The sequence below is a fragment of the Leucoraja erinacea genome, chromosome 13 (assembly GCF_028641065.1).
Source record: "Leucoraja erinacea ecotype New England chromosome 13, Leri_hhj_1, whole genome shotgun sequence".
Taxonomy (NCBI): domain Eukaryota; kingdom Metazoa; phylum Chordata; class Chondrichthyes; order Rajiformes; family Rajidae; genus Leucoraja; species Leucoraja erinaceus.
This window is the reverse complement of record NC_073389.1, coordinates 26,380,996-26,488,672: the sequence shown is the minus strand read 5'-3', so window position 1 is coordinate 26,488,672 and position 107,677 is coordinate 26,380,996. Positions and strand designations below refer to the sequence as shown.

At 43.9% G+C, this 107,677-nt stretch overlaps 3 protein-coding genes across 4 annotated transcripts; all 3 read right to left on the bottom strand.

Annotated features, from left to right (window-relative positions):
• Positions 1–2,631: 2,631 nt before the first annotated feature.
• Positions 2,632–25,836, bottom strand: gpr161a (G protein-coupled receptor 161a). Of its 2 annotated transcripts, none has more exons than XM_055644651.1 (6): positions 25,703–25,836; positions 22,004–22,403; positions 18,602–19,326; positions 10,041–10,145; positions 5,958–6,080; positions 2,632–4,287 (listed from the first exon to the last, which is right to left on the bottom strand). In XM_055644651.1, exons 1-6 carry the CDS (start codon positions 25,719–25,721, stop codon positions 4,007–4,009), a joined length of 1,653 nt encoding a protein of 550 aa, XP_055500626.1. In that variant the 5' UTR covers positions 25,722–25,836; the 3' UTR covers positions 2,632–4,006. The 2 variants fall into 2 exon arrangements, with proteins under 2 accessions (XP_055500626.1, XP_055500627.1); XM_055644652.1 differs by having other exon boundaries at positions 25,698–25,810.
• A 1,244-nt stretch (positions 25,837–27,080) lies between these two features.
• Positions 27,081–45,108, bottom strand: LOC129702722 (thiamine transporter 1-like). Its single transcript, XM_055644650.1, has 6 exons — positions 44,560–45,108; positions 43,145–43,759; positions 40,184–40,412; positions 38,857–39,049; positions 37,897–38,038; positions 27,081–33,915 (listed from the first exon to the last, which is right to left on the bottom strand). Exons 1-6 carry the CDS (start codon positions 45,019–45,021, stop codon positions 33,742–33,744), a joined length of 1,815 nt encoding a protein of 604 aa, XP_055500625.1. The 5' UTR covers positions 45,022–45,108; the 3' UTR covers positions 27,081–33,741.
• A 3,839-nt stretch (positions 45,109–48,947) lies between these two features.
• On the bottom strand, positions 48,948–106,245 carry f5 (coagulation factor V). The gene is made up of 25 exons (XM_055644648.1): positions 105,690–106,245; positions 105,012–105,106; positions 103,135–103,257; positions 95,406–95,615; positions 94,563–94,718; positions 89,358–89,579; positions 87,594–87,753; positions 86,651–86,843; positions 85,278–85,380; positions 82,897–83,099; positions 81,472–81,619; positions 80,627–80,839; positions 77,348–79,358; positions 73,592–73,760; positions 71,530–71,766; positions 70,859–71,087; positions 67,381–67,566; positions 65,970–66,086; positions 64,607–64,678; positions 64,069–64,163; positions 58,776–58,931; positions 57,157–57,301; positions 55,407–55,555; positions 52,434–52,616; positions 48,948–49,921 (listed from the first exon to the last, which is right to left on the bottom strand). Exons 1-25 carry the CDS (start codon positions 105,818–105,820, stop codon positions 49,775–49,777), a joined length of 5,853 nt encoding a protein of 1,950 aa, XP_055500623.1. The 5' UTR covers positions 105,821–106,245; the 3' UTR covers positions 48,948–49,774.
• Between the last annotated feature and the right edge of the window lie 1,432 nt (positions 106,246–107,677).

Here is a 107,677-nt window from a genome sequence, read left to right as displayed (position 1 = left end):
ACAGAGTAGGGGAATCGATAACCAGAGGACACAGGTTTAAGGTATGGGGAGGAAAGATTTAACAGGAACCTGAGGGATAACTTTTTTTACACAAAAGGTGGCGGGTGTATGGAACGAGCTGCCGGAGGACATAGTGAGGGAGGTACTAGTGCAACATTTAGATAGATACATGGATAGTACAGGTGTAGAGGGATATGGGCCAAACGCAGGTAGGTGGGACTAGTGTAGATGTTGGTCGGCATGGGCAAGTTGGGCTGAAGGGCCTGTTTCCACACTGTATGACTGACTCTAAAATTGGAGTAACTAACTGTGTCACTTGAGTCTGTTCCACCATTCAACACGGTCATGACCAATCTGCAAGTGGACTGCGGTCCACTTTATTACCTTTCTCCTGGAATGTTAGAAAATCGGTCTCCCTCTGGACATCTATTTATTGATTCAACTTTGATTCAAGCAGAAAGAATGCCCAAGATCCCAATGCCCAACTACCCTCAGAAAGAAATTGCTGCTCCTCTGACTTAACCCTAAAGTCTGAAATTAAATTCCCTGATTTTAGATTTCCTGAACGTCTATCTTGTCAAACTCAATCTTCGGTTTCAATAAAATCAGATTAATTTAGTCTTTTTAGTTTAGAGATAGTGTGGAAACAGGCCCTTTGGCCCACTGAGTCCGTGCCGGCCAGCGATCCCTGCACACTCACACACCATGCCAATTAACAAACAAACCTGTACGTCTTTGGAGTGTGGGAGGAAACCAGAGATCCCGGAAAAAACCTACACGAGTCACAGCATCCGTAGTCAGTCGAACTCGGGTCTCTGGCGCTGTAAGGCAGTAACTCTACCGCTGCACCACTGTGCCGCCCCACGTCATTCTTCTAATCTCCACTGACTCTTGGACAAACTGACTCATTATTTCCTCCTTAGTCAACCCTTTCATCCCAGGCTTCAACCTTAGGGAACTTCACTGAAGCACCACCACTGAATGTTGAAATAGGATATTCCTACTTAAATAATAAAAAACAATTGTACTAGTAGTTCAAACAATACCTTCGGGAGTTTAACAAGTATTGGTTCCGACCCGAAATGTCACCCATCCTTTTTCTCCAGAGATGCTGCCTGACCACTGAGTTACTCTAGCACTTTATTTCTATCTTCAGTATAAGCTAACATCTGCAGTTCCATCCAACACATGCTTAATTTTATGTTTCATTCCCTTTGCCTTGTGTCCAAATTTGTGTCTTACCTTAAGAGTCAAAGTAATACCCCTGTCCCACTAGGAAACCTGAACGGAAACCTCTGGAGACTTTGTGCCCCACCCAAGATTTCCGTGTGGTTCTCGGAGGTTGCAGGTGGTTGCCGGAGGTTGCAGGTAGTGAAAGCAGGTGACAAAAACCTCTGGGAACCGCACGGAAACCTTGGGTGGGGCGCAAAGTCTCCAGAGGTTTCCGTTGTAGGACAGGGGCATAATGCAGCCAAATTACCAATTTCTTCCTTGCCGGATATAACATGCATTTTTGTTTTAAACACTTAGGTCCACTGAGATGTAATTAACGCTGATAATTTTCTAGGGTTGAAAAGGTAACATGGCAGAGGTGAATATACCGAGTACGACATAGCATTTAATCACTACACAGAATAGGTATTCCTCACATATGTATAACTCGGAGATTCAAGGGACTGCAAATGCTGAAATCTGGAGTGTTGTCGGTACTCAGCAGGTCAGACAGAATCTGTGGAGGGAATACCCGTCAGATCCCTTCCTAGTTGACACCTGAACTGCCGAGTCCCCCGACATTTTGTGTTTTACACGCAGTATAACTCTATCCTCTTTTGTTTTCTTATCTAATAATCTAAAGGCCCTGTCCCACTTCCCTGAGTTACTCACGAACTCTCCCGCGTTTTCCCCTTGATTCGAACTCGGGGAATGTCGGGTAATGTCCATTGCGAGCCCGTAGGAGTCCGTAGATGTTTCGTAGCGGCTCTTAATGCCAGCCATAGGAACTCGCGGCATCAGGGAAGTCGGAACATTTTTTCAACATGTTGACAAATGTCCACGAGTAAAAAGAATAGCCCCGAGTGCCTATGAACGGTTATTACTGTAATTCTCCGAGTTCAAATCAAGGGGAAAACTCGGGAGAATTTGTGAGTAACTCGGGAAAGTGGGACAGGGCCTTAATGCTATTAGCCAAGAACACTATTGCTCACAATAACATCATAGTAAACATTAATACTTATCCAGGTCACATCCTCCAGACACACACATCTACCTTTTCTCTGATCTGGTATTTTACCACTCTACGGAGCACTGACCCCAAAGACATTTAGAAAGGAGATGAGGAGGGATTTCTTTAGTCAGAGGGTGGTGAATTTGTGAAATTCATTGTGAAGGAAAACTGGAGGCCGTCAATGGATATGTCTAAGGTGGAGATTGACAGATTCTTGATTAGTATGGGTGTCAGGGGTTTTGGGGAGAAAGCAGGAGAATGAGGTTGAGAGGGAAAGATAGACCAGCCAAGATTGAATGACAGTGGTGGAGTAGACTCGATGGGCCGAATGGCCTAATTTTGCTCCTAGAACTCATGAAGTGTAAACATAGTAGGAGATCAAATCAGTCAAACCTATTTGAAACATAGACGTTAATATAACCAGGTCAGGTTTATTTTAATATAAAACATGGGAATGACATTTTGCCATTTGCTTTAACTTACAAATTCTTCAGTACATTTTTGTTTGACATACACAACTCAGGACATTTGTCGTCCAGAACATTTGTTAAAAATGTGACTGGCACATGGCTTAGAAATATGTGAACAATTGGCAGTGAGCATCTGCTAAACTGTACGTACACTTGCTATAATTGGAATGCAGAACCATTATGCTCAGTAATGAGTACTGTTGTTTTATCTTCTAACCCTGGTGGATCTTGCACATTTCCACAGGCCTCAAAACCTTTTTGGCATATATAAAAAATCAATACCTCACAAATCTTTTTAAAGAAAAATTAAGCAGTGCCTCTACTTCATCTATTTTGCCAGTAATGATTATAAAATAGTTTAGTTTATTATTGTCACATGGACTGAGGTACAGTGAAAGGCTTTTGTTGCATGCTATCTTTGACGGCAGCTGCAACAAAAGCTTTTCATAGCGTGTACATGTGACAATAATTAACCCAATTAAACTAATTTATAAACATCTCATTACAGGCATTTAAAACAGCAACCCTGTTTGCCCCATGTGTTTGTTAAACTGGAATCAACTCTTTAAGATGAAACTCTGGAGAAACTGTACTTGTCCATTTTAAAGAATCACAGATTGATGTGTTCCTTGCTTCTTGCCAGCACCCCAAACTTAACTATCAACAAAGAACTGCAGATGCTGGTTAGCAAAAAAAGTACACAAAGCGCTGGAATAACTTAGCGGGACAGGCAGCATCTCCAGAGAACATGGATAGGTGACATTTCAGGTCTCTTCAGTCCGAGTCTGAAGATGGGTCCCATCCTGAAATGTCACCTATCTATGTTCTGCAAAGAAACTGCCCGACTTTCGATATCATTTTTGTTTAGAACATACAGATTGAGTTTCTAGCTGCGGTATCAGCCCGTTTTCAATTACTCGACTTACTTTCATTTAAAAACCTGCTAACTAGCTGCCTGTGTTCACCCCCAAAAAAGCAGGTGCTGACACCACTATCAACTGACCAGAAGGAAATAGATTTATTTTCTCAAAGCAGCAATCGCGGCAAATATCCTCTGGGAGTAACGAACATTTCATTCTGTATGTCACTACAAGCCAAATTATTAGCAATAACTAGAGCATGGGCTGAGATGTCAACCTTTTTGGCTTCTCCCATTTTTATATCTTTCTACACCTTGAATCAGTCACCTATAATTTTATACATCAATATTTGAATTATTGTACAACAAGGCATACTAGTAGATATTTTTAAGCCTCAGCCATGTAAGATGCTAGAGAAAAATGTAATGTCTCTTTTACATTGCACGTTTGCTTCAATCCTCTGCGGTATTCTCTTCTTCCGTGCCATCATTAACAATTCCTTCATCGATACTCGCCAGCCTCAGTCTCTGATCTGCAGTAATTTTGTTTCCTTTGCTCACACCTCCAGGTACTGTTTTAATAACACTGAACAAATCTCCAGTCAAACCACTCTCCCCAAAGAGGCTAATTTTGGCATCAGTCTCGATGGCTTTGGCCAAGCTGGCAGCAAAATTGTCCAGCGTTTTGTGAACATCTGCTTTGATTTGCAGGACTGAAGAATGGTCAACCTCCTCTGCAAAGGGAATGAACAAAATATGATTACAAAATACTATTCACCAAAGTTTAATCTAGAATTGTTTTAGCTGCTAATTTTCTCCTCTTCCTCAAAGCCCAACTGCAATATTTTTCCAATATACTGGGCACTTTTTGTTGCAGGCACAAGTAGCTGCAGATGTTGTTTGTTTTTTTTTTTAAAAGACACAAAAGTGCTGGAGTGACTCAGACAGCATCCCTGGAGAACGTGAATAGGTGACGTTTCGGGTTGGGACCGTTCTTCAGACTGATTATAAAGGGGGAATGGGCAGGACAAGGAATAGATGGACACAGGTGGGGGGGGGGGGGGGTGAATAAGCAGATGGTTGGACAGTCAGAGATAAAAAAGACTAAAGGTGAGGTGAGGAAGATGCCTGCATTTGGCCCATATCCTTCTAAACCTTTCCCATCCATGTACCTGTCCAATTGTGTTTTAAATGTTGCTATAGTACATGCCTGAACTACCTCTTGACAGCTCGTTCCATACACATATCTCGCTCTGAGTGAAAACGTTGCCCCTCAGGTTGCTATTGAATTTTTCCTCTCTCACCTTAAACCTATGTATTTTGGTTCTTGATTCCCCCACTCTGTGTAAAAGACTATTCATCCACCTTATCAATTCTCCTTATAATCTTATACACCTCTAAGATCACCCCTCAGACTCCTGCAATCGAAGGAATAAATTCCTAGCCTGCCCAAGCGCAAGCCACCGAGTCCTGGCAACATCCTTGTAATTCTTTTCTCCACTCGTTCCAGCTTAACAACGTTCTTCCTTTAGTAGGATAACCAACATTGAACACACAACCCAAAATGCAGCCTCACGAACGTGTTGTACAACTGTAACATAACAGGCCAATGTCTATACTTAATACCCTGACTGACTACAGCACCTTGTGTCCAACTTTGGTATAAACCAGCATCTGCAGTTCCTTCCTACATTCCTACGATACTCCCCAAGGCCCTGCCATTCACTGTGAATGTGCTGCCCTGATTTAACATCCCAAAATGCAACATCTCTCACTTATTTAAACTCCTTCACAATTCCTCAGGCCACTTGCCCAATTGATCAAGACCCTGCCTTAATTTTTGATAACTTTCGCCATCTATGACACCACACATGTTGGTGTCATGTATATGCAGGGAATGGAGGGATATGGAGCATATGCAGGCAGAGGAAATTAGCTTCACGTTTAGTTTGGAGATACAGTGTGAATACAGGCCCGCTGGGCCCTTCCAAGTCTACTCTGACCAATACTCAGTCGTACACGCATTCTATCCTACACCCTGGAGATAATTTTACAGAAGCCAATTAACCCACACCATCACAGGGAGAACATGCAAACTCTGTACAGGCAGCACCCGTAGTCAGGATCAAACCTGGGTCTCCGGCGCTGCAAGGCAGCAACTCTACCGCTGAGAATGTGCAAACTCCACACAGACAGCATCAGAGGTCAGTTTCGAACCTGGGTCTCTGGAGCTGCAAGGCAGTGTCTCGAGCTGCTGCTCCACTGTGCTGCCCCCCCCCCCCCCCCCCCCCCCCCCCATGGTCAGCACGGACACTGAAGGCAGAAGGGCCTGTTGCTGTGCTGTACATTCTATGTAAACCATTAAAGGAAGAATCTCAGGAAAGAAAAAGACTTCCATCAATACCTTGTGGTTCTGGGAGCTCACCAATCGTCGCGGAACTCCGCCGCCTAGGGTTGGGGTAGTTATTGTGGTACGAATAATGACTTCCATCTGAATTGAAATCTTCCAATAACATGACATCAGTTCCTGAAACAAGGTTTGTAAAAAAAGTATAAATAAGTTTTGTGGACACCAGGCCAAAGCTTTCTGTGAATTAAGTATCCAAATAGATTTAAAGCACGCACAATAAATTTCCACTTCTTAGAAATCAGTTCCATCATTTACTTTGTTCAGTTCATTGATCTCGTATCTTCTCGAGAGGAAAACATGGTGATCATAGAATCCCACGGAACATTAATATTGTTTTGAGGCCTTTCTTTCAAGCGGATTGAGAAGAATTTGCTGGCTGTGTAAGGAATGTGGGCTGGGGATTACTGTGGTACAACAGCGGTTTTCTGCTGAAACAGACAGCCAGACTCTAAATTTCGAACAGAATCAAAGGACTGCACTCAGAAAGTGCAGGCACTGTGTTGGTACTGCAATGGATTGCCAACATACAGTGCATTCAGAAAGTATTCAGACCCCTTCGATTTTTCCACATTTTGTTACGTTACAGCCGTATTTTAAAATGGATTAAATTCTTTTTTTTTTATCATCAATCTACACACAATACCCCAGAATGAAGAAGCAAAAACAGGTGTTTCCTTTGATTATCCTTGAGATATTTCTACAACTTGATTGGAATCCACCAGTTGATTGATTGGACATGATTTGGAAAGGCTCACACCTGTCTATATAAGGTCCCACAGTTGACAGTGCGTGTCAGAGCAAAAACCAAGCCATGAAGACGAAGGAATTGTCCGTAGACCTCCGAGACAGGATTGTGTCGAGACACAGATCTGGGGAAGGGTATAAAACAATTTCTACAGCGTTGCAGGTCCCGAAGAGCACAGTGGTCTCCGTCGTTCTTAAATGGAAGAACTTTGGAACCACCAGGACTCTTCATAGAGCTGGCCGCCCGGCCAAGCTGAGCAATCGGGGGAGAAGGGCCTTGGGAGGTAACCAGGGAGGTAACCAAGAACCCGATGGTCAGTCTGACAGAGCTCCACACAGTTCCTATGTGGAGATGGGAGAACTTTCCAGAAGGACAACTATATCTGCAGCACTCCACCAATCAGGTCTTTATGGTACAGTGGCCAGACGGAAGCCACTCCTCAGTAAAAGGCACATGACAGCCCGCTTGGTGTTTGCCAAAAGGGTTGTTTTCTCTGGTGCTCTGGTCTGATGAAACCAAGATTGAACTCTTTGGCCTGAATGCCAAGCATCATGTCTAGAGGAAACCTGGCACCGCTCATCACCTGGCCAATACCATACCTACAGTGAAGCATGGCGGTGGCAGCATCATGCTGTGGGGATGTTTTTCAGCGGCAGGAACTGGGAGACTAGTCAGGATCAAGGGAAAGATGACGGAGCAAAGGATAGAGATCCTTGATGGAAAATTGCTCCAAAGCATCCTGGACCTCAGACTGGGGTGAACCAACAGGACAACAACCCTAAGCACACAGCTAAGACCACGCAGGAGTGGCTTCATGACAAGTCTGTGAATGTCCTTGAGTGGCCCAGCCAGAGCCCGGACTAGAACCCTAGATTGAACATCTCTGGAGGGAACTGAAAATAGCTGTGCATCGACGCTCCCCATCCAACCTGACAGAGCTTGAGAGGATCTGCAGAGAAGAATGGGAGAAATTACCCAAATACAGGTGTGCCAAGCTTGTAGCGTCATACCCAAGAAGACTTGAGGCTGTAATCGCTGCCAAAGGTGCCTCAACTGAGTAAAGGGTCTGAATACTTATGTAAATGTGATATTTTAGTTATTTCTTTTAATTACTTTGCAAACATTTCTAAACACCTGTTTTCACTTTTTTTATTTTGGGGTATTGTGTGTGGATTGACGATAACAAAAATGAATTTAATCAATTTTAGAATAAGATTGTAACGTAACAAAATGTGGAAAAAGTGAAGGTGTCTGAATACTTTCTCATTGTAAGCACTGTAGATTGATAGGACTTTGCCTTGCCTAAATGTTGTGCCCTTTATCCTGTATCTGTGCACTGTCAATGGTTTGATTGTAATCATGTATAGTCTTTTCTTTGACTGGATAGCACGCAACAATATATTTTCACTGTACCTCGCTACACGTGACAATAATAAACTTAACTAGATACCGTAGAGGCATTTAAGAGGCTCTTGGAGAAGCATGTGGATATGCAAGGTTTGGAGGGATATGGATCACACGCGGGCAAAGGAGATTAGATTAATTTGGCAACATGTTCGGCACAGACATTGTGGGCTGAAGGGCCTGTTCTTGTGCTGTACTGTCCTATGCTTTGTGATACTGGCTCAGTTTTTCTCTTCAATAGCACACTCTGCCTTGCCAACCTCGTACAACCTTACATTTCACAACCTTTATGTTCCATGGTTCAGATTCTCTCTCACGCACACACCACCAAGAATGACAGCTTACAACTTCACTGAATGATTCCCTTTGACCTATCTTTCCCTCCCCAACCCTCTCTGCAACTTAATACAAGGGGCCAGCAACTGTAGTTCCTTTTTATTACATACAAAGAGGATTAGTTAAACTTGACATCATGTCTGGCACGGACATTGTGGGCCAAAGGGCCTGTTCCTGTGCTGTACTGCTCTATGTTCCAGATTAAAATCTGGAGAAGATCTGGATTCACAACCGTAAGCATTATAATTTGAAACATTATTTGTGAGCCCTTTATTAACATGAACTTTCCAGGAACCGGGGTGACATCGCATCAATTTAGACTAAACCTTGGAAGCAAAAACACAACAAATCACTCCACTTAAAACAAAGCTATTGTTTTGTGGGAATCTACGATCACCATTTTTCTCTCAGGAAGACACGAGGTTAATAAATTGAATAAAGTTAAGGACGGCACAGTGGCGTAGTGGTAGAGTTGCTGCCTTACAGCACCGGAGATCCAAACTACAGGTGCTGTCTGTGCGTATGTTGTACGTTCTCCCTGTAACCACATGGGTTTCCTCCAGGTACTCTGGCTTCCTCCCACACTGCAAAGACGTGGGTTTGTAGGTTAATTGGCTTCGGTAAAAATTGTAAATTGGCCCTAGTGTGTAGGATAATGCTAGTGTACGGGATCGCTGGTCGGCGCGGACTTGGTGGCCCGAAGGGCCCGGTTCTGCACTGTATCTCTAACTAAACTATGTTTTGTTTTGTGTTGCCTTGAAATCTATCTTCAAAATAAAGAATGAAGCGAGCACTTTGCATAGTAGATCTCTTTTAATGTTCCAACTAGTCAAGACTTACACATTGCAAAATATATCAGATTCAACCAGTGTTTCTTTTTTGGTGATAGTGCGGTGTACCAGCAGCTCAAAATAGTTAAACATCATCATTTCATCTTCCAGCCAAAAGACATATATTTATTAAAGGTGTGTAAAACACCTTTTTGTTACGTTACTTTACTTTAACGAGACAGTGTGGAAACAGGTCCTTCAGACCAGACTCCGCACCGACCAGTGATCGCCCCGTACACCAAAACTATCCTACATACTAGGGACAACATATAATTTATGGAAGCCAATTAACCTTGAAAATTGCACGTCTTTGGTGGAGGAAACCCACACGGTTACAGGGAGAACGTACAAACTGTATAGACAGCACCCATAGTCAGGATCGACCTAGGGTCTCTGTCGCTGTAAGGCAGCAACTCTACCACTGCACCACAGGGCCGCTCAATTTGGCTACAATGAAAGCAGAGGGTTCAAGCCATCTCAGAAACAAAGCAATGGTCAGCTATTGCATGTTCCAACATAGCAGCAGCCACTGGATTGAGACACTGCGTGATTCTGGACATATAGTCGTTATACATTCACATAGGTCCGTTAAAATGAACAAACCACATTTTGGATACCGTTTTGTCCAACAAAACTCAAATGACAAAACTTAAGATTTTAATGAAAACCATGTTGAAACTGGTTTTGGAGAGTGGTGCATTTTGATACACATAATATGTACATCGCGTGGGCTGTATCCTGCCAAGTGCCAAGATTGATTACCTGAGTCCTGAGAGAAGCTAAACCCTGTGTCCCCAGTACTGCTGCTGTGACCTAGTGATTGTCCACCAGCCATCAGGGCTGTGAGATGAGGAGACAGCCCCAAATCTGTAAAAAAGAAAACCACAACAAGTTACATTCATTCCTTCCATTTCCAGAGATGATTTTTTTAATCAAATATTTACTGCATGCACTCAATCCACTGTATAATCATTCCTAAAACTATCTTCATTTGCTCAGACACTAAGTGCTGGAGTAATTCAACGGGCCAGGCAGCATCTCTGGAGAACATGGATATGTAACGTTTCGGGTCGGGACTCTACTTCATTCTGAAAAGGGGTCCCAGCCCCAATTGTCACCTATCCAAGTTAGTCTGAAGAAGTGTCCCGACTCGAAAAGTCGCCTATCCATGTTAAAGTCTGAAGAAGGTCTGAACCCGAAACATCACTTATCCACATTCTCCACGGATGTTGCCTGACCCGCTGAGATATTCCAGCACTTTGCGTCTTTTTATTTTGTAAACCAGCATCTGCAGTTCCTTGTTTCTTCATTTATTCAAAAATTCGGTGTAGCTAGAGTGACATCAACAAGGGTGTACCATTTTTGAAAAGCCACAAAGGCTAGAATCTTAACAACACTTCATTTTACCAAGTTAGATCATTGGCATTACTCCACCTCCTCACTATCCAATATTCCTCCCACTTCCATGTCTAGTCCAAAACAAAGCTCCTATAATTGTTAGTTATCCATTTGGTTTATTTTTCTTAGCAATTCCATGTTCTTAAATAGGAGATCGATTCCTGTTTATCAGGTAGAGTGTTATATTCACTCTATCCCCATATTAAAAATCCCGTGCTACCTAAATGGTTGGTACAGTGAACATTTTGGTCAATAAGATGACACAGATCACTGGAACATATAGAAAACTAGAAGGAAAGGAAATTATGAAATACTTGCGACACTCAACACCCACAAGTTTCCCCAAGGACCAGTTCATAAAACAATGAGCTCATCCACAACTCCACTGCCTGTCTTCTAATTTATATCAGAACCTTGCTCACCAACTAGCAATTCCCATTTAAATGGAGTTTCAATTTTAGAGCATGCGTTGTGGGGCAGCACAGTGGGACACTGGGTAGATGCGCTACCTCGCATTGCCAGAGACTCCGGTTCGTTCCTGACTTCAGGTGCTGTCTGTGTGGAGACTGCATATTCGTGAGTTTCCTCCAGGTGCTCCGGTTTCCTCCCAAGTCCAAAAGACGTGCGGGTTTACAGGCCAATACAATACAATACCGTTTATTGTTATTTGAACCTCAAATGAAGTTCAAACAAATTTGGTTTCTGCAGTCATACAAGAAAAAAAACCAAGACACACAATTAACACAAACATCCATCACAGTGAATCTCCTCCTCACTGTGATGGAAGGCAAAGTCATTGTCTCTCCCCTGTTTTCCATTCTTCTCCCGATGTTAAAGCCCCCGGCGGGCGATGGCAAGTCCCGCGGTCGTTAAAGCCGCGCCGGATGACTCAAGGGGTCCAAATGACAATTAAATTGAATCTTGAATCTTGATGCAAGGCCCCGTTCCGGGTCGTTTTCAACCCCGCAATTCGGGAGGGAGAAGTTGCCATTGCAGGAGCTCCGAAAAGCGGTCTCCCACCAGGGACCCACGAGCTCCCGATGTCACCGTCCACCGGACCTGCGGCTGGAGCCTCCGAAGCTCCGTTGTCGGACCGCAGCAGCGCACCACCACAGCTCTCAACGTTCCGAAGCCGGCCAGCCCCACGATGGTGAGTCCGCAGGCTCCGCGACTGAAGCCTCCAGGTCGTTCCGGTTGGAGGCCGCTCCACCGTGCTAGGCCCCAACGACAACGGAGACCCGACAGGGAAAAGGTCGGGTCCCCCGTACAGGGAAGAGATTTTAAAGTTTCACCCGCCCCCCACATATACACAGCTAAAAACAAAATATAAACTACAACCAAACTATACACTCAACAAGACAAAAATTAAAAAAAACACAGACCGACTGCAGAGGCCGCTGCCGCGAGGCGCCGCCATCTGATTGGCCTCTGTAAATTACCCCTAGTGTGTAGAGAGTGGATGCGAAAGTGGGATAACATCGAACTCGAGTGAAAGACCGAACGATGGTCCGCGTGGAGTCGATGGGCCAAAAGACCTTTTCGACCTGAAATTTTCAATCAATCAATTGTGAGCTCCACCGGCTTCGAGTTAAAACGCGTTTGCTTAACTCTACCCTCAAGGGAGCCAAGATTTATTATCGTGCCTTCGGAAGTCTCAACTAAACCCCTCCACCTCTTTCCTTCAATAACTCCTATAGGGCACTTAAAAACTCAGCTCTGGGGCCAAACCTTAGGCCACAGTAGGGATAGTTTATTCCCAGCTGTTATTAGGCAACTGAACCATATTATTATCGACTAGAGAGTGGTCCTGACCTCCCATTTACCTCATTATAGACCCTCGGACTATTGGTATCCCTTCATTATCACCTCTTCCCCAGCCAACAATGGGCCTGATTTGTTCTGGCCTTTTCCTACCTCCAGCTCCCTCCCCTCTACTTTCAGTCTGAAGAGTTCCGACCCAAAACATCACTCATCCATTTTTTCCAAAGTTGCTGCTTGACCTGCAAAGTTACTCCAGCACTTTGTGTCTTATCCACTTTATCTGTACACTGTGATCAGCTGATTGTAATCATGTGACGGTCTTTCCACGTAATGGATAGCACGCAGCAAAAAAGCTTTTCACTGTACCTCGGTACACGTGACAATAAACTAAACTACATCCCACTACCGTGTGCCCATGGCAACATTTCTGAAATGGTGTTACTGTGTAAAATTCTCAATGTTTTTCTATGTTGCATGCAGAAATGTGGCTTCTCATTCAAAACAGACAGTAGGGCGTGTTTGAAATTTAGTTTTGGGGAGCATGGCTGGATTTACAGAACGCTGAACATTAATATTCTATTTTAGGATATTGTTTATTTTCATTTAACAGTTACAGCACGTGAATTCCTTTCATTCATACCCGAAGGCTTCCATTTTCAAATTTTCCACTTCAATATTTCTTTATGGTACCGTTTCCTAAATGTGGTTTTGTTCCCAAATGCAGCATTTTAAATACTACTGACAAATATACCACTCCATTCTATATTTTCCTTAGTCTCTGGGTTCCTCTCTCTCTAAGAAACTGAACAGAACCAGCTACATCAATAGTTGTGGTTCTGGGATGCCAGAACTAATGCCTTCCCGAGGTGTCATGGGCCTAACCTCAATGAAACACCAGTGATGGGAGTGGGCCCACTTGATAACCCCAATGATACAAGGCGTGTAGATGCCAGTGTTTTTGTTAACCCATCCCATGTAAAGGCACGTGGCATTGGGCTTGGCTTTCTTGGTTGAACATTTAGCTTGGGTGCTTGTTAACATGTAGTTCGCTTATTACTGAATATGGAGTTTGTTATTGTTCTATAGCTTAAGTGTGTACGAGTAGTTTAGAAACTACTTTGGCATTGGGATTGGCTTTCTTGGTTGAGCGCTTATCCTGGTGTTAGAGCACAGGTACTTTATGTATTAACAATAATGTGGCTGCAAGTTGTGAGCAAAGGTTTGGTCTCCTGGATCATGTGATTTACCTTCTCAAACCCTAAACACTTTCCTATATATTTTATAGATGTTAGTATTTACAGCAATAATATATGTATTGCTGAGGGATGTAGACAAAAGTGCTGGAGAAACTCAGCGGGTGCAGCAGCATCTAAGGAGCCAAGGAAATAGGCAACGTTTCGGGCCGAAACCCTTCTTCAGACTGCTGAGGGAGACCTGATTGGAGTATATAAAATTGTGAGAGGCATAGATAGGGTAGACAGTCAGAACCTTTTTCCCCAGGATGGTCAAAGACTAGAGGACATAGCTTTATTGTGAGAGGGGCAAGGTTTAAAGGAGATGTGCAGGGCACGTTTATTTCTACTCTGTGGGTAGTGGATGCCTGGAACACACTGCCGGGAGTGGTGGTGGTGGAGACAAATACAATAGGGGCATTTAAGAGACTTCAAGACAGGTAATATAACATTTCAGGTTCTATAACATTAAAATACACTTTGACTGGTACATGGCTAGGAAAGGTTTGGAGGGATATGGGCCAAATGCAGGCGGGTGGAACTAGGGTAGATGGGGCATCTTGGTCTGTGTGGGTAAGTTGTGCTGAAGGACCTGTTCCCATGTTGTATGACTCCAGATACATGGATGTGCAGGGAATGGAGGGATGTGGATAATGTGTAGGCAGAGGAGGTTAGTTTAACATGGTCCATGTTCAGCATGGACATTGTGGCCTGAAGGGCTTGTTCCTGTGCTGTACTTTTCCATGTTATAGATTTTATTAGTAACTTTGCAATATGGGACTGTTATATTTCATGGAAAATAACAGAAAATACATTTCATGTGACACACTAGGACTCAAATATGTATCTATCCCAATATAGGAACATAGAAAATAGGTGCAGGAGTAGGCCATTCGGCCCTTCGAGTCAGCACCGCCATTCACTATATTATCTTTGTTAATCTTCCAAAATCAGTATCCCGTTTCTGCTTTCTCTCCATAACCCTTGATTCCGTTAGTCCTAAGAGCTTTATCCAGTGAATTGTCTTAAATAGCCTCCCCTTATTCTTAATGTGACCTCTGGTTCTGGACTCCCCCAACATCAGGAACATTATATGATTCAATGCATGATAAAGAGGGGGTAGGTGAAAAATTGTCTTGCTTGGGGACCTGAAATTCTTTCAGATGCAATGATGGTTTATCCAGCAACTTGCCAACATTACAAAATCTGCAATTATATATAAATTTACAAACAACAGCTGTTCTGTTGGAAATTTGCAAAAGTTATATTTGCTGCAGTTGTCTCAGCAATAATTGCCTGGGGCTAATGCATGTTTTGGGGCAAAGTAGAACACAATTTACTCCACACCTCACCACGAGAAACCCAGATTTAGTATGTGTCACACCACCAGCAGGTGTACACTGCCCTCCTAGATGGTGTTCCAGGGAGAATTAAAAGTACATTTTAAACAAACCCATTAGAATCAAAATCAGAGTAGGGGCAGGCAAAGTAAAAATGTTCAGGGTCTCAAAATTAGCGATGCAGGAATTTGTTCTCAACATCCCAAAGATGTGTGGTTTTCTAGGTTTTACCAGGTTTAAATGTTTTATAATTTGTAATGTTTGTAGGTTAATTGCCGCTAATGTGTAGGGGGTGAATGAGGAATTGGGAAAACATCGAACTGGTGTGACCAGGTGATCAATGATCTGCCTGATACAGTGGGCTGGCAGGCCACAGGAGATATACAGGCCACAGGAGCCTATAACAACATATAAAAGACATTGCGACATGGTCATGGATAGGATAGGTTTGGAGGGATTTGGGCCAAATGCAGGCAGGTGGGACTAGTGTAGATGGGGCATCTTGGTCGGCATGGGAAAGTTGGGCCGAAGGGCCTGTTTCTGTGCTGTATGACCATGTGCAGCAACATGAGGGCCTGAGCTGTAGGGAGAGGTTGGGCTAGGACTTTATTCCTCGGAGTGTAGGAGGATGAATAGTGAACTTATAGTGTATAAAATCATGGGGGGACAGATAGGGTGAATGCACAGAGTCTTTTACTCAGAGTTGAGGAATCAAAAACTAGAGGACATAGGTTTAAGATAAGAGGGACAACATTTAATAGGAACCCGAGGAGCAACATTTTTATGCAGAGGATGAGCTGCCAGAGGAAGTGGTTGTGGCAAGTACTATAACAGCATTTAAACGACATTTGAACAGGTACATGAAGAGGAAAGGTTTAGAGGGATATGGGCCAAACACACGCAGATGGGACTAGTGTAGATGGGGCACCTTGGTCGGCATGGACAAATTTGGTTGAAGGATCTGTTTCCGTACGTATGTCATTGACTCACTAAAGCTATGCACTGATTCTAACGCATTCAGTATAGTGCTGCCTGATTCATGATGTTGTCAGCAGGACATATGCCATCAAAACAGATAAACCACAAGATAGCCATATGGTGTCTCCTGAGAGAGAGCTGCTTCTCATTATGGAACACATTCTGCTTATGCTTCCAAAGCATGGCAGCAGCAAAAGGTTTGGGGCCATCTTGTGTAAAGCATATGGCTAAATATGAAGTGCAAATACACTGAGTACTGTGAAGGATTGAAAGATACAGCATGGAATCAAGCCCTTCGGATAAACGCTTAGAATTTACAGGTAGAGAAGCAGGTTAAGAAATGTTGCGGTGAGTTTTGGGTGTTGTCAGCTTACATTTAGACACCGGTAGTATGTTTTTAAGATTTTGATATTGAAGTTTGGAGATACAGCATGGAAGCAGGCCCTTCAACCCATCAAATCCATGCAGACCACCGATCACCCATTCACAATAGTTCTATCTCATCCCACTTTCACATCAACTCTCTACGCTCTAGGGGCAATTTACAGGGAGCCAATTAACCTACAAGACTGAACGCCTTTGGGATTTGGGAGGAAATCGGAGCACCCGGCAAAAACCCATGAGGTCACATGGAGAACGTGCAAATTCTACACACAGACAGCACCCGAGATCAGGATCAAACCCAAGTCTCTGGCGTTGTGAGGCAGCAACTCTACCATTTGCACCACTGTGTTGCCCCCTATGTTAACAATTTCTGTTTTAAAAGGCTCATGCAATTCCTAAATGAGTTAACAAGAGGGCCTGTATTCAGAAGCAATGGTCCTCCAGAATTCTGCTGCATATATATATATCTATATATATATATATATATACATACACATATATATATCTACACATACACACATATATATATACATATACACACACATATATATATATATATATATATATATATACATACACACACATATGTATATATATATATGTATTTATATATATATATACACATATATATATATACACACACACACATTTATATATATGTGTGTGTATATACATTTTACATACATACATACCTTTTAAACATTTAAACACACCTGAGCAATTAAAAACACCTGTGAAGCCATGTGTCCCAAACATTATGGTGCCCTGAAATGGGGGTATAAACACAGCTGTAATGTCTACATGGTGAAACCAAAAAGGTCAGTATTGGAATGGGAGGGGGAGTTAAAGTGTTTGGCAACTAGGAGATCATGTAGGCCAAGGCAGACTCCCCTTCATATTCCCATATCTTTCTTATGTAAGTATGTATGTATGTATGTATGTATGTATGTATGTATGTATGTATGTACTGATACAGCTGAAATATGCCCAATACCTCCATGGATAGCTGCTCTGTCAGAGCCGTGTTTCAGCCACACAACATCAGCCAGCAGGCAAGTCAGGAATCATACACCTCATTGAGCAAACAATACTTCTCAGCGACCTTCACCTCATCTCATTCCCTTTCAACTCATCCCTGGGCCATCAACACCATCCTTCACCCTAAATCTGGATGTCACAACTGCTCTGAATGTAGAATGAAGCTAATAAATGGCAAGCAGCAGTAACTCAAAGAAGATTTACATAATTAAAACGTCTGCAACGCTTCCAATGAAGCACATCTAATGTAAAAATCAGGCTAAACACAATGGCTGGTTGATTTTAATTTCCACAAAATCCATGGGAAATTGGCTAATGTATAAAGCTGGGGGAGCCTTAAAAAACAAGGTGAACATTTCCTGTGGAAACAATCTCATTCAGCAGAGGTACACAACATATTACTCTCATCACAGCCCTAATTATTTTTCAGCACCAATGTTCAAAAAATATTCCTAGTAGTTAGTTAAATACTGTACACAGTCCCATATATATATATATATATATATATATATGTGTGTGTGTGTGTGTGTGTGTGTGTGTGTGTGTATATATGTATATGTGTGTGTGTGTGTGTGTGTGTGTGTGTGTGTGTGTGTGTGTGTGTGTGTATTTTACATTTAATGTGAAAGCAGAAGACAATAATACTTTCCTAGTGCAGTCATCACTGTAAATACTGTTCACACTCCCAACAATATATATATATTATTTAAACACAACTAATGTGAGAAACCAAAAGGCAATAATAATATTTTCCTAGTGCAGCCATTCCTGTAAATGCATTACACATTTCCAAAAGTATATATACATATAATTTAAACACAACTAATGTGAGAAAGCAGCAGCAGGCAATAACATGTTCCTAGTGTGCAGACACTGTAAATACCGTGTACACTCCCAAATATAGATATAATTTAAACACAACCAATGTCAGAAAGCAGAAGTCAATAATAATATCCTCCTAGTGTAGTCTTCCCTGTAAATGCTGTACCCACCCACCACCAAAAAATATAATTTAAGCACAACTAATGTGGGAATGCAGCAGGCAATAATGTTTTCCTATTATGGCCACATGTAAACATTGTACAGGCTCCCTAAATAAATATAATTTTAATACAACTAATGTGAAAAAGCAAAAGGCAATGATATTTCCCTAGGTGCAGTCACTGTGAATACTGTGCACGCTCTCTGTTACCTGTGATGCGACTGGAGATGCTGAATAGTCTGGAAGTGCGCTGACGCTGAACAAATGAATCCCTGTAGTATCTGTCCCCAAAGCACATCCCTAGCAGCTCCTTGCGTACCGTTTTGTTCCACAGGCCATAGATGAGTGGATGACATATGGCGCTAGTAAAAGACAGCCAGGTTACCAGTGTCTCCAGCCCTGGAGTCACACTACCGATACCATAAAGTGCCTCGGTGCTAATGATGATCATGTAAGGGGCCCACGTGACGACAAAGGCTCCAATCACAATCACAATAGTCGTCAGGGCTTTGCACTGATTGGCAGAGTAGACAATATTATTGCTGCCGTTCTTTCTGCTTCCCGACGACGAGGTAGAGGAGTTTGAATTTTTTCTTCTGTCCTTGTCCGTTCCCTCTTGCACCACGACGATAGTTCCGCAGTGAACCTTCCGTGCTTTCAGCCGGGCCACGCGAAATATAAACCCGTAGCAAGTGACCATGGCCAGGAACGGCAGCAGTCCGCACCATATCTGCCAAAAGACAGTGTAGCTCACTCCTTTGTGCCAGGCAGCCGTGCAGATCCACTTGAACTGGTCAAACTCGAAGGCCGACCAGCCAAAGAGAGGAGGAAGGCAGCCGATGAGAGAGTGCAGCCAAATGTAGGTAATCACTAGCACTGCCCGGTTTCCAGTTATTTTCATAGGATATACCATCGGGTAAACAACAGCGTAGTACCTGCGGAAATCAGAAACATCTTAGCCTCGTGCAACAGCCCAACTCTCAATATCACCATAATTGTCGTCTGCATTAACAGTTGCTGTTTATGCAGTTAAACTGCACACCAGGGGCAATTATGCAGAGGGCTAATTAACCTACAAACCGGCACTTCATTACGATATGGGAGGAAACTGACACGGTCGCAGGGAGAATGTGCAAACTCCACACACACACACACGCACGCACGCACGCACCACCTGAGGTCTGGATCAAGCCCAGGTCTCTGGCAATGTGAGGCAGCAGCTCTACCAGCTGCACCACTATACCGTCCAAGGTTCAAGTTATTATTCATGGAATAACTCCTCAAATTCCCCTCAGGCGATCCAGCTGCATGTCCTGTCCACATCCTACCTGCCACTGCATCCTCTGATCAGTCCTCCTCACGTGGAGCATAGGACAGTGTAGCACGGGTAAAGGCCCTTCGGCCCACAACGTCCATGCTGAACATGATACCATGTTAATACCATTCCTCGCATATCCATGTGCCCATCTAAAAGCTGCTTAAACGCCACTATCGTATCCGCCTCCACCACTACATCTTTGATTCAAAGGCAACTCAATTCCTGTGATATGCTGACATAGAACGCAGAACAGTCCAGTGCAAGAACAGGCCCTTTGGCCACAATGTCTGTGCCAACCATGATGCCAAGTTAAACTAATCTCCTCTGCCCGCTTGTGATCCATATCCCCCATTCCCTGCATATCCACGTGCCTATCTAAAAGTCTCTTAAATGCCACTATCATATCTGCCTCCACCACCACCCCTTGCAGCACGTTCCAGGCACACACCACCATCCCTGCAAAAAAAAACAAAAACAAAAAACTTTCCTCGCACGTCGCCTTTATACTTTGGAAGTCTTTGGCATTTCCAACGTGGGAAAAAGGTTCTGACTGTTTACTCTATCCATGCCTCTCATAATTAAAAAAAACTTCTACCTGGTCTCTCCTCAGCCTCTGATTTCCCAGAGTAAACAATCCAAGTTTGTCCAATTTTTCCTTACAGCTAATACCTTCCAATCCTGGCAGCATTCGAGTAAACCTTCTTTAACCCATACATAGAAACATAGAAAATAGGTGCAGGAGTAGGCCATTCGGCCCTTCGAGTCTGCACCACCATTCGATATGATCATGGCTGATCATCCAACTCAGTATCCCATTCCTGCCTTCTCTCCATACCCCCTGGTCCCTTTAGCCACAAGGGCCACATCTAACTCCCTCTTAAATATAGCCAATGAACTGGCCACAACTACCTTCTGTGGCAGAGAATTCCACAGATTCACCACTCTCTGTGTAAAAAATGATTTCTCATCTCGGTCCTAAAAGACTTCCCTCTTATCCTTAAACTGTGACCCCTAGTTCTGGACTCCCCAACATCGGGATTAATCTTCCTGCATCTAGAATTTTGTACGTTTCTATAAGGTCCCCCCTCAATCTTCTAAATTCTAGCGTGTACAAGCTGAGTCTATCCAGCCTTTCTTCATATGAAAGTCCTGCCATCCCAGGAATCAGTCTGATGTACAATGTGCCTTCTTTACCACTCTACCCGTGTTGCTGCTTCCAGTGAGCAATGGACTTGGACCCCAAGATCTCTCTGTACATCATTGCTGTTACGGGTCTTGCTATGAACTGTATAGTTTCCCTTACATCATACCTCCCAAAGTGCAACAACATACACTTGCTCGGATTAAACTCCATCTGCCATTCCTCTGCCCATTTCTTTAGTTGATCTTTACCCGCTGCATACTTTGACAGCCTTCCTCACAGTCCACACCATCATGATTCAATTATGAACTAATAATCCAGATCTCTTTTCAGAAGATAGACACAAAGTGCTGGAGTAACTGGAGTAACTGAGTGGGTCAGGCAGCATCTCTGGAGAAAGGGTCTGAAGAAGGGTTTTGGCTCGAAACCTTGCCTATTTCCTTCGCTCCATAGATGCTGCTGCACCCGCTGAGTTTCTCCAGCATTTTTGTCTACCTTCTCTGGTGAAAGGGGATGGGTAACGTTCATCAGGCCAAAACGTATTTTCCATATCAGCAGGAAATCTTCGTTAAAATATTATAACCACTAATTAGTTTGGTGCAATGCAAGTGAAATATTAAAGTGTGCTCTGTACTTAATGTTAAATATAAAATATTCAGCCTATCCATGAAAGTTCCTCATACCGTTTTACCATAGCACTCCCCCCCCCTCCCCAGGAAACCATCATCTGCAGTTCTTTGTTTCTACCAAAAAGATGGCACAGTGGTACAGCAGTAGAGTTGTTGCCTTACAGCGCCAGAGACCTGGCTTTGATCCAGACTTCAGGTGCTATCTGTGTTCTGTTTGTCTGTCTCCCTGTAACTGCCTGGGTTTTCTCCGGGTGCTCCAGTTTCCTCCCACATTCCAAAGACGTGTAGATTTGTAGGTTAATTGGCCGGTAAAAATTATAAATTGGCCCTAGTGTGTAGGATAGTGTTAGTGTATGGGGTGATCGCTGGTCGGTGTAGACTCGGTGGGCCATAGGGCCTGTTTCTGTGTTGTATATAGCTAAACCAAAACTAAACTAGTGTGAACAGGTGATCGCTGGTCGGCAGGCCGAAGGGTCTGTTTCCATATTGTGTCCTAAACTAAAGTAAACAAATCTAAGCCTTACCGGTCTATTGCGATGACACCGAGCGTCATCATACTGGCGGAGCTGATGAGCAGGCAGAGGAGAGCGGTGAAGCTGCACCACACCACCCCAAAGACCCATTCTTGCTTGATCGAGCTCGCCACAACGAAAGGCAGCACCAGGACGGAGAGCAGAAGGTTGGAGAGCGTCAAACTGAAGACAAACTTGTTGCTCGGAGTCAGCAGATAAGACTTCTTGTAGAGAGTTACGACGATCACCAGGTTCCCCAGGAAGACCAACGATGTGATCACAATGATGGCGACGGACGCGACAATATTGACTCCACTGTCCACGTGGGTCGTGCTGTTCCCACCTCCATTGACACTGGCGTTACACTTCATTGTGAGGGCGTGGAACACATATGTAATCGCATGTTGCAGTCCTGAACCAGACAGATAGAATTATTAATTCCATGAGGTTGTAAAGACACGTGTACATCGACACCACTCTGTCTAAATCTTTTGTTGAATAATGGGCCAGATATATAATTTCCCTACCTTGATTGACACACCAGCTTTCTCCAATAGTCATAGAACACAGTGGCGCAGCACTAGAGTGGCTGCCTCACAGCACCAGAGACCCAGGTTCGATCCTGACTATGGGTGCTCTCTGTACGGAGTTTGTACCTTCTCCCTGTGACTACACAGGATTTGTCTGTGTGCTCCTGTTTCCTCCCACACACTGAAGACGTGCAGGTTTGTAGGTTAACTGGCTTTTGTAAATTGCTACCAAGTGTGTAGGATGCAAAATTGAGATAACATAGAACTGGTGCAGGGGCGATCGCTGGTCAGACTCGATGGGCAGAAGGGCCTGTTTCCACACTCTATCTCTAAACTAAAAAAACTAAGCATAAAACAGTAGCACAGGAATGGGCCCTTTGGCCCACAATGCCCATGCTGAACATGTCGCGAAGAATATCACATAACTGCCTGTACATAATCCATATCTCTCCTTTCTCTGCATACCCATGTACCTATCTAATTCTCTAATTTTAAATAACTACCCAACAACCACTCCCTCTCCTTTATTCCCACTCTCTTCCCTGTCCCCCAATTGGATGTGCCCCCATTTCTCCCACTTTCCCACCCCCCTTTCCTCTTCCATCGATGTTCCTTCCACTGACTTTACACTTCATTCCTGTTCTTGCATTATCTGGCAGCCTTTTGTACTTTCATCTCTGGCCTTTATACATCCGTCAGCCAATCAAACCCTCCCTTACCTGTAACCACCTATCACTCGGTAAACCAGCAACTGCAGATCCTTGTGTCACTTGTATCTCTTGCCAGACTTTGGCCCACCCCCACTTGTCTTCCAGCTTTCTTCCCCCTACTACAATCATCCTGAAGGAGCTTCCCGACCCAAAATATCACCTTCAATGGTCTCCAGAGATGCTACCTGACCCGCTGAGTTTCTCCAGCACTTTGCGTCTTTTTTTAACCTATCAGCTTCGAGCTACAGTGTGGAAACAGGCCTTTCGGCCCACCAACTCCATCCAACAATCACTCGTACACTAGTTCCATCCTACACACTAGGGACAATTTTACAGAAGCCAATTAACCAACAAACAGTGTCAAAAGGAACTTCAGATGCTGGTCTATACCGATGATAGATACAAAGTGTTGGAGTAACTCAGCAGGCCAGGCAGCAACTTGAACCAACAAACCTGTACGTCTCTGAGATGTGAGTGGAAACTGGAGCAACCGAGCAAACCCCACGCTGTCACAGGGAAAATGTACAAACTCCAAATGGACAGCACCCTTAGTCAGAATCAAACCCGGGTCTCGGGCGCTGTGAGGCAGCAACTCTACCACTGCGCCACCGTGCCGCTCTATCTAAAACCCTCTTAAACACCACTTTCGTATTAAGAGTTTTGTACTGTTATTTTTACATAGTGTGCATGTTTTATTACAATTACAAGTTTAATTTTTTTAAGTTGATGAGCTGCGTGGGACATTTTAAAAATCAAGGGTCTCGTCCGGAAACGTCACCCATTCCTTCTCTCTAAAGATGCTGCCTGTCCCGCTGAGTTACTCCAGCTTTTTTGTCTATCTTCGGTTTAAACCAGCATCTGCAGTTCCTTCCTACATGTAAAAAAACAAGCCACTGGCCACTAGGGGGCGTGCACAGGTCAGGACAGGTTGGTTAACAAAAGGGGAATGACAAGAAAGTGGGGAATAAAGAATATACCTTTTTTTGCTTTTAAATTGTAAGCAGAATAGCATGATTTGTTCAGCTGTTTGTTTCCAAAGTTGCATTTCAGCCAGTCGAGATTGTTTAATTGTCACATGTAGCGGAATGGAACAATGAAATGTGTTCTTTTGTTCCCAGAGTTGCATTTGATGCACTTTTATCGCATGGCACTGCAGGGTGGAGCCGCCCGCCGCCAGCCGACTCGAATAGGGTTGTGGACCTCATCCCCCCCGCCCCAAAATAAGCCAGACTACTCGCCTCCTCAGCATTAAGCTGGAAAGAGTGCAGAGTTGCTTGGCATTGCCAGGACTCGGGGGTGTGAGCTAAAGGGAGAGGTTGGGCAGGCTAGGAATGCAGGGGGATGAGGGGTGATAAGAAGTGTATAAAAAGTCATGCGGGGAATAGATAAGGTGAATGTACAGTCTTTTTACCCAGAATAGGGGAATCAAAAACCAGAGGCACCGCTTTAAGGTAACAGGGGAAATACTTAATAGGAACCTGAGGGGCAACTTTTCACAGAGAGGGTGGTGGGTGCATGGAATGAGCTGCCAGAGAAGGTAATTGAGGCAGGTACTGTCACAACATTTAAAAGACATTTCGGCAGGTACATGGATATGATAGGTTTAGAGGGATATGGGCCAAATGGTGGTAAACGGGATTAGTTTGGAATCTTGGATGGGAATTCGGTCGGCATGGATGAGTTGGGCCGAAGGGCATGTTTCCACGCTGTGTGGCCGTGACTCCATTAAAGTTTGTCTTTCTTCGCCAATAATCGCGAAAGGCCATCAGTGGGAGCGATGGAATTGGATTTTGTTCCCCCTTGGAAACCTGCCTCTGTATCAGACCGGCCAAGGCACCCATCGCCCCTCCTGGAGTCCCCACCCCCACCCAGGGGTCTCTGCCAGTCACCCAGCACCCGAGACGTTGAGGCAGGGCGAGGAGTGAAGGGGGATAGAAGAGGGGGATTGGAGAGATGGAGGGGAAGGATAGGGGAAAGTGGAGAGAGGAGGGGGGATATGGAGAGAGGGAACGGGTAAGAGAAAGAGAGCAGGGAGAGTGGGGGTGAGAGAGTGGGGTGGAGGGAGTAAGGTGGAGGGGAGAGAGTGAGATAGGGGGCAAGTGAGTGCTGGGAGAGATAGAGGGGGGGGGGGTAGGGAGAGGGGGGGGGGGGGGAGGCAGGGTACAGGAGTGAGAGCGAGGGAGGGCAGGGCGCTACGCGGTGGGGAGAGAATGGGAGAAAGGAGGGGAGAGAGAGAGAGAAAGAGAGCATGGATAAGAAAGAATGGTGGAAGAGATTGAGGGAGGAGAGAGAGAGAGAGAGAAAGTGGGGAAGGGAGAGAGGGGGGTGGGGGGGAATGAGAGGGGGTGGGGGAGGAATGAGAGGGGGTGGGCACCGCTGTCTGAGCCGCGGTTGCAGTTTCCTTTGTCCGCACAGCTCAAACTTTCCCTCCCTCTCCCCCCGCGTCCCGTGGCCGCCCCGCCTCACCTCACCTCCCGGCTGCCGGCACATTGCCCGCTCCGCATGCCTCCCTCCCGCCGCCGTGCCCGGTGCCCGCTCTCCCTGGGCTCCGCTCCGTCCCCGTCCCCGCCGGCCGCGCCGCCCCGCTCCTTGCAATGGCGCCGGCTGGGGAGGCGGCTCTTCCCGCTGCCTGGGTGGTCCTGAGCCCAGAGTGAGCGCAGCCCTGCGCCCCTCCTCTCCCCTCTCCCTTCCCCCGCTCCCCTCCCGTCCTCTCTTCCCCCGTTCCTCTTCATACCTCCATTCCCATTCTCTCCCATCCTTTTCTTTCATTCCACTCCCCCATACTTTTCTTTCCTAACCCTTCCCGTCACCCACTCCCATCTCTCCCTCATCCCCTCCAGCCCTTTCCCAACATCTCCCCCTCACCCCCTACTGTCCTCTATCAATCCCCCATCCCCTTCCTATCCTCCTCCCATCCCTCGTCTCACCCTTTACTCCCTCCTCTTAACCCTCCTTTCCTCCGCCACCTATCCCTTCCTATCCTCTCCCCAGTAGCGGATCACAGTCCCACTCGATGTTAAATTTACTGCACGGAATCCTCCAGCACAAGATTGTCATACAGGGTTGTGCCATGCATGGAACTGGCGTGACAATAAACCCCTTGAAAACTTGAATCTTTTTTTAGTAATAGACACTTCAAGCCGTGTTTCTATTGTTATTAAGAGGTTGTGAGCTGGGAAAGGATTCGTTAGGACAGCATGGCGAGACAGAGGTCTGGGCATGACTGCAGGGAATGTGGAGAAGGGTTGACATTGCCCTTACTTTGGCCATAAAGAGTGGCCACTAATGCGGCAGCGGCCCCGGTCAAACGAGCCCTGCCCGGCTCTCCGTCCCGCCGCAGGGCACAGACTCGCCCTCTTTCTAAACAAACACTCACAACTTTTTTTTTAAACTTCAAAAATAAGCTTTATTGGTAATTAAAAATATATTTACACATTCAAATTGTGCAAAAACCTTCATAGTCTGTGCATTCATGGAACATCACCAGAACGGGCCCATCGGCCCACATCTCTGCTGAACATAATGCTGCTCCATGAATGCAGACTTGTATGAACGTTTTTGCAGTTTGTAAATATTTTTTTATTACCAATAAAGCTTATTTTTGAAGCTAAAAAAAGTTTGAGTGTTTGTTTAGAAAGAGGGCGAGCTAAATAGAGCTCTTAAAGATAGCGGAGTCAGGGGATATGGGGAGAAGGCAGGGACGGGGTGCTGATTGCGAATGATCACAGTGAATGGCTGGCTCGACTGGCCTACTCCTGCACCTATTGTCTACTGTTCAAGACCATCACTTATCCACCAGCACATAACCCTGCATATGCCTATCACTTTTTTTTTGCGTAAAAACTCACCCACACATCTCCTTTAAATTTTGCCCCTCTCACCTTAAAGATAATGCCCATTAGCATTTGATTTTTCCATCCTAGGAGAGTGTCTATCTTCTCTATGCCACATTATTGCTAGTATCATACTCCAGCAATATGCACACAGTTCTGTACACAAATCACTGTTTTAACGATATCCCTTCCCTTGTCTGTGGGGTGTCCCCACCAGATTCAGCCCTTCCATGTCCAGCAGCAGAAAGACCCCAGTCACAAGATGCTGGTTTACAAAAAAAAGGCACAAAGTGCTGGAGTAACTCAGCAGGTCAGGCAGCATCTTTGGAGAACATGGATAGATACATTTCAGGTCAGGACCCTTCTACAGAACCATGCAAGGAAATGCAAAGTCTGAAGAAGGGTCCTGCCCTGAAACATCACCAATCCAGAGATGCTGCCTGACTTGCTGAATTACTCCAGCGGAAAGACCCTAGTGATATCCAACAACAACATTCACTCGAAGATAGACACAAAGTGCTGGAGTAACTCAGTGGATCTGGCAGCATCTCTGGGGAAAAAGGATGGGTGACGTCGTTTTGGGTCGGTACCCTTCTTCAGACTGCCTCACCTGCCATCCCCAAGTACCGCAGTTCCCTGGTGGTCTGTGGTCAGACTAGCATTGCTGTGACATATTGTGCTGGTCCCACTGACTAAACCTTGTTAGCTACGATAAGGCCATGCTCCAAGCATTTTGTCAAGGGAATGATAGAGGGGTCCTTCCCTGCCAATTGCACCCCTTCTCACCCTGATAATAGACAATAGGTGCAGGAATAGGTCATTCGGCCCTTCGAGCCAGCACTGCCATTCAATGTGATCATGGCTGACCATCCCCAATAAGTACCCTGTTCCTGCCTTCTCCCCATATCCCCTGACTCCGCTATTTTTAAGAGCCCTATCTATCTCTCTCTTGAAAGCATTAAGAGAACCTGCCTCCACCGCCCTGAGGCAGAGAATTCCACAGACTCACAATTCTCTGTGAGAAAAAATGTTTTCTCGTCTCCGTTCTAAATGGCTTACTCCTTATTCTTAAACTGTGGCCCCTGGTTCTGGACTCCCCCAACATCAGGAACATGTTTCCTGCCTCTAGCGTGTCCAAGTCCTTAACAATCTTATATGTTTCAATGAGATTCCCTCTCATCCTTCTAAACTCCAGAGTATACAAGCCCAGCCGCTCCATTCTCTCAGCATGATAGTCTCGCCATCCTGGGAATTAACCTTGTAAACCTACGCTGCACTCCCTCAATAGCAAGAACGTCCATCCTCAAATTAGGGGACCAAAAATGCACACAATACTCCAGGTGTGGTCTTACTAGGGCTCTGTACAACTGCAGAAGTTGACCAGGAAAAGCAGTTTGGCTCCCTTTGGGGTGCAGGTTGTTAAGCTTGCGCTAGAAGTCTTCCATGGCTTTATCCAAAACTTTGATGGTTAGGACCGATACTTTCTAACTGAGCCACTGAATGCATGTAAGTAAATTTGCAGATGTTGGGTCGGTATGGAAGGATTAAATCACTTTAGTACGATTACCATGTTCAGGAATATACTTTATTTTTAAATATATTAGACAAATGTTGTGCGTAACAAAAATCAAGATTCATAACTTGCATTTGATTGGCAAAAACAATCTACTTACAAAATAAATTTATAGCAAGCAATTAACACAATTACTTTGAAATTAGTTCATATATGTAACAAAGATCTCCCCCAGCACCTTGTTCATAGCATGTAAAATTATTACATACTTTTAAAATTAAAAGTTAATTGATTTTCCTGCTCAAACCTCGTAATCTCTAGTAAAAACAAAGAACTGCAGATGGGTCTGGCAGCATCTCTGAAGAAAAAGGATGGGGACCCTACTTCGGACCTGAAGCATCACCCACCCTTTTTCTCCAGGGTTGCTGCCTGGCTGGTTGTCACTCTAGCACTTTGTGTCTACTCTTAACCTCAACATTCATCCACACACCTCGTCCCCTTTCCATTGAATGTATATTCCTATTGTTTTGATTCCTATAACATTGCATTTCAATTAATGATTAAGAAAAGGAACGTGTAATATTTCACCACTCCTTGGATATTTCCCCTACTAGGAACAATTTATTTGATCAAAGAACTAATTGTGGAATTTACTACCTATACGAAGTGTGCTTAATATTGCAAAAACAAGTTTTTCAAGAGCACCTTCTTCTCTTCAACAGTACATTTCTTGTATCCGTTGCCTGTATTTTGATGAGAATCTTATGATTCCACTATTTTTTTCCGTCTTTTTCCACTTCTCCACTTTAATCTTGCAACAACGTACAAGTTATACCTTTAGACTTTAGAGATATACCATGGAAACATGCCCCTTGGCCCACCAAGTCCGCACTATCCTACACTCTAGGGACAATTTCTACAAGACAAATAATCTAGAAACCTGCACATCTTTGGAGTGTGGGTGGAAATCGAAACACCCAGAGAAAACCCACAGTCACAGGGAGAACTACAAACTCCGTACAGACAGCACCCATAGTTAGGATCAAACCCAAGTCTCTGATGTTGTAAGGCAGTAACTCTACCACTGCGCCACTGTGCTGCCAAATATCATATGCAGGAAAATACTCAAGTTTGAAACATTATCTCGACTTAGTCAAGATTATATCAGTGCAGTACAACACTTGAATTCAAAGTAACACACACTCCTGTCTTACTCACAATAAATAGTGTTCTAATGCAGTTTATCAACATTTGAGAAAATCAAGAAAAAAATTAGTTCAGTGCACTGATCAATTATTCCTTTCACTTGCCCTCATCTAAAAGTTGTGCAGACCTGTAATACCTCAATAGTGACGTGCTTAATATAAAATCAGATTACTTCATAACTTGTCAGTTAACTTAAAAACTTCAAACGCCAAAAACACATTTTTCCTTACCATGTAAAATACATTCTACAATATTCAATACCAATCAAGAAGTCTATTACAGGTCCACCACCAATTTTCCAGCACCTTTGGTTCCAGAGCCTTCTTGATTATCCGTTTTGCAGGATCAACAGAGGTCATGACCTACGAGGAATCAAACAGAACCCGGAATGGTCCATCTGCCTAGGCTGCCAGGAGGCTGAAAAACCGTCCCGCAAAGTCGGCCTCGGAAGTCAGCTTTGGGAACAGATCTGCCGGCTCTGGCCAGAGTTCCAGAACCCCAGCAAATTAATCCCGACAATCGGCCGTGGAAGTCCCGATGAGGTAGAGATCGGTCGCCTTGCCAGCTCCAGGCACCACATTTTCAGGGGGATTTCCATGGGGGAATCTCAAGTGCGCTCTTGTAATTTTGTCCGGATTAAAGGAGGTGCTGGACCGCCATTTATCAGAAAATTGGTCTGTTCTTCATTTATGTTAATGATCACAGCAGCAAAGTAACAAATGTGAGTCACATATTGTGTGCTATAACAATGTTGTCAATTACAAAAAGACTGGTATTAAAACCATAAAGCCTGTGCTAATAGCAGCATTTTTCCAGTTGAAAGCACTAACTGTAGAGTTTGAATCTAGTATTATGCTTCCATTATTGAGAATGACGTGAATGATTTCAAGAATTGTTGGACATGGTACATCCATTTGTGGATATCGTCCATTCGTACAAACAAGAGCCGGTCGACACAAAAAAATTGTTCACATGTCGCTTACACACAGTAATCAGACACCATTGGCTGTTTGATCAAGAGCTACCAGTTCATAGTAGATTACTTAAGTGATATACCTGTACTTTGGAAACTGACAAGACAATCTTTTCCAGTGCCACTTCGACAAAGATACTTTATTAAACAAATGAACTTCCACCTCTGCTTTAAGGAAGCTGAAACCAGGCACTGGGCTGGACATTATGATTTATTTTCTCATTATGCACCATTTGTTGTACTCGTGTAAGGCACAGTTGCACAATATGATTGACCTGGATAGCACACTAATGGGTTTTCTACTCTAACACAGTGCACATGCCAATAATAAACCATTCCGATATGATAAACTGTGCATGGTTTACAAAACAACAGACACAAAGTGCTGGAGCAACTCAGCAGGTCAGGCAACATCTCTGGAGAACATGGAAAGGTGATGGTTCGGGCCGGGGACCTTCACGTAGCTCCTGTACTCAGTTAAACCATCGGAAAGCACCATGTGAACATGACTAAATTTTATAGCTGAGCCAGCTGAATATGGGAGTGGATGACCAAGGCTCGGTCACAGAGCCATGTCTTAGAGAAGGAAAGAGGAAGAGAAGTTGGAGATCTAAAATCAGAGAATAGGGCCTTGGCAGGCAATTTTAGAATTGGTGGAGCCTAAATATCTGAAAACATTAAGGTTGGAGATTACAGAGAAAGGAGGGAAGATGTCAGACGGAAACTGAAAACAAACAACTTGAAAGGCTTCAACACATTGAATAATTCGGATAAGTAAGCTGGAGATGTGGTGATCGGCAAAGGTAGAGGGGTTAAATGCTGGTTTCTGAGGATGAAGGATGATGGTAGATTATAGTTTCACGGCTATTCATAGACAAAGTGTTAAAGGATGGAGGTCAGGATCTGTTGTGCAAATCATGAGCCAAAGCAAGGTTATGTTGGAAAGAGAATCATAGGCTAGATGTTTGAGTTTCCCTGGAGTAGATGCAGAAGGAAGTGGAATTGGAAGTGGCTAGGAAGATATCGATTGATGGCGATACGAGTAACCCAACCCGATTGTAAAATAAACAAAATAAAATTTTAAAAAGCAAAAAATTAATCTCATTTTTGCAAATTCCTCTTCCTCATCCATGCCAAATCAAAAAATATCCTCCGTTTTGGAGGCTGACTGGTGACCTCAATCAATGTGGGAAAGAAATGCACAATTGGCAAGGCTGCATCTAAGCTAGAATTTGCTTCTAACTAAGGAAAGACTAGGTTTGATACTAATGGTGCGTATTGCATTTATGTTTAAAATCTTACTGAAAATTTGGAACAGCTATATTAAGAGACAATGACCATTTCAGCTGGTTTGGCTGTCTCACTACAAAGCATATTTCCATTGCGTATCAAAATTAACACTTAGTTTTATTTTTAGAGATACAGCATGGAAACAGATCCTTCGGCCAAACCGAGTCCACGCCGGCCAGCGATCCCCGCATATTAACACTATCCTACACACACTAGGGACAATTTTTACATTTACCAAGCCAATTAACCTACATACCTGTACATCTTTGAGGTGTGGGAGGAAACTGAAGCTCTCGGAGAAAACCCACGTGGGCACAGGGAGAACAAACTCCATCCAGATACATCCCGTAGCTGGGATTGAACCCGGGTTTGCGGCGCTGCATGCGCTGTAAGGCAGCAACTCTACCGCTGCACCACCATGCCTGCCTGATACATCATTCACATCAGATCTACAACAGACAATGGTAATGCTTAAAGGTATCCAAAACACACTGTTCTAAACTTAATGAAGACCTGACATAGATAAATAAACCAACAGAGACATATCCTCAATTTGCTTCTCAATGACTTGCGCCATTCACCGTAAGAGTATGCTTCCATTCCAGTCTATAACACCATCCATATAGTCATACAGCACGTAAACAGGCCCTATGGCCCAATTCACCCATGCCAACCAAGAATGCCCCATCTAAGCTAAGCCTTTCTTATCTATGTACCTGCCTAGCTGTCTTTTAAATGCTGTTGCACTTGCCTCCACTACCTCCACTGGTAACTTGTTCTATAGATCCACTACCCACTAGGTGGAAATGTTACCCCTCAGGTTCCTATTGAATCTTGCCCCTTTCAGCGTAAACCCATGTCCTCGGGTTTTTGATTCACTTACACAAGGGAAAAGACTCTGTGCATAATTATGAAATACACGGGAATTATGACTATAACATATTGTAGGAGCCATTTATGTTTAATGTTGGCATATATTATTTTGCTTAGATATATCTTGCAGTATTAGGAAACTTGGTACATTCATCTCTTTGTTTGTACAACTACCTCAATAAACACCCAACTAAACTGGAAATAGCGACTAGGAGATCTGTTCTATTGGGTCTGCGTAAGATCACTACTACTGTACCTGTGTATTAATGGCAACTGGAAAAGTTGAAAATTTGCCATTGCACAAATGTTTGTACAGAAACTCAAATTTAGTTGCCAAGTAAAGGCTAAGGTGGTAATAATAATAATAAGCACAACGTATATAACAGGATTAATACAGGGCAGAGGGAATATGAACAATGTTAGTTGGCGATGTACTGTACACCAGCACACAGATTCTGAAGAAACAAGGAAGTGCAGATGCTGATACAGGGTATACACAAAAACACGCAAAGTGCTGGAGTAACTCAGCGGGTCAAAGGCTGGGTCAAAGGCTAGGACAAAGGCCAGTCAGCATCTCTGGGAGCATGGATAGGTGACGTTTCAGATTATGAGCATGTTTTCGAAGAGGGAGCTGAGGTCCATCAACCAACCCTGCATCCATACCTTGACCTTGTGCATAAACATTGTACGACACTGATGTTGCGACTATGGAACAAGGGCATGTTCAAGGACACGCCAGGTCGAGGACACTGTGCAGGAGCAGAGAGGTTATCCAATCAGTGCTCTCCCACCAGTCCTGGCCCCGCACATTTGTCACCATCGCTACAAGTACTCATCCTGCTCACATCCAGGCACCACTTCCTGTTTGCTGTCCCTGCACTCCGAGCTGTTCTCAGCTGTTCGTACCTCTCCACTGTACTTCTTCATGATGCTGTATGCACCAAAGATCAGAAACAGCATGGCAATCGCTGCAAAGTACACAGTGTAAGCCAGAAACTGGAAGAAAAAACATTCATAAACAATTTGCATTAAATATTATTCCCCTTATCCTGTATTGTACTAAACATTATTCCTTTATGTTTATTTGCATTAAATGCTCTTCTCTTTATCATGTATTTGCACTAAACACAAGTCCCCTTACCCTGTATTTGCACTAAAATTATTCCCTTTATCCTGTATTACATCAAACATTAGTTTCTTTACATGTATGAAGGAACTGCAGATGCTGGTTTAAACTGAGGACAGACACAAAATGATGGAGTAACTCAGCGGGACAGGCAGCATCTCTGAAGAGATAGAATGGGTGACATTTCGGATCGAGACCTTTCTTCAGACAGGGGAAAGGGAATCGAGAGATATAGACGATGATGTAGGGAGATATAGAACAAATGAATGATATGTAAAAAAGTAACAAAGATAAAGGAAACAGGCCATCGTTAGCTGTTTGCTAGGTGAGCATGAGATGTTGGAGCAACTTTGGTGGGGAGGAATACAGAGAGAGGGGATGCAGGAGATGCTTGAAGTTTGAGAAATCAATATTATACCACTGGGCCGCAAGCTGCCCAAGCAAAATACGAGATGTTGATCCTTCAATTTGCGTCTAGCCTCACTCCCGATAATGGAAGAGGCCTAGGACAGAAAGGTCAGTGTGGGAATGGGAAGCAGAATTAGTGTTTGGCAACAGGGAGATCAGGTAGGTCCAGGCAGTCTGAGCGAAGGTGTTCAGCGAAACGATCACCCAGTCTACGTTTGGTCTCGCCAATGTATAAGAGTCCACATCTTGAACAACGGATACAGTAGATGAGGTTGGAGGAGGTGCAAGTGAACCTCTGCCTAACCTGAAAGGACTGTTGGGGTCCCTGGACAGTCGAGGGAGGAGGTATTGGAACAGGTGTTGCATCTCCTGCGGTTGCTGGGGAAGGTACATGGGGAGGGGTTGGTTTGGGTGGGAAGGGATGTTAACCAGGGAGTTGCGGAGGGAACGATCTCTGCGGAAGGCGGAAAGGGGTGGAGATAGGAAGATGTGACTGGTAGTGGGATCCCGTTGAAGGTAGCAAAAATCTTGGAAGATTATGTGTTGTATGCGACGGCTGATAGGGTGAAAGGTAAGGACACGGGGGACTCTGTCCCTGTTGCGACGAGGGAGAGGGGGAGCAAGGGTGGAGCTGCGTTGTACTGAGGAGACATGTGCAAAGGCCTCATCTATGATGGGAGAGGGGAACCCCCAAAAGGTTCTCATGAGGGAAAGAATGAGGACGTCGGATGTCCTGGTATGGAACACCTCATCTTGGGCGAATATGCGGCGTAGACGGAAGAATTGGGAGTAGAAGACAGAGTCTTTGCAGGAAGCAGTGTGGGAAGAAGTGTGGCCGAGATAGTTCTGGGAGTCAATGGGTTTGTAATAGATGTCAGTCAGTAGTCTATTTCCGGTGATGGACACGGTGAGATTAAGAAAGGGGAGGGAGGTGTCGGAGATGGTCCAAATGAATTTTGAATGCAGGATGGAAATTGGAGGTGAAGTTAATGAAGCCCATGATTCTGCATGGTGCAGGAGGTAGCATCAATGCAGTCATCAATGTAATGGAGATAGAGTTCAAGGATAGAGCCAGTGTACTCCTGGAACAAGGATTGTTCAACGTACCCTACAAAGAGGCAGACTTTTAAATTTTGTTGTACCATGTGCAATGACAATAAAGAGATTCATTCATTCATTCATTCATGCTTTCATTCATTCATTCATTCATTATTCACATAGCTGGGGTCCATGCGAGTGCCCATAGCTATGCCTTTGATTTGAAGGAAGTGGGTGTAGTCGAACAAATTGTTGTTAAGGATGAGGTCCAGCTCCGTTAGAGGGGAATTGGCTGGTTCTGTTGTCGAGGAAGAAATGGGGGGCTTTAAGGCCTTCCTGGAGGGGGTTGAAGGTGTAGAGTGAATGAACACCCTAATATAGATGATGGAGTGGAGGCTCGGAAAGCAGGTTAACAAAGAGATGAAGAGCGTGTGATGTATCTTTGTCATAGGATGGAGTCGAGGTATATGGAAATCATTTCAGTGGGACAGGAACGGGCAGAAACAATGGGCCTGTCAGGGAAGTTGTGTTCATGGATTTTTGGGTGAAGGTAAAACCGGGCCATGTGGGACTGGGAGATGATACGGTTGGAGGCTGTGGAGGGCAGGCAGCCAGAAGTGATAACATTTGAAATAGTTTGAGAGATTATGGCCTGGTACTCATCTGTGGGGTTATAGTCAAAGGATAGGTAGGAGGCAGTGTCCAAGAGCTGTGCCTGGCCTCAGTGCGGTAGAGGTCAGCTCGCCAGACTCACGGCACCTCTCTTGGTGGCGGAGCTTTATCGTATTGCACTAAACATAATTCCTTTTATCTTGTATCTGTACACTGTGCAATTGGTTGTAATCATGTATAGTCAGTTCAAGTTCAAGTTTATTGTCATGTGTCCCTGATAGGACAATGAAATTCTTGTTTTGCTTCAGCACACAGAACATAATAGGCATTGACTATAAAACACATGAATAAATAAACTGATAAAGTGCAAATACCAAATAATGGGTTATTAATGACCCATTTCGCTGACTGGATAGCACGCAACAAATAGCTTCTCACTGTAGCTCGGTGCACGTGGCAAAAACAATACACCAAAATAAACTAGTCATTGATTCTCACCCCGAAATAATTAAAAATAAGGAAAATATTATAGAGTATCCTCGATTAACGAGTAGTCAGAATTGTACTTCTTTGTATTACCATACATTAACATTTGAAGAGAATACTTTGCAGGACGTTAAAATATCCAAGTAGCAATGTCTCACAGACCCGTAGAAGCATTGCCTCCTTTCACTGTATAAAACATTGAGCCATGAGTAGCTGCTCTTTATTATATTTGCTCCAAACAGCATCCAGTCAATATTTTCAATCTAAAACAGGCAAGATCAGCTTCTTGAGTGCTTAATGTAATTAAATTGGATCATGGAACCAATGGATTAAACTGAATGTTAGCAATATTTAGAAGCCAGAGGAGGGATTACAGTACTATGGTGATACTCAAGTAATGTGAACATCAATCAACGGTTTAACAGGGGTGTTTAAAGTCGTGAAGGTTAGATCGTATAAAGAAGAATAAAGGGAACTTGCATCCAGTAGAAATGGGGTCAGCGCCAAGAGACATTTAATTACATTTTGCGAAAATACTGGAGGTAACATTGGGAGATATAATTCACAGAATGACAATGATTAAGAATGCGCAGAATGGTGGTGGAAATTGATTCAACTACCACCTTTGAAAGGGGACTGGTTAAAATATTGAAGGTAATATTTGCAAGAAAGAACAAGAGTGCAAAGCTAACCCAGGTTTTCTTGCAACGAGCTGGGGCTGACATGAAGAACAAAGTCCATGTGATATCTGTGAGCAAACTCCACATTGCTCATGCAATTGTCCCATTCTTCTTAATGTTTTCAAACAAAATGCCTCCAGTTTGATAGATTGAAAGTTACAGCATGGAAACAGGCCCTTTGGCCTGCCGGGTCCACGCGGACCATCAGTCACCCGTTCACATTAGTTCTACGTTATCGCACTTCTCATCCACTCCCTACACACTAGCGACAATTTACAGAGGCCAATTAACCTACAAACCCCACACCTCTTTGGGATGTGGGAGGAAACCCTCACAGTCACAGGGAGAACGTGCAAACTCCACACAAATAGCACCAAGGTCAGGATGGGACCTGGGTCTCTGGTGCTGTGGGGCAGCAGCTCTACCAGCTGCGCCACTGTGCCACCAGTTGTTTGAATTATGATGATAAATCTCAATCAAAAGACAATGGTCTTTATAATTATCTCTATTTTATTTGTTTTTAAGCACAGATCAGGAACATTATGATTTTGCAATAACATTAAACTTCATCTGACCTCTAGTTACAATACAAAGTTAGTTTATAGCAGAAACAAATGAAATATTTACCTGTCCAAATATGGTTAGGTTCAGCATGTTGGATTCCACTACAATCAGAGTCAGGACAGTCTGGAGGACTAAGGCAATGAAAGTGTTTACACCAAACACCAAAGCATACAGTTCCACACTTAGATTTGCAGCAATTTTGTACCTTAATAAGGAAAGAGAGGCAATTACTGTTTAACGTTTCCCCAAACCAAAAGGTAATATAAAATCCATTCATCAATTCCCACCCAAACCACCCCCTCGCCAGGAACATTCCTCTACAACCGCAGGAGATGCAACACCTGTCCCCATAACTCCTCCCTCAACTCCATCCAGGGATCGCGACAGTCCTTTCAGGGGAGACAGAGGTTTACTTGCATCTCCTCCAACCTCATCCACTGTATCTGGTGCTCCCAGTGTGGACTCCTATATATCGGCGAGACCAAGTGCAGACTTGGCGATCGTTTCGCCGAACACTTGCTCTCTGCCTGTCTTTGCCAATGCGATCTCCCAGTTGCCAAACATTTAAACTCCCCTTCCCATACTAAACTTTCTGTCCTAGGCCTCCTCCACTGTCAGAGCGAGGCCACATGCAAACTGGAGGAACAGATCTCATATTTCGCTTGCACCGCTTACAATCCAGCGGCATGAACATTGATTTCTCTAACTTCAAGTAACTCATACATTCCTTCCCACCCTAGTCATCCTACTAGTTCCCTGTTTACATCCTTATATCCCTGTCGTTAGCTCATCTGCCTCAGCCAACAATGGGCCATTATGGACTCCACCGTTCCTGAGGTCATCTGTTGCCAGCCTTGTATTATTCTGGCCTTCTCTACCTTTCAATCGAGGAAGGGATCCGATCCGAAACGTTACCTATTCCTTTTCTCGAGAGATGCTGCCTGACCCACTTAGTTTCTGTCTATCTTCAATATATAACTAAAGTTAGATTCAAATGCACCATTGAAGAAAAGGTTCACTCACGTGGCTATGGTTATCAGCATCATGTAAATAATTCTGAATATGATGTAACAGCTGTAACACACCCAGATGTGTTGGACTGTGGCCATGATGTACAGCACAGCAACAATAACAGTGGAAAAGATGAGGAGCGCAACTTCACTCCACATGGACCAGGATATTTTAATATAACCCACAATAAATGCTGCCACTGCACCTGTAAATTGATGAAGACAAGAATAAGTCATACAGCGTGGAAACAGGCCCTTCGCATGCCAACCAATATGTCCCATCCACATAAATCCCACCTGCCTGTGTTTGGCCCATATATCTCTAAACCTAATCTATCCATGTACCTGTCCAAATGTTCTTTAAAAATTGTGATAGTACCTGCCTCAACGGCCGGGGGAGACCCAGGTTCAATCCAGATTATAAGCGCTGTCTGTACGGAGTTTGCACGTTCTCCCTGAAGATGAGGGCACTCCGACTCCTCCCACCTTCCAAAGACGTGTGGGTTTGGAGGTTAATTGACCTATGTAAATTGTCCCTGGTGCAGGATAGATCTAGTGTATGGTGGCATGCCGGTCGGTGTGGACTCGGGGCCGGTTTCCACGCTGTATCTCTAAACTAAATCCATTCATCATCTAACAGATAAATAAAATCCTTTTAAATTTTAAATGTGTATCTATCCATAGCACATCCACATACCCAGCTACCCATATCCACAAGTCCACAATCTTCTTCACCCACACCAATATTATTAATTCAGTTTAAGGGCTCTCAGCCATTCTAACAGATACAATTTAAAAAAGAATCCATCAGCATGTGTTTGCTCTTTTTAACATTGTTACTGTTGGGGCACAACTTTCCTGGTTGGATGGCCTTTAAACGTGCAGCCCTTTTAGATGTAATTTCTCTTTCAAAAAGGAACTCCATCTTTGACCATACCATCCATTTTCCAGGAATTGGATCAACAAGGAATTGAACACGAGTATATACCAGGGTTGGCACTGTTACGCAGCAATAGAGTTGCTGCTTTACAGCTCCGGAGAAACTGGTTCAATCTTGACTATGGGTGCTGTGACCGCATGGGTTTTCTCCGGGTGTTCCGGTTTCCTCTCATGCTCCAAAGACTTGCAGGATTGTAGGTTATTTGGCTTCTGTAAATTATCTCTAGAGTGTAAGATAGAACTAGTGTATGGGTGATCATTGATTGGCGCGGACTCGGTGGCATGGAGGGCCCGTTTCCAGGATGTACCTCTAAACTAAAACGAACTAAACAGTCCACAAATATGTGAATAGAGAACCAACTCAATGGTTCTGTGATTTAAAATAAACCACACCAACTTACCCAATAGTGCCGATGCAGCTTCCACCATCCCATTGTAAACCTGGGAATTTTGCGAAGGATAAATTTTCTCCCACAATATTTGAACATAATTCAATATTTGAAAATAGCCACAGGTGGACAATGCCCACCACACTGACCAGCAGAGTAGTGTCCCCGAGGAATAACACTCCATTAAAGTCTTCCAGAGTAAGGCCAGGACATGGTAAATACCTTTCAAAGGCGTTTTATTCTGCAAAAAATATAAATACATCATTCTTGTATTTTTGTTTGTCAAACAACCTCAAGCGCTAAGCTTTTTGTTTCGTAAACAACATTTGTATTCTTGTGGAGAGTCAATGAACTGTATTCTGCACTCTGTATTACCTGCTTTGATCCAGCTAATGTAGTTGAGTTTAGGGATACAGCGTGGAAACAGGCCCTTCAGTCCACTAAACCCACGCCAACCAACAATCACCCGTACGCTAGTTCTGTCCTACGCGCTTGGGACAATTTGCAGAAGCCAATTAACCTACAAACCTGCACATCTTTAGAATGTGGGATGAAACAGGTGGCTAACCTTTTTAACTCCCCTGCCCATACTGGCCTTTCTTTCCTGGGCCTCCTCCATTGCCAGTGTGAAGCCAAACACAAACTGGAGGAACAGCACCTCATATTCCCCTTGGGTAGCTTACAACCCAATAGCATGAACATTGATAGACACAAAATGCTGGAGTTACTCTTCAGGTCAGGCAGCATCCCTGGAGAAAATGGATAGGTGACATTTCAGGTCACGACTCATCTTCAGACTGCTAATAGGGAAACTAAGTAGATTATAGGATGTCCTCAGGCAAGGAGGTTCCCTGATAGGCTGACTGTTGGCTAGAGACAGGTGCAAGCCCAAGAGAGATACATCATTGTGAACTGTGGAACTAGTTACGAATCTTGAATTCTCCTACTTTCGATAACCTCTAACCTCCCCTCCCTTTCCCCCCACCTGGACTCTCACTAACTTCTCCCCTCCTTATAGATTTCTTTCTTTGGCTTCACAGTTTGCAACTTTTCAATCCTGTCACACCTTCTGCTTTTATCTCTGACCTTTGTTCCATCCATCTGCCTTTCAAAACTCCTCTCGCCTGTGTCCACCTATTACCTGCCATGCTTTTGCCCTGCCTTTCCTCTCGTCCAGCTTTCCAGCTTTCCTTCACTCCCTCCCTCCACCCTCCCCAACAATCAGTCTGAAGAAACCTGACCCGAGACGTCACCTATCCACATTCTCCAGAGATGCTGCCTGACCAGCAGAGTTCCTCCAGCATTTTGAGTCCTTTCTCTTCATGCCCGAACTAGGCTGACTATACAGTGCATTCAGAAAATATTCAAACCCACTTCACCTTTTCCACATTTTGTTACGTTACAGCCTTATTTTAAAACACCTGCTTTCGCTTCTTCATTCTGGGGTATTGTGTGTAGATTGATGATTTAAAAAAAAATAATTTCATCCATTTTGTAACGCAACAAAATGTGGAAAAAGTGAAGGGGTCTCAATACTTTCTGAATGCACTACATTTCTAATGCAGCACAAGTTCGAATTTTAGCTCAAAAATAAACAAAAGATTTAGCTTCAACTTCCTTAAGAAGCTGAAGCATTGCTCAGCATTCTACACCTCTCTCACCTACATTCAAGCCCTGGGGATTAAAATCACTTTCCTGCAATCTGTCTTTTAAGAATGTTCTGCAGCCAATACAGAAAGTCAAAGTAAAAAGGTATCGACATATACAGTGACAAAAACCTTAGTTCTTACTTAAGAAATGAGCAAAGTTTAAAAGAGATACAAGGTAATTTTCTTTTTTTTTTTATAGACAGAGGGTGGTGGGTGCCTGGAATGCACTACCGGGGTAGTAGTGGAGACAGATGTAATATTGCTGGTGTTTAAGAAGCTTTCGGCTATGGAAAGATATGGATTATGTGCAGGCAGATGACAGTTAGTCTTGTCATCATGTTTGGCGCAGATATTGTTGGCCTATGCTGATTAGTTCCATTCAGATTTTAGAGTTTAAAGATACAGCGTAGATTCAGGCCCTTTATCCCACGCCGACCAGTGATCACTCCGTATACTAACTTACACACATTAGGGGCAATTTTACAACCTACCGAATTAACCTACAAACCTATACGTCTTTGGAGTGTGAACTCTCATCAACTTCTACAGAAGACCATAAAAGTGTGAACTCTCACCAACTTCTACAGAAGACCATAGAAAGGTCATTGTACATTCTCCCTAGCTAGATAGGGCTCTAAACGATAGCGGAGTCAGGGGATATGGGGAGAAGGCAGGAACAGGGTACTGATTAGGGATGATCAGCCATGATCACATTCAATGGCGGTGCTGGCTCGAAGGACCAAATGGCCTACTCCTGCACCTATTGTCTATAAAGCATTTTATCGGCATGCATCACAGGATCGTTTGAGAACAGCTCCAACCAAGACAGCAGGAAACTGCAGAGAATTGTGGGTGCAGCCCAGACCATCACACAAAGCAATTGACTCTATTCTCTTCCATTGAATCCATTTACACTTCACACTGCCTCAGCAAGGCCACCAGCATAATTAAGGCAGAGTCCCACCCAGGTCACTTCCTCTTCTCCCCGCCCATCAGGAAAGAGGTACAGAAGAGTGAAAACGCATACCTCCAGATTCAGGGACCGTTTCTTCCCAGCTGTTATCAGAATCATCCTATCTGAATCGTCCTATCAACTGTTAGAGAGCGGTCCTGAGCTGCTATCTACCTCATTGAAGACCCTTGGACGTCACTGGTCTTGCACTCAATATAATTCACTTTAATATGTATCTGTACAGTGTGGGTGGCTCAATTGTAATCATGTATAATCTTTCTGCTGATGCAAAAAAAGCTTTTCACTGTACCTCGGTACACATGGCAATAAACTAAACTAAGAAATAATATGAATAAAACCTGGAAACCTTACCGTAATTCTATGAGTGTATGGATTGGCATCTGTTGGCTTGAGGAGATGACTATGAACCAATTTCTCAGCATCACCACAACTCAGCAATGAAGATGATTCAAGTCCTTTCGAAGATGACCTTGCACCTTCATCTCTGATATCTTTAGAGTTACAGTCTCTTATCACTCTGTGGAAGAATATGCTTTTCTGGGGCATTGGAAGAAGAATCGATGCAAAAAAGGCAACTGCAGCACAAACCAAGGAAATAACATGGAGGTGGAAGAGAGAGAGCACAGTAAACGAAATCAGTATTTGCCCCACAATAGATCCCACGGTGTACCCAACCAATGTGGCACATCGGCAATACCCAGTCACTTTCTGGTACATGTTAAAGTCAACCATTGTGTAGATGTAAGAGTAATACGCCACTTCCGATGCAGTCACCATCCCGTAGAAAAACTCCATAAACTGCATTGCCAGCAGTCCTCGAGCATACAATAGCATGAAAAAGGTCGCCATCAAAGCCGCACATTGTACAACAATGACTGGCTTGTAATGGAGATAGTCAGTTGCAAGGAAGATGGGAAACAGAAGAACCAGATACGAGTAGGTCCATACTGGAAAAACCTCCTTCACCTATTTGGAAACAAAAAAGGAGGATTTAAATCAGGAAGATCAATTTCTAACTTTCAATGTCAGGTAGAATCTCTGGAGAAAAGGAATAGGTAACATTTCAGGTCGGAACCCTTCTCAGACCCAGACTGAGGAAGAGTTCCGACCCGAAAAGTCTCCCATTCCTTTTCTCCAGAAATGCTGCTTATCCGCTGAGTTACTGCAACTTTTTGTGTCTATCTTCGGTATAAACCAGCAATTGCAGTTCCTACCTACACATTATAACTTTCAATGCCTGATTTCTCAAGTCAAAGCTATACTTTTTGTATTAGAAATTTGAATTACAGTTTGTTCAACATATAGAACAATATCCCCTTAATACCAGAATATGAATTTATGAGAGAACAATTAAAGCTAAGAAGGCACAAAGTGCTGGACTAATTTAGCAGGACCCTTCCTCAGACCTGAAATGTCCCCAGGAACAAATCCTTCAGCCCTCGGTCCGAAGAAGGGTTCCGACTCGAAACATCACCCATCATTTTTCTCCAGATATGCTGCCTGACCCACTGAGTTACTCCAGCACTTTGTGTCTATCTTCAGCTCTCAGTGTCTTGGTTAATCTCCCCTGCCCGCACATGTTCCATATCACTCCATTTATCCAAGGAACACTTGCAGATGCTGGAGTCGGTAACGATAAACAGTGGCAGAGGGGCAGACGGCATCTGAGGAGGGTGAGGAGCATCTGTCCCTCTCTGTGCCTCCACAGACGCTGTCCCACCCGCTCCAGGAGTGTGTGTGTGTGTTAGTGTATCCCGGTCACTTACCTGCTGCTCGGTCAGGTTCTTGTCGGGCCCCAGGAGGTAGGGAGTGAGGAAGGGTTCGGAGGGCCGTACGTTGGAGAAGAAGCCGCAGAGGCAAAGCAGGGCGGTGGGGTGCAGCCACCTGGAGCGGGACGTCGGGCTCCTCAGTCGCCGCCGCCTGCTGCTGCTGCTGCTGCTGTCCTGCGGTCCCGGAACCGGGCCGTCGGGCGCGTGCATTCCCGGTACCGGGCCGTCGGGCGCGTGCATTCCCGGTACCGGGCCGTCGGGCGCGTGCATTCCCGGTACCGGGCCGTCGGGCGCGTGCATTCCCGGTACCGGGCCCTCGGGCGCGAGCACTTCTGATCCAGGACCGGCGGCCACGGGCGCGAGCATTCCCGGTCCAAGGTCACCGCCGGGCGCGCGCACTCCCGGCCCCGGGACAACGTTCCATCCACCGCACTGACAGCCGTCGCTCGAAGGCTCCATCCTGTCAACCAAACACGCAGCCCCGCTGCAGTCGCCGGCACTTTAGTCGAGCAAGCAAGTGTGCAGCGCAGTCATTGCAAGCGCACAAAGTGCAAACTGCCGGCTCAGCTGCACATCACCCGCAAATAGCAGCCGAGCAAACGGGGGGTGCGGCTGCACGTCATATCACAGCGCCATGAGCTGGAGCACAGAGCTGCGGCCGGCAAGTCAGTGTCTAGCAAAGATAGGATCTTTGGTGTCTAGCAAAGATGATAGAGGAGCTCCTCTAGGATCTTTGGTGTCTAGTGCAGGAAGGAGCTGCAGATGCTGCTTTACACCGAAGATAGACACAAAATGCTGGAGTAACTCAGCGGGTCAGGCAGCATCTTTGGAGAAAAGAAATAGTTGGCGTTTCGGGTCGAGACCCTTCTTCAGACAATAAAAAGTAATATCATATGTCGTGTCCCGAAACGGAACAATGATATTCTTAACTTGCAGCAGGGGAGGTACACTGAGTACATTTTTCAGGGCTGCCAACATTGGGTGAGAGTTGGGAGTGAGACATTGTGAGAGACCAAGCCCGAGGAAGCGTAGCGACCGGGGGGGGGGGGGGGGGGGGTTTGGAGGAGGAGGAGGGTGTCCCCCCTCCCATTGGTATGGAACATTTGCATTTTTCAGCTTGAAATTGTGCAATATGGTGCATACTGCAGCGAGTCTTTTAACCTACACTTGAATGCAATATATATGCTTTAAATTGGATTGGAGCATTTTTGAAAGGGGGGAGGCTGTGCAATCACTGATCACTGGCCTTGGGGGGTACCCGGTGAGGGTGGAGCAACCGAGTGGGGAGAGGGTGTGGAAGAAGGGTGTCCCCCTTCCCAAGGTAGGAACTTTTTGAAATTTGATGTATTAAAATCATGTTTTAGTGCACTGTAGAAGTATGATTTCAATGTTTTTTGTATGAAGTATTTTTAAGAGGTAACTTTTTAAGGGGTAACTTTATCCACACAAAGGGTCCATACGTGTCAATTGGCCTGCACTGCCTTCTGTGGCAGAAAATTCCACAGATGCACAACTCTCTGCGTGAAGAAAGTTTGTTCTTATCTCAGTCATAACTGGCCCCCCCTTTATTCTTAAACTGTGACCCATGGTTCTGAACGGCCTCAATATCGGGAACATTTTTCATGCAGTTACAGTAAGTGAACATCTAGCAGGCAAGCAGGATGCTTTCACCAACCACCCCCATTTGAAGTCCATTATCTTCCACCGTATCTACCCAGTGCTTGGTACTTACTTCCAGCAGCCACTGGTTGTCCTCCAGGATGCACCAAGCCGCAGCCTGATCCATGCCGGTCACCTGGGCGAATTCGGCACAGAGACTCTCACGGCAGCGGCACAACGCTTCGACGCCTCCGACAGCCTGGGACTCTTGCACTGAGGCTGCTCCATGGCCGGAGCTGCAGTGAGCAACTCACCAGCCCGGCAAACACTCTCCAGCCCAGCTCCCCATCCGCATCTGTCCTCGCCGCTGCTTCCGCTTCCAACACCCGTGGCCCATGCAGTTGATATGAGTTTTGAAATTTTCTTTGATCACAGAATTTCTCACAACAGAGCGAGAGAAATTTGTGATCTGCGTGAGAATTTGGTGAAATGCGTGATTCTCACGCTCAATGCATGGGAGTTGGCAGCCCTGCCTCTCCCCATCTCCTTCTACCCCCTCTCTCTCCACCTCTCTTTCTCCCCCCTCTCTCTCTCTCCCTCCCACCTCACTATCATCCCTCTCTCTCTCCCCCTTCTCTCTCTCTCTCTCTCTCTCTCCTCCCCCCTCTCTCTCTCTCTCCCCTCCCCCTCCCTCTCTCCCCCTCTCTCTCTCCCCCTCTCCTCTCTCTCTCTCCCCCCCCCTCTCTCTCTCTCCCCTCTCTCCCTCTCTCCCTTCTCTCTCTCCCCACCTCTCTCTCCCCCTCTCTCTCTCTCCCCCTCTCTCCTCTCTATCCCCCCCCTCCCTCTCTCTCCCTTCTCTTTCCACTAACTCTCTCTCTTTCCCTCTCCGCCCCTCTCCCTCCCTCTTCCCTTCTCTCTCCCTCCCTCTCTCTCTGTCTCTTTCTCTCCCTCTCTACACACACTCTCCCCTCTCTCTGTCTCTCCTCTCACTTCTCTCTCTTCGCCCCTCTCTCCCTCTCTCTTTTACCAACCCTCTCTCTCCCATTCTCTCCTACCCTCTCCACCCCCTCTCTCTCTCTCCCCTCACCCCTCTCTCTCTCCCCCCCCCCTCTCCCCACCTCACCCCCCACCTCTCCCTCTCCTCTCTCACCATTCACGCCCCCTCTGTCTCTCCCCTCTCCCCCCCCTGTCTCCCTGTCTCATTCGCTCCTCTCTCTCCACCTCCCTTTGAGAGTCTGTCCCTTCGGCACAAAGACTCTCGCGGCAGCGGCAGTGGCACAACGCACCGACGCTTCCGACGGCCCGGGACATGCACTGTCCGGAGCGCTCCATGGCCAGAGCTGCAGCGAGCGACTCGTCAGCGCCGCAAACACTCGACAGTCCCGACTCCCCGCATCTGTTCCGGCTGCTGGTTCTGCTCCCATCCCTCCCGCAGCCCCTGCTCTCCAACACCCGCGGACCAGGCAGTTTATCCAAGTTTTGAAATTTTCGTTGATCACAAAATCTCTCACCACTGAGCGTGAGAAATTTCTGATGAGCGTGAGGGCGTGAGAGTTTGCTTGAGGGCGTGAGTCTCACGCTCAAAGCGTGAGAGTTGGCAGCCCTGAGTTTTGGAGATGCACTAAACTGCAGATGCAGGAATCTTGAGCAAAACACAGTTTTGCACCTTTTTATTCTGTCTATGTTTTATCACAAATAAAAAAATATTTTTGAAATTACCGAAAAAGTTTTGGTGGAAGCATTTTGAACACAAAGCCTACCTGGTCGATCTAGCACACTGATTTACCATCAAACTACGTACTTATAGATACATAAACAATAGTTGCAGGAGTAGGCCATTCGGCCCTTCGAGCCAGCACCGCCATTCAATGTGATCATGACTGATCATACACAATCAGTACCCCATGCCTGCCTTCTTTCTCTCTCTCTTGCTCTCTATCTATCTTCTATCTATACATCTATTTCTATCTACTATCAATGTGTCTATACATCTCAAGTCAAGTCAATTTTATTTCTATAGCACTACCCCTTATTCTTAAACTGTGGCCCCTTGTTCTGGACTCCCCCAACGTCGGGAACATGTTTCCTGCATCAGGCGTGTCCAATCCCTGAATAATTGCATAGGTTTCTATGAGACCCCCACTCATCTTTCTAAATTCCAGTGAATACAAGCCCAGTCGCTCCATTCTTTCATCATATGACAGTCCCGCCATCCTGGGAATTAATCTCGTGAATTCCGCTGCACTCCCTTAATAGCAAGAATGTCCTTCCTCAAATTAGGAGCCCAAAACTGCATAGAATATTACAGGAGTGGTTTCACCAGTGTCCTGCACAACTGCAGAAGGACCTCTTTGCTCCTATACTAGCTTTCTTCACTGCCTGCAGTACCTGCATACTCAGACACCCGCCACTGCACTGATGCTTTTCACTGTTGTAAAGCTTGCCTTGAATCACAAAAAAACAATCTGGTGGCCAACAAGGAGCGTAAAGGGGGGGGGGGGGGGGGCAAAGTTTAAAGGAGATTTGCAGGGCAAGTTTTTTGCACAGAGGGAGGTGAGTGCCTGGAATGTGCTGCCGGGGTGGTGGTTGAAGCAGATACATTAGTGGTATTCAAAAGACCTTTGGATTGGCACACAGATATGCAGGGAATAGAGGGATATGGGCAATGTGCAGGTAGATAAGTGATGGTGTTGGCATCATGTACAACAGACATTGTGTGCCGAATGGCCTGTTCTTGTGCTGCACTGTTCTATGTTCAATTATCATACAATTTGGTTTCAAGATAATTTCTAACATTCATAATCAGGTTTATTGAGGAGATCACAATTAGTAGATTAAGGAATATGTTGGACTTTATACACTTAGATTTTTGAAAGATTTTGCTAATGTATTATCATAAAGGACAATATACCAAGCATTTACCCAAGAGAATGATAAAACGGGATACATTGACACTTTAAAAACTGAAAGTAGTCATTAACAGTAGGGTGTTCCCACATATATTTTGGGTTATTTTATTAAAGAATTTGAGGTATTAATGTTGGTTTTACAGGTTTAGGGTTGTGATTCAGATATTACCCAAGGTTTTATGATGTGTGTTGCTCCACTAAAACATGTTAAGTTCATATCCATGCTTACAAAACAAAGAACTTGCAACATTACAGTAATATTATCCTCTGATCACTAGTAGATTGTAATGTCTTCCTTATATTCTGCATAACAATTAATCTAATATTTACCTTTAAGGCCTATTTCATTCACAGCAAGCGTACTTACAATATATATAAGCATCACATTATTCCACTAATATAATTTAACTATTTAAAAATAATCAGAGTACACTTCCTCTGATTTGATATTATCAATCATTGCCAAATTCTCCCTCTTATTTCATTCTTCCCATCCAAAACCACTCCTTTTGTTCTTTCTGGTATTGTTTACAATTCGTATAGGTTAATAAAATAAATGAAAATTCACTCTGATTTTGTCATATAAACATTAATCTGTGCAGAGTGAATTTGTGCAGAGTTCACTGTAAAATACATCAATGGTTTTAATTGGAAAAGTCTTTAGTTTCACAAATGGTTCTTGCAGGAGGGGCCTTGAAAAATATTCATTTGAAGGCACATCCAATGAATTCTACTCGAAGTGCAATACCATTGTACCAGGTTTTTGGAACAATGCGGATGTATTGGGCAGAAATAGATGGACTAATGTAGCTTTTCTTGTGTCCATAATAATCAGAGTTTCCAATGAATATCTGTAAAATAAAGACAATATCTATTAAAAATAATAATTTTTATTGGAATCTTTGAGTAGAAAAGAAAAGATACTTTGATAAATTTTCAAACCCAACTCTTTTAAAGATACAGTAGAAACTGCAGTTGCTGGTTTACATCAAAGATAGACACAAAATGCTGGAGTAACATAACGGGTCAGGCAGCATCTCTGGAGAAAAGGAATTAGTGACGTTTCGAGTCGAGACCCTTCTCTCTCTCCGTCCCTCCCCTCATCCTAGTTATTCTGCTAGTTTCACTGTTGGTATCCCTATTCTACAGCCATCAATGGACTATTGTGGGCTTCTTGGCCATCAATGCCAGATCTGATTTGTTCTGTACCTTTCCACACTCAGTGGGTGTGGCAGTTTTCCTCTCCCCTAGTCTGAAGAAGGATCTCAAGCTGTATTCCTTTTCTCCAGAGATGCTGCCTGGCCTGCTGAATTACTCCAGCATTTTGTGTCTATATTTTGGGGATACACTGAACTGGGTGTTTCCTTTCTCCTTGGATGAGGGTCAAGTGAGACAGTAAGATGTTCTTCAATGCCATTAACCGTGAACTAAGCTGATACTTAGAAATATAAAGAAACAAAGTGCTGGAGTATCTCAGCGAGTCAGGTAGTATTTCTGGAGAACATAGATAGGTGATGCTTCGGGTCTTTGTCCTGATCCCACCTATCTTTCAGCTTTCTCCCCCGCATTACAATCGGTCTGATGAAGGATCCAAAACATTGCCTATGCAAGTTCTCCAGAGATGCAGATGCAAGGAATTGCAGTTGCTGGTTTACAAAAAGAGGCACAAAGTGCTGGAGTAACTCAGCAGGTCAGGCAGCACATCAGGCTAAGGAAGGGTCCCGACTCAATACGCCATCTATCCATGTTCTCCAGAGATATTACCTGACCCGTTGAGTTCCTCCAGCACTTAGTGTGTTTATCACGAAGACTTGCAGGTAGGTTTGTGGGTTAATTGGCCTCTAAATTACTCCTGGTGTGTAGGAGGTGTATGAGAACGTGGGATAATGTAGAAACAGTGTGAATGGGTGATTGATAGTCGGTGTGGCTGAAGGGCCTATTTCCATGCTAAACTAAGCTAAATTAAACTAGTTTAAGAAGGAACTGCAGATGCTGGAAAATCGAAGGTAGACAAAAATGCTGGAGAAACTCAGTGGGTGTGGCAGCATTTATGGAGTGAAGGAAATAGGCGGCGTTTCGGGTCGAGTGCCTTATTCAGACTAAACTGATGTACCTTTTTATGACTTCATTCTTCATCTTTGAGTCTGAGCAGACTACTTAAATGTAAATATATTTACAGCTGTATCTGATAGAGAGGTCTGGTAAGCAGACTGGCTGTAGGTGGGTGCATGGTCTTGATGGTGGAGGCCCTGCAAAGGCCTGGGGCTTGGCTGGACCAAGCGTTGCTCCAAGAGGCGGAGGGCATTAACCGGATGCCAGCTATGGCAGTGGAGGAGCGGCGGAGAACACCAATGACCACTCTGCTTGGCCAGACCAACCCTGCAATGCTGCCAGGACAGCGGGCCTTCGTGGTCAGGTCAAGAACCCTGTACTTACAACAACGGGCGGCACAGCGACGCAGTGATAGAGTTGCTGCCTCACAGCGCCAGAGACCCGGGTTTGATCCTGACTACGGGTGCTGTCGGTATGGAGTTTGTACATTCTCCCCCTGACCTGCGTGGATTTTCTCCAGGTGGTCCGGTTTCATCCCACACTCCAAAGACATGCATGTCTGTAGGCTATTTGGCTTGGTAAAATTATAAATTGTCCCTCGTATGTGTAGAATAGTGTTAATGTGCGGGAATCGCTGGTCGATGGTGGGCCAAAGGGCCTGTTTCCGCGCTGTATCTCTAAACTAAACCAAACTTGAAAATGGCACCAAAAACTGATGACTCTGTATACTGTCTCAGTGTACTACTACTATACACTTGTACTGTATCTGAGATGCTTATCCAAGCTGTGTCTGAGTGCTTAAGTATAGCGATACTTGCACTGAACTTTAGTTTATGTTTAGTTTAGAGATACAGCGCGGAAACAGGCCCTTTCAGCCGACGCCGACCAGCGGTCCCTGCACATTAACACTATCCTATACCCACTAGGGACAAGTTTTACATTTACCAAGCCAATTAACCAACAAACCTGTACGTCTTTGGAGTGTGGGAGGAAACCGAAGATCTCGGAGAAAATCCACGCAGGTCACGGGGAGAACGTACAAACTCCGTACAGACCCGTAGTCAGGATCGAACCCGGTGCTGCATTTGCTGTAAGGCTGCAACTCTACCGCTGCGCCATCGCGCCGCCCTGTATGCAAAAATAAATTTCACTATACCTCGGTATGTGTGACACATAAAGTACCCTTGTATTGTTATTTGCAATCTACTTGCAGGCTGCATCCAATTTACCTTTAAATATATAAATATTTTGCACACATAAGTGCTGCTTATGTACACTTACTGAGAAACCATGTTCAAGGTACAAACCTACCTTTGCATCTCCACTTGACTGATCTGTATATGGCATCCATATATCTCCATCGTTGCTAAAATGGACAGTGTAACTTTGAACAAACAACGCGGTTGTAAAGGACCTGGCGCCTTGTGTAATAATGCCATTGATCTTCATTTTCTTCTGAAAATCAACCTGAAGCCATTGGTTTTCATCCTGTTTCTGGATTAATAAATAAAATATTGAAATTAGACAGTGCTTTTTAATTATTAATACCGTTTTATCATATAATGCAGCAATGTCAACATTTACAATAACACGTCACTTTGTATCATTCATCGGCTTCAGAAGGAATTAGAACGTTCTGACTTTGGGTGGAATTTCTTTTAATTTCAAAAATAAACTTTATTCAGAATGATAAAATATATTTACAAAATAAAAACTGTGCATCTTCATACATTCTTAGTGTCTATACATTCAATAATGTCATACTCAGTAGTGTTCGCACCTGTCTTTAAACAAACCACCCTTGCCACCCATGTGACCCCCTGAGGTGATATCCCTTCCCTTATTTAAGGAGTATCTCTACCAGTCTCTGCCCCTCAATGTCCAGCAGCGGGAGGACCCTAGACTGTGGTCCTTCCCCACAGAGCCTTGGCGTTGGCTGCACTGAGCTTCAGTACGTCCCTCAGCACGTACTCCTGCAGTCTGGAGCGGGCCAGTCGGCAACATTCCCTGACCGACATCTCACTCTGCTGGGAGATCAACAGGTTTTGGGCAGAATAAAGTGTTTTTTTTCACCAAGTAGATGAACATTGGGTGAGATTGAAGCTTCCATCTTGCCAATATCTCTCCAACTTCCTCTACTGCCTTTATAGTTGTGGTCAATGTCTTGTGCCTCTTGCCATGACCACAGGCTAACTTTCATCTGTTTGACCACTTACCATGCTAATTGCCCTTATTCATTGTATGCAATAAAACAACCAACCAACTTCACCAACGACATGTGAAACATGTCCAAGTTTCCTTTCCAAAGCATTTGAGTAATTAGATGTGACAATTTTATTTAACAAACAAAGGCACCTTGTGTTAAGTGCTTGAACAGGAGCAAGTAATTCATATATGCAACTACTCTGACAGCAGTAAATTTGAGTGCATTATTCCAAAAATACTAGCACGTAAATCAAGGTTTGGTATTAAAGGAACATATTATTTCAAAAAAGCATAAATCAAACACGTAAATCAAGGCTTGGTATTAAAGGAACATGTTATTTCAAAAATGCATCAATCAAACATGCATAAAACGTGAGGTGCCTGTATATCTAAATATCACAAGGAACTGCAGATGCTGGAATCTTGAACAAAAGGCACAAAGTGCTGGAGTAACTCAGCTGGAGAACATAGACAGGTGATGTTCTGGGTCGGGACGCTTCTTCAGACTGTAGTAGGGGAGAGAAAGGTGGGGATGAGACAAAACCTGGCAAGTGATCGATGGATAGAGATGAAGGGGGGGGGAGTGGAATGGCAGATGGGTGGACAAAGGCCAGAGATGAGAAGGAGACAAAAGACCATGAGATAAGGTGAGAAAAGCCACGAATTGTGAGGCAAGAGGAAGGAATGTCGGTGGAAGGGGATGAGGGGGAAGGGAAAAGGGGGGACATAATTGTGGAAGAAATTGAAGTGAAACCATGTGGGGCACAGAGAAGTGAAAGGAGAAAAAAAAGAGGGGGGTGAAGGCTAATGGTTAGTTATCTGAAATTCAATTACATTTTCATTCGTCAAATCTATATAACCAAAGACGAATATTATCAAAATGTGCTAAATGATTAAATATTTACAGTTTTTTGGCCCCATATCTGAGGAAGGATGCAATGGCGCTGGAGAGGGTCCAGAGGAGGTTTACGAGTATGATCCCAGGGTTGATTGAGTTCAGTTCAGTGTTCAGTTTAGTTTATTATCACGTTTACCGAGGTATGGTACATGCTAACCAGTCAGCAGAACGACAATACATTATTACAATCGATCCATTTACTGTGTATAAATACATGATAAGGGAATAACATTTAGTGCAAGATAAAGCCAGAAAAGTCCGATAAAGGATAGTCCCAGGGTCATCAAAGAGGTAGATAGTAGTTCAGCACTGCTCTCTGGTTGTGGTAGGATGATTCAGTTGCCTGATAACAGCTGGGAAGAAACTGTCCCTGAATCTGGTGGGGTGCGTTTTCACACTTCTATACCTTGTGCCTGATGGGAGAGGGGAGACAAGGGAGTAGCCAGGGTGTGACTCGTCCTTGATTATGCTGCTGGCCTTGCCAAGGCAGCATGGGGTATAAATATATGATGAGTGTTTGACGGCACTGGGCCTGTACTCGCTGGAGTTTTGAAGGATGAGGGGACGACCTCATTGAAATTTACCAAATTGTGAAAGGCTTAGATACAGTGGATGCAGAGAAAATGTTTCCACAAGTGGGGGAGTCTAGGACCAGGGGCCATAGTCTCAGAATGAAAGGGCACACCTTTGAAAAGGAGATGAGGAGGAATTTGTAGTCAGAGGGTGGTGAATCTGTGGAATTCGTTACCACAGATGACTGAGGTAGCCAAGCATTGGGTATTTTTAAGGCGGTGATTGACAGATTCTTGATTAGTACTGGTGTCAGGGATTATGGGGAGAAGGCAGGAGAATGGGGTTGAGACGGAAAGATCGATCAGCCATGATTGAATGGCGGAGTAGACTTGCTTCTATAACTTATGAACATAAATAAATAAAAGCCATTTTTAAATTAAATTGTGCATTTCGATAGGAGGCAGCAAGGGAAGCAAGGTTCAATACAATACTTTATTCACCAAGTAAGTTTTGCAACATACGAGGAATTTCATTTGCTAAGTCAGTCATACAAATAAAAAGCAACAGAGCACACAAAATACATTTTAACATTCTATGTTAACATTTTAACATAAACATCCAAACAGTGACTCCTCCACATTCCTCACTGTGATGGATTTCCCACTTACATACGATCGCCATGCGTTGAAACTGCCCTGCATGTCCAAGCGTGCCAGGCCTGGCGACCAGGAACCCCGCCAGTTGGCCCGGAACGTTGAAGCCATTATCTGACCATTTGAAATATTTCCTCCTTTCATTCCCAAGGGATGAGAGCAGTCTGTAAAACAACACGCGTGTGTGAATAATCAATATTTTTTTTAGTTTACAGATACAGCATGATTGTTTCACTTTAGTATAGAGATACAGCGCAGAAGCAGGCCGACCAGCGATCCCCGCACACTAGAACTATCCTACACACACTCGGGACAAATTACAATTTTACCAAGCCAATTAACCTACAAACCTGTGCATCTTCAGAGTGTTGGAGGAAATAGGAGCTCCCGGGGAAAACCCACATAGATCACGAGGAGAATGTTAAAACTCCGTACAGACAAGCACCCGTAGTCAGGATTGAACCAGGTTCTCTGGCTCTGTAAAGGCAGCAACTCTACCGCTGCACACCATGCCTTGATCTCAGCATGAATGAAAGTTAGGAGAATGGGGTTAGGTCAGCCATGAGTAGACTCGAAAGGCTAAATGACGTAATTTGGCTCCTATGATTTATGACTTATGAAGCAAGCCCTTCAGATCACTGAGTCCATGCCAACCATTGAACACCCGCTTGAATTAGTTCTATGTTATCCTACTTTCTCGTCCACTACCTACACAGTAGGGGCAATTTTTACAGAGGACAATTAACCTACAAACACGTACGTCTTTGGGATGTGGGAGGGAACCGGAGCACCCAGAGGAAACCTGCACAGTCACAGGGAGAACGGACAAACTCCGTACAGACAACACCCGAGGTCAGGATCAAACCCAGGTGTCTGGCACTATGAGGCAGCGGTTATACCAGTTGCACCACCGTGCGCCCTGCTAAATAATTAATTAAAACCGTTCAGAATCTACGTTTCACTGATGAGAAGATTATATTGAACTACATGATACGTGTTATCTAAATGAAATAGTGAAGAAATGAATCTACTGTTGTATATTTTATTTTATGATCTAGACTGACACATGATCCTGGGTTTGTTGAACTCAAATTATGTTTGACTAACTTGCTGGTGGCACAGTGGTACAGTTGCTGCCTCACAGAGCCAGAGACGCCAGTTCAATCCTCACTCCGGTGCTGTCTGTACAGAGTGTGTACGTTCTCCCCGTGACCGCATGGGTTTTCTCCAGTTTCCTCTCACACTCCAAAGGCATTGAGGTTTGTAGGTTAATTGGCTTTGGTAAAAGTTGTAAATTATCCCTAGAGTGTGGAATAGTGCTATTGTATGGGGGTCATTGGTTGACGCAGACCTGGTGAGCCTAAAGGCCTGTTTCCTCGCTGGATATCCAAACTAAACTAAACTAAAGATTATCTGAGTTCTTTATTGAGTGCTTTAAAAAATATCTTCATGTAGATAAGGACTTGCTAAACTTAAATAGTTTTAAGTTTTAGACTTGGCAAAATTGTTGGAGCTGCTGCCTCACATTCATTCGATCCCGACCTCAGGTGCTGTCTGTGTGAAGATTGCATGTTCTCCCTGTGACAGAGAGCACCCGAGGTCAGAATCGAACCGGCATCTCTGGCACTCTGAGGCAGCAGCTCTACCTGCTGCGCCGATGTGCTGCCAAGGGACTGCATACTTCTCTGACACAACCCACTTGTGACTTGGTACGGAAGAGGGAAAACGTGGAACAACAGGAAAAGTTGACTTGAATTATACTCACGGTCTATTTCACATCCATACAATTCCATGCGAAGAGTTGGTCTGACGTTGAAGGATGTTGGATATAATTTCAGATATCTTGCGATAACAGGAGGGTTGAACTTGTTAAACTTCACATCTGAACTATCAGAATTTCCGTCAAAAATCTTCAAGGGGATCACAGAAAAGAAACAATATATATGGATTGAGAACACAAACCAATTCAGAAAGTAAAGAAGAAAGTAAATTGTATTTATATAGATATTAATCATATTAATATATTAATATAGACAATAGACAATAGGTGCAGGAGTAGGCCATTCGGCCCTTCGAGCCAGCACCGCCATTCAATGTGATCATGGCTGATCAACCCCAATCAGTACCCCGTTCCTGCCTTCTCCCCATATCCCCTGACTGCTATTTTTAAGAGCCCTACCTAGCTCTCTCTTGAAAGCATCCAGAGAACCTGCCTCCACCGCCTTCTGAGGCAGAGAATTCCACAGACTCACAACTCTCTGGGTGAAAAAGTGTTTCCTCGTCTACGTTCTAAATGGCTTACGCCTTATTCTTAAACTGTGGCCCCTGGTTCTGGACTCCCCCAACATCGGGAACATGTTTCCCGCCTCTAGTGTGTTCAAACCCTTAACAATCCTATATGTTTCAATGAGATCCCCTCTCATCCTACTAAACTCCAGAGTGTACATGCCCAGCTGCTCCATTCTCTCAGCATATAACAGCCCCGCCATCCTGGGAATTAACCTTGTAAACCTACGCTGCAATCCCTCAATAGCAAGAATGTCCTTCCTCAAATTAGGGGACCAAAACTGCACACAATACTCCAGGTGTGGTCTCACTAGGGCCCTGTACAACTGCAGAAGGACCTCTTTGCTCCGATATTCGATTCATCCTGTTATAAAGGCCAACATGCCATTCGCTTTCTTCACTGCCTGCTGTACGTACATGCTTACTTTCATAGACTGATGTACAAGGACCCCCAGATCCTGTTGTACTTCCCCTTTTCCCAACTTGACGCCATTTAGATAGTAATCTGCCTTCCTGTTTTTGCTACCAAAGTGGATAACCTCACATTTATCCGCATTAAACTTCATCTGCCATGCATCTGCCCACTCCCCCAACCTGTCCAAGTCACCCTGCATTCTCATAGCATCCTCCTCACAGTTCACACTGCCACCCAGCTTTGTGTCATCTGCAAATTTGCAAATGTTACTTTGAATCCGTTCATCCAAATCATTGATGTAGTCCCAGCACCGAGCCTTATGGTACCCCACTAGCCACTGCCTGCCATTCTGAAAGGGACCTGTTAATCCCTACTCTTTGTTTCCTGTCTGCCAACCACCCCTCTATCCATGTCAGCACTCCACCCCCAATACCATGTGCCCTAATTTTGTCCACTAATATCAATATATACATTTTACTTATATAATCATAGTTTTAATTTACACTCACATATATAATTTACTTTCATTTTGCTTATGAGTTTAGTTTCCCAAGGCACAGTGAAAAGCTTTGTTGCTTGCCACTTTAATTTACTCACTTTAATTCACACTCACTAACTGATGTCACTTGAAGTAGAATTTCACACGCGCCTCCCCTCGTTCACACTTTATAATTTACACTCACTTGTTTGTAGCTCCTGCTGTTTCCATTGTAAAACTTCCAATTGTTCCCATCCACGCTGTATTTGATGTAAAAGGCCCTGATGTACTGCTGTACAAAAAAAGCACTTGCTCCTTGGGTGGAGATCTCAGTGACAACAATTGGCCTCTCCAGGTCCACCTGTGGTACCACAACATTAAACACACGTTGGCTGAACCAGACAGGAATAATGACATCAGATATCAATACGTTGCTGAACCCAGTTGTGCCAAATATATTGCAAATATGAACTATGGCTAATCTACTGTTCTTTCGCAGATTGTATGCTAACCTCATTGCATTGTCCACCAAAGGTTTATGCATAGAACACAAAATAGGCGGCTGCATTTATGACAAAAAAACACCTTATCCTAAAAAAATTGCTACAAAAGGTTTCTCAACGGTCTTTTGTAAAGCCGACAAGCCCCAACTAGCACATGTAGTCGCTGAGTTTTCAAGCATGGAATGAAACAAAGCTGTCATTGATTCTATTCCACCAACTAAACATTATGTCCTTGACGCTGGCTCCCTGCTTCATCGCTTGCCATGGAAAAGGGGTGACAGTAATGGTGACATTGCAAACTCGTACGCCGACTTTGGTATGCTTAATTACATACCAAAAGTCTACCACAGTCAGACCACTGGATAGGTCTAGTTTTCAAGATGGCATCCAAGATTCATTTTATGTGTAATATTAGCATAAAAAGGAATATTTTCCAGTGCAAGTATAGGTCTGCCTCATAAAAACAAACATGACACCTGCATGAATTCAATGATCTCACCTACACGACCAGTGAGCAACACCGAGAATCAACAGAAGCAAGGATGAAACAAGATCACTTTGACTTGGAAAAGATCAAGGAAAAACTTTCCACTTGCACACCATTCTCTTCAGACCCATCTCTGAGAAACATTGTTACTGGTGTAGTCGCCAAAGAGGATGTGAATGTGCATGGGTTTGAGAATGTTGGAAGCCCGAGATAGTTGAACAAATGGTTGGAAAAACAGTTTTTGGGATCTCGTTCAAACAGAAAGACCGCGCAAAAACCCTTGCATTCGAGTCCAACATCAAAGTTGCCCAAGGCCGAACCATTGATCCTGCTCTGCTGTTCCAACGATTCTTATTTGTGTCCAAAACCGGAGACCTTTCACTGGAAGATGTAATGAGCTATGAGCTAAGCCCATTCTCTACAGCCCTATTTGAAGACAAAGAAATCTTTTGTAAAGCCGACAAGCCCCAACTAGCACATGTAGTTGCTGAGTTTTCAAGCATGGAATGAAACAAAGCTGTCATTGATTCTATTCCACCAACTAAACATTATGCCCTTGACGCTGGCTCCCTGCTTCATCGCTTGCCATGGAAAAGGGGTGACAGTAATGGTGACATTGCAAACTCATACGCCGACTTTACCATACGACCTTATGGTAAAGCAACCGTAGTTTTTGTTGGTTATAGCGAAGGTCCTTCCATCAAAGACAATACGCATCAGTGATGCTGGAAACACACCCACCCAATTGTCAACTTCAATTCATATACTGAGTTTGTGGGAAGAAAGGATGATTTCCTTTCCAGACGTTGTAACAAACAAGGACTTATTGAACTTGTAACTGAGAAACTGCAGAAGCAGGGCTGCACTATTATCAATGCATCAGGGGATGCAGACGTGGACATTGTCAAGGCTGAAATTACGGCATCACAACATCAGCCCACGACCTTGATAGGGGAGGATACAGATTTAAGGGCCTGTCCCACTTGGGCGTCATTTGCGCGACATCATTTACGTGTCACGATGCCACGACCATCTTAGCAAGCAAATCGTTTGCGCCAACTCATTTGTTAATCCAGAATGTCTCCCTCCTATCGAGCCCTCGACTAAATATCATTGCCTTAGAGTGTATTACCAGATCATGGCGTGGATTGGCAACGAGAGTGACATGAATGCGGTGGACTGGGGATGGAAACTGGAGGACAATCGGTTTGTGCCAGTTATGACCAACAAAAGTGCTGCCTCCTGCAGATGGTCCACTGTAATTGCACAACTGCCTGACGAACAAGACGGTGTAGTTGCAGAAATCACAGACTACCATGCATGCCCACTCGCGGACCATGTAATGTGAGAATCCACATAATCAGCCTTTACAGGAGGAAGAGTGTGACAATGACTATTTGTCAATCTGGTGCGGATCAAAGTTACTTTTCAGAAATATGTATTATGGGATTTGATATCACTTTGTAATGTAATCACTTCACTATATTTTAAATCTGCTAATTGGATTCCTAGGTCCCCAAAACATGGGGCCAGACATCAAAATTACTTGTCGATGATGAATGATGAAGTAGTAATGGGCATTTTCATAGCTTGGCCGCTATATTGGTCCGCAATCTTGGATTTCACAATTATGTACTCACATTACTATAATTTAAATATGCTAATTGAATTCCTAGACCCCCAAAACATGGGGTTAGGCACCAAAATTATTTATCTATGATGAATAATGAAGGAATAATGGATATTTTAAGGATTTGAAAATGTGACCTTTCCAGTGGTCTGACTGTGGTAGACTTTTGCTGTGTTATTCAGCACACCTGATACTACAAAACTGTTGAGAAACCTTTTATAGCAATGTTTTGGGTCAAACCACATACGCAGCTGCCTAAAACAGTACAGGACAAGAATCGGCCCTTCGGCCCACAATGTCTGTGCTGAACATGACGCCAAGACCAGAGAAGGATCCCGACCCAAAACGTCTCCTCTCCATGTTCTCTTGAGATGTAGAAACAAGGAATTGCAGGTGCTGGTTTACCAAGGAAAGACACAAAATGTTGGAGTAACTCGGAGGGTCTGACAACACCCCTGGAGAACGTCGTTTTGAGTTGATACCCTTCTTCAGAAATCAGTCTATTAGAAGGCTTGTAGAATCTATTTAGAAGCAAACATCTATTGAAGTTGGATTAGACAAATACAGTCACTGAATGATAACGGGTAGAAGCCCTAGATGGCGCATTTGCTTGTTGGTGGCAGACTTGACGTTAATTTATGTGGATAGGAATAAGTATTTTCCAAGTTTTCTTTAGAGATATAAAGTGGAAACAGACCCTTTGGCCCATCGAGTCTACGCCGAACATCGATCACCCATTCACATTATTTCTGTTATCCCACTTTCTCATCCACTTCCTACACACTCAGGGCAATTTACAGAGGGCCAGTAGACTTACAAACCCATGTATCTTTGGGATGTTGGAGGAAAATGGAGCACCCGGGGGAAACCCACGTGGTCACAGGGAGAACGTGCAAACTCCACACAGAGACAGCACCTGAGGTCAGAATCGAACCTTTGTCTCTGGCGTTGTGAGGCTGCGGCTCTACCAACTACACAGCTTTAGTTGAGAATTTCCTTCAGAAACAGGTTTCCTGTGGAGCTGGAGAGCAATATTTGAAAGGGACAAGCCCGTGACTATAGAGGAGTTTAGGATGAAAGCAATGTAAAATTACAGCTTGAAAGCACTCATTGCTCGAACAGGCAATCAAAGGAATCCCAGAGGAGATTATTTATTGAATTATGTAAACTGATAGATTACTGAAATAATGCGATAGTCATAGACCCATACAGGTCCTCAGGCCCAATTTGCCCACGCCGATCAACATGCCCCTTCCTCGCTAATCCCAACTGCCCGCATTTGGCCCATATCCCTCTAAACCTTTCCTATCCACTTACCTGTCCAAATATCTTTTAAATGTTGTTATTGTACCTGCCTCAACAACCACCTCTGGCAGCTCATTCCATACACCCACCACCCTCTGTGTGAAAACGTTGCTCATCAGGTTTTTATCCCCCCTCACCTTAAACCTATGACTGCTGGTTCTTGATTCCCTTATTCTGGATGAAAAAACTCTGTGCATCCACCCTATCTATTCCTCTCAGCATCTTATACACCTCTTTAAGATCGCCCCTCATCCTCCTGCGCTCCAAGAAATAGAGTCCTAGCCTGCCAAATCTTTTGCTCGGGCCTTCAAGTCCTGCCAACATCCTCTGCACCCTTTCCAGCTTGACGACTTTTTTCCACCAAATAAATATAGTTTGGCTTGTTTGTCATTATGATTTTGTGATTAAGGAGAGCTTCAATAGATTAAGTAGCAGGTGTGAAACAGTTTGTAAAAAACAAATACAAAGTGCTGGAGTAACACAACGGGTCAGGCAACAGCTCTGCGGAACATGAATAGGCGACATTTCGGCTTGAGCCCCTTCTTAGGGACTTGGGAGTGATGGTGCGCGATTCCCAAAATGATAATCTGCAAGTTGAATCGGTAGTAAAGAAAGCAAACTCATTGCTAGCATTTATTTCAAGAGGGCTTGTAGACAAAAGCAGGGATGTAATATTGATGCTCTATAGGGCGCTGGTAAGGCCGTAGTTGGAATATTGTGAACATTTTGGGCACCAAATCTGAGGAAGGATGTGGTGGCTCTGGAGAGGGTCCAGAGGACGTTTACAAGAATTATCCCAGGAACGAGTAGGTTAACCTATGATGAGCATTTGTCGGCACTGGGCCTGTACTCGCTGGAGTTTACAAGAATGAGGGGGGACCTCATTGAAACATACAGAATAGTGAAAGGCTTGGATAGAGTGGGTGTGGAGAGGATGTTTCTACTAGTGGGAGAGTGTAGGATTAGTGATCATAGCCTCAGAATTAAAGTATGTTCTTTTAGGAAGGAGATGAGGGGAAATGTATTTAGTCAGAGGGTGGTGAATCTGTGGAATTCTTTGCCACAGAAGGCTGTGGAGGCCACATCAGTGGATATTTTTAAGGTAGAGATGAATAGATTCTTGAAAAGTACAGGTCTCAGAGGTTGCGGGGAGAAGGCAGGAGAATGGGGTTAGGAGGGAGAGATCCTGTAAAGTAGCCATGATTGAATGGCAGAGTAGACTTTATGGACCGAATGGCCCTAATTCTACTCCTATTCCTTATGACCTCAAGACCCTGATTCGAGGCTGAAGAAGGGCTCCAATCCGAAAAAGCGCCAATCCACGTCCTCCACGGATGTGGTCCAGCCCCTTGAGTTACTCCAGCACTTAGTGTCTTTTTTTGTAAACCAGCATCTACAGTTCCTTGCTTCTACAAAAATGTATGTGTACATAGCTTTTGAAAACATTCATTCTTAGACGTGCTTCATACAATGACCAATCATTTCTAAATGTGCATTAATGATTATAAGCATAAATATTGGCCACTAGCGATTTAGGAAAAGATTGTATTCCTTTGTAAGAATGAGGTCATACTTGGATCCAAGGTAAGTTTTTGTTGTTCATCATCGCACTCCAGGCATTGACCATGTCACTGTTGTGCAGTCGAGCCAACTTTGGCTCCCATTGACCTAATAAAGGATAACAAATTCCAAGTAAAAACTCGCAAATGCCAGTAGAATAGGTACAATACACAAGAGAGCAGTCAGGAGCATGGAAACAAACCCTTCAGCCCGCCAAGTCCACGTTGACCATCGATCACCAGCTCACACTAGTTCCAGGTTTTCCCACTTTCCCATCCACTCCCTAGGGGCAATTTACAGAGGGACAAATAGCCTACAAACCCACACGTCTTTGTGATATGGAATGAAACCGGACCACCCAGAGGAAACCCATGCAGTCACAAGGAGAACGTTCAAACTCCGCATAGGCAGCACCCAAGGTCAGGATCTAACCTGGGTTGCTGGTTCTGTGAGGTAGTGGCTCTACCAGCTGCACCACTGTGCCACCCTTTTATATCGGTTTATTACCTTTCAAGTGGCACTGCTGAAAGCAACAGAGGCAATGCACTTACCCACGTGGTCTGATGCCGTGATCTGTGGGTCAGTTATACTTCCCGATACCAAACCCAGTGGGCGATCACAACCTGGGAAGGAAGCAGCGTGCATTGAGTTGAAATCATTTTATCTGCTGTACCCTTGTATTTAGTCCCTATTGGTTTGTACCTGATTAATCCTTCCCGTAACTCGTTCAATAGTGCTTTATTTAGTCACATATGCATCTGTGTTTGCAGATATTACACATGCAGATGCCGCCATTTTTGGCGCCATTATTCATAGTCCCAAGTCCGGTTGGCCCGCGTGCTTGATGGACTGGTGCAGTTCCCGTGAACTGAAGCCCCTCTCCTCGCCCGGCCGTCGTTGTGTCCCAGGGGCGCCCCTGCAGCCAAACCTGAAGGCACTGGAGGAATTGCCCCGGTTCACCCTCCTACTGGCCCTATCAGTACTGTGTAAAATGTCCAAACTTTCAAAAATCATTTGGGGCGGCACTGTGGCACTGTGGCCAGGACCTGGCACAAAAGGCCCATGTGTAGATGGGCCAGGACCTGGGACCAGAGGTCCAGGTGTAGGTGGACCAGGACATGGGACTGGAAATCCCCATCTGGAAGTTGTCCCGAAAATGTGGTGAGTAGGCTGGGTGAGGCGGCCGATCTCGACCTCATTGGAAACTCCGTGGGCGATCGGCGGGTCAGATTTGGCCCCTGCTGCCAGGGCTCTGGAACTCTGGCCCAGCCGGACGAGGCAGATCCGTCCCCATACCAGACTTCTAAGGCCAACTTTGCGGCTGGTGTCTCAGCTCCCCAAGGCCATGACCTCTGTGGGTTATGGAATGTATAACAAGGCTCTGGAAACAAGTGTGCCGGAAAATCGGTAGTGGACCTGTATTTAGTTTACTGCCCGCCTTTGTATAATTTGCATTTGGCAGTGGTCACACAGCCAGAAGTCTGATTGACATACAATTTTGATTTTTTAGTTTAGGGATACAGCATGGAAACAGGCCTTTTGGTCCATCGAGTCCATGCCGACCATGGATCACCCGTTCACACTAGTTCTCACTCACTTTCTCATCCACTCCCTGCACACTAGGGACAATTTACAGAAGCCAAATAACCTACAAACCCACACGTCTTTGGGAAATGGGAGGAAACCGGAGCACCCGGAGGAAACCCACATGGTCACAGGGAGAATGTGCAAACTCCACACAGACAGCACCCGGGATCCGGGAGGCAGCAGCTCTGCAGCTGTGCCACTGTGTGCCCAGAATTTAGTGTTACTTTAGTTTAGTTGTATATTAAGCTTTATTTCACATATTTCTCTGCACATTGTGTGCATTGCACAACATAAATCATGAAATATACTATTTCAATATTATATTACCTTTAGATAGAATCAGCACATGTGCCTGCATGCCTCCTTTGTAATCCTCTCCATTCTCACACTGTAACAGCCATATGCCCGGCTTGGATGAATACAGCTCCACAGTTCTAAAAGCACCTGTAGGTTTTAGGACAAACGCTTGATTAGTAAAAACATGGGATGACTCCCAGTGAGACTGCAGATGTAGGAACCTTGAGTAAAACACAACGTGCTGGAGGATCCCAGCAAGTTAGACAGCATCTGTGGAGGGAATAATTTAGCATTACGTTTATTATTGCACGTGCACCAAGGTACTATGAAAAGCTTTGTTTTGCACGCTATCCAATCAAAGCAGATAATACACAAATAAATAAACAAAAACGAGCGTGTGTGTGTGTGTGTATATATAAATAAATAAAATGGGTGCATATATTGTATATGCATGTATATATGTACAGTATAATGTATATACATATACAATTATATCTGTGTAACACAGATATAATTGTAACAGTTATATGTGTGTGTATGTGTTTGTATGTTACACACACACACACACACACACACACACACACACACACACACACACACACACACACACACACACACACACGCACACACACACACGGGCCTGTACTTGCTGGAATTTAGAAATAATTTAGAGGGGGCTGGCAGTGAAAGGCTTGGATAGAGTGGATGTGGAGAGGACATTTCCACCAGTGGGAGAGAGTAGCAGAATAAAATGATGAACCTTTAGAAAGGAGATGGGGAGGAATTTGTTTAGTCAGAAGGTGGTGAGTGTGGAATTCATTGCCGCAGATGGATGTGGAGGCCAAATCATTGGGTATTTTTAAGGTGGAGATTGACAGATTCTTGATTAGTAATGGCGTTAAAGGTTAAGGGGAGAAGGAAAGAGAATGGGGTTGAGGGAAAGATAGATCAGCCATGATTAAAACACGGAGTAGACTTGATGGGCCGAATGTCCTAATTCTGCTCCTAAAGTTCTAGATCTTATGATTGTATATAAAATGATGACTCAGGGTGTCTAGTGATGGGACTCTCAGGCAGATCGAGAACCTCAGAGAGGAGCAGGGTTGCTGGCTCAGTCTGGGGTCTGGGGTGGGTTGGGAGTGCAGTGCTCATTATCTGTGTCAAAATTTACACCACACGTCTAAGATTTTCAGGCATGAAGAAGCCTTTGCATTTTTTAACCCCCCCTCCCCCAAGTCTATCTCAGGCTCAGATGGCCATATGTTCTCTCGGCAGCATCACAGGAGAACGTCACCTATCCATGTTATCCAGAGTTGCTGCCTGACCCTCTGTGTTACTCCAGCACTTTGTGTCACCTCTTATAGATCCATTCGACGGTGCGGAGGTCCAGAAGGAGGGGAGGTCCATAAACGTCATGCCACATGGCAGTGATGGGCCTTACCTGGAGACAAGTTATAAACTCCCAGACGATGGCGTGTGTTCTCAATCTTTTCAATGAACGTGTGACCATCCAGACTTATAGCATGCACATCTTCTGAGCTTCCCATGTTAATCAAATAAAAACGAACCAGTTCCTTCTCAAACATCACCAGGCCTCTTAACGAGCCATTGGTAAATCCATTTATGGCTAGAAATGCAAAGATGTTATTCGTAAGAAATCATGAAATTATTCATTGGTTGGCTGAAAGTTGTGATCTTTAGTTTAGTTTATTAGTTTAGAGATACAGCATGGAAGCAGGCCCTTCGGCCCACCTAGTTCGCACCGACCACCGATCCCTGCACACTAACACTATCCTACACATACAAAGGACAGTTTACAATTTTACTGAAGCCAATTAGCCTACAAATCTGCACGTCTTTGGAGTGTGGGAGGAAACTGGAACTCCAGGAGAAAACCCACGCGTTTACGGGGAGAACGTACAAACTACGTACAGACAGCACCTGTAGTCAGGATCGAACCTGAGTCCCTGCGCTGTCATGCAGCTACTCTACCGCTGTGCCACCGTGCTGCCCAAAACTTTCAAAACACTGAATGAAATGTGTTTACAATCTAAATGGACAATCATCGATTTTAGTGGCACGTTACTTGAAATAAGTTGCGGGTTGTTAGTAAAGATAGGAAAATCTGCAGGTGTAATCTCCCCAGTAAATCACAGGAGAGATAAATAGCGCTCAAAGTATATTGCGTGGGTTTTCATTTAATTGTAAAAAAAAGAATCGTTATGCCATTCTAAAGCCCTTTCTAACAGTGTGAGGCAGTTGGAGGTGAGAGAAGACAGGAAATTCATCAAAATGTAACATCTAACCAATTTGCAACACTATTATGAACTGGAAATCCTGTCAATAGACAATAGCCAATAGGTGTAGGATGAGGCCATTCGGCCCTTCGAGCCAGCACCGCCATTCAGTGTGATCATGGCTGATCAAGCCCAATCAGTACCCCGTTCCAGCCTTCTCCCCATATCCCTTACCCGCTATCTTTAAGAGCCCTCTCTAGCTCTCTCTTGAAAGTATCCAGAGAACCAGCCTCCACCGCCCTCTGAGGCAGAGAATTCCACAGACTCACAACTCTCTGTGAGAAAAAGTGTTTCCTCGTCTCCTTTCTAAATGGCTTACCCCTTATTCTTAAACTGTGGCCCCTGGTTCTGGACCCCCAACATCGGGAACATGTTTCCTGCCTCTAGCGTGTCCAAACCCTTAACAATCTTATATATTTCAATAAGATCCCCTCTCATCCTTCTAAATTCCAGAGTGTACAAGCCCAGCTGCTCCATTCTCTCAGCATATGGTAGTCCCGCCATCCTGGGAATTAACCTTGTAAACCTACGCTGCACTCCCTCGATAACACGAATGTCTTTCCTCAAATTAGGGGACCAAACCTGCACACAATGCTCCAGGTGTGGTCTCACTAGGGCCCTGTACAACTGCAGAAGGACCTCTTTGCTTCTATACTCGACTCCTCTTGTTATGAAGGCCAACATGTCATTCACTTTCTTCACTGCCTGCTGTACCTGCATGCTTACTTTCATAGACTGATGAACAAGGACCCCCAGATCCCGTTGTACTTCCCCCTTTCCCAACGGCGCCATTTAGATAGTAATCTACCTTCCTGTTTTTGATACCAAAGTGGAAAACCTCACATTTATCCACATTAAACTTCATCTGCCATGCATCTGCTCACTCCCCCAACTTGTTCAAGTCACCCTGCATTCTCATAGCATCCTCCTCACAGTTCACACTGCCACCCAGCTTTGTGTCATCTGCAAATTTGCTAATCAAGGTGTTGGTTCAATGAATCCCACAGATTCACCACCCTCTGACTAAAGAAATTCCTCCTCATCTCCTTTCTAAAAGGAAGTCCTTTTATTCTGAGACTATGGCCTCAGGTCCTAGACTCTCCCACTGGAGGAAACATCCTCTCCACATCCATTCTATACAGGCCTTTCACAATGTGTTAAGTTTCCATGAGGGTTCCCCTCATCCTTATAAACTCCGCGAGTACAGGCCTAGTGCCGTCAAATGTTCATTCTATGTTAACCGATTAATTCCTGGGATAATTCTCGTAAATCTCATCTGGGCCCTCTCCAATGCCAGCACGCCCATCCTCAGATATGGGGCATAACAGATATTTGTGCATCTGGGTGCAGGGAGAGTTTGATGGGAAGATAATCCAGAAGGCTAATATATAGAACATACAGAGAACATTGCAGCACAGGAACAGGCCCTACGGTCCACATTGTCTGCGCCAACCATAACGCCAACTTTTATCTGCCTGCACATAATCCATATCCCTCCATATCCATGTGCCTATTCAAAAGTTAACACCACTGTCATATCTGCCTCCACCACCATCTTTGGCAGCACATTCCAGGCATTCACCACCCTCTATGTAAAAACGTGCCCTGCACATCTCCTTTAAAAGTTGTTCCTCTCATGTTAAAGCTACTGTACGCCATCCAGCATTTGACATTTCCAAGGTTCTAACTGTCTACGCTTCTCATAATTGTATATATTTCCATCAGGTCCCTTCTCAACCTCCAGGGTTCCAGAGAAAACAATCCAAGTCTGTACAACCCCTCCCTGTAGCTGATATCCCCTAATGCAGAAGATAAGTGGTCACCAAAAAAATACTCATCAACATTAAATCACTGAGCTAATTGTTATAACCATATAACCATATAACCATATAACAATTACAGCACGGAAACAGGCCATCTCGGCCCTACAAGTCCGTGCCGAACAAATTTTTTTTTTTTCCCCTTAGTCCCACCTGCCTGCACTCATACCATAACCCTCCATTCCCTTCTCATCCATATGCCTATCCAATTTATTTTTAAATGATACCAATGAACCTGCCTCCACCACTTCCACTGGAAGCTCATTCCACACCGCTACCACTCTCTTGATTATTATTCCATGAGAGGAATAGATCGAGGAGGTAGTTGAGGCAGGTAGAATCACAACGTTTAAGAGACATTTAGACAGATACATGGATAGATCAGCTTTAGAGGGAAATGGGCCAAATGCAGGCAGATGGGACTGGTGTTTAGTTTAACTTAGTTTACTTTAGAGATACAGCGCGGAAACAGGCCCTGCAGCCCACCAAGTCCACGCCAACCAGCAATCACCGCTGTATCCCACTATGGTTACAAACTCCATACAGACAGCACCCATGGTCAAGATCGAACCTGGGTCTCTGGCGCTGTAAGGCAGCAACTCTACTGCTGCATAACCATGCTGCCAAGTGTAGTTGGGACATGTGTGGACAAGTTGGGCCAAAAGTCCTATTTCCACAGTAAGATACTATGACTATGAGTCCAATGGTGATTTTCTCCTAACGTTAGCAATGGTGACACTGTGGCCACAGAAAGCGTGTTAAACTTAAAAGGTATCTGAATACAGAAGAAAGGAATGAGTACCATGAAATGTATTGCGTTGTATAAAATCTGAATCTTCATCACTCATCTCACAGTCGCCATTACAACTTTGTCTTGTGTTGTCGTTAAGGTACCAGCTTTTGGTTTCATCGAAAGTATTAAACAGAAAAATAAATTCAGGAGCATCTTTGGGGATGTCATCAATGGGTGACAATGTCCCATTCTGGCAGATCAGAAGAGGTCCAATCAAACCTGAATTAATATCCTTCCCCTGTAAGGAAAGAAACAATACTTTAAGCGTTTGTAAAATTAAATAAATGTATTTTTCCTTCTGCAATTCAGGGCGGCAGGGTGAGGGCAGCACAGCGGTAGAGTTGCTGCCTTACAGCACGAGAGACCCGGGTTCTACCCTGACTACGGGTACTGTCTATACGGGGTTTGTACGTTCTCCCTATGACCTGCGTGGGTTTTCTCCAGGTTTACTCCCACACTCAAAAGACATCCAGGTTTGTGGGTTCATTGACTTGGTATAATTGTACATTGTATCCAGTGTGTGTAGAATAGTGTTAGTGAGTGGGAATCGATGGTCGGTGCGGACTCGGTGCGGATGGTCAGTGTGGGTCGAAGGGCCTGTTTCCGTGGTGTATCTCCAAAATTAACTAAATTCAAATTGCCAAGAATCATTGAAGTTGTTTCCATTGGAGAACACTCACAAAGTCTACGCTAGAATAATAGACCCAGGGCTTGCAAACGGAATCCGTGTCTTCAGGGCCAGACCGAGGTGGCACATTCCATACGTAGGTATACGTGGCATTTGGAGGAACAGCATCGTCTGATCTAAACCAATCTGTAGAGAAGTCTTCGTACGTCATCCCTTCCGAGGATTTTTCATACGACACTCCGTGTGCGTGAATGGAGTATGGCCTTGAAGCTAAATTTTTGAACATAACCTGATGAATAAGCACACGTATGGGTTATCAATCGAGATGATACTGGGTGTTGTAAAGGGCACCATAGTGGCGCAGTGGTAGAGCCACTGCCTCACAGGGCCAGAGTCCTAGGTTCAATTGTAATGGGAAGGGAATGCCTGATGATCAAGCTGGATTGTTTCATAAAAAGTAATGAATGGGGGCAAAGTGGCGCAGCTGGTAGAGCCGTTACCTCACAATGCTAGAAACCTGGGTTTGATCCTGACCTCGGCTGCTGTCTGGTGTGTGGAGTTTGCACGTTCTTCCTGTGACCACGTGGGTTTCCTCCCACATCCCAAAGACATGCAGGTATATAGGTTAATTAGCCTCTGTAAATTGCACCTAGTGTGTAGTGGGATAACTAGCATGAATGGGTGATCAATGGTCGGTGTGGACTTGATGGGCCGAAGGGTCTGCTTCCACGCTGTATCTCTAAAACTAAATTGTTAATTTCTGAAAAAGTGTCCCAATCCAAAACTTCACCTACCCATGTTCTCCAGAGATGCTGCCGGACCTGCTGAGTTACTCCAGCATTTAGTGTAATTTTTATTGAAGCTAGTTAAAGCTAGTGAAATGGCCTAAAGTACTCAGTGAGTAGGATGCACTAAAGATAGTTCTTTCCAGCAACTTACAAGTAATCTCTCTGGTACACAAAAATGCTGGAGAAACTCAGCGGGTGCAGCAGCATCTATGGAGCGAAGGAAATAGGTAACGTTTCGGACCGAAACCCTTCTTCAGACTGATAGGGGGTGGCGGGCAGAAGGAAGGAAAAAGGAGGAGGAGCCCGAGGGCTGGGGGATGGGAGGAGACAGCTCGAGGGCTAAGGAAGGGGAGGAGACAGCAAGGACTAACAAAATTGTGAGAATTCAATGTTCATGCCACCGGATGCAGGCTACCCAAGCGGAATATGAGGTGCTGTTCCTCCAATTTCCGGTGTTGCTCACTCTGGCAATGGAGGAGACCCAGGACAGAGAGGTCGGATTGGGAATGAGGGGGGGGTAGTTGAAGTGCTGAGCCACCGGGAGGTCAGGTAGGTTCTTGCGGACCGAGCAGAGGTGTTCGGCGAAACGATCGCCCAACCTCCGCTTAGTCTCACCGATGTAGATCAGCTGACATCTAGAGCAGCGGATGCAGTAGATGAGGTTGGAGGAGATACAGGTGAACCTCTGTCGCACCTGGAACGACTGCTTGGGTCCTTGAATGGAGTTGAGGGGGGAGGTAACGGGACAGGTGTTGCATTTCCTGCGGTTGCAGTATTCTCTCTGGTTCTCACCACAGATTCTGCCTGAACTATTGAGTATTTCTGGCATTATTTTATGTTATAAATAATAATTCACATTGCTCAATACAGTCAAATTAGTAATTACAATAAATCACTGCAATCACTGTTCAGAACACCCTATCTTTTGGAAGGATTTGGAAGGATGAGGGGAAACTTCATTGAAACTTACCAAATAATGAAAGGCCTGGATAGAATGAATGTGGAGAGGATATTCCCATTAGTGGGAGAGTCTAGGACCAGATCAGAATAAAAAAGATGTACCTTTTGAAAGGACATGAGGATAAATTTCTTTAGTCAGAGGGTGGTGAATTTGTGGAATTAATTGCCACAGATGGTTGTGGAGCCCAAGTCAATGGATATTTTTCTGGAGATTTACAGATTCTTGATTAGTAAGGGTGTCAGGGGTTATGGAGAGAAAGCAGGAGAATGGGGTTGAGAGGGAAAGATAGATCAGTGGATCACGAGGTCCTTCCCTCCGGCTAAAGTATTACCAATGTAAATTATGATTAAAATATTATTGCACACCTTGATGACATCGTTGATTTCTGCTCTGATGACTGGTCCAAGAATTCCCAAGTGGTCCTCCCGTTCTCCGTGTGTGTAACGAGTCTCAAAGAAGGCGTCTGTATATCTTTGAAATATGACCTTTTTGTACCGCGTATTCCTTTGATGTGTGGAACCCACAAAATCTCTTCTAGCATATTAGAAAGACAGAACACAAAGAATAGACTATCATTCAATAGGTCATGCAAAATGTAAATTGGGTCAGCAAATATAACATAGGTTTAGAGATACAGTTTAAAGTCATATTTTAGAGATACTATGTCGTTATACTATATAGTTATACTATTCTATATACTATACTATACAGTTAGAGATAATATATAATATACTTTAGAGATACAGCGCAGAAACAGGCCCATTCAACCCACTTTGTCCGTGCCGACCAGCGATCACCCCAAACACAAGAACTATCCTACACACTCGGTCGTGATAATTTAAAATTCTAACCAAAACCAATTAATCTACAAACTTGTACGTCTTTGGAGTGTGGGAAGAAACCGGAGCACCCGGAAAACCCACAAGGTCACGGAGAGAAAGTACAAACTCCGTGCAGACAGCGCCCATAGTCAGGGTGTCTGGTGCTGCAACTCTACCACAGCGCCACTGTGCAGCCCCATTTCTGCACATATAATAGCACATTAATTTTCTTCAATATTCAATATCATGTAAATTTTGTGCATGTCTTTTAAAATACGATTTAACTCATCTTTTAATCAAAAAGACTTGCTAGCTGCTGACATCTTGCAGAATTTGGCACTTTAAGATTAACCCATCTTAGTTCTTTATTATCTGATGGGTTATAAATTAACAAGATTTGGGCTAGAAGCTTAGTATGAATGAAACACCCCTGCAAATATAATCTCCCTGTTCTGGGCATGGAAATGACTTTGAGATTTAGAATGCAGTTTCACTGAATTGAAACCTAACGGATGATGAAAGGACTACAGAGAGTGGACATGGAAAGGATGTTTCCACTAATGAGAGGGCCTAGAACCTGACGCACAGTCTCTGAATCAAAGGACGTATCTTCAAAATGGAGATGAAGAGAAATTTCTTGAGCCAGAGTTTAGTTTTGTTTAGTGTAAAGATACAGCGTGGAAACACCCTGGAGCACCCGGGTAAAACCCACGCAGTCAAATGGAGAACGTACAAACTCCATACAGACAACACCCATAATCAGGATTGAACGCGGGTCTCTGGCGCTGTGAGGCAGCAACTCTACCACTGCACCACTGCTGTCCCAGGATGGTGAATCTGTGGAATTCATTGCCAAAGGGCAGAGATTGATAGGTTCTTGACAAGTGAAGACGTCAATGGTTATAGGCAGGGGCGGCAATCACGGGGGGGGGGGCAGAAGGGACAACCCCCCCCCCCCCCCCCCCCCCCCCCCCCCCCCCCCGTTTTGAGAGGTGGGGTCGATCCCCCCCATTTTTTGTATTCCGGATTTTAAAACCCGGAGAAATCTCCGCTTTCCGCGAGAGTGGGGGTGGGACTGATGATCGAGGGCGCCGATTGGACGGGAGAGACGTCGTTCAGCAGGCAATGGGGGTGGGATATGTTGATCAGCGCAATGATTTTAGGAGGGAGGTGTCGGTCAGAGGCGAAAGTAGGGAGGTGGGACTGAGGATAGAACGCGGTGATTGGAGGAGGGAAACGTCCTGGTGGGAACGACGGCCCAGGTTTACAGCCAGCGCGGAGAAGCAGCGCTAGCTCCACAGCTCCGGACTGGTGTCCCGTCAGTCCAGGCAGGGCTGTAGGTTAGCCGACAAGTCAGGCAGAGTTGAGCTGCATTTAGCGCTGCTTCTCCGCGCTGGCCGTAAGCCTGGGCCATCATTCCCGTAATTATCGTCCACAGGGCCCATGGCTGAAGCCTCCGAAGCCTCGCGTGTGTGTGTGTGAGTGTGTGCGCATGCGCGCGCGGCCACCAAGAAATTGTGTGTCCCCCCCGGCCCCTCCCCATGTTTTGATAGCTATTTCCGGGCCTGATTATAGGGAGAACGCAGGAGAATAGGGTTGAGAGGGGAAAATAGATCGGCCATGATTGAATGGCAGAGTAGATTCAATGAACCAAATGGCCTAATTCTGCTCCTATCTTCTTCTTGCGTATGGCGTGCGTGCATATCCTAAAGTTATAGGACAACTTGTTCTATTTGATCTTATTTGAATGTGCACATCAGGTTGATTGCATTCGTCGAAATAGGGCGGACCACGTGAAGATTGCAATCTCCTGCCCCTTCTGCTCCTATGACATGGTCTTTCCAACTATTTACATCTTCAATTACAAGGAGTTTAGTGATCAAAAGAGAAACAACTGCAATAAACGAAGCAGTTTACAAATACACTGATATAGGATCAATGAACACCGTTTAAGTTTACCTTCTTCATTTTGGTCTTTATGTTGTATATAAGTTGCACAACTTGACTGCTACAATTATGGACATGAGAAGTCTGATTCCTCCTCTTTATGTTTGATGGCGCTTTAAACTTTTAAAGTTTAAAACTTTAACGTTTCATTAGTCTTTAAACCCGTAAAGCCTTTCCGTTTAAGTTTAAAAAACTATGAAATATTTAGCTTAGAGATTAAATTCAGGAATTAAGCTGAAGATAGACGAAAAGTGCTGGAGAAACTCAGCGGGTCAGGCAGCATCTTGGGAGAAAAAGGATGGGTGACGTTTCGGGTCGGAACTCCGCTGAGTTACTCCAGCACTTTGTGTCTATCTTTGGTATAAACCAGCATCTGCAGTTCCTTGCGACACATTCTGTCAGGAGCTAAGATTTTGTTTCATGTTTTTTGTTTCCAATACCTTGATGAGTGTAGATGTATATTAACATCAGATAATAGTAAAGCTATTTCTTTTAGAATAATTCTTTAGCTGATCAGCAACACTGCAATTGATTCTGAAAATTAATTAGCAATGCAGAATGTTAATCTGTCTTGACACCAAGTTGCTAACTGTCTGATCAACCTGTTTTTGAGCACCTTTAATGTAGCAAATGACAATGAGAGACAACATCAGAATGTTAGCAAATTTTTTAATGGTCTTTGTGTAGGATGTCGATCTGATCTAATTTGGGGAATTCTGGTTTGGGAACAGCTCCATCCAAGACCGCAAGAAATTGCAGAGGATTGTGGACTCAGCCCAGACACATCGCACAAACCAGCCTCCCTTCTATTGATTCCATTTATATCTCACGCTGCCTCGGCAAGGCCAGCAGCATAATCAAGCGTTGAGACTTGTGTGAAAATGCGCACCTCCAGATTCAGGGACAGCTTCTTCCCTGCTGATATAAGGCAAATGAACCATCCTACCACAACTAGAGAGCAGTCCTGAACTATGTTTGATCGAAGGTACACAAAATTTCTGGAGAAACTCAGCGGGTGCAGCAGCATCTATGGAGCGAAGGAAATAGGCAACGTTTCGGGCCAAAACCCTTCTTCTGACTCTATGTTTGATCGAATGTTTGATCAAACTTTACTGACTTTATCTTGCACTAAACATTATTCACGTTATTCCTTTTATCATGTATCTGCACACTGTGGATGGCTCGATTGTAATCATGTATTGCCTTGCCTCTGACTGGTTAGCACACAACAAAAGCTTTCCACTGTACCTCGGTTCGTGTGACAATAAATTAAACTAAACTAATTTACAACATGACAAAATGGGACAAAAAAGGCAAAAACAATTAGAAATGGTGATAAGATTCCAAACTTACATTGTATTCCTGGAATAATCCCAATAAATTTCCTCTGCAGCTATAAAGTACCGCCTCACATTCCCAGTGTGGCTACGTAAGTAATGTTCCACAATCATCTCTGGATCCCGGGACAATTCTGAATGAGTGCGTTTGTCGTGGGTATAAGGGCTTACAGAATCTAAATCGGTCTTCTCCTCATTTTCCAACGCAGCTCCAAGAGGGTTTACCTCTACGTTTGCAATGTATTCGTCGTAATCAAGAGTGCCTCGGTGGTTGAGCTTGGGAACTCCAATGATGATACTCCTGGAAGTGACATCTTGATAGATTACAGAGTGTTTTTGCTTGAGTTTAAACCCCCTTGGTGAAAACTGTTTTTTGCCCATGGGAATATGAATTTGTTGTTTCATCCCAGGCTTGATTCCTCTTGGTGATAGCTGCTTCTTCATTATATTTCTGCGTTTCAGCATCATTTCAGCTGCAGCTTTCCTTCTCGTGTTTTCCACAGGTTTGAGCATTTGTCTAGAGTTATCTTTTACTGAGTCTTTTATGTACCTTTTCAAACTTTTTACCTTGGACACACGAACACCTCTTTCTTCCACTTGGTAGGTCAGATGATTCCCTTTGGGTTTAAAAGGTGTTCCATGAAATCGAACCCTGTGCTTGTCTTCTACATTTTTCTTTAAGAAAATAAACACCTTTTCAGGATTTTCATTGCTCTCCAGACTTGACTCTTCCGAGGTATTAGTAAAATGGTTTGGAACCTCATTGGACACTTGACTGAACAAATTATTCTTCTCAGAATCTCCACTGGTCTCTGTACTTGAGTCTTCTGAGGTCTCGCTGGATACTTGACTGAGTGAAATCTTCTTCTCACCATTAGTCGTTGCTTCACTTGTGCTTCCATTATTTGTGATGTTCTCTGTCTTATTCACAGCATGCTGGATGAGTGCCTCCTCAATTGCCTGATTGTCTTCGACTGACATTGATTCATGAACCAATCCTAATTCAGCACCTCCACCCATTTTGACTGCAACCCTTTTGATGACTTCCTGTTGACCCCCGATTCCACCGTCAGGATTTACTTCTACAACATCCTCATTGCCTTGTACAATCAAATTTTCAACGTTGCCTTTTTGACGATTTCTTCCTGAGCTATTTCCTTGCGGAACTGAAGCAGACACTTCTTCTCCCTCGCCATCAATAGTGTTGGCGTAACTTGCACTCTCTGCACTTAGCTGAGAATTATTACTGTGTCTTAATGTCCATTCAGGAATCTGCTCTGGGAGACTAAGCAGGATGTCTGTGTCGTGCATGTTCAGTAAGAAAGTGGTACTGTCGATGGCTGCCATTGATTCAGTATCTTCAGGTCCTTTAGTGTCATCCCTTGTATCATTGTCTTTGGTAGGAGTCTCCAAGCTGGTTGTTTCTTCCACCATGCTCTGCATATTGTGGCTTAAAAGAGTATTTGTTGAGGTGGAATTCAGAGGTCGTGAATCGGATCCATATGATTCAGCTAATGTTGTCACTTCACCGAGTGCCTCTGTTGTTGTTGGTTCCACAGTTGAACTTTCATTTAGTTTAACAGATTCTTCAATGTTGTCCTCTTCAGAATAATCCAAGTCATCCCCTACATCTTCATTTGTCAAATTGATTGGTTTACTTGCATTGATGGATGTTCTACTCTGAGTTCCATTTGGATATGGCTTAGCTTCTTCCTTGAATGCAACAGTGTTGTGCTCTGTTGAATCCCCTTCAATAAATTGGAGAATATCTTCTCCTTCAGTGTTTTCCTGCAAATTTTTGAACGACCGCAGACCGAGTTCTTTCAGTAATTCCAGAGTCTCTGCATCTAATTCCTGGCCGTTCTCATCCTCACTGACATCTACCAGGACTTTGTCTCCCTCGTATTCAATCTTGAAAAAGACCAGTGGGTGTAAGACTACATCGTCATCGCATTGGTAGACTTTAATTCTCATCCTCATACCGTAGGTCCTCAGCTGTGTGCTCAGCGGCCTGAGAAGCCACTCACCTGCAAAACCCAACACTGCATCTCAAGACCGGCAGTAAACCAGAACACTCAGTGCTGCACAGGGATGAAACATGGGAAGTTAAACTAAAGCAGAACCTTCACAGTGAACGACAAGGCCCTTGGGGTGTTGTAGAGCAGAGTGATTAGGTGTGTAGGGACATAGTTCCTTGAAAGTGGTGGCACAGGTGGATAGAGTGGTCAAGAGAGCTTTTGGCACATTGGTCTTCATCAGTCAGTATCGTAGTGTGTGTGTGTGTGTGTGTGTGTGTGTGTGTGTGTGTGTGTGTGTGTGTGTGTGTGTGTGTGTGTGTGTGTGTGTGTGTGTGTGTGTGTGTGTGTGTGTGCGCGCTCGTGTATGCATGCATACATGCGTGTTGATTACAGAGTATTATTATGTTTACATATTCTGTTGTGCTGCTGCAAATAAGAATGTAATTGTTCTGCCTGGGACATATGACAATAAAACACTCTTGACTCTCTATAGCACAGGCACTCGAGATCTGGCAACTTCCTCGTAAATCTCCTCCAGTTTAACAACATCTTTCCCATGACATGGTGACCAAAACTGTACACACTCTTGACTCCTGAAGTTGGCAGTTCATGTACAGTTATAAATGTGGCCATACTCTAAATGTGGCCCCATCAATGACATTTACAACTGTACATGAACTCCCAACTTCAGGAGTCAAGAGTGTGTACAGTTTTGGTCACCATGTCATGGGAAAGATGTTGTTTAGCTGGAGGAGATTTACGAGGATGTTGCCAGACCTCGAGTGGTTGTGCTATAGAGAGAGGTTGTCTACGCTAGGACTTTATTCCTTGGAGCACAGTAGGATAAGGGGTGATCTTATAGAGGTGCTTAAGATCATGAGAGGAATAGATAGGGTGAATACACAGTCTTTTACCCAGAGTAGGGGAATCAATAACCAGAGGACATAGGTTTAAGATGAGAGGGGCAAGATTTAATAGGAACCCGAGGAGCAACTTTTTTTACGCAGAGGGTGGTGGGTAAATGAAACGAGCTGCCAGAGGAATTAGTTGAGGCAAATACTATAACAACATTTAAAATAGATTTGGACAGGTACATGGATAGGAAAGGTTTAGAGGAATATGGGCTAAACACAGACAGATGGGACTAGTGTAGATGGATCATCTTGGTCAGAATGGGCATGTTGGGCCAAAGGGCCTGTTTCCGTGCTATATGACAAAAAGGACTGATAAGAATATGCACTTGGTATGGTTAACAGCACAATAAAAGATGAGCTCACCCGAATTGTCCATCAGCATGCTCACAGTTTCGCCAGATAAAGGGAAGAGATGAATCACGTCTTCATTCATCTTTCTGTGGTTGAAGGTGTGTCCGTGAAAATTAATTGACAGCATGCGGTCCTGAGAACCGATGCTGAACACGTGCCAGTAGGTGATATCCCCTTCACAGAACGGCAACGCCTCTTTGCTTTCATACACAAAACCATTTATTGCTGTAAACACACAAGAGTCAAGAGTGTTTAATTGTCATATGTCCCAGATAGAACAATGAAACTCTTATTTGCAGCAGCACAACAGTATATGTAAACATAGTACTCTGTAAGCAATATAATAAACGAGAAAAAAAAGTTCATTGTGTATACATGTGTGCATGTGTGTGTGTGCGTGTGTGTGCGTGCGTGTGTGTGTGTGCGTGCACGCGTGCATGTACACACACACAAATACAAACAATAATAGTTCAAAACGACAAAACCAATGCCCCCAAGTCTATGTAGTTCAGAGCTTATTTGGAGGAAACACAATGGCATGCATCAAAATATAAATGCTTGCCTTAAAATGTAATGATAATGGCGCCAGGACAACAGGCCTTCATGGTCAGGTTAGGAAACTCTGCACTAACAACTGGGACTTGAAAATGTTGAAAACCTGGCGACTCTTGTATACTGTCTCAGTGTACTTTTCTACACACTTGTACTGTATCTAAGATGTGCTTACGTTTAGTAATACAGGTCCACCACCAATTTTGCAGTAACTGGTGGACCAGCGCTTCCTTTAATCTGGACAAAATCACGAGAGCACACTACCAACGTAAGATGGAAATAGCTTCCCATGCACCTGTACTCACTGTACATGATGTTTGATTCATAAAACTCAGGGTCTGTGGTGTCAACACTGGATGGTTGCAAGCACGACTGAATGTTCTCATCAATGTACCAGCTTTGGTTTTCATCAATTGCTGCAAATATGATGCGTTGCTCTTGATCCACTCTTATCTAAACAGAACAGAGAGAAACATCAGATCTTCAAAGGTTACAAAAAGACAGCTCTACAGCAACTTGAACAAGGCACAGTGGTGGAGCAGTAGAATTGCTGCCTTACAACACCAGAAACATAATTCACCAATTAATCTGCAAACCTGCGTGTTTTTGGGATGTGGGAGGAAACCGGCGCACCTGGAGGAAATGCACGCGGTCACGGGGAGAACGTGGAAAATCCACACAGACAGACCTGAGGTCAGCATCGAACCCGGGTCTCTGACGCTGTGAGGCAGCAGCTCTACTTGTTGCAGTGTGTGGAAACAGAATATGTCAAATGTTTATGAACTTTAGGTGATTACAAATTCAACATATGCATCTATTTCTTCCTGTTCATTTATTGAACTTGGAGTTGTATAGACTTTGGCTCTTAAGATACACGATTTCTCAATTAATTTGTCAGACAGCGTTTTTAGTTGGCTGGCTGACTGACCTTAATTGGGAAAAGTCCTCTTGTGTCGCTAGAACACACCAAACTGTTCTCTCTAATTATAAAATGACAAACATTAGCATGAGCAACAACAAGTCAGGAAGTAGGTTTGTGTCCATCAGTCCAAAGAGGAATCCCAGCATGAAATGGTGCCTATTTCTCCAGGGGGAATGCCTGACCTGCTGAGCTTATTTTATTTTTATTTTTTTTTAGAGATCCAGGCTGGAAACAAGCCATTCGGCCAACCCAGTCTGTGCCGATCACGGAAACCTGTACACAAGTTCTATCCTAACACAAGGTTCAAATTACAGAAGTCCATTATGGAGAAAATTCCAGAAGAAACCGGAGTACCCGGAGAAAACACACGTGGTGACAGGGAGAACGTCCCACCTCCATACAGACAGCACCCGTAGTCAGGATCAAACCCAGGTCTCTGGTGCTGTAATGCAGCAACTCTACCGCTGCACCACTGGGCTGCCATTACTCCAGCACTTTGTGTTCTTTACAACAAGTAAGTTAGTGTTTAGAAACATAGAATATAGGTGCAGGAGTAGGCCATTCGGCCCTTCAAGGCTGCTCCGCCATTCAATATGATCATGACTTTCCTTCCAACTCAGTATCCTGTACCTGCCTTCTCTAAAAACACATATCGTCACAGGGAGAACGTACAAACTCCGTACAGACAGCACCCGTAGTCGGAATCGAACCCGGGTCTCGGGTGCTGTGAGGCAGCGACTCTACCTGCTGTGCCACCATGCCGCCACCAGTTTATACAGTAAACGGTGACAGATTAATGCTACTTCACCTGTAAATTCCGGGCATCCAAAGAGCGTCCCTTGCAGATTAGAAGCGGTCCAAAAAGTCCGGAGGCAATATCTCGAGTGGTGTCCACAGCACTGTGATACACTCTCGTTAGACATCTAGGATCCAAAGACGTGGGCCCGTCGTTTTCAGAGATGACCCAACGATATTTCTGGATTTGATCAGGTTCAACCTGACTCTTGGAATCTGCAGGGTTAATATTGCAACGCATTTAGGATTAGCAGCAAAATAATGCAACTGTTATTTTAAGGCAGCTACCTCAATAAACAGAGTGGGATGTTCTCTTGGTTGCAACTACTCTTCGGTGAAGCCCGCATACTCAGTCACAGACTCATAGCACTGTACACATGGACACAATGAACCACTCCATCACCAACTAAAAAGTGGTCCTGACCTATCACCTGCCTCTTTGGAGACCTTCGGAGTATCTTTAATCGGATTTTACCTTGCACTAAACCTTATTCCCTTCATCCTGTATCAGCACACTGTGGCCGGCTTGATTGTAATCATGTGTAGTCTTTCTGTTGACTGGATAGCATGCAAACAAAAAGCTTTCCACTGTTGCTCAGTACACGTGACAATAAACTAACAATAAAATAACTTATCAAACAGCCCAGCTAACCAGGCAAAACTTTATCCAGAATATAGAAACAAAGGATTGCAGATGCTGGTAAATACACAAAGTGCTGGAGTAACTCAGCAGGTCAGGCAGCATCCCTGGACAACATGGATAGGTGATGCTTCTGGTTTAGACCCTATTTCAGAGCCTTTTTATCTGGGATATCTTCCATTGCCTCCACCTCAGGGCCATATTCTATGGGCAGGAGTCCTCGCAACATGAGTCTGAAGAAGGGTCCCAGCCCGAAATGTCACCTATCCATGTTCTCCGGGGATGCTGCCTGACCTGCTGAGTTACACCAGCACTTTGTGTCCCTGTAACTCAAACCCTCCAGATCCTGTAAGATCATTGTTGTTTTTTGTGCTCTCTTTCCAGTTTAATGGCATTCTTTCTTCGGCAGGACGACCACATTGGCTGCCCTGATTGTCACTCCCAAGTAGGGGATGAGAAGCTGTAAAGGGGAGGAGTGTAGGAGATTTAAAGAAGTATTTCACACACATGCTGCCTGACCTTCTGAATTACTCTCGCACGTTGTGTGTCACTCGAGATTCCAGCATCTGCACTTCCTTGCATCTCCATTTTACTCCTCTTCTCTCCTTATCTGATACCTGTTATGTTCTTTTTACCTCCAGTCTTTGTCACCTAATTGACTCATCTCTCCAATCAAACCTCCCCCTCACCTGTTTCCACCTATCACTTGTATAGAAAGGACTGCAGAAGCTGGTTTACCCCAAAGATAGACACAAAATGCTGGGGTAATTTAGCAGGTCAGGCAGCATCTCTGGAGATAAGGAATAGGTGATGTTTCAGGTCGACCCGAACCGCCACCTATTCCTTTTCACCAGAGATGCTGCCTGACCCACTGAGTTACTCCAGCATTTTGCGTCTATCCACCTATCACTTGTCAGGCTTTGTCCCAACCTCATCTTTTTTCCAGCCCCCCCCCCCCGCAAATGTTTGAAGAAGGGTCCCGACCCAAAATGTCACCTGTCCATGTCCTCCACAGATGTTGCCTGACCCGCTGAGTTCCACCTGCACTTTTGTGTTTGGCTTATGATTTAAAAAGCAGCTTTTTTTACCTTATGGAATGGAATACAAGGGAGATTTTTCAGAATTTACCCAGATTCTGTTGGTTCGCATCCCAGATCTTCTCTATATTTCTATACTAAATATAAAACTCAAAGGTTGAAAACTGTTTTTTATATTTTAAGTGGTAAGAAAACAACTTTAGAGGTTTACGTTAATTATTGTGATATGTATGGAGGTACAGTGAAAAGCTTTTGCATGCTATCCAACCAGGTCAGATAATACTATACATAAATACAATCAAGAATTTAAAAAAGGCACCTTTAGAAAGGAGATGAGGAGGAATCTCTTTAGTCAAGGCGTGGTGAACCTGTGGAATTCACTACCACGACGGCGGTGGAGGCCAAATCGTTGGGTATTTTTGAGAGATTCTTGATTGGTAAGGGTATCAAGAGTGATGTGAGGAAGGCGGGAGAATGAAGTTGAGCGGGAACGATAGATTAGCCATGATTGAATGGCGTAGTAGATTCGATGGGCCGAATGGCCTACTGCTGCTCCCATGACTTATGAACTTTTGAAATCAACCTCAAGCACAATAGATGGAGTAAAAAGTACTTTAGAGCTGGCTTGAGTTAGCAGTCCTTACGTAAAACATACATCAACCTGTTTGAGAAGATCAGATCCAATGATGTTATGAAAACATTAACGTTTTTATTTACCTGAGGAATTCCCGGGGTATTTAACTCCTTCATTTATTTTATTAATTGTAATACCATTTGGGTAGATGCTGTACGGTCGACTAGCCTTATTCTTAAAATGAATCTGCAAAAGACAGTAGTTAAAATAAATTGTGAAAGTAAACACTTTCAAGATACCTTACTACATTTGTACAGTAAGGCTACACATTGCTGCTTTACAGCACCAGGGACCCGGGTTCAATCCTTGCTAAAGGTGCTGTCTGTATAGAGTTTGTCCATTCTCCAATTGGCTTCAGTGAATTTTCCTTAGTGTGCAGGACTAGAACTAGGGTGATCGATGGTCAGCATGGACTCGGTGGGCCGAAGGGCCTGTTTCCACGCTGTATCTCTAATCTAAACTAAACTAAAGCTAAATGTCCTAAGCCAAACATCTGCATAAAGCGGAAATCTTTGTTCTACTTATTATGTTTGTCCTCACTTTATAAAGGTTACGTAATGTGCCAAAAGTTTGAAAGATGTCTATTACTCCTCCGCTTCCTTAGAAGACCGAGGAAAGTCAGTATGTCAACCTACACTCTATCGACATTCTACAGGTGTATGTAGAGACCATGCTGATTAGGGACATCAAGTCCAGTTCTGCAACTTGAACACCCAGGAACAAAGGTGATTACAGACAGTGATGGCCACTGTCCCATGGGTACTGAATTCCCCACCATCGAAAAGATCTACAGGAGACACTGCCTCAAAATGTTGGCAGCCAACATCATCATGGACCCACATCATTTTGGCCACACTCTCATTTCACTCCTACCATTGGAAGCAGGTACAAAAATATGAAAACCGGGACCACTAGGCTCAAGAGCAGCTTTTTCCCAACAACCATCAGGCTCGTGAATACTACACAACAGTATAGATGGGACATGTTGTTCGGCGAGGGCAAGATGGGCTGAAGGGCCAGTTTCCACACTATATGACCACACTCACCTCAACTTAGAAGTACTATGGAGTGTTGTTTAGTGTGGATTTTTGATCACAGATGGGTGACGTTTGGGTCGGGACCCTTCTTCAGAGCTGAAACGTCACCTATCCATGTTGTCCAGAGATGCTGCCTGACCCATTGAGCTACTCCAACACTTTGCCTCTTTGGATATATTCAATGGTTCTTTATTATCACATGTACAGTGAAATTATTTTTTTTTTTTGCACTTTACATTTCAGTAAGTTATCGCTTCACATAGAGGGTGATTTAGAAATTAGATATTCTGCACTAAAACCTGTCATCAGCACATATATGGTAATATCTTTTAGCTTCCTTTTTTCATAAATAATAAAAAGATATACTATAATGCTAATCTGTTAATAACCTACAGTTAAATGTTCCGACATAAGTGTACCTTAATTATATCTCCGACTTCACCTCGAATGATTGGTGCCCCAATTCCATCTTGTAGCATCGATACACCTTTGTCTTCTTCCAATGGTTTACATTTAGTGAAAGTTCCATCTGTGTATTCCACATATTTTGCCTTTTTATATATTTTGCCGATCCGGTTTGGTCGTTTCTCCAAATATTTAGATCTGTAATCACTATGGAGTGTTAAACACAAAGTTAATTCATGGGGAGAATAGTGCTTATGACATTAACGGTTCACCAGTCCATTATTGAATTGAACATGCTGGGAACCCCTTCTAAAAAGGTAAAGCAGGCACCACTCACCCACGCCCATGAGCTCCTCCCATTGTCTCAAGCCCAACAATCCAGTCTCTTCCAACCCCTGCTTCCTATTCTCCCAAGTCTAGAAATGACTAAGGCATGAGCACGACAAAAAGCGCTGGAGGAACTCAGAGGGTCAGGCAGCATCTGTGGAGGGAATGGACAGGTGACGTTTTGGGTGGGGACCCTACTTCAGACTGTGGTACAGTTGAAGCTCCTGCAGTAATGCAGTTTTGATAGAGGGAGAGATGAAAACCACGCTGGAATTGGAAAGAGAGGTGCTTTTATTCTTTTTTTTAATGGAGTCACATGGCATGGAAACAGGCTGTTTGGCCCAACTTGCCTACACCGCCCAACATGCCTCATCCACATAGTCCCACCTGCCCACATTTGGCCCATATCCCTCTAAATCTTTCCTATCCAAGTTCCTGTCCATATAGCTTTTGAGGCAGAAATACTCAAAAACATAAGAGTAACATTTCAACAGCCTTGCCTCCTCTTTGTTTCCACATGAAAACACATCAAATAATGGATATACTTCACCATTAACTTGTTTCAGAGGCTGAAGCACATTATCCATTTCATTGCTTCAGCCCATTCACTTTGAGACCAAACTGAGCTACCTGTCAATATAGCTGGGGATATCAGAAGCATAATTCCAATTCATTTCTTCGGCTGCAATGAAGTACTGTCGAATCTTTCCTGATGATCTGGTTGAATGATATCCTATGGAAGGTTGCTCAAGGTCACCTTCTTCAATGTTGAGAAATCCATAGAGTTCAGCTATTTGAGAAAACATCACAAGAAAGTAAGTCTTTTTATGCAAATCCTAAATGCCTGCAGCTCACCTTTCACACTGGAACAGAAGGGATGGACATCAATAGGTAGCGCAGTGACCAGCTGGTAGAGCTGCTGCCTCACAGCACCAGAAACCCAAGTTCAATCCCAATCTTAGTCCATAAATTCTAGTAGCAGAATTAGACCATTCGGCCCATCAAGTCTATTCCGCCATTGAATCATGGCTGATCTATCTTTCCCTCTTATCCCCATTCTCCTGCCTTTGCTCCATAACCGGACACGCTTACTAATCAAGAATCTGTCAACCTCTGCATTGCCAGGTCCTCAGGTGCTGCCTGTGTGTGGAGTGTGCACGTTCTCCCTGTGGGTTTCCTCCGGGTGCTCTACCCTTATGGATTTGCAGGGAATGGAACATGTGCAGGGGCAGAGCTGATTAGCTTCTCGTGGAATCATGTTGGGCACAGACATAGTGGGCCAAAGGGGCTGTTCCTGTACTTGTAATCGGGTTGTATGTCACTGACAGTGGGTGGGGGCGAGGATCAAAGGAGGAAAGGGTGGGGGGGGGGGGTGGTGCTGCCATGTAGTGAGGTTTACAGGGGTTGTATGCAAAACAATGCATTTCATTGTACCTATAGGTACATGAAACGATAAAGTATCATAGGTAGGGAAAATTCCTAGAATTTGCTACCTAATGCTTTATGGGAGTGCAGTTGCCAGAGAGAGAACCGCAGTTTCTGATATTCTATTAATTAAATTAGTGGCAGCAATTGGTTCAGATTACTGCCACAATCCCTCCCAGCTTTGCAACTTCTTATTGAGCCAATTCACAAAATATATATAAACATATGGTCCAGAAATGGGAAGAAGAGTCACCAATTATGGTGGGTTTAGGAGTTTCTATTTGGTGTTCTGAGGAAACTAAAACTAAACTGAGGAACCTAATCTGAGGAAAGACATTCTTGCCATAGAGGGAGTACAGAGACGGTTCACCAGACTGATTCCTGGGATGTCAGGACTTTCATATGAGGAAAGACTGGATAGACTCGGCTTGTACTCACTAGAATTTAGAAGATTGAGGGGGGGATCTTATAGAAATTTACAAAATTCTTAAGGGGTTGATCAGGCTAGATGCAGGAAGATTGTTCCCGATGTTGGGGAAGTCCAGAACAAGGGGTCACAGTTTAAGGATAAGGGGGAAATCTTTTAGGATCGAGATGAGAAAAACATTTTTCACACAGAGAGTGGTGAATCTCTGGAATTCTCTGCCACAGAAGGTAGTTGAGGCCAGTTCATTGGCTATATTTAAGAAGGAGTTAGGTGTGGCCCTTGTGGCTAAAGGGATCAGGAGGTATGGAGAGAAGGCAGGTACAGGATACTGAGTTGGATGATCAGCCATGATCATATTGAATGGCGGTGCAGGCTCGAAGGGCCGAATGGACTACTCCTGCACATATTTTCTATGTTTCTATGTTAATGGCTCTTAGTTCATGTTCCTTCTCAACCTGAAGACCATTAACTGCAGTCCACCAAATTGTACTAACATCAATAAAAGATATACCTGGAATCAATAAGCATGTCCTTGCCCTTACCCTGGCGATGGTGCTGCACTTGAGAAGAGAGCAGCCATTTTCCAACTTCGGTGGGAAGCATCTCAGCAGTGATGGAGGAGCCTGGAGTCAGGCCAATGGACGACACTCTGTGGTTATTTTGCAACAGGACTTGGCCATTAAAGTGGACTGAGAAGATTTCCGGACCATAGCTCATACCAATCAGATGCCAACTAATCTTGCCATAAACACTGACATTGAGTTCTATAACAGAGAGAAAAAAACATTAATTTAGCAAGACCATCAAAATATCACGGTATCTGTCAAATCATTAAAGTTTTAAAATATTTGTCTGGTATTACATTTTCAAAGAAGTGCAGAAAATCCATAGATATGGGATCCATAGATTTAGGGACGGCATGGCGGTGCAGCGGTTGAGTTGCTGCCTTACAGTGCTTGCAGCACTGGAGACCCAGGTTTGATCCTGACTACGGGTGCTGTCTGTACGGAGTTGGTACCTTCTCCCCGTAACTATGTGGGTTTTCTCCGAGATCTTTGGTTTCCTCCCACACTCCGAAGAATGACAGGTTTGTAGGTAAATTGGCTTGGTATAACTGAATTGTCCCTAGTGTGTGTAGGATAGTGTTATTGTGCGATGTTCGCGGGTCGGTGCAGACCCAGTGGGCCGAAGGGCCTGTTTCCGTGCTGTATCTCTAAACTAAAACAAAAACATATGACTTGCATTACCCTGTGAAATTTGTTTTCCTTTCACAGTACCACTTAGATCAGTGTTGAAACACAATTCCATCAGGTGTTGTGCCCGTGTGCCTTTCTTCAACCAAAGAGTTGCACAGATTTCTGCTACGATTAATGTTTATCTAAACGATGATCCCTGCCTCATTGGCATTTCCTTTCCAAATGCTTTATCAGTAGATCCTCCGAGGTGTGGTCTTAATGGATCTGGGGCCCCAAATTCCTCATCCCTAATTCCTTGCAGCCATCATAATCAAAGACCTCTCCCACCCCAGCCATTCTTTCTTCTCCCCACCCCCATCGGACAGAAGATACAAAAACTTGAAAGAAAGCATCACCAGACTCAGGAATAGCTTCTTCCCCTCTGTTATCAGGCTTCTGAACAGTCCTTCCACAAGCTAGAGTACTGTCCAATTCACCTCTACCCAATTGCGGATACTGGAACTGATGCGTTACATTGCTGAGAGCGATGTTCTGCACTCTGTATCTTTCTATTTGCTCAATCTGTTGTACTTGAGTTTGACGATTGTATTTATGTATGGTATTATCTGATCTGATTGGATCGCAGGCAAAACAAAGCTTTTCACTGCACCTTGGCATTCGTGACAATAATAAACTTAAATGTAAACCTAGGTTGTTGATCATGATCTCAGACCAAAACATCTCGCAAGGCAAGGCGTTTCATGTTTGCAGCAGAGGCACCAAAGAGCATCAGTAACATTGAGGGGAATTCTTTGCAAGAACACCTGATCGCACCAGTTGGGATTAAAGTGCAACTGGTCTTCTCTCCAAGGATGCCCATGCCAAACATGGCATTTTTCTTCCACAAGTGCTACTTTGCCCATCATGTAGTTCATTGTTCCGTTTCGGTTCATGTGACAATAAAACACTCTTGATTCTCTTGACGGTTGCAGAGAAAAAGTCCAAAGTCCGCAATGAGGTAGGTTGGAAGATCGGGACCACCCCCTAACATATTGGAGGACCATTCATGAGTGAGATAGAGTAGTGAAAGAATGACCTCTCGAATTCTGAATACCCAATGTAACAGGCAAAAAACTTAGGTTGCATGACTCCAGGTAGCAGTACCAATGGGCCACACGAGTAACCCAAACAGTAACCTCCAGAGGCCAGGTCACTGGGAGGACAGGAGCCAGCAACAAGGGCTCCAATCATCTCCATATCCATTGATATCAAGGATCACGTTTGGACATTGCGGAAACATTGGGGACACCGTGCTTCAGGAAATTGGGAAAATGTTTCTTGTTTTAGAATTGCTTCCAACCTACAATTCCAATTCTACATCATTGAAAATGCACTTTGGAAATGTTGAGATTTATTCATTTATGAAATAAATTACAATGCTTTGTAGCAAACTTAAAAATAATTGCAATAATTTATTTCTGGTAGAAAATATATTTGCTTGTCCTTGTGGAGCTGATAACTCAGTCCCTCTAACTGGTCTTTAGATGGTTATCTGGGCTGTAAGTTAATACAGGTGTACATAGCATGGTGATGCACTTAATACAGGAGATATATTGCGTTTTATACATTGGGCAAGTAAACTTTGGCTGATCTTTCATTCTAGGTTTCTGTTTCAGCCCAGTTTATCTAAATTAGTCATAGAGTCATACAGAGTGGAAACAGGCCCACCTTGCCTGCACTGACCAAAATGTCCCATCTACACCTGCCTATGTTTGGCCCATATCCCTCCAAACCTAACCTTTCCATGTACCTTTCTAATTGTTTCTTGAACATTGTGATAGTCTCTACCTCAACTACCTCATATGGAAGCTTGTTCCATACATCCACCACTCTTTGTGCGAAAATGGTACACCTCAGATATCTTATTTATTTATTTATTTATTTATTTATTTTTGTTTATTTTATTAGAAGTTAATACAGCACAAAACAGTACAGTGGAACCTAATTTTAGGTGCCAACTATGTAATACCGTAATCCATTCTATGTACAACCTCTAGTTTTATGTTATAAGAAGGAAGTAAGCAGGACAAGAAAAAGAAAACAATAGAAAGGGGAAAAAGTGGAAAAATAGATGGTAGAGAGTAGAAAAACGTGAAGTGTGTATATAAAAAAAAAAAAGGAAGAGAGAAAGTGGAAAGTAGAAATAGAAGAGAAGGCCCCTTAAAAGAGAATTTTTCAAATCTGTATTCGGAGATGTAGATCTATCCGCGTCATGAACTGAAATCAGCAATCCTTACGGTACCGCTGCATCACATGATTCCAAAAAGTCGATGAAAGGAGACCAACTCCTTAAGAATTGGTCATATTTATCTATTAGTCGGAGTCTCATTTCTTCAAGGCGTGCTATGTCCATCATATTCCTAATCCACATTTTAACGGTTGGTGTGGTTGTATTTTTCCAAAATTTAAGTATCAATTTCTTTCCAATTATTAACCCATAATTTAAAAAAACATTTTGATCTTTATTTAAATTGGTATCTTCTCCTATTATTCCAAATATAATCCATTCCGTTTTGGGTTCTATTCTTGACTTGAAAATCTTTGTAAATATATCAAATATATCACTCCAAAATTTATTCAACTTTGTACATCCTACAAATGAATGTGTTATATTAGCGTTTTGAAACAAACATTTATCGCATCTGGGAGAGACGTTTGGATAAAATTTATTCAACCTCGTTTTTGAATAATATAGTCTATGTAATAATTTGAATCGAATTAAATTATGTCTTGCATTAATAGAACAGTTATGTGTATTCATCAAATACTTTTCCCATCTATCCTTCGAGATCTTTATCATTAGCTCTTGTTCCCAATCTTCCCTTAATGCTTCTGTTGAGGGTGATTCTCTATTTAATATATTATTATAAAAGTATGATATTAATTTTTGTGAATCAGCCTTAATATTCATTGCTTCTTCTAAAGGATCTAAAAATATAGTTTGAAATCTATGTGTATATTTCTTCATAAAGTCACATACCTGTATATATTTAAAATATTGATTATCCTTCAATTTAAATTTTAATTTTAATTGTTGAAATGATAACAGTTTGCCCACATCATACATATCCCCTACTTTCCTAATCCCCAGTCTATCCCATTGTTGATATGTGTTGTCGATGAGAGAAGGTTTGAATGCGGGGTTGTTCAATAGTGGGGTTAGTACTGATAAATTATTTAATTTCAAGGATACTTTTATTTGTTTCCAAATTCTTATTATATTGTGAATAATTGGGTTCTTCATATATATTATACTATTCAATTTTATCGGTGAGAGCAGGATCGTTCCTATATCGTGCGGATAGCACTCCTCTTTCTCCATTCTTATCCACTCCAACTGCTGAGTGGAACTATCCAGCCAGTATATTATGTTCTTAATATGCACTGCCCAGTAGTAATATATAAAGTTAGGTAATGATAAACCCCCAACTTCTTTAGATTTGCACAAATGCTTTTGTTGAATTCTATGTGTTCTGTAGTCCCATATAAAATTAGTGATAGTGGAATCTAATTTTTTGAAAAAATATTTTGGAATATATATTGGGATCGCTTGAAACAAATATATTAATTGTGGTAAGAAAGTCATTTTTATAGCGTTAATTCTACCTATCAATGAGAGCGGAAGCGTTTTCCAAAATTTAATCGTATCATTCAGTTTATTTAATAGTACACCTCAGATTTCTATTAAATCTTTCCCCCTTCACCTTAAACCTATGTCTAGTTCTCCATTCCCCTACTCTAGGCAAGAGACTCTGTGGGTTTATCCAATGTATTCCTCTCATGATTTTATCCAGGAATTTATAGCCTTGCTCTGAAATGGAGCTTGGAGCTTTCTGGTGTACACAACGTCACAATTTCAGCATACAACTCCCTTCATTTCTTGGAGTTTCAGTGCAGGACCTACAGAACCACGAAAGACCAGCTTAATTTTTTATTTTGATCGGGTCCATGAGATGTGCACCAATCTGCAGAAATTGAAAAAAGGAGATCAGAAGAAATGTGTACTAATCCTGAGATTGATACAAAGGCTATCTTTGCTACCTGGAAAGTCTATCTGAAGTAACTCAGTGGGTCAGGCAGCATCTCTGGAAAACGTGGATAGGTGACCTTTTGAGTCGAGACCCTTCTTCAGATTTAATTCTTATACATATCAATATCCCAGGAACAAATTGAACAAAACTTTAATCGCTACACATTCGGGTTCTGCCCCGAAACATCATCTATTCATTTTCTCCTGATCCACTGAGTGACTACAGCATTTTGTGTCTATCTTCGGTATAAACCAGCATTTGCAGTTCCTTCCTACTCATCCCTACACTTATATGATCTCAACCGAGTGAACTAGCAATGATGTCCTGTTTTGCTTCAAAATTTATCTTCCTTAACATCAGACTGACCTGCTCCACCTGCATTAATACTGGAGCAAAACTAACAAGCTTATAGTAATTTCAAGTAGGACTCTGAGATCTGAAGCAAATGTATCAAGGTAAGTCTATAAATAATCTCCTGTACCTGGTAAAGTGCCATTCGTAAATCCATTGATAGAGTACATCTTGATAGGAGTCTTTTCATCCTCATAATACCAGCTCCTACTTTCATCGAATACAGAGAACAGTAAAACAAACTCTGATTGGAATTCATTTTGTTCCCCGTTTTCATCTAAACTGCCTGCGTAGAATGAAGAAGAAATGAGCATTACTGGAAGATTCTTGGCCATAAAGTTGTTGTGGCTCAGAGTTGCAGGGGTCTGACAGGGTGGGAGTTATAGGGATTGTCCTGGCCAAACAATGCTGTCAATTAACTTTCCAGCACATCTTTCGGGGATGAGAAAAAAATGGAGGAAAAAAATACACTTTAGCAGGGAGAGCACGCAAGTGCCACACAGACGGGTACCTGAGGTCAAGATTGAACCAGGATCTCTTGAGATATCAGGCATTAATATTAATGCCTAAAATCCTGGAGTTTATAGGGATGATGGGGAACAGCTCATTGAAACTTACCAAATAGTGAAAGACCAGGATAGAGTGAATGTTTCCACTAGTGGGAGAGTCTAGGACCAGAGGCCAGAACCTCAGTATAAAAGGACGTACCTTTAGAAAGGAGGTGAGGAATATTTTTAGCCAGAGGTTGGTGAATCAGTGGAATTCATTGCCACAGATGACTGTGAAAGGAAGGCAAGTCGATGGATATTTTTAAAGTGGAGATTGACAGATTCTTGATTAGTCCCCATTTCCCATCAGACTGAACGGGATAGATTGGTTCCAGGATTGGGCATCAAAGGAAAAAATAGCTACAAAGGTCAATGTAATGACAGTAAAGTAATACTAAGTGGTAGTAGACCAAAAACTGAATTACCTGGCTTGCAGATGAGTAGGGCTCCAATCAATCCTGACTGCCTATCTTTTACAATATCAACATCAGAAGAATAAATATACGTTAGGCACTGAGGATCAAATGTTGTTGGTCCTACTTCTTCCGTGATCTTCCATTCATAAGTATGTTCTTGCATTGGCTTAATATGTTCGTCATTGCTTTCGAAGTATAATCTGCTTCCATGAATGAATCCTAAGCCACACACAAAAAATAACAATGTTAATGTTTCCTAAATTTCAAAATACAAAATTATTTCACATGCATTTTTAATTTCTTGATTTTCCACTTATTTTTACCATAACCAGATTGCAGTGGAGGCCAAGTCCTTGGGTATTTTAAAAGCAGAGATTGACAGGTTCTTGATTAGTGAGGGTCTCAAAGGTTATGGGGAGAAGGCAGGAGAATGGGGTTGAGAGGGAAAGATAGATCTGCAATGTAGGAATTGGCTCGATGGTCCAAATGGCCTAATTCTGCTCCTATGACATGAACATAAAAAACATAGAGCATACAGCACAGGAACAAGTCCTTAGGCACACAATGTCCATGCCAAACACGATGCATGTTATCCATTTCCCTCTATTCCCTGCATATCCATGTGTCTATCTAAAAGCCTCTTTAATGCCACCATCGTATCGGCCTCTAACTTCACCTCCCGACAGCACGTTCCAGGCACCCACCACCCTCAAAAATAACTTGCTCTGTACATCTGCTGTAAACTTTGTGCCTCTCATTTGAAAGCTACACAATCTGGTAGACACAATCATGAGTGACATGGATGAAGTGAACGTTCATTGTCTTTTTCCCCAGGGTGGACGACTCTGTGGGCATAGGCTTAAGGTGATAGGGGAGCAATATAAGAGGGACCTCGGGGGCAACCCTTCCACTGAGAGGGAAGTCCGTATCTGGATTGCTCTGCCAGAGGAAACTATAGAAGCGGATACAATTACGACTTTTAAAAGTAATTTGGACAGATACTGTATATGAATAGACAGGGGTTAGAAGAATATGGGCCAAAAGCAGGCAAAAGCAGACTAGCCCTGTATGCCAACTTAGTCGGCATGGACAAGGTGGGCTAAAGGGCCTGTTTCCATGCTGAACATCTCTATGACTCTAATGCAAAACAACTTAAAAACTAATCTAGCACGTTATAAAATAATTACTTTTGGTTTGGGTTTTGGCTGTTTCTGGCTTGCCCCCTTTTCCAACACATACAGTTACGTTAAACATTAATCACGTTTTCAAGGGAAAATCAGCTTGTCCTTCCAACTATTTACATTTACAAAAAACACTGGGCATCATAGTGCAGCAATCAGATTAATCCAGTGTAACAAGGCTTGGAACACAATTAGCTGTGGAAGTCCCCTCCTCCAACAGGCAGCTACACAGCTATAATTGAAAATAGTGGTGGATCAAATTAAAGAAAATTAGAAAACTATCACCGTGCATGAACAGATTGTTCCTCATGCTTTGTGTATTTTCAAGCATTTTCAAATTTTTAATCTGATGTGAAAACTTATGTCAAGTTCTGGGATTTAAATATAGACTGGAGCACAAGTCAGAAAGGATCCTGCAGAAAGGATCTTTTTCACCAATTTAGAAACAAGGAACTGCAGATGCCGGTTTACAAAAAAAAAGACACAAAATGCAGGATTAACAGCATCTCAGGCCGCATCTCTTGAGAACATGGATTGGTGATATTTTGGGTTGGGATCCTTCTTCAGACTGATTGTGGGGAGGGGGAATAAAAACTGGAGGAGGGGCAGGACAAAGTGTGGCAGGTAATAGGTGGTCACAGACAGAGTGGGGGGGGAGGGGGTGGTGTTGAAAGGAAGATGGTTGGACAAAGGCCAGAGATGAAAATAGTTGTTGAGACAAATGGATTGAAAAGCTACGAATTGTGAAGCCCACGGATCTGGGTGGAGAACTGAGGTCCTCTCTTTTTCACCAACTTCTTGAAGCCATCTTTTCGATTGTTGAAGGCTGTTAGTTTTACCGACAATTTTGATGCGTGGAATTTCTTTAGAAGTAATGTCTCATCCCACACGGCTCGTCCCATAGTAAATATTACGACAGGTCACACCTTTTATCATAGCCTTGGGCCCACACTTGTCTTGATACCAGAAGATCTGCATCACAATGTTTGGCAAATAACTAACCTTTGGAATGGTTGAGGAATGCTTTCCGGCTAACTGTTTAATTTGATAGCTTAAACCTGCGACACCTTCAGCCTTTTACATTTGATGAACAGCATGTGGTTCTCATTAAACTTCAAAGAATCATTCGACAATTTAATTTGGGCACAACTAATTAGATCGCTTTTTCTTCCTTCAATCCAATTTTCCAGCACCTGCAGTATTTGAAGTAATAATGCAGTTTTCTAGGTGTGAAGCAGGAAGTAACAGGATCAATTGGTGTTTTTATGTCCTCAGTCATTCTACTGAATGTGATCTATTTCATTGTCTTTGTATTCTTCATTCATTACCCAAAGACCAATGCAGGGAAACACAGCACACCTCTATGTCTCACGTCTCTTCCTAGAGTAAAATAATACTAGTCCAATTATTGAAGGAAGGAATTGCAGACGCTTACATCTTTACAAAAGAGGACAGTGTGGGGTGAGGACTGGGGTGACTCAGTGGGTCAGGCAACATCTCAGGAGAACATGGATAGGTCTTCGGACACATTGAGTCTAAAGAACTGTCCCAACCTGAATCGTTTCTTTGGGATGGGGAAACCAGAGCACCCGGAGGAAACCCACGCGGTCACAGGGAGAATGTGCAAACTCCACACACAGACAGAACCTGAGGTCAGGATCGAACCCGGGTGCCTGGCGCTATGAGGGGCAGATGTGTCATCCTAAATATCCAATTACTACTTCCCTATCCAAATGGATCTGGGGTTTATATCAGCCAAGATCTGATTGAATTGGCTTCTTCTGGCCTATCATTCCAATTTTTGTTCTATTTGTGCTTTTCATTAGGCAAGACATCCCGTTCCATAGCATTCTAAATAAAACTTTTTAAGAAACTGTAAAAAGTCATTAGAATCTTAGGAATTATTTTACTTGCCAAAGTTATTTAATTTTTGATGAATGAATTATATTTAAATACTTAAGCTCTTAGGAATGAGAAATTCTACTTTGATCAAAATGTTAGAGAGCATAGAACAGCACAGCTCAGAAACAACCCCTTCGGCCCCCAATGTCTATGTCACACATATTGCCAAGATAAACTAATAGTTTAACTCCCCCAGCATGAAACATAGAATCATAGAAAATAGGTGCAGGAGGAGGCCAGCACCGCCATTCAATATGATCATGGCTGATTATCCACAATCAGTGCCCCCCTCCTTGTTTTCCCCCCATATCCCTTGATTTCATTAGCCCTAAGAGATGCCCTAATAAATGTCTATTTCTTAACCAGGCTGTCTATTTCTGTCTATGCCTCTCATCTATCTATATTACTAAATCTCTGATCTTGACAGCTTTTGGCCCACTGTGCTTCGATGTTCGACAGAACGCCACCACCTACGGCCGTCATTTTTGGCCACCTCGCTCAGAGCCCCCCTCCGCCTTACGGGTGTGGAGGATTTTTCCCATCGATGACAAATCAGAGAGATATTAATGTTTTTTTTTTTAATCACCATTCTGCTGCCCCTGCTGGAGGGAGGGGGAGGGACTATAAAACCAGGAAGTGGTATGCCTCACTCAGTCTCTGCAAGATGGATGAAGCCAAGGGTCACGTCTCTCTGAGCTCTGAATAACACTGAACAAATGTCTACACAACTGTGAGTACCCTTAATGTGGTTTGAAAATGAAAATATGGTTTGTTTGAAGTAAAAAGGCACTGCCTGCAAATGGATGTTTGGGTGCTTTGGCTTGAAGTTGAAAGGCACTACTTACTGCAAATGGTGGCTTGGGTGCTTTGACTTGAAGTTGAAAGGCACTACTTACTGCAAATGGTGGCTTGGGAGCTTTGGTTTAAAGTTGAAAGGCACTACTTACTGCAAATGGTGGCTTGGGAGCTTTGGCTTGAAGTTGAAAGGCACTACTTACTGCAAATGGTGGCTTGGGTGTTTTGGCTTGAAGTTGATAGGCACTACTTACTGCAAATGGTGGCATGAAGTTGAAAGGTGGCATGGGTGCTTTGGCTTGAAGTTGAAAGGCACTACTTACTGCAAATGGTGGCTTGAAGTTGAAAGGCACTTTACTGAAAGGCACTATTTACTGCAAATGGTGGCTTGGGTGCTTTGGCTTGAAGTTAAACGGCACTACTGCAAATGCACTTACTTCCTGTTTGCACTGTATATTGATTTTAGATAAAACGCTACCACGTACAGCTGTGATTTTTGGCCGTCTTACTGTCCCCCCTTCTGCTGAGCAGGTGCAGAGAATTATTCCCATCAATGAAAAATAAAAGTGTTTAAAAAATGTTGAGAATCCCTCTCCTGTCAATCACGCCCTGAAAGCCACACCTTTTCCGGTGGAAGGGGGAGGGGTTATAAAACCCGGAAGTGTAGGTGTGGCTCAGTCTCTGCATGATGGGGGACGGAGAGGTCATGACTCTGTCTGAACTGTGAATCAACTGAAAACACACTGAATGTCTACTGAGCCATAAACTGGGCCACGAGCCCGGTGTCACCTCTAAAACAGTCCCCCGTACAACAGTAAAACAGTCCCCCGTATAACAGTACTTAAATAAACAATCCTATTGTTACAGTTTCACCCTGCATGAAATGATATGAAGCTGCATTTGAATTTGGTGGCCTTGGACCCAGCTTGAAGTGGAATGAAACTTCACTGAATTTGGTGGCCTTGCACCCTGCTGAAAGTGGTATGAAACTGCACTTGAATTCGGTGGCCTTGCACCCTGCTCATAGTGGTAAGAAATTGCACTTGAATTTGGTGGCCTTTCACCTGCTTGAAATCGTAGGAACATGGATTTAAATTTGGTGGCCTTGCACCCTGCTTGAAATGGAATTTCAAGGAATAGTCATGAGTCAACTGCCAGCCCACCAGCCGTGAGTGAGCTGCCAGCAGATCAGGCTTGAGGGACTGAGCTGCCACCCCAAGAACCCATACCAGCACTCCAGAAAGCCCCCCCACTCGCCACCAATATCGCCCTCCCATGTGAACATGGGACCCCCGCTTAGTCTAGTAATTTTATATACTTCCATCAGGTCACCTCTCAGCCTGCGATTCTCCAGAGAAAGCAATCCAACCTCTCCTTACAGTTAATATCCTCTAATCCCAGCAGTACTCTGGTGAACCTTGTCTGCACTTTCTCCAAAGCCTCCACATCCTTTGTGTAATGGGGTGACCGGAACTGCACACAATACTTCAAAGGCTGCCTAACCAAAGTCCTGTAAAGCTGCTTTTTGATTTTGTGTTTACATTAAATAAGGGTAGAAATGCATGATTGCACAACTCTGCAGGCAATGTTTACTGGGTCATGGTTCAACACCCTTTTCTGGTAACCTTGTGCGTGGGCCTCTGAATACTTTTTTTATTAATTAACTGTCAGTCCTATTAATTAACTGTAAAGTTAAACTGAAATGTTTCAGCAGTCTGACATGTTTTAACTGAGAATATGCCATTGTAAGATTCTAGCCAAGGTGGAATAAGAAATGATAAGAGGATGAGATAAAAACAGTGATTTCTACCTTCTTACAAATATATATATATATTTAATTAATGATGTGTAACCGATGCCACATGATATTTGACTTCTCATTCAAGAGACAATTAGTCACGTTAACCGAGGGAAAGATTTCTCAAATTACTATTGAACCATAGAAACAAAGAACTGCAGATGTTGGTTAATACACAAAAAGAACAAAGTGCTGGAATAACTCAGCCGGTCAGGCAGCATCTCTGGAGAACCCGGAGAGGTGACGTTTCAGCACGAGACCCTTCTAGAAAGTAGCCTTGAGCTTTCATCTTCCTCATTAGACACCCTCGGACTATCTTTAATCGGACTTAACTGGTCTCTATCTTGCCCTGTACGTTATTCTCTTTATCATGCATCTGTACATTGTGGATGGCTCATTTATAATCATGTGTATACTCTTTCCGCTGACTGGTTAGCATGCAACAACAGCTTTTCAATACCTCGGTACAGCTCGTTCTATATACCCACCACTTTATCTGTGTGGAAAAAGTTACCCCTCAGGTTCCCATTAAATCTTCCCCCCTCATCTTAAACCTATGTCCTCAGGTTCTTGATTCCTCTCCACAGCGTAAAAGACTCTGTGCATTCACTCTATCAATTTCCCTCATGGTTTTATACACTGCTTTTTAAAAAAATATATAGCAATCAAAAACATTGATTAAAATTGTTTCGAGAGTCACACTTTTTCGAGATGCCTGTGGAAAGTCAATTTCTAATGATGAAGAAATGCAGGCTCTTAACCCAAAATATCGACCCATCACTTTTGCCTCCAGAGATGTTGATTAATGCAGAGTTTTTCAAGCAGTTTGTTTTTTTGTTCCAGATTCCAGTCTCTTATCCTCTCTCTTTTCTCTTTACAATGTCTTTATGCTAGCTTTGTTGTGCTTGGGTTACATATCACAAGGACAATATTCCCTTGAGGGCTGAGGCCATATTGTGATTGTTGCTATATCTTAATAAGACAAGAGATGGTTAGCATCATACAAAATGGAAACTGGCCCTTCGTCCCAAGTTGCCCACACCCACCAACATGCCCCATCTACACCAGGGTCCCATGCCAACTAAGATGACCGTCTAAAATTGTCCCATTTTCCCCCATGCTAGTCCCACTTGCCAATACTATTGTATTTGCCTCCACCACTGCCCCTGGCAGCGCGTCCCAGACACTCATTCTGTGTCAAAAAAACTTGCCCTGCACATCTTCTTTCAACTTCTCTCATCTTAAAGCTATGCCTTCTAGTCTTTGACATTTAGGCCTTGAGAAACAGGTGTTGAAAATAAAGAAAATAAACTCAAACATGATTAAGTGGTAGATTCTGCAAAATAACAGAAAGATGGCCCAAAACAGGGCGGTACGATGGCACAGTGGTTGAGTTGATGCCTTACAGCACCAGAGACCCGGGTTCGATCCTGACTATGGGTGTTGTCTATACGGTGTTTTCTCCGGGTGCTCTGGTTTTCTCCCACACTCCAATACGTGCAGGTTTGTAGGTTAATTGGCTTTGGTACAATTATCCCATGTGTATAGAATAATGCTATTGTATGGGGATCGCTGGTCGGCGTGGACTCGGTGGGCCGAAGGGCCTGTTTCTGTGCTGTGTCTCCAACGTCTAAAGACAGTGAGCTGCACTCACTGATTTGGCCCGTCAGTACATGACATCCAACTGGTCAGGTTGGAGGGTATGACCCCAATACTGGTGCCCAGCACTGTTGATGGTTCAAACCTCTGCCTCCCACACCAGGTTCAGTACTGATGAAGATGCCCTCATGAGATGCAAAATCTTGCGCTTCCTTAAAAAGTTTGCCTACCCATGATAGGAAATTCTCCCCAGTGTAATCTACAAGTAAGGCTTTGGCAATTCAAAATAAATAGCTGCTTTGTCATTAATTATATCACAGAGGGAGATCTAGTTATCCATCTCAACTAGATGGCCCTCGGGGCAGCAAGACGAGGCATACTGTACTGGACTGTAAGAAAGAAACCAATTCCACTGTGCGCTTGCACGTGACAGTAAAAGCACCAGTGAACCGTTGAACAGTACCTTCAGCGGATTTGTCGTCTGGGATTCCCTGCGGACGAAAGTTGAAAGAGTAGGCGGCCTTATTCTTGAAATGGATTTTTAACGTATCCCCAACTTCAGCTCGTAACGTTGGTCCCAGCAGTCCTGTAATAATCCCCGCACAAAGGAAACGATAAATCGTGGAAATATTAAATGTATCTATTAATCCACAGTTGTTGGACGAACGGGGAAGACCGGAATGCTCGGTTGCCCACGTTATCGGGAGGGAGCCACTGGAGACGTGGAACGCGAGAACCAAAGGTCGGTAGGAGGGTGAGCCGAGATAATGCCTCCAGCGCCTTCAAGGCCGGTTGCAGAAGGAGCCCCCTGGGACACAAAGGTGGCCGGGCGAGGAGAGGGGCGTCAGTTCGCAGGCCGATGGAGGAAGGCCCTGCAAAGGCCCCGATGGAGGAAGGCCCGTGCACTCCGTCTATTGGAGTGGCTCCCGATCGGGAGCCACTCCAATAGACGGAGTGCACGGGCGGACCGGATTTTGGAAATGGTGCTAAAACATGGTGACGCCTGCATGTGTCATTGACGCAAAAAGAATTTCACTGTGCAGTTGCATATGTGACAATTGAAGCAGCGGTGACCATTGAATATACAGGTAATGATGAGGCAGAATACAGGAGGTAAATTGAACATCTGACGGAATGGTGCCAGAACAACACGCTTGGTCTCAATGTCAACAAGACCAAGGAACGGATTGCTAACTTCAGTGGAGGGAAAGCTGAGGATCTACGAACCTGTCTTTATCGACGGGTTGGCGGTGGTATCAACAGCTTTAGGAGCCTGGGTGAACATATCACTGAAGATCTGTCCTGGACCCAGCACATTGATGCAATTATGAAGAAAGCTCATCCAATGCCCCTACTTCCTTACAAGTTTGAGGAGATTTGGCATGTCGACGAAATACTACATTGAACTTCAACAGGTGCAGTAGAGAGCATATTGACTTGTTGCATCACAGCCTTCTTCATCAACCCAACTGCCCAGGAATGAAGGAGAGTGCAAGGCACTGCCCTGGCCATCACGGATACTGAATTCCCCACCAGAGAAGGAATCTATAGGAGGCTCTGCCTCAAAGAGGCAGCCAATATAATCAACTACCCACACCACCCTGGCCATGCTCTCATTTTGCTCCTACCATTGAGAAGAAGGTATAGGAGCCTGAAAACTGTGACCACCGCATCCAAGAACAGCTTCTTCCCAACAACCATCAGGCACTTGAACACTAAACATTCACCTCAACCATAAAACAACTACGGACTGTGTCTTTTATTACATTTTTCCCCCAATATTCTAGTTACTAAATTGTATGGATGATCGTTGGTTGGTGTGGACTCGGTGATTGGCCGATTGGCCTGGTTCAGCTCTGTATCTCTAAAGTCGAAAGCCTAAATTAATGAATTCATGATGATTAAATGTATCTGTGTGTATTGCGTTTACAGGCCTGTTAAGCTGCAATATATAAGAATTTCATTATTCCATTGTTGGTACATATGCCAATCAAACAGTCTTGACTCTTGCATTTCATACCCTTTTAGGTTTAGGTTTATCATTGTCACATATGCCGAGGTACAGTGAAAAACTTTGTCTTACAATACGATAGGATAGAACTTTATATATCCCAGGAAGGAAATTGATCGGTCAACAGTCATAAAAAAAACAAGATACATGAAACATGAAATTAAAGTGACGAGTGGAAAGGATTGGAGATGTGCAAAGATTGGGGAGGGAGGGAGGGTGGGCAGTCTTGCACACTCTCCAAGCAGATCAGATATACCACCCGTACACTTTGACCATTAATGCCAACTCAATTTTTAACACATTTGATTTTATGTCAGAGCTGTAGTTACCTCTCCACTCGGGGCCAACTTTTTCTCTGCTGAAACCAGAGTCATGGTACTCCTTGTAAACAATTTTTTGAAAAGTCTTGGTTTCTGCTGACAAACTGAAAATAAACCGTTATAGAGAAGGTGTTAGCTCACCTTTCCAAAGGCCATCACCACCTCAAAGACAGACCCTGATTCCCAACTGAAGGACTAGTTGATCTACAGAGTAGGAACAAGGAACTGAAGATGCTGGTTAATACACAAAAGGACACAAAGAGCCGGAGTAACTCAGCAGGTCAGGAGAATATGGATAGGTGACGTTTCGGGTCGAGATCCTTCTCCAGACTGATTGTAAGGGAAGGTGGGGGAGAGAAGAAAGCTGGAAGAGGGGAGAGGCAGTCAGAGCCTGGCAGGTAATAAGTGGAAACACAGAAGCAAAGAACTGCTGATGCTGGCTAATATACAACAGGACACAAAGTGCTGGAGTAACTCAGAGCAGGCAGCATCTGTGAACAAGATTTAACTACTTTCTTCAGACTGGTTGTAGTGAGGGAGAGGAAGAAACGGGGAGGGGGAGACAAAAAGGGGAGGGTGGTATTCAGGTTTACACGAGACACAAGAAATTCTGACTGTAATTAGTTAAATATTTATTGCTTTTAAATATATGCAATTAACGAGGGAAGAGAAAGATACGATTCTAACCTGTGTCCTCCACGTTTGGAGTAGACCCACTCTATTCCAACAGCGGCTATATAGTGCAGCCTTACTGCCGCCAAGCAGCCGCATATGAGACATGAAAACAGCAGCAACAGGAATGAGGAGCGGGTCTTCATGATCCTAGCCCGTGTCTTGCAGACTTCTCGTTGCCAAAGTCCACCAACCTGCCCCCAGGTTTTATTTGGAGTCTGACGCGGGGACAACGAGCGTGTCAACGGCAGGATCACAGGGCTGTCGCAAGCTTCTGGGTAAACACAGGTGCAGTCAGACACCGCTGCGGTTCTCTCCTGAAGCTTTAGCGGCAACTATGTGGCAACATCAGCTACGCAGCCCTGTGAAATAGCACCGAACATCGACCGGGAGAACCAGCGCTGATATGCTTCAAATACAGTATGCAGTGACAAGGTACCTTCAATCCGAAACCTTGAAACCATATCTCTGCCCATTCTCTCTACATATGTTGTCTGCCTGAGCCGCTGAGGGTTCTTCCAGCGCTTTTGTGTTCTGCTGAAACGATTGGAAGTATTGCTCATGAAATGTTGTAGATATTACAATATATTTACATTGAATGGGGGGTGATTTCATACGAAAGCAGGGCAAGTGCCAGGTTGTGTCAGCAGAGTAACACGTTTACCGTGGAGAAAGTCATGGAAGCAAAGGAATTGAGGACAATTAATAATGATGTCTGGGAACAAAAGATACACAAAAAGCTGGAGTAACTCAGCGGGACAGGCAGCATCTCTGGAGAGAAGGAATGGGTGACGTTTTGGGTCGAACTCCTTCTTCAGACTGGTTAGGGATAAGGGAATTCGGGATAAGATATGCTACTGGTAGGTTTGAAACGTATAAAGGTGTTAGCTCCCTGGAGCTCAGGAAGCTAAAGGGTTTAAAATAATGACGGGGAATTGACAAGATGAATGCAGTCTTTTACCCACGGTAGGGGAATCAAGAACCAGAGGACATGGGGTTGTGAGGGGAATGATTTAATGGGAACCTGAGGGGAAACCAGAGGGTGGTGGGAATATAGAATGAACTTCTAGAGGAGGTGGTTGAGGCAACATCAAAAACATTTGGACAAGTACATGTTTGGAGGGATGTGGACCAAATGTGGTCAAATGGGACTAGTGTAGATGGGGCATGTTGGCCAGCAAGGAAGAGTTGGGCTGAATGGCCTGTTTTCATGCTGTATGATTCTATGACTAAGTGTATCCTAGGACATTGTGGGAAGTTCAGGAAGAAATTCTGGAAGACTGGAACTTGTCTAATGTGGTGTCGTTATTTAAGAAGGGCTGCAAAACCAAGCAGGGAACGACAGGCCAGTGAGCCTAGCATTAGTGATGGGAAAGTTACTGGAGAGGATTGAGGGACAGGTTCTACCACCATTGGAGATAAACAGCCTAGTTGTTTCATAGGAAATCTCATCGCATAAATTCAATCTGGTTATTTAAAGAGGTGACAGAGGATTGGCCAAGGCAGGGGAGGAAGTGTTGTCAACATGGACGTTAGCAAGGCATTTGGCAAAGTCCCACATGCTAATGACCTCCCCTGGAAGATTAAATCACGAGTTTGAGGGCAAGCTAGTCCTGTGAACAAATTAGCTTGAAGGTAGGAAGGGAAGGTGCTAGCGGAGGGTTACTTTTCAGATTGGAACCCTGTAACAAGGGGAGTACCAGAGGAATTATTGCTAAGATTTGTCATCTATATTAATGATTTGAAGAATGTAATTGGCATGGTTCGTAAGTTAGCAGAGATACCAAAATTGGTGGCATTGTGGACAGTGGAGGTTATCTAAGATTACAACAGGATCTAGATAAACTGGGGAAGTGGGTGGTGAAGTAGCCCTGTTGAAGATTACAAAGGAAGCAAATATGAGCAGAACATTGAAGTTAATTATTTATATGGAATGGACAATGGAATTTAAGTCTGGCAAGCACAAAATATTTAAACCAGGGCAGGACTTGCATAGTAAATGA

What these genes read in the sequence shown, in the direction of transcription:
- gpr161a (XM_055644651.1), bottom strand. An exon ending in CATCTCCAGTCGCATCACAG is followed by an intron (nt 10,146 to 18,601) that starts GTAACAGAGAGC and finishes TCTTTTTTACAG; the next exon opens with ATTTGGGGCTGTCTCCTCAT. An exon ending in TAGCTTCTCTCAGGACTCAG is followed by an intron (nt 6,081 to 10,040) that starts GTAATCAATCTT and finishes ACCTTGTTTCAG; the next exon opens with GAACTGATGTCATGTTATTG.
- LOC129702722 (XM_055644650.1), bottom strand. Translation starts at nt 45,021, where the DNA reads ATGGAGCCTTCGAGCGACGGCTGTCAGTGCGGTGGATGGAACGTTGTC. An exon ending in AGAACCTGACCGAGCAGCAG is followed by an intron (nt 43,760 to 44,559) that starts GTAAGTGACCGG and finishes GTTTCCAAATAG; the next exon opens with GTGAAGGAGGTTTTTCCAGT. An exon ending in AGCTGCATCGGCACTATTGG is followed by an intron (nt 39,050 to 40,183) that starts GTAAGTTGGTGT and finishes ATCAATTTACAG; the next exon opens with GTGCAGTGGCAGCATTTATT.
- f5 (XM_055644648.1), bottom strand. Translation starts at nt 105,820, where the DNA reads ATGAAGACCCGCTCCTCATTCCTGTTGCTGCTGTTTTCATGTCTCATA. An exon ending in CACGGCATCAGACCACGTGG is followed by an intron (nt 64,164 to 64,606) that starts GTAAGTGCATTG and finishes ATCCTTTATTAG; the next exon opens with GTCAATGGGAGCCAAAGTTG. An exon ending in AAAACTTACCTTGGATCCAA is followed by an intron (nt 58,932 to 64,068) that starts GTATGACCTCAT and finishes GTGGTACCACAG; the next exon opens with GTGGACCTGGAGAGGCCAAT.